The sequence below is a fragment of the Siphateles boraxobius genome, unplaced genomic scaffold, assembly GCF_051911475.1.
Source record: "Siphateles boraxobius isolate OS27281-9 unplaced genomic scaffold, OSU_SipBor_1 22, whole genome shotgun sequence".
NCBI lineage: Eukaryota > Metazoa > Chordata > Actinopteri > Cypriniformes > Leuciscidae > Siphateles > Siphateles boraxobius.
Genome location: NW_027508833.1, coordinates 35,811,587 through 35,940,697, shown reverse-complemented (window position 1 = coordinate 35,940,697; position 129,111 = coordinate 35,811,587). Strand labels below are relative to the sequence as shown.

The window sequence follows — 129,111 nt, the reverse complement described above, 5'->3', positions numbered from 1 at the left end:
AAGGATCATGTGACACTAAAGACTGGAGTAATGTTTGCTGAAAATTCAGATGCTATTAGCTAAACTCATGCCAAAAAAACAATATAGAAGCAATTTAATTTTTGATAAACCGTATAAGGGGTTACACAACCTTCCCTTATGAACATTACCTATCCCAGGAGGACTTGAAAGGATTTCATCATGTAACAGCAATAAACTAAATGCAATCTATCCAGGCACAATGAAGACATTTGGTAAATGTAATATTTTCTGACGAGGATGCTTCGGTCTTTGTGTTTAATCCACAAAGAAGCCTCCCCCTCTCTCCAGACAATCTCATCCTTTTCATTCAATCAAAAGATAAGCATGCAAGAACATGGTCAATTCATCAAATCTGTACCAGTTCAATAATATTAGGTCCTTCTACTCCATGATGGGATGATTTTTTGGAACAAACCAAATGCTTATACAAAGGCAAGTACAACAAATCATGCTTGAGTCTATTCCTCACATCAACTGTGCCAGAAAATCTGCAGAAAATGCTTGATAGAGAAGCTTGCCATTTTAACTATAAAAAATATGAAACTTAGACAGAAATACGGCATCTTAATCGTTAGAAATTATTTATTTCCAATGTTGATCTTGTTAAACAAGAAATGTCCTCATCCATATGAAACAGGTCATCGGAACATCTGTAAATGGCTATAAAACAGCATCTGTTTAGCACACATAATGGCTTGCATTTAAATGTCCAGATGTCCCGTTTTACCCATATTAATAAAATGATTGTGGTGGAGGAATTAAAGAAAACTGCTCTCATCAGCTCAAGAGAGACTGTGGGCTTGTAGAAGCACAGCAGGGCCTACATTCATTCCTTTATTTTGCTTTAAATTTTCTTATTTGAGATCAGAAAATAATTTAAGCATCTACCCTTAGTTAAAACGGATTTCTTACATGTATGTTAGCTTTGATGTTTTGTGACATTTAGACTAAAAAATGTAATTTCAGTGTCAAATATGAAGTTATATACATTTGACTTGAATTTATATTTATAGTTAAAAGCTAACATGAATGACAGGTGCTCACGCTGTCACTAGTAGCAACCATACAAGATTTTATGTCTATGACAACTGCAACATTATTGTATAAATGTTAGGAAATACAACTAGTTAAAGAATTGTTACTTGAAACATTGAATCTTTAAAATATTTAATGAGCATTATTTCAAAACTGCTATTGAATTATATATTGATACAAATATTTGGTAACACTTGAAAAATAAGGTACATTAGTTAATGCATTAACTAATGAACTAACAATAATTAATACATTTGTTACTGCATTAGTTCATCTTTGTTAACGTTAGTTAATAAAAATAAAGCTGTTTATTGTTTATTCATGTTAGTTCATAGTGCATTAACTAATGTTAACAAATACAATCTTTGATTTTAATAATGTATTAGTAAATGTTGGAATTAATATTAACTAAGATTAATAAATGCTGTAGAAGAATTGTTCATTCTTAGTTCATGTTAACTATCTAATGTTAACTAACTAACTAACTAATGTTAACTAATGAACCTTATAGTAAAGTGTTACCAAATATTTTAATTTCAGGATTTAACCCATTTTAAATGATCTGTTATTATTATTATTATTATTATTATTATTATTATTATTATTATTATTATTATTATTATTATTATTATTATTATTATTATTATTATCAAAAGACTCTTGAAAGCTAAAAGAATTAGCACCACATAAAATTGTAAAAATAATATGAATTTATAATATTTAGTATTAAAGCAATGTATTTGAAATACAGTGGGTTCATATATTTGCAAGTGTTATAATTGCCACGTACATTCTTATTTCTTGTATTAGATTCAATTTAATGATTTTACAATGGTTTCAATTAAATATTATAATTTTCTCTATGTAAATAAATTGAAACTTTACTGTTGGCACACTCTTGTACCCAATGATGCTCTAGTCAAATGAAATAAATAATTTGATGATTAAATAAACAAAAGTGTATGAAAAAAAAACCCACTAACCAAAACAGAAAAAGAGCTTTTATCTTTAAACAGCTTTGGATTTGATGTGCAGCACCCTTTTCAGAACTTGTGAAAAATGTAGAAATGTCACAGGTGTAAAGGTGCTTAACAGTATCATGCTAATTTTGTCACTCAAAGCAGAAGTGAGACCATCACTAACTTCAACTGAGGTCAAATGTGCACCTGTTTTGAGGGAACCATTGAATTCAAAGCTCCATAGTGAACACAAAGATCAGCGTAGTGATACGAGGCCACTGGTTTGGCTCTTAATCTGAGCGGCATAATAACACAGCAGCGCCTACAACTGCGGGGAATTTTCTTAAAGCACGTTATGGGCCAACAATCGCACATTACTCATGTCTGCAACAGCTGCTGTTAGAATTATGTGAAACTAAGATGTGCCCTAAAGGGAACGTGGAAGAACACTGTGTGAAATGAAGACAGGAATTTTTGCAAGCACGTTTGTGAACAGTGATATCTTTACAGAAGAAATTCATGTATATTATGGTAGCACTTTATTTTACAAGTCCTGTGCCCACGTATACACTATGTACTTATTGTAGTAGTCACAAAAACTGGGTAATAAATAAGTACTAACCCTGAACCTACTCCTAAACCTAACCTTAACCCATATAACCTACTTTCTTAGGCAAGTACACTGTAAGTTTCAAGTACACTGTAAATTCATGTAAGTGCATGTACTGTAAAATAAAGTGGAACCTATATTCCCATACAAGGGGTGTACCTGAACAATATCTACAAGGTTGAGGACTGCAGACAACAAAAGAAAAAAACATTTCTGCATTCAGGGTCCAAACTAAATGAGCTCAGAGTGTAGCATTAAGCCGTACATGTTTGTTATGGGGAGATTTAAGGGTTCAGACTGCTCTCTGTCATCTGCACAGATTGAAGCATTTTATCATATCTGAGTCTCCTTCAGAACAAAATCTACTTATTTTATTTTTTTCATTCCTTATCATTTTCTTTAATTCAAAATGACAATCCGGACTATCTAATCCATCTTCCTTTTATTAGAAAAAAAATATTATTATTATTCTCATAGGCTCTGCCCTTGCTAATATGAAAACTGATTTAGTATTTGGGACATGACGACTGGGGGAATGCCAAACAGGAGGGGGGTTATATCCCAAGAAACATTGGGTTACACATTAATCAAGAAAAGAAATGAAAATTATAGCATTATTCACAAATGGATAGGTGTATTCTTCTTTGCCTTGATGGTATTATAAAGGGTTGTGTCTTTAGATTAGAACTAAGAAAAAAACATTTTGATTGGTCTGCAGGGTTGGATAAATCCTTTAGGTGCATGTTTGTGTCAGATCCTTGTATTTATCGGAAAGGTGATTTTATGACATTTTAATACAGAGAAGAATAGGGCAGAGAGGGATTTTTTTGTGAGTCATTTCTTAATCTTTGATCCTTCCCAAAGAGCTTGGAATAAGTTGTAAATGTATTACAAATGAATCTGACTGCTTCATGAGATGAAACTAAGGCATGTTGGAGTCCCACAGGATTCCCTAGTCAAATTACAACACAAATGCCCAGTCATAATATGTGAAACAGAAATGCTGTTATAAATGCCTCTGCATTGTGTTGGAATGTTTAAAAGTCTTCCCTTAAAATACAAAATAAAAAAACAAGCAAAGGTAAATAAATTGGCCAAGAAAAAGAACAAGTCTGATGATACAAGAATTGAGCACATTCATAGTCTGAGATACTGCCATATGTAAACCGATTCCCAATCCCAAAACTTGCTATTATTACATTTTAAAATACTTGTAATCAGACTTCAGTTACTTTTTTTATTTATTACATGATTACATGAACTTGATGTTCACAAAATGGCTCCAAATCTGATTATCCCTAATTCTTCTAATTTTTAATATTCTTTTTATTTCATTTTCCTTTCTAAAAAAAAAAGCTTATTGCTTTTACATGTTCGGAATTTCACAAGAACGGTCATTAGTTAGGCATATAATTACATGGATATATAATTGAGAGATCAGCATAAACAAGTTATATATATATATATATATATATATATATATTTTTTTTTTTTTTAAGTGTTTTATTTTGACTGTTTTATTTTAAAACATATTTTATTTTATATTGAATTAATCATTAGCATTTCATCAATTTCCCAATTTCATAAATGTTCATTAACCTTCTGCAGTTCCTAACCAAATCTCAGTTTGAGAACGCCTGACGTATGTTTAATGCTTTTCACCTTGTTGGTAAATTGGAATACTTTTTCTTTCTCTTTGCATTTTTATATAAATATGTTACAAGCTTATTCAAATCAATATGATAAACAAGTATCAAGGTAATCAGATTATATTACCTAAGATGTGTAACATAATAGATTTACTAATACAATTCTCAATTAATTTGTATTCAGTACTGAATACCTGTTTGTAAGTAATCTAGCCAGCACTATATATATATATATATATATACATACAGTATATACACAGTGTGTATGTGTGTGTGTATATATATATATATATATATATATATATATATATATATATATATATATATATATATCAGATTACATATATATATATGTATATATTTTTTTTAGGGGCCAAAAGCTATTGCTTTTATTACATGATGAACAATTGTGATGAATTATTCAACTCTGATGATAACTTAACACAAAGAGCTGTTCTGTAACTTTGCCAATTGGACTAATTGATGATTTGCATGTGAATACTGGCCTAACATTAACCACCCTTTAATGTAGGATCAGCTAGAACCATTTTGAAATGAAAAGAAATGAAAAAAATACAGAATTGATGCAGTGGTTAGTATTTGTTTGTCATTTAGGTATTGACCATTTGGCTCCTTCTCCTTATTATTATTGAAATCATTTTTCCGCACACAATTCTTTGCCTAAATATATTCAGATCGATACTGGAAAACAACATCCATGTTCACAACAGAAACTCCTCTTCCTTAACAGATCAATTCTTTCAGGCTTTAATTTTCTTCTGATGTGGCAAACATAATTCTAATTCAATAAATCTTAGGTGCAACATTCGGTTCATCACAAAAACAACAATCCTAGTGGGACTAAAGCAATAAATGATCCTTCTCGTTGAGTGTAACTCGCTCTTACCAGCAGATGGAGGTATTAGACAGCATGTTTCAAGAGTTACAGTGCACTATATGGTCAGCAGATGGAAGCAGACATCAAAGAACCAACGACTGTATTATGTGGGGATATCAGCTCACTTCCTATGAAAGAAAGAAAGAATTATAATTCATATTTAATATTAAATAATACTAATTAATAATATTTCCAGCAGCCATATCATCCTGTAGCCCAAGACTGGTTGCCCACTGATGCTAAGCAGGGCTGAGCCTGGTTAGTACCTGGATGGGAGACCTCCTGAGAAAACCAGGTTTCTGCTGGAAGAGGTGTTAGTGAGGCCAGCCGGGGGCGCTCACACTGTGCTCTGTGTGGGTCCTAAACGGACACTATACTATCAAAGAGCACCATCCTTCGGATGAGACGTAAAACCGAGGTCCTGACTCTCTGTGGTCATTAAAAATCCCATGGCACTTCTCGTAAAAAGAGTAGGGGTGTAACCCCGGTGTCCTGGCCACATTCCAGCCATTGGCCCTTGCCAATCATGGCCTCCAAAAAATCTCAATCCACTGCATTGGCTCTATCACTCTCTCTCCTCTCCACCTATGGTGTGTGTGTGTGAGCGCACTGTGGCTGCCGTCGCATCATCCAGTGGATGCTCACACTGGTGCTGGTTGAGGAGAGATCCCCTGATATGATTGTAAAGTGCTTTGGGTGTACAGTACATATGAAAGCGCTATTTAAAGGCCTCATTCATTCATATTTCAAAATGAACATTAACTGGACTAAAGCAACTTAGGTTTACCTATCCATACATCATTTATTCGAAAAATCGTGTTAAAATCTCAACCATCATTGAATAGCATTGCCTTATATGTTTTGTTCCCACATTCAAAACTACAAAACTTTGATTATAAAACTAAGCATTTAAACACATCTTATTATAAGACATATTATTGGCAGATAGAGTGGCGACTATGATCATATGCTTTTTATGCAATGGGTTTGTTACTATTGTTAAAATCTTATTGATTAACATTACAATCTTACTTTTTGACTATAAAAATAACATCTGCACCAAATTAGACATTTTTCAAGACTTTGGGTGAACTTTTGAGGTGAAAGTGTAGGTGTTTTTTCATCTTTGAGTGTGAGCTACACATTTTCACTATATCACACTATATGGGCCATTAAAGCGTGATGTATCCAATTTAATACAAAACATACTCAAACCTTTTTTTGATTTTCTTTAAAGGTTCAATCAACTGTTCCATTTAAATATATATAATTTTCTGACGATTTAATTGAATAGGTCAGACTTTACATGGTTAATACTCAAAAGGCCGCTTTACACACGCCCTAAGGTCCGGCATCCGGCGTCTTTTCTCGCGGCAAAGTGTTTTTGATTAAATTCTATACATTTTCTCATATGTATTAACTCGTTAGTTATTGACTCCATAAATTAAAAAGGTTTTAATGATATCCGTGCATCATTATGTAAATGTGCATCAATGTTTGACTATTCATTTTAACTTTAATGTAAATAATGTCAAAGTCAGTTATGGAATAATCAAATGTAACAATTTATTACGTCAGGTAAATGTATCATAACAGTTTCATAATCAGTTTAAAGATAACACCCTTCTGTGTGCAAGATTTTTCTAAACTCTTAAGAACTTTATTACCTTTTGGTTTACTTCTTTGGGAATGAGACATTTGTACCAGTCGCACTGAGACATTTCAAATGATACCAAACATGTATAAAACTGTATGATAATTGTTCACATTAAAACCATATATATTTGGATGAATTTCAGATGATATCGGCATGAGGAAAAAAGAAGTGGGAGAATGGGGGGTCAAGGTAAAAGATGATTAGAATGTAGTAGCCCTCTCTTACAGTTCTTACAATTTTTCCAGTCATACACACACACACACACACACACACACACACACACACACACACACACACACACACACACACACACACACACACACACACACACACACACACACATATATCACTCTCAGAAAAAAAGGTACAAAAGCTGTCACTGTAGCTGTATACTTTTCAAAAGGTACACTTTTGTACCTAAAGAGTGCATATTAGTCCCTCAAAGATACATATTGGTACCAAAAGTGTACATTAGTACCTAAATGGTACATATCAGAACCCTTTTGAAGGGTACTGTCCCAGTGACAGCTTTTGTACCTCTTTTTCTGAGAGTGTATACACAAATACACACACACACACACAGTTTTCTGATGATATGTTCACTACAGTTGATAACTGAGACCCAAGATAGAGAGAGCAAGTCCAGGGTTTCATTCAAGAGTCATGATTGTGGCCCCATTTTCAGTTACTGGAAGAGTGTTATCTGCGACACAGCATTGCTGACAACAGGGGATTTTAGGAAATATCTGCCTGCTGAATAATTAATCAATATAGAATTAAGTATTCCAGGCAGCTGCGAAACCAATACATATTTATTACAGCTGTGATTAAAAACAGCTATTTACGCAGGTTCCTAATGGGCCATGATTAACTACCCTTTAATTACATTTTGCCATTTTAACGCATCAAAAATTTACAGCCCTAATATTATAATGTAATATTCAAGTAAACAGACATGTTTATCTGAAGGCAGTTGAAAGTATAACAAAAAAAAAATCTATTGTTATCTAGTAGACTAGAAATAGAATTTACACAAGAAAAACAAACATAAACTAGGCTATAAGAAATAAAATATAAATAATCAATTAACAAGTCTAAATGAATGATTAAAGACAAAACAAATTAAAACTGGCAGTAAGAACAATTAAGTAAAATTAAATCAAAATTTTGGTTGACAGCTAAATAAATGCTTTCTCAGACTTGCATTACAAACTGAACAGATATGTGTTAATTTATTATACATTAAAATACATTACAATTATTATACATTAAAAAATAGTATAAGTTTGACATAGACTTTGGACATAGACTCCTCTGCTGCTTCAATGTATATCTAATGAGTGATTATAATCACGGTTTTAATCAATATTTTTCCTTTTCAATCAATCAATCAATCAAGATTTTACTTAGGAGTTACCAGTGTGATTACTGAAATGTTATTTTCATGTATTCTCTAATGTCTGTATTTGATATCAGAGAGGTGACTGGGTCTAGCTCATGCTAGTAATACAGCAACAGTGCTAGGTTATTTAGCCCAGCTTCCAGAAATGAAATATGGACTTGTTTTGTATTAGAAAGGTCTTCAAGTCAAGTCATGTCACCTTTATTTATATAGCGCTTTTTACAATACAGATTGTTTCAAAGCAGCTTTACCGAGACAACAGGAAAATAATGTTGTAATAGTATTGTTAAATATAAAATTAAATGTCCCCAACTAAGCAAGCCAAAAGCCAATGGCGACAAAGGCGAAGAAGGGCGAAAAAGGCGACAGCAAGGAACCAAAACTCCATCAGTGACAGAATGGAGAAAAAAAACTTGGGAGAACCCAGGCTCGGTTGTTTCGAAAGCACCTATTGCTAAAAAAAACTATCATAAAAGGTTTAAAAATGCATAATAATAGTGATGTTTATATATATATATATATATATATATATATATATATATATATATATATATATATATATATATATATATATATATATATATATATATATAAAAGGACATTGCAAGAGGAAAGGGAAGTTATTTTGATTAAAGATTGCAAGCACAGGGTAGCCTAACGTTATGTATTTAAAAAATAATGATGATGATGACGGATAAAGCATTTATAATAAATACTTCAATATTCCATTAGAAAATATTAATTGTCATTTTTTATTTCATAGCGACTGAGTTTTCGTTTCATTTTTTTAATTTATTTTTTTATATAATTTTTTTTAGGAGATCAGTTTGATTTTTTCACAATCTCAAATGGCTCACTTTCCCCTGATGACCACGCGATGGCGCCATGAAGCCAAATATCGAGGTAGGCCGGTGGTGGACACTGCTCGCGGACGGGCTTTAGGACCGCGGGGTGTGTGGGGTTTTGCCGTGAGCCGCCTGTCTTCTGGTGCAGCTCGTTGTTCGGAGTCTTTTCGCCGAACATGTGGTGTGATAGTGGCGTCACTACACTTGCCGCAGTCACTAACAAAACCGATTGAGACCGAGGCACCGCTTTCTGACGAGTGCAAGGAAGTGTGACACGCGAGCAGCAGGTCAAGAGCAATGAAAACCGAGGGAATTGAGGGCACTGAAAGATTCCTGAGCCCCGGTAAAGGCCGGGGACTCAAAGCCACTAAGCAGTTCAAAGTTGGTGATCTAGTGTTCGCCTGTCCGGCGTATGCGTACGTGCTGACAGTGAACGAGAGAGGCGGACACTGCGAATACTGCTTTACCAGGTCGGCAATCCTTTTAAGTCCACGTCTGACACTTTGTGTCTTTGTGTACGAGACTAACGTTAGATCCTCCTGAATTGTTGTTCACGGATGTTTCATTTGACAATGCATGCATGTACACCAAGAGCTTTATAATAATAATTGTCAACTTTTATAATAGTTCTTGATCAACTTTGTTTTGGTCATGGCATATTTGACAGGCAGCTACTGCATTTACTACAAGGCTGGTTCCTCTTAAAGATGGCTGGCACATGCTTTCTATTTTCTCTGCGTTTAAATGCTGCTGGGTCATGCACTGTGAAGGGTGACCCACTTTACACACTTCCAACACGGACACTGAGTGCTGTGGATGTTTAGTGAAATCTTTCTTTTCAGGCAGTCAGTCTGTAGATTTTTACAGGAGACGTGTGTTTGTGTGATCTAGACTGCATAAATCCACTAGACAATGGCAATACACATATCATAAGCATATATAACAACAGACAATGTAAATGATTATATTATGGACTTAAATGAGAGCTTTTTGTGTGATTGATGCATTTGTCAATGGTGAACTTTTTGCACTTTTGTATTGTTACAATAAAGGTGATGTATGACTTTGTTCCATTGAACAAGAATGGAGACGTTAAAGTTGGTATGCAAGAAAAATTCACCATATCTGTTTTCTAAATGCTTGTTATATATCTTATTGTTAGGGATTTATTCTTGCATGAGTTTAATTTTTAATGAAACTTTGTAATGTTTAATCAAAATGTCATAACTGGACCTTCTGGGGAAATTTCTCTGGTGATGCATGCAGGACGTTTCCAATCATTTTATCTGCCTAAATGAAAATTCTGTCACCATTAACTCACCCTCATGTCGTTCCACAACTGTAAGACTTTTGTTCATCTTCAAAACGCAAATTAAGATATTTTTAATGATCACTTAGAGATTTCTCTCTGTATTGAAAGTCCAGGTAACCATTGATGCTTCAAAATGTTCATAAAGACATCCATGTGAAAAGTTTAATCCAAGTTTATAAGGGATAGTTTAGCTAAAATTATCATTCTTTCATCATTTACTCACCTTTTTAAAACTGTAAGAATTACATATTTCTGTGGAGCGTAAAAAAGTGTGTTCAGGGTCAATATTAACTAAAACTGTATAGTTATTACCAATATTCTTCAAAATATCTTATTTTTTTCAGGAGAAAGTCGTATATGGTTGGAACGGGTGAGGAAATGATGACATGATTTTTATTTTTGGGTGAACTTTAGAAAGAATGACAGAAATAAGATGCAATCAATGAAACTTAATGGTGACCGTTGCAAAAATCTTTTGTGCTCTACCAAAGAATGAAAGTATTTTGGTTTTTAAAAGGCATACAGGTAAATAATGACATGATTTTCATTAAATTTAACATAGAGGGAAATGGTGGCATGCTAAAGTGTGAATTGTGGATCATCTAAAAAAATATATAACTTTTTTTGTCATTTCATTCACAGGAAAGAAGGGCTGTCGAAGTGTGGAAAATGTAAACAGGCCTATTACTGCAATGTAGAGTGTCAGGTAAGTCTGTGTTTGTGCTTTTTATTGAGGGAAACGACATCATTGTCTCTCTGTGTGGATTTGCTCCATTGTCCAAATTACAGAAAAATTTCACCCAAAAAAAAAGAAAATTCTGTCATTATTTACTTACACATCATAATGCCCATATGCTGTGGAACACAGAGACATACAGTACTGTGGAATGTAATGCTGAAACACTGTATTGACCAATCAGAAGCCACGGCCATAACAACCTGTTTCATAAAGTTCATTTTGCTCTGTCAGCATATATCAGAGCTTTTTTCCCAATGCTTAGTACTTACACTACAGTGCTCTAATTGTGAGGATGGTCCCACTGGAGCAACGCTGTTGAAGTGCTTTTCCGGTGTATGAGCCAGAGTAGCATAGTCTTAGAATGAACTCCATAGTTAATGCACTCACTTTACCTGGAATCAAACCTGCAGCCTTTGTGTTAGCAGCGCAGTACCTCAACAACTCAACCACCCTTAGCTACATATCTGAGACTAGTTTTGATCCATCCATTCTAATCAAATGTAGGGTCGTGGGGTTTCTGGACAGTTTATATATAAATAAATAAATCATTGTATATTTTTTAAGAAATATGCACACCACCGTTTTCAACTAAAAACAGAAAACATATGCACTTTGGCCGTTCCCTTTTCGGGCCTGAAAATGCAAACTTGGGTTTCAAAATGCAAGTTTTTGAAAACGATACCGTTATCATCACCATGTAAAAGAATACTGTCTTTGAACTTCCGTTTTTGCGGTTGCTCTGTATATTTCTATGGCATTGCTGTCCAGGAGTAATTAGGTTTTGTAGTGGATTTACTTAATTTAAAGTTAACAAAAGTTATCTTGAGGATTGTAATGTTTAGAGCAGATGGCTTAACAAATGTCAGTAGACCGGGAAGTTCATTCCTAAATACGTAAGATCGCTGTGAAAATAGAGACCGGAAGACAAAAGACAACGAGTGCAGCGCTGAAAAGGGGCGGGGCTACATAAGTTCTATAGAAACAAGCGCCCAACATTAGAATTTTGTATTGTAACTTCCGTTTTTGCGGTAGCTCTGTATAATTCAATGGCATCGCTGTCGAAAATTAATTTTCTAGTGTAGTGGATTTACTTATTTTCGCATTAACGAAATCGGATATCATAACAAATGTTAAAAGTGGATATTATAACAAATGTCAGTAGATCGGGAAGATTTTAAAACGAGCGGTTCATTCATAAATCTGTAAGATCTTACTTGTATGCTGTGGAAATATAAAGCATAAGCAAATTAGACTGAAAGAGACATACAAACAATCTTAACAGCCCCAAACATTTGAATTGTAATTTTTAGTTTATATATTGACTTTTTACTGTTTTAAAAGGCTTTCAAATATTTATTTCATCTCATCAACTTTGTATAAGACAAAGCACATTGACTCAGTTCCTCCAGGATGAGAAACGGGGATCGTTCTCCGTAGAAACCACCGCCAGAGTGACAGCTCTGTAATTGATCATTGCGGGTGAGAGAGCTTAAAATCTAGCACAGAAAATAAAGATCATCAATAATCCATTTGCACTTGCACTCTTACCACAAGGCCCTTCTCTCTTGTCCCTGCTGTTTTTCTGCACCCCACAAGTTGTGACGTTAGAATCAGCCTATCCATCATCATCATACGGTTTTAAGCTTTTCCAATTCAGGCTTGTCTCTCTGGAGAATCCTTGCTCTGAGTTTAGGCTTTTATTCACATATAAATGTTGATCAGCCTACATAAACAGAAGCTCAGCCGTACTTGCTTGACGCACGAGAACAAACCTCATTGGTTCTTGTGGAAGCTCAAACGTGCTGCGTAACACAAGAATGTACCTCATTGGTTCTCGCACATCAAACAAACATGCTTGAGCATCCGTTTACCATGTCTGATGTGTCCGTTGATTAATGTTTATATGTGAATAGCGTCAAAATGGTAATTTCATGGACTCAATGGAGAGACCGTCTTTTGAGGATGAACGAAAATCGAACAGGTTTGGAACATCATGATGATGATGACAGATTTTCTAATTTTGGGTGAACTAACCCTTTAACGTAAAGTCATAATGTAAGGTAATTTGCAAAAATGTAAGGTTTATGAATTATCATTAGATCAGGTCCTCCCTCATGACAATGACAAGGATTTTTACTTCAACCCAAATGCAACGCTCTATTCCCTGCTAAATGACATACAGGAAGTCCTGCCTCAAAATCACACCAATGATCTAAGACTTGCAGCAGAACAATGATTTGATAGCACCGCAGTGTTTATACTGCGGAAAGGAAAGCTACAAATGGTTGTCTCTGGGAAAGAAATTACACACTGTTGTCCATTTAATTATAAAAAGCAAAAGTACAAAAAAAGAACAGCAGACCAATATAAATAGAGCAGTGATCATGGAGAAAATCTGCGTAGCCTGTTTATTTTAAGGGACTTGGTTGTTGCTCTATTCTTAAATTGAGCTGAAAGGCGTTCTGATCACGCTGTTGCTATGACGATCCGTCTCAAATGCATTAGGGATCAGTTTCTGTTTGCTCGCCAGAACACAGGATTTAGTTATTCGTCGCCCAGTAGCCCGTGAGGCTGGCTGAGTCTAATTCAAAGTCTTATCTCTCAGGAATTCTCGTATTCGCCTTGAGGTTCCCCTCCATTCGAAAGCATGACTCATCAAACGGAAGCGAGCCGACATTCGATCGGTTATATCAAAAGCATATCATCTCAAAAAGAAGAGCTGTGACCCTTCATGCTGGGCGTGGTATTCATCTGTTGATGAAATATGAAAATATGCTATGTTTCCAGTTTGTGTGAAAATAAACAATGGCCTTGTCCTTTCCTTAGAGAGGAGACTGGTCCATGCACAAGCTGGAGTGCTCCGCCATGTGCGCATACGGAGAGAACTGGTGTCCGTCAGAAACCGTACGACTGGTCGCCAGAATAATACTCAAACAGGTGAGGACAACCAGGGTTTCTGGCATGCAGTATAACTTTTTGTTTTCAGCTTTAAAGGAAAAGTTTATTTTACTATTTGCTATTTATTATTTTGAATGAGCTAATTTATTAGTAACTTTTAATAGTTTTTTTATACCTGTCTATTTAGCCTTGTTTTTATTTTTAGTTCAGTTTTAGTATTTCATCATTTCTAAGTTCAAATTTTTCATCAAATTTTATTTTTATTTTATTTCAGCTTTATTTCAATGAACTAATATAATTTTAATAGTTTTAGTTAACAATAACAACAGTGCTCTAAAGTCACGTATTTCCGGGTAACTTTTCATGCAATTATTATTACACATTTCATTCTCTGCTAGAACTATATTGCCTGTTAGAGCTTAAACGTTTTTGTTTTTTTTTTTTGTCTGTGGAAGTATGTTGAGGAGGCAGCTCTCCAGCTCCTCTGCTGTAATAATGTCTATAGCTACAGCCACTCTACTCACGAGTACTTCAGTTCAGAGAGTAAGAGAGGTCTAGTGCTTCCACATTCCTCACCTGCCAATTCGTTTTTGTTTTTTTGTTTTGTTTTTTTTGTAGTTTGAATGTAGTTTTAAGTTCGCAATGTACCCTGCAACTGTACATGTCTGAATACCTTGAGAAAAATAAATGTTATAGAGGGTTTAGAGAAGAGGCGGCTTGCTCAGGATTGATAAGATTTTTTTATAATGTTTTTAAAATAAGTCTCTTATGCTCATCAAGGATGCATTTATTTGATCAAAAATGGTTTTCTATATTTTAAAAAGAGTTTTTTTTCCTGTGCCTCATGCTGATTTAGTGCTCAAGAAATATTTCTTATTATTATCAGTGTTGAAAACCGTTGTGCTCCTTAATATTTTTGTGGAATAAATAATATTTTTTTCAGGTTTCTTTGATTTAATAGAATGTTTAAAAGAACAGCATTTATTTGAAATGGAAATCTTTTGTAACATCATGAATAACTTGTCACTTTTGATCCATGTAATGAGTCCTTCCTTGCTGAATAAAGGCATTCATTTCTTTAAATAAATAAAAACTTACTGAAACCAAACTTGAGCAGTCATTTAAGTTCTTAAAAATTGCAATGATGGAAATTGTTTTAGAAACTAATCAACCAAACATTTATAAATGAGTTTGCTCCTTTTAGCCGCTTCATTCGATGCTATTATTATGAATGCGCCTGATCGTGAGATTATAGGCAGGGAAAACGGCACACATCTCTGTTGTCTTCAGAATCCAACCAGATCAAGCAGTTTCAGTAGACAGGCTGTTACACAAACATTGGAGTTAGATGTGTCTTGTTGCCTTCCTACCTCCATATGTTGCTTGTGAAGGCAGGAATCATCAGGTTTCAGACACATCTAGAGTGAGTCTGAAGGAAGTCGGCTCTTTCTGCTGCACCTGTTCAGATGATTAAACTTCACAGGTGTGAAAACACGGATGGCTTTTCCTTTTCTGAACACACTGATGCAAAGTTCACCAACAGTAATATTCAGTCATTTTAGAATTGATACAATCCAGTGCACAGCTGATGATTTAGTCTAAGTTTAGAATTAGATGTAGAATTGTCAGTGCTTCTCTGGCACATATGGTGCTACCATGTGTTTTTTATGGATGTCTTTTTCCTGAATGTGTCAGGCCCGGCAGCTCTCCGTGACTCACTCTGCCGACACATGGCGCTTTGTGTCACACAGCATGTGCCCGTTAGACAGTTGGCCAGAAAACTGTTCGGTCTCATCAAACACTGAAACAAGGTTTTGTTTTGCATGTTTGATAGTTTGCGAGGATTATGTCGCATCTAACTTTGAAACATTTTCTTGTTTTCCAGAAAAGCCAGACAGAAAGGACTCCTTCAGAAAGAGTGTTGACTCTTAGTGAATTAGAAGCACGTAAGTGTCTAGTTGTTCTCTAAGTGAGTCAAACAATATCCTTATATGGTTTAAAAAATGCAAAGTGAAGTCTGTTTCTTTTGCGTAAAAGAGGGTTTGAAGTTGAAGTCAGTAAAAGGCTGGTGACTTTCCACAACTGTTTAATGACCCTTACCATCTGCCCTGTTGGCTCTCACAGATATATGATGCCTAGAGTAGGACTTGAAGTCTTCGCATGTGTCTGAAATTGTAACTGGTGGTGCCATGTGACAAAAAAAAAAAAAAAATTGATGAAAAGAGAGCTATTACTGCTATTGTCCTGATATTCAATTATATATTAACATTCTATCTAATTTGTGGCATAGCCATAACAATGTAAGACTGGAGTCTTTTTGAAGATGAAATGCTAATTTCCTTCTCTGTACAATGTTTGTCAGATCTGGACAAGATGGATGATGAGAAGAATGAGATGAACGATACAGACATTGCTGCACTACATCACTTTTACTCCCGGCATCTCGATTTTCCTGATAATGCAGCACTTACTGAACTCTTTGCTCAGGTAAAGTTCACTTTTTTTTATTTTTTAGTTGCGTATAGTTTTGTGGCTCTGCATGTTTTTCATTAAATGAACACAGAGAAATAATATTTAATCAATTTTATGCATCAATGAAGAAATGCAGTAAAGCAAGAAATAATTGAAGTATTATCTCATATTTTAACTGCAACATCTTAACTCAATCAAATTTTTTAATCGAGTAATTGAAAGTGACAGTTCGAAGATATTTTTACAGAAATTAACTCTCCAAGTTTGTTTTGCTTCTAAATAAAAAGCCAAATTTAAAAAATCACAATATTAACAGGATTGCTTTATTTTAAATTGCCAGCAAAATCATGCAAACTAAGTATTATAAGAGCTGATTATATTTGAATCACTTTATAAAGTATGAATGCGCATCTATGAAATATAAATACAATATATTTTTTAATAAAATATAAATTTTATTTTAAAGGGATAGTTTGTCACTGTTTACTCACCTTGTAAAATCTGTTTGACTGACTTACTTTTGTGGAACATAAAAGAAGATATTTAGGAAATATTTTCGTGTTTTCAATGTCAATGGTATCTAAAATGTTTAGTTACTTGCCAAAATTCTTCAAAATAACTGCTGAAGAAGGAAAGTCCTGTTTAGAATGACATGCATTCTCATTTTTATTTATGTTCCATGAAAGTATGGGTTTAGAAAAAATTATCCCTTTAAGTAATCCTAGGTTAGTTCTCACTTCAGAAAGCATGACATATGTTCCAAAACCTTGTACCCTATTTGTGGATAGTTCCATGTCTGTGTGTCCATGCTAATTCCTCCTTTTTACATCACAGGTGAATTGTAATGGCTTCACCATTGAAGATGAAGAGCTGTCTCATTTGGGTTCTGCTGTTTTTCAAGAGTAAGTCTCATACTTGAAATCAAAACCACTGCCTTGACCAAAATATATGAAGTACTTGATAGTTATTGAATGTCTTTCCTTGGTAGTGTTGCTCTGATGAACCACAGTTGTAGTCCAAATGTGATTGTGACGTATAAAGGTACAGTAGCCGAGGTGAGAGCGGTGCAGGAGATCAACCCTGAAGATGAGGTGAGGCCGGGCCACGTTATGCTGGTTCCTAATATTGTATTGTATTGCAGCGTTTGGGACTAAATAGTGACTCAAATATTACACTTACGGTAATGCTAAATTTTGTTATCTTCACTGGCCAGACCTCACATTATTTTTATTGTCACATTCAGGAAGCCTTTGTTGTTTGTCTTTTAGCATTATAATCGTTGTCATTAAATTGTAATGTGAAATGTTCATGTAAAATACAGTATTATCTGACTAGTCAGTTTTGAATTCTGACATCTATTATAGTATTGCAAAATGATCTCATTACTAATTTAATTGTTGTATATTGTGTGACAGTCCTCTTTGTTTCTCTGGAATAGATCTTCAACAGTTACATTGACCTCCTGTATCCAACAGAGGATAGAATTGAACGGTTGAAAGATTCGTACTTCTTCACCTGTGACTGTAAAGAATGCACCTCTAAATCAAAGGTGAGTGTCATTTTAACCCTGTAATAAACGACTTTTCATATACGGCTGCATTCACACTTTAAGTTCAGTTCTTTTGGTCCAACCCAAAAAAAGATGATAATACATTTTAGGGCTGCAACTAACGATTATTTTGATAATCGATTAATCGGACGATTATTTTTTCGATTAATCGATTAATCGGATAGAAATTAAATTAGATTTTTTTTTTTATTATAACTAAATAAAACCGTAAATCAGGGTATTTATGTGTAAAAGTGTACTTTAAAAAGTGCAAAAGCCACACATTGAGTTTTACTAATATCAATATTTGCATTGTTTTTAATGATAATTGCTGATGGCAAGTTGACAAACATGATTATTGTTAAAAAAAATATCATCCAACATATTATGTTTTAACACAATTTTTGTTAAAACAAATTTACACAGACATGTTGTTCAGATGTGAATATCTGAACTAAAAACAAACTAAAAACATCTAAAATATATAATTCATTTAATTTTTATTTAAAATTAATTATATATAAGGAATATAAGGATGAAGAATATAATATATATTATATATAATATATAAAAGAATAATATAAGGATAAATTGATTAAATAAATATAGAAAGACTGAAAACAATTGTGTGAACGTAGAGCCGCAGTAGATCGCGTTTGAAAAACAATTAAAACTTAGTAGACAAATGCTATAAAAAGAGAACGGAATGGAGGTAACGTTACCCAGCAAGCTAACAGGCTTGAGTAAAGGACAGGAGAAATTATGCATTAGTGCACAAGCATTCGCTGAAAACCACTGAGTACAGTGACTAAAAAACAATATTTTACTGCTGCTGTTATTAACAGCAGCAGTACAACCTTTGTATTTAATGTATTTAATTACAACCTTTGTATTTAATGCTTCACTTTGTAAACACCGTTTTAATTTAACCTATTTCTGCGGTAGCGCTATTTTAATCCATCACTTACGTTGCGAGCGAACTGATTGCACAACCTGATGCTCGAGACAAAATACAGACATCCCGGAAGTCCCGGGAGTCTCCCGCATATTGATTGCGGCTCCCTGATGCCCGCGAATTAGTTCAAACTCCCGAAATCTAGAGCGCGCAAGCAAGAGCGCGCATGCGAGACAGAAGAGACTGCTCCAAACCGTGTAGCGGGCGCGCTCGGCAGAGCGCCTGAGGGAGAGAGACCTTGCGTGTGTGTGCGTACCAGTAAACGCTCCCCGTGACGTAAGCAGACCAACTAATCGATAATGACATTCGTTGACAACGATTTTCATAATCGATTATAATCGATTTTATCGATTAGTTGTTGCAGCCCTAATACATTTAGTCCTGGTTTGCTAAACGTTCACACTGTCATTTTTAAGACCGAGCCTAAAGATACAAAACAACAAAAAACAAAGAAACTTACCGAATATCCAAAACAATGCTGTGTGCTGGGGTAAATGTGCCCGTCATATGTGTCGTATATGATGGCGTTTTGTCCGGCTGAGAACTCGTGAAGAGTTTATAAAATGTGTAAAGGAGTCAAAACAGCATCAGGAATTCCTCTGTTGCACACAAACGAAGATCAAAGGAGAAGGCGTTTCTGACGCCTTTACCGAACTGTTACGGCTCCTATGACGAGAAAAAAATCAGGTATGCTTCAGCATTCTGTCCTTTTTAGGGTCGTATCTGGTGACATCATATCATGTTTTTGGTTCGTTTATATGTCTGTGGTCCTTTTTGTGTTCATATTTCTGTCGAAATGCACCAGAGTTCGTTTGGAAGCGGACCGAGACCCATCTTTTTATATGTAATAAAAGCATGAATAAAAATTAACACTAATAAGGGAACTCAAGTCGATATATGTGGAATAACACCTTCTTTTTTATTTAGGACAAAGCCAAACTGGAGATCTGTCAGAAGCTTAGCACACCTCCAGAGGATGAGGAAATCACACAGATGGTCATGTATGCCAGAAATGTCATTGAGGAGTTCAGGAGAGCAAAGCACTACAAAAATATCCTTCATTGGCCTTTTCTTTTTTTTAACCTTTATAGTTTTGTCTGTGATATCGGCCAATATTTTGAATATAGAGCAATCCAGAGGCACTGGGATATATTTAGTCTCCACACTTGAAGCTATACTAACCTTTGAAATATATTGTGTGACAAAACATACACTAGTGTTTTTTAAAAATACAACTGCTTGAAGAAAATGTAGTCTGAGCAGATCAGACCAAGCTCCCTTTGCCAGACACTATACACTACCATTGAAAAGTTTTGGGTCAGATATATATATATATATATATATATATATATACACTGTATATGTATATACACTGTATATATATATATATATAAACTTTATATATATATTTTTTGTTGTTTTTGCTTTTATTCAGCAGTTATGCGTTAAATTATATATTTTTTAAATCTACAAACTGTTTTCAACATTGAAAAATAAGTTATGTTTCTTGAGCACCAAAGAATATAAGAATGATTTCAGAAGGACCATGTGACACTGAAGACTGGAGTAATGATGCTGAAAATGAAATGTGTGCAAACAAAAAAAACTAAAAAAAAAAAAATATATATATATATATATATATATATATATATAACAGAGAAAAAAAATTATTTTTAAAATTGTAGTAATATTTCACAATATTACTATTTTTACTGTATTCATAATCAAATAAATGCAGCCTTGGTGAGCACAAGACACTTTTTTCACAGACCCCAAACTTTTGAACGGTAGTGTATATATCCTGAAGTTGTGGTTTTGACTAAAAGTTCCTTGACCGCTAAGTACCCCCCAGTGAGCTGCTGGAAATCTGTGAACTAAGCCTGGAGAAAATGGGTTCAATCTTTGCCGAAACCAATGTGTACATGCTGCATATGATGTATCAGGCAATGGGTGTCTGTCTCTATATGCAGGATTGGGACGGAGCAATGAAATATGGCGAGAAAATTGTCCAGCCCTACAGGTAATGCTGGGTCCAGTGTGTTTCCTGTCTTTCTACCTTGACTTGTTTTAATTTAAAATTCTAATAATAAAGAATTTACAGTGTATCCACTTTACTAATAGTGTCCAATGCACCTATCTTTCTAGTGTGCACTACCCTCCTTACTCACTGAATGTGGCTTCTATGTACCTGAAACTTGGAAGATTGTACTTAGGACTTGAGAGGAGTACACAAGGAGTTAAAGCTTTAAAGAAGGTAAGGTGTTAGCGGTAATAATAATGCAGTTTTAGATGTGGGCGTCCTTTTGAAATCTAAAAAAAAAAATGTTTTTAAATATTATTAGACCCATCTAGGCTTATAAATTGTTGTGGCTGAATTTATCACAGGCTCTTGCAATCATGGAGATTGCCCATGGTAAGGACCACCCGTACATCGCTGAGATTAAAAAGGAAATAGAAGACCAGAAATAATGGGAACACATGGAGGAATATGCATAAAACACTGGCATGTGTCTTATACCTCTCCTGGGAATATAAAAACAAAGTGATGTCAAAATTATCTGTTTATCTGAGATGTCATTTAAATTAATTTTGTGTTTTGTAAATAGATGGCCTGAGTCTGAGATACTTCGTTGCTTGTATTGTCTGCACTTTGAACACACGTGCTATACTGTTTTCTGAGAAGGGCTAAAAATTAAGAATCATATCATATATCCCAGGTTTTTAACAACATTTTGCCCCCTCATGTAGCAACACAATATATTTTTTTTCAATAGCTTACGAATGTAAATCATTTATATATTCTCAATAAGGCGAAAGACTCTGATCCTGTTTTACTTGTCTGTTTGCATGGTTATTGTTTTTGCACTGACCAAAATATATCATGGATACTGTTAAGATATTAGACTTCCAATCAATCAGTGCATTTCATAGTGTTACAATCATTGTTGCTTATTTGTTAAACGTTTCTTGTTTGTTTAGTATTGTGCTATTTTGACAAGTAGTATGGGCAACAAAAAAAGGAAATAAAAAAAGATGCAGACTGCCACATGCAAAATACATTCAATTTAATGTGACAACACTAAAGTAATAAATTCCTATGACAAACACTGGATTTTGGATTACATGTTTTTTTTTTTTTTTGTGGAAAACAAACTATTTAAGATGTGCAACCAGCATCGAAATAACACATTTATCTCTGAATTGTATCACTAAATACATTCAGCGACTTGTAATCATCATCATCTGCTATTGTTTTTGTCATAAGTCTCTTTATAAGCTGTGTTGCATCCCTGGCAGTAACCATGGTGATGAAATCCATATATGGCTCTCAAACCATCTGCTATGACCCAGAGCACGTGTTTGGCAGAGCCTTTTGGAAGCAGTATGGTGCCATTCATCTCTCTACAGAGCACTGCATTGAGGAAGACAAACAGGAACAGAAGAGTAACCATTCAGAAGTGTATAGCAGCAAGGGATTAGAAATCATTACACAAACACAAATCATATGTGGTGTATTAACTATGGTCATCAGGTTTGCTTAAAGCCCAGTTTCAGATCAGATGTCACTAATTATACAGACACATGATTAACGTTTTCTTTTAATATGAATATTAAGGATGTAGAATTTCTTTGAAGTCTTTGTTTCTGTTCAGGTGTTTTTAAAAGTGATATTTTCTGCAAGTCGTCGGTTGTATATGGACTTTTAGATGAGAGTTTAAAAAAAATAGTGGGTGGAGTTAAATTCGAGTGGACAGGGATGTCCAATCAGAGGCCGATATGTTCTTACGTCTTATGCCAAACGCGCCAATGACGACGCTGCATTCAGTCACCAACAATTTTGAACCTTGTTTTTGAATTTTACACTTTAGTAACTGAAGGAGAAGAACACAAGAGAAGAACCTTGAGAGTAATTGCAGAGTAACCGTGAGGGGTTCTTTCTTTATTTATGGTAAGATAATATATTTTTGTAGAATGTAGTATTTCATTGTTGATAGTGGAATGTTAAAAGGCGTTTTAAAGTTATTTGATTGATGTCTTAAAACCATCCGCGTGTCATACTAGCCAACTCATGTATATGAAAACATTTTTCACAACTTTACCTGCCAGGCTGCCATTAAAACATATACGATTCAAACACATATATGCCATTATTATTTTTTGTTCTATAAAAATATAACATTAACTAAACCTAAAACCACCTCCGATCATAACTGACTAACGTTACTTATGCAATAACGTTATATTTACCAAAATCTAAATATTTATTCTTTTAAAGAAATTAATAGGGGGTGAAGGGGTAATCTTTTTATTACATAACGTTACACCTCTTATTATGTCCCACATCTGTGCCCCTAAAATATTAGTGAAATTGGTTAATACTAAACTCGGTTTTCATCCTGCGGTTCCTCTTTCTATATTTCACTTGATATGAGTCTAAAAAAGTTACACATGTCCTGATGAGATCCTAGTTATTGTTACAATACTAATTGTATGTAGCGTTACTTGCAAGCACTTTTGGCATGTGAAATCTAATACAATCAATCCCTAATTTTAAGTAGATCCTTCAGCATTTAATACATGTGTGAAATACAAAATATTATTATTTTGTGAACAGTAATATGTCAACATCTTAAGATATTCTGTCAGACTGGTGACTGCATTAAATGAAGCTGAAAATAAGTTTGAAACCATCCTGTAGTTTTCAAGATTTTCCACAGTGTTTAATAATTTAATGTTAAATTGTGTACAGTATTATATATAATCAATTGTGCCAAACTGCCAATATGTAGCCTGTTTTATCTCAGTGTTAGGTAATGCATATAATTCTGTAATATTTCATCTTGATCAGGAGTTTTATAAAACAAATGTTGCTTATTGCATTGTTCAGAGCATGCCAGTTTGTCTTTGAGGAGCAACACAGCATCTTCAGTAAGTATGAGCTGGGCTGTAGAAGAGTGGAAGGATGGCCTTCCTCCAAAGGCCTTACAAAAGATCCAAGAGATTGAACGGCAGCTTGACAAGTTAAAGAAGGAAAGACAACAGAAACAATTTCAGATGGATTCCCTTGAAGCTACTTTACAGAAACAGAGGCAAAAGGTCAGTTACCTGAAAATATCGGAGTAGATTTCCTCAGATTTTAGCAGATTTAAATATCTCCATTATTTGTGTATTGTATTTCTCTACAGATGGACAGTGAGAAAAGTGAAGCGTCTGCCCTTAAGAGGGAGAACCAGTCTTTGGTAGAGTCTTGTGAAAGTCTGGAAAAGACTAGACAGAAACTTGCACATGACATCCAAACGAAAGAGCAACAGGTGAATTATCTGGAGGGGCAACTAAACTTGTGCAAGAAGCAGACTGATAGACTAGAGCAAGAAGTCAAAAAGTAAGTGGACTGTGTTTAATACTTTGTTGTGAGTTGTGACAAATTATCTATATAGTATCATTATTATTTTTTTAAATGTATAACTAACTTTTATATAATATTATTATATAGCCTAATATGTATAAAAACTTTGTCAAAACATATTCTAAACTAGCCAAATATGACTCATCTTGGGCTTGGCTTACTTTTATTTTACTTTATTATTTTTTATTCAGGTATAAGCATGAATTGGAACGATCCCAAACTTCACATTCTTCAGAAATCCAGCAGTTTAGTACACCACAGAAAACTTTTGCAACCCCTGCAACACCTAATCATTGGCAACAAGGTAAGATATGAATTGTATAGAAAATAAAAATGCAATTCAGAATGAATGCAACATACTTAAACATTGTAATATTGCATCTTCAGACTCAAAAATAAGTGACCTACAGGAAAAGTACAATCGAGAGGTTGAGGAGCGGAAAAGGTTGGAAGCTGAAATCAAAATCATGCATGTAAAAGTAAGTAAAATACATACATATTTGGTAAAAAGAGCCTTGTACCTAGATGGTATACTGAATTAAAATTGTGTCATTTACTCACCCTCATGTCATTCCAAACCCATAAGACTTTTCTTCATCTTCGGAACACAAATTAAGATATTTTTAATGAAATCTGGGAGATTTTTGTCCCAGATTTGACTACCACTTTGATGCACTTTGATAAACATTAATCAACTCACACATTGGATATGGTAAACTGAAGCTCAAGCATGACAAAAAAGTGTCACGACGCGATGACGTATGGCGCATTTACGTTCCCTAGCACGCACAACAACAACAGCTGTCTGAGCGCGAGAGCAGCCTGTCAGCCTCCGATGACGATTTAGCAATTTCCAGTGTTGGGAGTAACGCGTTACAAAAGTAATGCATTACAGTAACATATTACGTTTTGCTGTAACGCAGTAGTGTAAGGCATTACTAATCAATTTTCAGTAATATTTTACTCGGTACATGTTCGGTAAGGCTTGCGTTACAACAGACTTTTAGTTTTAATTGTAAAACAAACAAACAAACAAAACAAAAAATACAGCAAGACCGCCAGACATTAACGAATGAAAGATGCAAGTAGGCTAAATTACCTGTTCGTGGTCAGTCAATAGCCGCGTGTGATGTCCAAGTCTGTAATTAAAGACTAAATGGCAGCGTCTGATATATTTGTATAGCGATTTATTTTTTACAGGAGTGCCGTGAGGTATAATTTCGGCCTCTGTGCTCACGCTGGCCAGAGGAAAAGCGCCTAATGGTGAAGATGGCATGAAGACTACATTCGCGAGATGGACGTATGCGCATTAGGCTATTCGTTCTTTCTTTTCTTTCTAAACAGTTAGGCTATGTTTATGTGGTATTTTTCATGTTTTCATCACGCAATCATGTTTTTGATGCGGTGGTGACGCGTTCATGTAAGGGCGGCGGCGCTGCCGATAAAGCACCTAAAAGCTGTCACAAAGAACCGGCAAAAGATTTTGAAAATGTCAAATATAGCAAGGAGACATGTTGATTGTTTATTAATAAAGTCGAGATGAAGTTGACGATGCTGACTCGCGATCTTCGCAGTATTAAATGCACCAGAGTGAAATGCACATTTCATTTCATAAGCAGAGAGCAGTCTGTTTTCTTTCGTTTTGAATTGTTCTGTTTACAAGTAGACATTTCAATATAGATATATTTTTCAGGTCCGTACAATTAATACAAAACGAAATTCACTTTAAAGAAAGGCTTCGTGTCTTCTGTGTAAGGTGTCTGTGAAAGTTTTAAAGCAGTCTTTTAGTGCCGCTTCAGAGCGGTCGCGTCCGTAACGGAGAACTGTCACGTCTGTAACATTGTTTTTTCCCCATAAATGCGAACACGAAAAATAAAATAAAATGAATATTTTATGTTCTGTGGAGAGCCAACCCTTCTTCATTAGATTTGCGCAGTGTAATTCACAGAATTACAACAAAAAAATCGTTTCCTCCTAAAAGTTAAAAGTTTTAAAAGTCTAAAAGTTTTTTTTGTCACACATGACTGTCGATTTCCCTAATATTAAATATAAAACGCATGTGTAGACTGATATTTTTCTAATGTCTGGACTCCTTTCTGGGAGTAGCCTATGGATAAACAGACGTTTCAATATTTTGGTAGTAATGCACTTTCTGAGAATTTATATAATTATATAAGTTTTGACTACAAGTCTGCAAATGTCATGTCCATAATGCTGGAATTTCCAAAATTTAAATAATTTATCCTCAACTAGTTTTGTGGTGTAGGTCTACATATTTTATAATGTTAAGTTAACTTCAAATAATACTAATAGTAATTTAAAGATGTGGTAGCATTGGATCTGGACGGTATGGATAACGCTGGGAGTTGGAAGGGGTGTCGCCATTCTGCAGGTTCGTGGATCTGAGTGTCGCGATTTCGGTTTCATATTATATGGCATATCGTTACAGCCCTAGTCATTTTAGAATGTTAAGTTCTACTTCTGTATAGTTATTTTTGTGAAAGTAACTCAAAAGTAATACAGGAGTAATGTAACGCATTACAATTCTGAGACAGTAATATTGTAAGGTAATGAATTACTTTTAAATAACAGTAACAAGTAATATATAATGTATTACAGTTTGGAAGTAACTTGCACAACACTGGCAATTTCACAAACAGCTTGAGTGTTCAGCGGGGCTGCCGACGCGCGCGTTTAGGAGTCGGGCGTTTAGGAGTCGGGACATGACTGAATGGTCTCTTGCACAATCTAGCCATCCGTGCATCGTAACTAAAGTTTATAATTTTCAAGTCTTCTTAATTCTTATCAGTTTAAACATTCAAGCGGTTATAAACTATCCAGTAAGCTACTCGCGCACTCTCTGAGAGAGTTGCACTGAGTGCATACATAGAGTAGCCTACAGCTCGCGAGAAACTAAAGTTATCGCTTTAATGGGGGGGAAACGCAAAATTGTGTAAAACTTCCGGTCTTGGTAAGTATACTCATAAACACAGTCGGTTATGTTTAAAACGCATGTGACAGACAGTATCATGAAAACAGCAATGGATCCGTGCACTAGCTGTAAAAGTGACAGCAGCCATAGGCTATGCGTCTGTCATTAATGTTGTCGTCAAAACAACAAAAGATAGCTTTAATTGTAATGAATGAGAATTATTAGCCTATGTATTTAATTTAATCAGGAAACAGAACTAAAAGACTATGTGTTATTTTACATTTGATTACTTTATTATGTTTCTGTAGTATTTCTGAATACTGGTGTTAGACCTACACACATTTAACATTTAATTCAAAGATTGAAATCAAGCTTCTTTGTGTTGTGTAAACTCTTAACAACAAAATTACCACATTGTAAAAACGCAATGAGTGAGCAAACATTTAGGCGAGATAAACATAATAAGAACATTTTCAACAACAAAAAAAATGTCTATATCGCCATAAATATCATTATCGCAAATATTCTTGAAATATCGTGATAGAATTTTGAGGCTATATCGCCCACCCCTACTCTTTATGTCACTTTAATTTAGTAAATGGTAATAATGCATCTCTCTTTTGTAACACCTGAAGCTTCTGAACCAGTCTGCAGTGAGCCATAAAGACATTGCAAGACAACAGACCGGGTCCTCAATTTTCCCTTGGCAGCAAGACCAAAAAACACACAGTCATCAGTCTCAGACAGTGATGGAGACACCATCTAGGAGAAGAAACGGACCCTCTGGGATGTCATGGTCTTGTGATGAAACACCAGTAAAGCCACACCAGCAGTTCACATCAGGCACTCAAAGTGACACAGCTGGATCACAGCAGATGGAACAGCTTAAGAATATAAATCAAGGTTGGTCTGACCTTACAGATGGATTCTTTTTTTTTTATTACATAATTGAGAAATATGCTTTTGAATACAGCACTACAGTGATAATCTTCATATGCCTTGAGGTAACACATTTTGTCGCTGTTTTTTTTTTTTTTTTTTGCTTTCTTATACTAATCAGATCTGAGGTCAAGGGTTTCTGAGTTAGAGCTCCGTCTTCAGGCTCAAGAGAAGGATATGAAGAATCAGATCAATAAATTCAGTGAAATTCAAACTCAACTGGAAATGGCCAGGAAAGATCTGGCAGACAAGGACAAACTCCTGAGCAAGTCCAGAGATGAACTCACAAAGACTACAGGCCAGTATGAGCAGTCAGTTTCTAAGGTAATGTAGATGTTTAATACATTATACTACTGCATATTATATAAGTTATAGAAGATAAATTATCTTATATACAGTGGCCCCAGAAACTATTTAAAACGCACTTTAAATATATAAATTTAATTATAGCAAGTAACATTTCTTTTAAAGCTCACACAAGCAAACTTTCAAGAAAATCACTGAACAAAATATAACTATTTTGCTTCAAAAGTGTGCTTGTTTCTTTAAAAATTCTTTAAAATGCCACTTTATTTTATATGTTATCATGATTATATGTGATGTATAATGTATGTCGATATTAACATTAAGTGTCCTAATATATTTGGATATATAAGTGTCCTAATATATGTCCCCTATATGTATTTTCATGGGAGGGGTCATTGTTTAGAAACTCAATTTCTAAACAATGAGTTATCATGTGAATGTAGTTCATCTTTGGTTGATTTTGGCTCCTCAGTGTTCTTCAGTTGAAATGAAGCTGAAGCAGGTAACAGAGGAGATGAACTGTCAGAGACATAATGCTGAAAGTGTGCATAGATCTCTGGAGCAGAAAATCAAAGACCAGGAGAGAGAGAGTCAAAAGGTCTTGTCTCCTTACTGTCAAATATAATTTACTTTTTATATATATATATGGATGAGCTGAAATTTACAAATGTTTGTCTTCTCACTCATTCCAGGAACTTGCTCAACTTCAAAGCTCCCATCAAGCTCTTGAGCAGCAATTTAACCAGGTAAAAAATAAAACGAGTATGGAGATCCAGCAAGCCAAAAAAGACTACAATGTTTTGCAATCAGATATGGATAAGGTAATTTGAAAATTCAACTATGAATATTGTTTTATAAATGTTATGAGTAACACATCTATCGCCTTACAATCCATCGCGCTCTTTAAGATCACTAGATTCGAGGCTTCTGGTCATTCCTAGGATATCCAGATCCACCAGAGGAGGCAGAGCATTTTCACATTTAGCTCCGAAGCTCTGGAATAGCCTTCCTGATATTGTTCGTAGCTCAGACTCTCTCTCCCAGTTTAAAACTAGACTGAAGACGCATCTATTTAGCCAGGCATTCATATAAATTTTTATCTTACAGTTACTGTAAATACGGCCTCTAGTTCATAAACGCCAGAGGAGAACTGGCCCCCGACTGAGCCTGGGTTCTCCCAAGGTTTTTTTTTCTCCATTGGGTCATTTGATGGGGTGTTAGGACACCATTAGGTCACTGGATGGAGTTTTTCGGTTCCTTGCCACTGTTGCCTTTGGCTTGCTCAGTTGGGGATATTCAAATTAATTAACCAATCATACCATTGATTAGCTCTACCAAACTTGGATGTCTTTTTTTTCCAGTAATAAACAAACATTGTTAAGTTGTTTTGATTGATACTGTGAAGCAGCTTTGATACAATCTGTATTGTGAAAAGCGCTATATAAATATATTTGACTTGACTTGACTTGACATTTCTGTTCAGTATATTTTCTTTTTTACTTTGTTTCTTTATACACATTTGGCTAATTTAATCACAACAGAATGCCATTGGTTTTAAAGGTAACTAGTCTAAAGAATCGACTGGAGAAAGATTTGGAAGAGGTGAAACAGAAACTTCTCAGGTCTGAGCAGGGGTTACAGGCCAGTCAAGTGAAGGAGGCAGAGTTGAAGAAGAAATTTGATGTAAGTTCTTTGTGTATCAGTTAAAGAAAAGGTATTAGGCTTGTTTTAATTTAATAATAATAGATTTTACTTTATGGAGTATGTGGATTAACGTTTGAGGCATGTAAATGGCTTGTTTCTGCTTATCTTAGGAGACGCAGAGAGAGAAGAACACACTCAGTTGTCAGTTAGACCAAGGAATGAAGAGGGTCAAACAACTTGAAGAGGAAAAACAAAATATTGAGCAAAACCTTACCAAAAGCCGTATGATGGTGGATGATTTAAAAGGTATGATTTACAAGTGTAAAATCTCTTTGGTACATTTTCAATATTACATAATATTTTAGAAAAAAATTAAAGGAAAATCTAAAGAAATGCTTTATCTAATCATTTTTACTCATTACCTTCAGTGAAGACACAAACCCAGAGTGAAAAACTGACTGAACTTTGCAAAAAAATGGAACGTCAAAGTGCATCATCATCTCAAGAATTGGAAAATGCCAAGAAAACTCTGGCTGAAACAGACGCAAAGAATATGAAGACTCAGGCTGAGTTCCAAAAACTAGTTCATGAAGTTGAACTCAAAGTTAATAAGATTTGTGCTTTGGAGAATGAAAATGAAGACCTCAAAATGACCTCAAGCTCCTGTCAGAAAGAAGTTGCTGAGACGAAGAAAGAGTATGAAGCTCTTCTGGAGTGGAAAAACGAAAAGGAACAGTTGATTAACAACACCGAATCCAACCGTGAGGAAATGCTGAATAAAATTGCAGATCTGGAGAGAGACAAGGCAAAACTCAGTGATGCTCATGATGGCTTTCAGAAAAAGATGCAAGATTTAGAAAATGAGAAGATTTGCCTATCTGGTCAGATTGATTCACTCAAAGGTGAACTGCTTGTAAAATGTGTGGAGCTGGAGGAAAAAGGTAGAGTGTATGAGGAGCTTCAACGTCAATTTAGTGAGACACATCAAAAGCATAATAAGGAGATGGACAATTTGAAGCAGCAAATCACTGTAATGCAGGACCAGGTGAGCGAGTTTGAAACTAAACTGCATCAAGAAACAAATAAGTTGGAAGGAATGGAGCAGGCCCATGGTCAGCTCCTTGAAGAATATGAAAGTGCTTGTGACCTGGCTAAATCAAAGGATTCCATTATTGAAATGAACAGAACTGAGATTGAGCATCTTCAGGAATCATTTGCTTTGCGAGAGCAGGAGCTAGATAAATTCAAAGACGAGAAAGACATGTTGGCTAAAGAATGTGAAGTCCGCCTTGCACAAAACAAAGAGTTGGAACAAGCAAAACTCAATGTGGAAACATCTCTGCAGGATGTTCTTGAGAATATTGCCCTCCTAGAATTAGACCTAAAGTCTCAAAAAGATTTAAATGCAGATATTCAGGAAAAATATGATGATCTTTCTAAAGTTAAAGAAGATCTAGTAGAAAAGGTGTCTTTGGTGGAAAATAGGGAAAAAGATCTTATTCATGAAGTTGAATTAATGTTACAAAAGAATAAGTCCTTCTGTTCTCTTGAAGAGCAGTTTAAATGTCTTGTTTCTGAAGCAAAAGAAACCAGAAGTTCCTTAGAAAAAGTAAAGGAGCTACAAGTTCAGACCGCCACTGAGTTGGAAAATCAGAAGACAATAGCTGAAAATCTTGCAAAAGAAATAGATGAAGAAAGAAGGAAAGCATCAAAAATGGAGCAGGATAATGCACAACTCAAAGTAAAACAAGAAGAGCTTGAACATAAAGCAAATGATCTATCTGAGAAATATGAAGGTCTTCAAAAGCTCAATGATGTTGTTTGCCAAGAGAAAGAAACGCATCTTAAACAGCTTTCCATAATGACAGAAGCACTTGCTGAAAAAGATGTCATGGCAGAAAAGATTGTTTTAATACAAAGTGAGCTTGAGGCCTCAAATCATTTGTCAGCCACACTAAATAATTCACTAGAAAGCCTTCAGAAACAGTTTGACTCTACTGAAGAGCTGAATTTACGTCTCGAAAAAAAATTACTAGACAGATCTGAAGAAAAAGCTTTATTAGAGACAAGTATCAAGGAGCTCATTGAGAGACATAATGGGGAATCTGAAGTTTATGTCTCTGAAAGGGAAACTCATTTTAAAAAGCAAAAAAGTTTAGAGGAGCGCATCAGTGTTCTTGAGGCAGAGTTACAGAGCAAATGTTTGGAGGTCAGAAATGCTTCAGAAAAACTGAAGGAGGCTGCCCTGGAAAAGGAAAAGCTGAAGCAAGATCTTGCCTTATCAATGGTCCAACATAAGGAGGACACTGATTCCTATCAGAAAGTTGCAAAGGAACTTGAAGACTTGAAACTAAATGCATTTCCTCATGAGCAGGAGATTGAAAATCTCAGAGCTGATTTGACCGTTCTGAAAAGCCAAGAAGCCACACAATCCTGTGAGATTGAATCTTTGAGAAACAAACTTCAGGAAGCTCAGTCTGAGAAAGCTAAAGCATTTGAGACATTGAATGAAAAAAAGATTAACATGAGCAAAATCGAAGTACAGCTTGAAATGTTGCAGATGGATCTTGAAGATAATGAAACGCATGTAGAGGAGTTGCAAGGCAACATCAGTGTTCTTGAAGCAAAGTTAATTGATAGTGAGGCTCAGAGGTCCACCCTACAAGCAGAGCTTGAGTCTGTCAAAGATGACTATAAAAAGAGTGTCCTTGAAGTGTCCCTCTTATCTGCATGTTTGGAGGAAACACAAAAGGAACAACAATCTAGTTCTGCATTAGTCAAAGAGTTGGAGTCTCTTCGTGTAACCCATGAAAATCTTAAAGTTTCCCTAGAGCAAGAGAATTGCAAGCAGACAAACCTTGAAGCAATGTACAACAATCTTATGGAACAAAAACTAAAGTTGGAATCTGATATCCAGGGATTGAAAGCAGATGTTCAGAATTCCCAGGAGCAAGTGGATAAATTAAAACAGGCACATGATTATCTGCTATCTCAGATTGTTGAACAGCAAACTCGCATGGAACAGCTTCTGTCTGAAAAGAATCTTGATGCAGAAGGTTACTCTGATGCAGACACAATGAATAAAGAGCAAACCGCATATGAGAATGACCAAGATATATGCGAAATGGCATTTGCCAACACATCTATTTTGCCCTTTGAAGAAGATACAGCTGTTCTAAGTATTTCATCACCTGGAGAGCAGCTTAATTCACAAGAAGAGGCCCAAACATCCTTGTCATCAGATGAGGATATCAAACGGTTACCACTGAAAGAGCTAATGCAAAATCAATCCAAGGAGATTGAGGAGATATCTCATGTTCTTAAGGAGAATGTCAGAACCATGGAGGAGCAAACTAGGGTTCAAATAGATCAAATAAAATTACAGCATGCTAAAGAGCTCCAGAGCATGGAGGAGCAAATGATCAATATCAAAAATGAGTTGGAGGCCAAACTCCAAGAAGAAAAACAACACACAGAGAACTTGTCCTCACAACTGGAGACAATGCAGCAACTGCAGGAATTGGACCTAGCATCATCCTCCTTGCTGGCTACTGAAACTTTACAGGTAACCTATGTATTTCACCATGTAATTTCAGATGTTTTGAATTCAGATATTATGCATTATATCAGTTAAAGTGCTGACTTAAATGAATCATGACTTTGACCTGCAGATTTTTGCAATTGCATAAGTGAACTGAAAATGTCCTTTTGCGTTATGCTACATTCAAGCCGCCATTGTGACATAAACTAGAAAATTACAGAGTGCAGCTTTAAATCATTGCATTTAAACAAAGTGTAACTGGGTGAAATATAGGTATAAAGCTTTGCTGATATCAAAAGGCTATTTGATTTAATTTCTCTTAATTTGTATTCATAACTCCTTTTATTTAAAAAAAAAAAAATCTTGATCAGGAAAGGACATCCAAAGCACAGAAGAACATAATCCATCATCCTGAAGAGTCAGACTCCACTCCAGATATTAGCCAGGAAAGTGAAAAATTACTTTTGGAACTTGAAGCACTTAAGGAATCTCTAAGGACACGCGAAAAGGAGGTTCAACATTTGCAATCCCAGTTTGAAGTCTTGGAATCTGAAATGGCAATTAGAAAACATTTGTGTTCTGACTTGGAGGGCAAAGTTCGTGAAACGGAAATAGAAATGACAAACGGCACAGACAAATTGATGTCTGTCACTCAAGAAAACCAGAAACTGAGCAACCACATTGGAGAGTTGATAGAAGAGATAAATTCATTGAAACTACAGCTACAGACCTCCAAATGCCAGCTCTCAGATGTTATGGAGATGATGGAAAACTTAGAGATGGCAAAAGGTGAGTGGGATGAAAAATTTTTCCAGATTGAGAGCGAACTAAAAAGAATACGTTCTGAAAAGGCCAATTTAGAAAAGCACATCCTTTCCATGGAGGCTGACATAGAGGAGATACAAGAACAGAAACAAAGGCAGGCAGTAGAGCTTGATGCAGCTAGGAGGACAAATTACAGCCTTGAACAACAACTTAATACAACTATGGCAGAAGGTGGGCGACTTAAAGAAGAGCTTATTTTGTGTGCTGATATAAGGGAAAGTGAAAACCATTCCTTAATGAAGTGGAAAGAACAGGCTGAGCTTCTGGAGAAGAGAGAGAGCAATACACGAGAACTTATTAAAGAACTAGAAGAGGACATTAGGGCAGGGAAAAGACAAATCGAGGCTGCATCTAACCAAATTGATGTCCTGAGGAAAGAAAAAGAGCAACTAATTCAACAGTCTCAAAACCTTGAGAATACAGTGGCTCTTATGAATGAAGACAATAGAAATTTGTTTAGTGAATTAAACAGTTTAAAGAACAATGAGAATTTTGCTTCAAGAGAGTCTGAAAACATGTCTTCCAAAATCCAATCACTTGAGAATGAGAACGTCAGGCTGTCCCAGTCCCTTGAATCGTCCCTCTTGGAGAAAGGTGAAATAGCCTCCAGGTTGATTTCGACTCAGGAGGAAGTAGCTCAGATGAGACGGGGCATTGAAAAACTGAAGGTACGAATTGAATCTGACGAACGGAAAAAGAACCACATGAGTCAGCTGCTCAAAGCTGCACAGAGGAAGGCAGATGTTCTTCAGGACAACATTGAAAAGCTTGAGAGAGAAAAAGAACTTTCTGACCAGAATCTGGAGGACGCCATTCTTCAAGCAGAGAGTGCCAAAGCCGAGCTTGAGGAAATACAGCCTGAAATGCAAGAGCTTACCAAGAAAATCGAAGAGATGGTCACTGAGCTGACGGATCTCAAGGAGGAGAAGTATAAACTTGAGCAAGAACTTCAGCAAAAGAACAGCCTAATTGATGAATTGCAGTTGTCCAATCAAGCAGCTTCTGAAAAGCTTAAATCTGTGGAAGAGGCAACAGTGAATCAGCAACAAATGATCACGGACTTCCAATTTAAAGTCGGTGCCATGGAGGAGGAACTTCAACTCTGTCGAACAGAAGTAGAATCGAAAAAACTGATCGCACAGGATTTGACCTCTCAGTTGCTGTCTTTGCAATCTAAAAACGAAGAGTTTGCCCAGAGAGTTCTCGAATATGAAAGATGTCAGGCAGAGCTTTGTTTAACCAACCAGTCAGTCTTGAAAGACTTTGAAAACAGACAGCAGGAGTTTCGCAAAGAAAATGCCCGACTTCAGTCACAAATAGATGAGCTTCAGGCGCAATCTTCAATTCAGGATGAGCGAGATGAATTGCAAAAGGACAAGGTCGAGTTACAGTGTACTATTGCACAGTTGGAGGAGAAGACACGTATGCAGTCCTCCAAGATAGAGGTCATGCAGAAAAGTGTCACTTCTCTAGAGAACAATACCCAACAGTTAGAGAGCCAACTTGATGCTATGAAGCTCATGAACTCCGAACTAACAGAAAAGGTATTTTTCGTTATCTTTAGCAGTTTATTTTTTCTCCTTGTTTTTATTTCACATATTAATTTATTTGCATTTACTTTCAGTTAAATGCACTACACGAGAGCAGTTTGGTCCTCCATACGCAACATCAGCAAGAACTGTGTGAGGCAAGGGAGAGGCATAATGTATTTGAGATTAATCATAATCAATTGACTTGTCAACTGCAGGAGTCTCAAAAACAAATCGAAACAAACAAGGTAAGAATTTGTTCTTCACCATTATTTACACTGGCCTAATTAGCCGCGTTTCAACTATCGGGCCAGTGCGAGCCAGGGCTTTAAACGGCCCGTGCTGGGGTAATAACCTTGGCTCTGTAGCACCAGGCCCAAAATCTGCTGCTTTCCACTGTCGGGCCAGTGAAATCACTAAAACACGCCTCTCTGGAACAACGTCACACAAACCCATAATTTCACCAACAAATTTTATCAGAAAACTAATCGGAAAGAAATCACTGGAAACAGCGTGATCTCAAAACAAACATGATAAAAGTGACCATTTGCTGGCATTTTTGTTGTTTACTTGAATATTTAAAACCCAAGCATCGATGTTTTACCACAGGTTTACAATAAAAAGTGATACATTGATGATAATGAATTAATTGCTCATTAGTCACACAGAAATAAAGTGGTTTACTTTCACAAAAGAAAGAGAACACACTTACTTATTCAGTCCATCTGTTTCTGTTTATTTGGTAGTTACAGGACATATTTACATCATTTAGAAAGAATTATAATTTCTACAAATATACCACCAAAAATATGACCTGAGGAACTTTAGCACTCTCTCCCAGTAGGCTACAGTTATATTTTCAGTCAGAGAAAGGTAAAGGTAAATTATTTGAGATGAGTTAAAAATTATTTAAAAAGTTTTAATGCTGAGAGAATCATCTGGCGCTGCCGTCTCCCGACTCAGATAAAATCTGCCTCTTTTCGTAACCACTCCTCAAGCCCGAGTTGGCCCGCTTTGGACCAAGGTATTCGGCGGGCCAGAAAACCCTGGCCGTTTGCCCCGAGGAAGACCTGACAAGGCCTAATCAAGCTCCAGAAGTGACAGTGGGAACGCGACTGGCACTGGCATGCACCAGCACGTGCGTTTCCACTGTATTTTGGCCCGACTGTGGAAACGCGGCTATTGATGTTCAGTCTATTGATGCGGCTAATGATGTCCAGTCTCTGCTTACACTACATTTTCATTGCATCTTTCAGCTTGGGATGGAAGCATTGACGAAAGAGAGAGATGGCCTGCAGAAAATTGTATCTGATAATCAAGAAAGTCATGATGTTCAGATGAAGGAAAATAACAGGAGGCATGAGGAGAACCTGAAACATGTACAGCAGCAGGTGGGTAGATAATATTGTAACAATGTGGGTTTTTTTTTATAAAGGTAGAGCTGTGCTTTCTGGCACAGTGTAACATAATCCTTTTTTTTTTTTTTTCATTCATACAAGGAGTCAAGTGCGCAAAATACTTTTTCATCATTACAAAAAAGTTATATTTTAAATTATGTTCTTTGTATTTATCAAAGAATCCTGAAAAATTATCATGGTTAATAAAAAATATTAAGTACTATGTTCAGCTGTTATAATTGAAAACATAAATTATTATTATTTTTTTTATTATTATTATTTTTTTTGGAGAATCAAATTAGAATAATCTCTGAAGAATCATTTGACATTGAAGACTGAAGTAATGGAGTAAAATTCAGCTTTGCCATCACAGGAATATCTTTCATTTTATAATTTGAATTAACTGTTTTATATTTTAATTTAAAATATTTTTTATTTTAAATTGTAATAATATTTCACAATAATAATGTTTTAAATATATATTTTTATCGAGTTCAGTAAAAAAAAGTGTTATGTTCTACAGCATGAGATGGAGATTAATAAACTGAAGGAAGAAATTATGGTGTTTGAAGAAAAGGCTGCACAGTATCTTTCTGACCTCAATAGCTTCAAGTCTCAAAATTCAGATGTGGAGTCTGCCTTAAAGGAGTTACAAAATAAATTGGTATATTGTGAAAATGAAAAGGTATTGTTTTTCTGTTCATTCTTCATTATTTTGGACAACTTTCATTCTATATTTAGTAAAGTAATTAACTTTTATATTAATTGGTCTTGGTCCCTGTAGGCAGAGTTTGACTCTAAGGTTGTGCGCTTGTCCAAAGAGAAGGACAGTGCTATGAGTAAGATCAATTTGTGGATGAAGTCATGCAAACAGCTGGAACATGAGAAGCAGGCACTTCAGGTAGAACTTCAGCAGCAGGGACAACAGATAGCAGCACTGCAGGCCTCACAGAAACAAGGTATAGACAAAACTCAAGAGAACATAACACTCTATATAGTAACCTTAATTTGCATAAGACTGTCTCTTTTTTTTCTTCTTCTTTTTTTTTTTTTGTCAAGTGATTTCATATCGGCCATATTTAAAATTTGTCCGTCTCGTTTTAAACTGAAGTAATCTGTTTTTGGATTTTGACATGTTAAAGAAATGATCTGGACATTTCATTTGTTTTTTTAAATAATTTATATTCCATTAATTAAAAATTATATGTTTAATGTAATATATGCTAATGTTATATTAAAACAAAACTACTTTAATGTTTTTTAAATAAATGAAAAGGGCAAAATGCAAGCATATTTACTGGTGACCTCAGACTTTTGGTCACAGTATATCAATTTAAAGCATATCAGATAGACGTACAGATTCACTTTTTTTGTAACAATCAATTTTACAGCATCTGTCATGTTAACAGGTGATGGCAGCAGTGACAGCCTGCAGAAAGAACTACAGGAGCTGAAGGAAGCTCTGGAGGAAAAGAGCCTTGAGGCGGACGACAACATAGACCGATACTGCAGCCTCATGGTCAAAGTTCACAAGCTGGAAGAGACCAATGAAAGCCTCCAGAACCAGCTCAAGCAGATGAGCACCCAGACAAAGACAACCAAGAGCAGGAGGTCCCTGAGGTCTGAGAAGAGTGACATGGAGAATAATAAGCCAGTGGAAGACACTATGAGCGTGCCTGCAGGAAAGAGACAGAGAGCAGTGGATGACACCCCCAGCAAAGCACAGGAAGCCCTGCACAGTATCACCAAGAGACTGAAAGCTGCGGCTGCAACACCTAAAGCCACACAAGACGATGAGGATTACAGACCAGAGGGTTTGCCTGAACTTGTTCAGAAAGGTAAGGGGTTATCACAATTTGTTATACGTCCTTATGGCACAGCCTTCACATTCAAATGTGAGTTGTGCTCAATCAAAGTTTCACAATTGAAGGAACAAGTGAAGTCATTGATTGCTATTTTTACACATCTACATCACTTCTTTCTGTACAGGTTTTGCAGATATTCCAATTGGAGAGATGAGCCCATTCATTATTCGCAGAACTGCAGTGCAGCGCTGCAGCCCACGTCTGGCCGTCCGTACAACAGCGGCTCAGCAGAGCTCCGTTTTAGCCGAACATCCTGTGCAAATCTCCAAACAGACAGCAGAGGGCAGGAAATCAAACACTGTGAGTAGAACTACCTGTGTATTTCCTGCAACCACAACAACATACACCTTTCAAAGTAAACTATTTACTCGCAAAATGGTGATGATGATAGTATTGATTCCATGAAAGTTTGTTTGAATCTTTGGTGAAAATATCAAAAACTATCTAGGCTATATAAACCTTTCATTTATAACTTGTAAAAAGCCAGTCCTAATATTAATTCTACTTAAATTATATTCATTAACGGTTCAGATGGGCTGTTTGTCTCTTACAATTCTACTCTTTATGCCATCAATCAAAGTAGGATTGCAAAAAAATGGTTTCGCGCAATGTCAAAGGTCAGCAAAATATTGATAATGGATTGGGGGAAGACTAGGACTTGTTTATATAAATAATACGTACATTAACTTTCTCTTAATTACATTAACATATAGTCACTTAGTAGATGCATTTATTTAAATCAACTTACACTTTTGGGAAAAACACAAGCAATTTGTCATAAAGCAGCCAACAGTTTAGCAGTACAGTTATACCAAATTTTAAGAGTAGACCAAAATAGTTGAACATGTAATATGATATGATTTATGTTATTTTAAGAACAGAAATGGGGAATACAAACATGAGATGTCATTTAGTCTCATTGTTGAAAATATTTAGGCATTCCTCAGCCTTTAACCACAGGAGGGCATCATAGACCCTCAGAAAATGTACCTGCAGTCTGTAGTTAACTCATTATGTCGCTCTTACAGTTACTGACCATGAAAGCATTTCCAGATGAAGCTGTGCATGACATTTCAGATTAGATGGAAAGCCTTAAGTGCTCTGAGGCATTAAAGCTCTCCTGTCAGCTTTTAACTCCCTCCGTAGCTCTGATCATGTCACCTTACCCCAGGTAACCATTTCCTGGAGATTTGCCCATTTTAATCTTCAAGAATTCAAAGGGAAGCGGAGACCCCATGCTGTAGAGTTACTCTTATGTCCCAGAAATACCCTTCACACACTTGAATACCTGATTCAAGATATAGTAAAGCTTTTATGGAGGCCAAAGTTCTGCATTCCTGCTTCCTTGTGTCAATTTAAAGGAATGATCCGGGTTCAGTACAAGTTAAGCTAGGTCATTATCACTTGTGGCATAATATTGATTAACAAACAAACAAAATTTACTTGACACTCATTTTGATAAAAAAAGAAAAAGCAAGATTGTGAATTATAGTGAGGCCATTGCAATATGTAACAGGTTAGAGTATATAAGAAGTGATTATTTTAACTATTTCCTTTGTGTGTCACTGTCTTTTTACTATGAAGAAAACGAGAGTATGGATGTGCATGAATTAATAAAGATCTATTTGCTCAAAATTTGGCTTTCGTTAAGCCAGTATACCTCTAATATCACGGCCTTATGTCTGCTTTTACGCCTCTGTGGTGGCCATGAAACCGCACCGTAAAATAGGCTGATTAGCGCACTACGACGTGCAAAAGTTCTCATTTTGGATTTCGTCAGAGCAGTTCATCTAGTGCAAGGCTGAATCCAGAATTTGTTTGTCATTTATTGAAGCATGAGCCTCCCCTTTATATAATACAACACTTTCTAAAGTCCTTGGTCTATGACTCTGCTAGCAATAAGTGATGTTAGAATTGAATGAAAAAACTCAGCATTTCTCCGCCATCTGTAAGGATGCGTTAAATTCGAAAGTGGTATAATAAAGGGTGTTTTGACCTTGTGAAATACACGTTTTTAGCACTTTTTACTGTACAAATATTTCTTTTAATTGGCTGTTAAAATTTTATATGGGACAATATAAATATACTACCCTAACGAAATCTGAATTTTGATTGCCTTTTACTATGCCTATGTTTTTTAGGCACAATTAAACGTAGCATCTAGGACAATTAATACTGATCCACCCATTGCACCATCGGCCCGTTATGTGGCGCGGTTCCTTGGCCACCACGGAGTAAAATTCATTAAAGCTCACATACGGTCTTAAAAATAAGATGTACCCCATAACAAAAGCCACATTTTTTGCACTTTTTACATTATCAGTCTTTTTTTATGGACCCTTGAACTGGGCAGGTCTCTTTAGTCTCAAATCATTGTGACTGTGACTGTGACCTTAATTGTCTATCTATATTGTATAATATAATTGTTATATATATATATATATATATATATATATATATATATATATATATATATATATATATAATTTATATTATATATACACACACAGTATACACTTTATTTAAATAATAAATCATGTAATTAATTTCCTCTAAAGATTAGTATACAATTGACAGCTCTAATTAATAGATGACAGAAAAACCAACAACTAAACTTTGAATGAAACAGATGCGAGCCGAGATGAGCCAACCATTAGTCAGCTTGCAGCACAGCCAATTTTCAAGTACTATTCAGCACTGGTTCTTCTCCAGACAGTACATGCTGGGTATAAGTCGAGGGTTAGGGGAGAACAGAAGATTGATCGATTGCAACATCTTATATTTATACATTATGCACTTGTCCTCAGCTTGGCACTTCACTCAGAGAGAGATACAGTACGAGTTGTTTTGAACTTTGATATTGTTGCTGGGCATTCTTGACAGCTCAGTGTTGCTCTCTTCTGACATTGTTCATGTACTTTCAGGTCCAGGCTTCTAAGGCCATCCAGAGCAGTGCGGCTTTATTATCTCCACTAGCCAACAGTCCACAGGAAAACAGCTGTGCAAACCCTGTGCAGAAAACTAGCAGGCGCTCTCGCGGCTTCAAGAAGACCCCTGAGAAACAGGAATGGCTCAGTGCTTCTCCAAAACAAAACGACAACTGCCAGGTTCAGTGATTACTGGGATGCCATGCAAATTTCCAATGTTCTAAATGGTATATTTTGCAGAATGTTTATACACTGGCTTTTTAGCTTTGTAAATAATAGTCTAGAGCCGGCTCTATATTTGTTTTTTATATTTTCTATTTCTTGTTTTGTTCATCTCATATTTTCTGTCTTTTTTTACTATTTCAAAACATCTGATGTGTTGTCATTAACAGAAATAGCGGTATCGTTTTAGTGTATGTATTCTATTGACCTGATTTCTTATATCCTTTTGTAATTTTATAAATGGAAACATTATAACTAATCACTCCATTTTACCGTATGTCATTGTTTTTTCTGACTGCTTTACTAAACTTCGCTCTGCCTTACAAATATGTTTGTTTGTTACTTCTGTCGTCTGGAAGTGGCCTTTTGGCTGATTACTCGCACACACGAAATACAGCAGATTTTATTGTTAAGCAATGATAAATTCCAGCCCTGAATGCATTAAGCTGTGTAATATGTAAAGATTTATTTGCAGACTGTCTAATACAGTCTATTATTAATGAACACACACCAACAGGGATCTAATTCTTAGTTCAGGTTCTGACTCAATACAGGTCTACTTGGCTCTTAAATCAATACCTTTGCTCTTAAATTCACTCAGAAGATCTCCCCTGAGGTTTGGTTAAGGTCTAGTTGAGAGGATTTGGGAAGAAAAAGACAAAGCTGTTATATTACGTGACGATACAATGAATAATGAGTGTTTCATTATAAAAATCTTAAAATGTGTTCCATGAAACACTGCATCCTCTGTATTGGTCAGTCCTTTTACTAAAATTATTTGACACCAAAAGCTTTTTTGATGTTGAGTTTATAATGTAACTGGAAAAAATTGCTGACATTTTCTCTTTACCTTAGATAAAAAGGTATTTTTAGCATGATATGATAAATCCTCCAGTGCATTGAAGTTTCTGCTGGTGTATCACTGCAGTAATACATCATGTCATCTTTTAATAATTTCAGCAAAATGCTACCACATAGGGCTTTTATTACTCCACAGACATGCGTATTACGTAATATGTGTGCATTATTAAGTTGATCCCATGAAGGAAATTGTGGTGTTTTACCAGTCAAGACAAAATTCAACATTAATATATCGTAAATTAAAAATGCGAAAACGTCATTTTATTAATACTAACTTGCACCACAAAAAAATTCATGTCACTTCCAAAACATCACATTATTATAATAAATTGCACCATTTGCCAGCTGACATTTATAGCTATTGTTTTGAGTTTGAAGAGCTGCCCTTTGGATTAGATCATAGTTCAATATTTCAGGACAGACAGCTTTAATATAAAACATAAATTTGACTGTCCATAGAGACATTTTTAAATTAGAATGTGGTGCCATATTAAATCCACTTACTTCTGTGTACAGTGCAATAAATTGTAAGGCGATTCAAACTAATTTAAATATCAAATTCTATACAAATTTGCGGTTCTGTTTCTGAGTTTTGAATTTTGAAGTTTACATATATTACATAGATACAATTTTAAAGGTGTATGTTTAGGGAATATCAGATGGTGTATTTTTTTTTTTTCCTCCTAACAAGCACTGTGCATAACTATTACTCACTGATATTGAATTTATAATTTGCATTCTAAAAGCACATGAAAAGATGTCTTTGTATTTCCAAAATCTATGAAACCATAATCATTAAAATACTCCAGATTTAAAAAGCTTTCTACTGTGATCCTGGTAATTGAAGAAAATAATGCTTCAGTACTGCTGAAGAAAATTCCATTATACGACTGACTGTGCTGACTCTGCTGAAAATGATTTTGATTAAAGTCAAGGACTGAGGACAACATGTCAAATTTAAACAATCTGTGACAACTGTACACATGCTATCTATTGGGGAAGGAACAATGCAATCCATACATTCTTGTCAATAAGATGCCAAAACTATTTACTATGTTTGATCAGATCACTGCTGAACTGCCAGTAATTAAAATGGTATTTTAAAAACATATCTTAAAATGAAATTTTCTCCTAAAGTAGAACATCTTTTCAATTAATGATATATGCATTCTTTATAACAACTTGCATTCATTCTTTATTCTCTCAAGCAGACACATTTATTTGTATAAACTAAATATAATTAATCCTTATATAATTCATCTTTATTAAAGCTATTAAAGAGCAGTGAATGCTTTCTCTTTTTCTCGTTGTTTGATTAAGATTAAGGGCACAGACAGCATTAGGTTTATTACGCACTGTCACTTTAAAGTTTTATCGTGAATAAAACACAGCTAATGACCAATCAGACTCAAGGTTTGGAAATGAACGTTTCATAAAAGAGTGTTACGTCTGTAAACTCTAGTATTAACCATGGGTGCTGCACACATGGTTAGCAAACGTGCCACGATTAGCACAGATATGTTTTTGCACACAGTCTTGACCGGATTGCAAAACGATCACATCCAAAGTGACCTTCAACCATGCCTGTCAGATCCCACCACTCCAGATGAAGTGTTGCTGGAAAAACTCAATATCGCTTGTTCCAATGAATCTGAAAGACAAAACAAACGAAAATATGAAAAAAGTTGTATATGGTTCACACTGTACAGCCAAAAAGCCTGTCCCTGAACAAAAATGCCAGCCCAAACCATCTAAGTTTGATTTAATGTCACAACTGAAAAGCCTGAGTGATGATATCATGCAGATTAAAGAGACAATCCAGCAACCCTTATCTGTTCCTCAGCAGTGTTTTGCAGTGCATAACAAAAAAGAACCAACAGCAGCAGGTTCCCCACAGCATCAGATCTCATCGTTCCCGACAGACATCATGATGGACTCAAGTTCAAGAGCATCAGACCTGGAAACCATATACAGCTACATGTTCACAACAGGCAGGTCCATACATGCCTCCACAGTTCTCAAAAGTCAAAAACAGGTGAGGGCACAGAACATACCGCTTACACCTGCAAACCAGTTCAGTTGTCTTCTGTTCCACAAGAACATTCTCTCCAGTCACGTCAGCATTATAGAATACCAGAGAGACTCACCATGGACAGCCATATGTTTATCCTTCTCCTTAGCAGCATCCCATGTCCATCAATTATGCAACTTAGCCTTCAAGTTTTGCAGCATCACAGTATTATCCTCCGCAGTATATGGTGCCACCACAGCAGAACCCTTATCAGTTCCGCCAAGTCCTTCACAATGTTTCTATCGCCAGCAGCGTAAAGCAGAGGAACCTTGCACCCATTGTTACCCCTGAGGCAGCAGTGAGCACTTCTCAGCTGGCTGTAGGAGTAAAAGCTCCAGGCCTCAGCCAGCAGCTCTGTTAAACCGGAGCAGGTTGCCCCCAAGGGTCAGGGTGTGACCCGAGCGGTAGAGAAGTCCCAAAAACATGAGAGACGTCGCATGTGCCATCACTGAGTCAGTATGCCATCAATCTACATCTGTACAGGAAGAGGTCGCCAGTTGTTAAAGCCATTAAAGATGGCCATGGGAATGAGAGCGCTGCTGGATACGGTAGTCCAAGCCCTGCCACAGGTGGGGAACGTTGAACTGTTCTTCATTCTTTTTTAATTACGCTTCACTGTCAGAGTGTCCTTTAATATGCCACTCCAGCTTTCACCTGTGCTGAGCTGGAAGAGGGTGGTGAGCGCCATTCCTAAATGCTTGAAAGGTTTGCGACTAGTTATGTCCCAACACGGGTTGTCCTCGTTGCATATTCCATCTCTCTGAACTATTAAGTCTGGTATGCTGAATAATACTTATCATAAATAACAGCTTCTTATTTCTATTTTTTTTTTTCTGTGATAAGTTGCAGAATTTTTATCACTGTCAGTTTTCTTATGTATTTCTGTGATTTTCATGTGTTTCTGCTTTAAGGGATTATTTACATATTTATATTCAATTCATATAATTATTATCATTATTGTTTTCATCTAAATGCTTGTGACAAATATTTTGGGATCGATAATAAGCGTTATTGCTACAAATTAATTCAATATATTATTGTAGCTAGAGATGGATGTGTGTGATTGGTTATACATGTGTAAGGGGATTTACAGTCGGACCCAGAACCAGATATGATGAATGAAGACCAGGAGTCAGAATTATAATATATTGAAAAAAAGTTTAACTGAAGATAGTTTGCCTTTTCATTAGCAGAAGTCAGCTTCAAGACTCACACGGAGTTCGTAGGTCGCCCCGCTTATAGTTACAAAGATCACAGCAATTATACCATACACCAAAGTCTAAGCTACATCCTTGCTTCAGGTTTAATGATTCTCATTGGCTAAGAAATAGATAGCCATAGTAATTTTCCACACATATACAGATATATGCATATATCCATAAATTAGGCACCTGACACTCGTTTGTAAATCTGGGTTGCTGGGTGCCAAACTGTCCAGAACAACAACTCATCAATCCCCAATAATGTCAGTTGTTCCTTAACCTGGAACCAAGAAGACTAACTGTATAGAATGCACACCATCATTGTTTCAATAGCCTTATGAGAAAGACTGTTTAATATATTATTTCTTTCCCCGATGTATAAGAGTGTTAAGTCATTAAACTGTTTAGTATTAACGATCGGTGCTGCGCATGGTTAGGGTACTCTGGGTTCGGCCCGAAATCCGAGTTCGGATCACTTCCCAAATCGTCCCTACCTAACATTTTCGTCTAGTTTTTATTCATTGACGAAAATGTCAATAGATTTTCGTCAAGGGCATAGTCATTCAAAACTTTTTTTTATTTGTGGAAAAATGTCATTGACAAAATAATGACAAAAATGATTCGGCAATGAAATTAACACTGGTCCAGAAAGGTGGAAATTTCCAGTGACTCTTTATACATTATTACACAGTAGGTGTCGTTTGAGTGAGTCATTGAATCATTCACTTAACCGATTCATTAAAAAAGCTGCTTCACATGCTGCGTTTAAGACCTGTGTTTTATTGCGTTCCCTCGCTTAATTCCCTCCATCTCATTCACTCGTATGTGTCATTGCTTATGTTGCACAAGTGCCCACTATTGGCTGAACCCTTGCAATAGGTTTAAATCGAACGCCCCAAGACCTTGACCACTTGGAATATGCTCTGGAGCCATACAGTTTAATCTCAGTATAACTCTTATAAACTGCTTAATTGAACTAACTTAACTTACAGCTGCAAAGTACTTTTCCCTCTGTTTGAATCATATAAGATAAGGTGTGTGGGTAAATGAGTTGGAAGCACTGCAAGTTCCTGTTGTGCCATCACAATCGTGTTGCATTGTGGTCTATGGATCTGCCTGATGTGTACATATATTCCCCCGAGGGGAAGTGCTTAGGGAAGTTCGGAACTGTATATCTAAAAATAGAGTTAAACACAGCCACCATGTGTTCCTCTGCAACGTGGTTCTGCTTTGGCTTTGTTTAGAATGATTTTCATTGGCAGGATAAAAACAGAAAAAGTAACGGGCGAGGGTTGAATTACAATTGAAGTGATTATCCCTATTGACCTTAGTCAGGTTAGACGTCATTTGAATTTGAGGCGGACGAAAACGAAGCAGTGCGGAACAGACTTACAGTCTTTACAACTGCAGGCACTATTAAGGTCCTAGATTATGTAACTTTGACAATTTAGGAGTTTTGCCTACTAAAAGTTTTTTTTTTTGATAGACATTTCATTAGCTGAACAATGTATGTTTTTAAACAACAGTACCAAATTTGAACACGCTGCACTATATCCCTCACAGCCTCGTTTTCATTCCTGTCAAAACTTAAATATGGCAATACCCTGATTAACAGCGGAGTAGATGATCTTCTCCTGTAATGTTACCATGAAATCGCACCACGACATCTATCATCCAGTTAGCTCTTAATATTTCTGTTTATGTAGTTGTTGCAAATAACAGTTTATGAAATATGCTTTAAATACATTCAAAATTAACCACAAGGACTAGGCTACCCTGGGTTGCATTACCATAAACTGTAAAATGACTTACTTGAAGTAATAATTGCATGTAGGGCCTACCCTTCACTAACGGACTTGTGAAATTGCCCTCACTTGTTCACTTTAGCTCACTAGTGTTCTTTTCCAGAATTGCCCTTCATGCATACAAAACCCTGTTTGAAATTTGTCCAATATTGTATGCAATATATAAGTTGCTAAAAAAAAAACTCTTGTTGACAAATTTATAAAAGCGATGCCACTCATGCACAGTTGGTCAGCACAGACACACAAAATTACATATTCATGAGTTCACACTTACAAATAATCAGATAGAGTAAAGAGTATGCGTGTTTGGCATGCTGTCTGTGCGAGGGCTCCGAGCTTGATATTTGTCCCGAACCCAACCCAGAGTACCCCCCCCCCCCCCCCCCCCGTATCCCTGGCTGGAATAGGAAACCAGTCAAGAGCGAGGAGTCGGGCTGGTGGAGGGATGCAGAATACTGTCGAGGAATACTTCCGAACTTTGTTAATAAAACATACTTTTAAGAAGATTTTAAAAAGTGAGCAGCAAAATACTTTTGCTAAAATGCTGCAGAAACCCAGAATGCAGCAAATGCAATTATTTGTATATGTCTCGCATGGTTCCCACTGTTTGTGACAAGAAACGTGTGGTGCCTTTAGGGCTGATTTATAGTTGTAGAAGTATATACAAAATTCTGCGTCGGACCTACAACGTACACTGTAAAAAATGATTTTATGGCAAAGTAAAAAAACAGGAAAAATCATGTATCTTTTGCAAAGAATAATTTTGTAAAAATGAAAACTTTACGGTAAATGGACTGTATTTATATAGCACTTACACAGACCCAGGCTCCGCTGTGGGGGAGGAGCTGTGGAGGGAGGAGCTGTGGAGGGAGGAGCTGTGGAGGGAGGAGCTGTGGGGGAGGAGCTGTGGAGGGAGGAGCTGTGGAGGGAGGAGCTGTGGGGGAGGAGCTGTGGGGGAGGAGCTGTGGAGGGAGGAGCTGTGGGGGAGGAGCTGTGGAGGGAGGAGCTGTGGGGGAGGAGCTGTGGAGGGAGGAGCTGTGGGGGAGGAGCTGTGGAGGGAGGAGCTGTGGAGGGAGGAGCTGTGGAGGGAGGAGCTGTGGAGGGAGGAGCTGTGGAGGGAGGAGCTGTGGGGGAGGAGCTGTGGAGGGAGGAGCTGTGGAGGGAGGAGCTGTGGAGGGAGGAGCTGTGGAGGGAGGAGCTGTGGAGGGAGGAGCTGTGGGGGAGGAGCTGTGGGGGAGGAGCTGTGGAGGGAGGGCTGTAGCGCAGCAGAGAGCAAGGGAGTTGGACCTGTAAGTTGTGCTTGTTCAAATTTTCAGGCTAAGTCAACATTTTCTCAGAAACTCCCTACTGCAGCTTTAACAATAAGTGAGCAGGTTTTCGTTCCCTATCGTGCAACATATAATTCATTCTGTTAATAATAATAATATCTATTAAATGATCCCTGCTTTTACTGAATCGTTACCACGTTGTAAATGACAATAATTCGTTGCCTTACTTAAATCAAAAATTAGTAGGCATACTCTCAAATTTCTAATTCGTAGGCATGATATATTTATCTGCATGCTGTGTGCATTAATGTGAGGAAATGGCTAAAAGAGTAAGGTCATGTAGGCTGTTTTTAATGTTTTTTATATGATTTGGCATTAGTGAATTATAAAAAGTGAATGCAAATTAATTAACTTTTAAAAGTATTTACTGTTTACTGATTATTGTTTATTTTTTATCTTTTCTTAATTTCAGGATATTTCTCAAATGCATTCAGTCCTTTGTGCCTTCGTTGCTGTGAACCGGTTGAGCGGGACAAAGAGAGAGACTGAACACGCTGAATTGTGTTCCCAAAGTGATCTTAAGCATTATAGGTTTCTGAAGATGCTTACTTCTTAATAAATTACTCTTAACTGCACATTGCTACTGTATTATTTTGTCACATTATAAGAGTAACATTTAATTTAATTTAAAATAATTACCATCACTGCATAAAACAAGTAAAATGCATTTAAAATAGCAAATGGTTTCACTTAATTATATTAATTACATAAGATTTGTAAGTAAAATTACTCAATATAATTTAACAGGCCAAATTATATGTACTTTTTCACTTTGTTAATTTTACTTGGCTTAGTTAAGCAGATTTACTTAATTTCCATAAATGTGAAATTTACTTGAAAAATATCAGTGCAAAAACTTGCCAAATACGAATGTTTTTCTCAGTGTAGGCTACTCGCTCCACAGTAGATCTGCTCGTCTTAATTCAAATCACAGGAAGAAAGAAAATCCCCTCCCCTTCTCCCTTGCTGCAGACACAGTTTCGAGTTATCATTGATATTTTATTTCTGCCTCATTATAATGCTCCCCTTCACCTCACTCTCACTCAGCAAGATCTGGGGGCAAGAAAAACCGATTGATGCTAAGCCAACTCATCCATCCAGGCTATAAATAGAACACATCTCACCCTAATGGGTCAGTGAAATATTCAATTCATCTAAACACTTGCAAACTCTTGCTTCTACCTGGGATTCCTGCCAGTCACTTGGCTAAAGCAACAACACAAACATACACAGAAAAAAAATAAATCATCAATAAATAAAAGGTGTGAATGTCAGAGAAATTTAAGGAGCAAAAGAGTGGCCATCCAAGTGAGATCTGAAGTGGATAAAAAAATAAAATAATGCAGTATAGAGCTTTCTGAATATCAAGCGATGAACAAGACAACATAGGAGATTGCCATGAAAGTGCTTTATACCAGTCTGGGACAACACAAGACAAAAAAGGTCAGTAGAAAGCAATAATATAACGCACTCCATAATAACAATACTTGCTTGGGCTTATAAGTGAAAAATATGCGAGCAAACAAAGCATGTGGGTCATACACAAACGAGACGAGGGAAAGAGAATGGGTATATATATAGTCCTTGATTAACGTGATGATGAGGGACAGGTGATTGTCATTATTCTGGTGAATGGGACTGCAGGTGTGAGATGCAGCAGTCATATCCTTGTCTATACAGTACATGCTGACTCCTCATTCTTTCCAATCCCAGAGGAGACATCGTGCTTATCCTCATCCTTGCCTATGACTTCAGAATTCCCCAGTGGAGCTGTAAATAAGCAGAAAGAGACATGAAACTGTGAGTCCCTAATAAGTCTCATTTCCTTAAGCTCAGGTGGAAAATAGGTAAAGGTAACAGCAAATCAACATTTGTGTGAACGGGAATATTTCTTCCTATCTTCCTTATCAACAAACAAACAGAAAGAAATCCCTTTTAGAAGTTAAGACCTAGTCTATTTTTCTTTAACTGTATTTTCCACTTCATGTTCAAGGCACCAATGGTCTTTTCTGGAGGTTTGCTCAACAGGCCTGCATTTCGTGGAAGGCAATATGCTCCACTATAGCCATTGTACTTTGTATTGGCAAAGTGAAGGAGGCTCTTAACCTCTATGAAACCTTTTAAATGGTTCTGTATGTAAGCACACTTATATTCCACAGCTGTAGCGCTTTGCTAAAGTGGTACAAGGCAATTGGAATAAGAGCATAATGGCCACGTGAAACGTATGAAAGCTGCTTCTATAATGTCTTCTTGTTTGCTGTTGCCATTCAAAAAATGCACCCCTCAGAGATTTTAGAAGGAAAAAAAAATCAGTTTGTGTACTTATAGAGAACTTTACAAGACATGTTACACTTTTGTCCCTTTTTAACTTGATAAAGTCTTGGAAACTTTTTACAGTAACACTTTACAATAAGGTCTCATTTGTTAACATTAGTTAACGCGTTAACTAATATTAGTGAATAAAAATGTTTGTGTTCATGCTTCACAGTGCATTAACTAATGTTACCTGATACAACTTTTGATAAATGTATTAATAAATGTTGAGATTGTTCATGTTATCTAATGTAGTTAAATAATGTTAACGAATTCAATTTATTGTGTTGTGTTACCTTTTTTGCCATGCCGTTATTAACTACACCATACAGTATATATGTCCATATGCGAGCGACCATATAAGTCCTCTAGGCCAAAAGTGAAAAATAAAAACAGCCATCTATTCATTACACATTATGGTGAAAAAAATGTATTTCAAAACAACTACTAAATTATTTAAGAATTTCATAATAACTTTCTCGCTAGTGCTATTTCAATGTTTGACATGGAGATGGACTTATAAAATGGTTCAAGTAAACGTTTGCTCATGAGAACTTTCCCACTGACCACACTGGTGAAACTTCATGCAATGTCAGTGTTTTTCTAAGGCATAGCATAAGCTCATTCACGTGCATGGCAAACACAAGCTACATGTTTTCACACTGCATGGGTCAAGGGGTTGCTTCTCATAATGTTATGTAACATGGATTAGACCGTTATCTTGCTAAGATCAGAAAACTTTCCTCTATTTATATTCTGTGAGCCCCTAAAAAAGAATGGGCACTGTTTAACTTTCAAATGCCAGTGGATGTTCTCCCTGAGATTTACAATGAGTCAGCAGTTTGACATTTGACCTAAGTGTTTTTTCAAGTAGTCAATTGAAGTGAAGAGTGAATGCCAATAAATGGACAGATGCTAGTCATGAGCTTAAGCCCAAATGTGCTGTACATAAACATTTTTTATTCTGCAAGATGGGACAGCAGGATTAAAGGTATAACAATACTGACAGACACATCCTGTAATGTTCACACCGTTTGTTTAACAGGTTTTCTATGTTAAAATAAAAATATCCTAAAAAAGATAATTGCTGCATTGGTAGTTGGCCCCATTCATGGAATATGAGGAAAATTACTTGTAAATTGAACGAATCTGTTCTTAAAGTTCACTCAATTTAATTTTCACTTACCCTCATGTCATTCCAATACTGCTTAGTGTTTTTGTCCATACAATGAAAAAAAAAAAAAGTTTATGTGACATATAGCAGGATTCTCATTTTCAGTGCACTGAAAGGAAGGATGTGCTATAAATAGAAAATATGTCTGTGTCCCTGTGTATTCTGACCTGAAATATAGCTTAGTGAAAATGATCAATTCTGGAGCAAGGCACAGTTAATTTCCATTTATGTTTTTTTTAAAGAGCTATACCATAAACACAGTCTCTAAACTACACATTACATGGTAGAAAAAGACCAGGTGTGCTAATCTTTGCTAATTGTCATCCTGTGGGAGGCTTACAGTCTCAATACAATCACAATTCCGGTCGCTGGCTGTGAAAATGGATTTATGTGTCATAGGTCAAATTCTGGTCAAAAATGAGATCTAACTAGAAACCTGATAGAGTGTAAACCGATTCTCTGCAGGAGTCACATCACTTCCTTTAGTTGAATGAGAATTTGTGTATAGCTGCTCAGTAAACTAAATTGCCAAGAGTCAAATCTCTTATACACTTCCTACAATAGCACTGCATTATAAGTTCTTGAAGATGGTTACAAGCACTCTGGGTAATGTTTTCTCTTTAAAATCAGATGATTTTCTATAAATTCAATAGAATGTGTTTTGTTGTTTTATTTTGGATATGAAAGATATGTTCACAACACTTCCATGTTTTCCATTGTTTATGTTCTGGCTTGAAATAAGATCCATGCCAATATTATGGGTAAGTTTGGTATTGTGATTCCAAAATCAAACTGGCAGAGGATAATGACGGTCCATGAAGGAAGCTTATGAACACTGTGAACATGGAATGTGAGTGCACATGTGCCTTTGATGCACTTCTATTATTGCCCAAAGGACACATAATTTTAGCCATCTCAGTGACAGAAAGTGCGATTGCCAAGGTGAAAAGACAATGGGGAAAAGGAAAGGGAAACAGAAGCTAGTGTATATGGGAAATAAAATAAATTGTCTCTTAACAGCTGTATTTTAAAATCATGATGTCTCAACAAGAACTATGATAATTCACTACATCATCTCTGCAGTTTGTGCACTTAACATAAGGCAAGGGGTCATGCAAAGTTAAACTCTTTGAGACGGTCTACTCTAATACATCACATGTGCATGCACATATATTGACTGCAATTATTGTCATTTGCTATTGACAACCCCCTCTGTTCATATTCAAAAAATATATAAGATACGATGAATCTTCCTTGAAGGATTGTTGTACGTTGCCTTTTCATTTTCATCTCACTGAGATAGGAATGTAAGATGTTAATACATTCACAGCTGGAACATTGCCAAAGTCATTATGGGAATTCTGTTGTACTGATGATTTGAACTAGAATGACCCATTAAAAGAATGTTATACAATGCAATTTGTATAAATATTTGAAACATACCCAAAAGCAACCTTGAACAGCGTTTTTACATTTTTTTTTTTGGAAAAATGTATTTATTGGAAAAGTGTATTTATTGGAAAAGTTAAGCAAACTTACGAACCTTAAATCACACATTAAAAACACTGCAATTTTAAAATTCAAGTTTGGGTACACTGAAAAATGTTTTGTCAGTTCAACTTAAATTTACTTCATGTGGTAACATCTAAAATAGCCTGAAACCTGAAAAAAGGTTTTACTGAAACGTAATTGTCAACCTATATAACCTGATTACTCCAGCAAGGTAAAATTACTTAATATGTTTGATTTATAATCTTTTTATTTTATGTAAGTCCTTTTCCACCTTGATGTAAAAACACTAAAAAAATGAATTCATTACCCTTACTTAATTTAATTGAAGAATTATTTGCACACAACTTAATTTAGTTCATTTCAAATAAATCAGTTTAATTGGGTAAATAAAAATTAATTGATTTAGATACTACAATAAGTTAATTGTTTAAATCAATTACATTACATTATTTTAACTAATTTTAACTTAATTTGAATTGTTATTGAACAAGGAACACCGAGTGCCCACAGCCTAAGCATAAGCGCTATATACTCTTCAGCACAAGGTAACAAAATTCAATAACAGAAACTCCTCTAAATGTCCAAAAATATTGAACATTAAACATTAACATGAAGCTACACTGTGTACATGTTTAAGTTGATTCTTAGCAAAAAACACTTTGTTCTTTCAAATTTATATGTGCTCATTTATGCATAATTACTTTCACCAACTAATCAAGTATTCTCGTAAGCGTAGAATCTGCCATAAAAATACGAGCGAGTCGCTCAAATGGCGGCAGCCATGTTGCGCCTCTATCTTGAAAATACATTAGCCAAAGAGGGACATACCTGGAAATTCAAGCTTTGCCTTTCGCGCTTTTATAGTCGGTGGCCCCGTGACGAATGCAAGGGGTAGATAACGATAGGACTGATACTTTACTAACATTAGCTTGCATTCGTTTTTACAAAAATGTAAAACTATTATTCGTTTTACATAGGTCGTAACCTACATGTTAACGGACTAAATAACTAAATGCAATTTGTTTGCTAAAGTAATCTCATCACTTGAATGAATACTCATGGACGAAGTCAAACTAGAAGCTATGTTAATCTTGGAATAATATGGCCACCATGGGAATGGGAGGGATATTTTCAACGTCCTCAGAATGGGAGGGGCTAATAATCCACCTAATGTATTTTACGTAAATTGCTTTAACACAAATTAAGTTAAGTAAATGTTAAATTGTTGCTTTGGGTCATTTTAATTAAACTGACCAAAGGCAAAAAAATAATGTTTTGAGTGTGTTTGTTTTGTCAATTGTGATTTTCTCTTTGATGCAACATAATGTGTATAATAACCCCAAATCACAATTTCTCATTGAAGCAAAATTCGCCAAGGAGCAGCTGAACACAAACCTTTTCATCTTTGTCCATCAGAGCAGATGTCCTAGCTGACATGAGGCAAGACTATACTGGCCTTTATAGGTGTGGTGCAGTATAGTGCGCATCTGTCGAATGTGTCACTCCTGAGCTTTATTGGAAATTTTATATTGGGTCAGTGTAACTCAATTAAGTTAAAACGGCATTCCCTTGTTTACATAAACTTGATTGAATTAGGTTACAACAACAAAATTAGAATTTAGAGGTAGAATCAGGTAGATATAGCCTACCTCCTTAAAGCAACACATGTTCACTTTTTACAGAGTATGCTTGTAACAGGCTATACATTTTAGAACAAGATGTAAAAATATCTTCAAATGCCTAATTTTAGGCTAACCAAAATCTTAATTTTACTCATAAATAATAAACAACTAGCTTCCCAGAAAGATAAATCATACACGACTAGTCAACAAAGATGTGACATGAAACATGTTGTTAGTGTAAATTCATGACACTTAAAGGCCTTGATTGATTGATTGATTGATTGATTGATTGATTTATTGATTGATTGGGATAAGATAAGGCATTTTTGTGACCAATGATGTACGATTATTGAACGGTGATTGTTATAAGCTGGTTCTTTAATGAATCAAACATGGAGCTGCGTGATCAATGCATTCCGATTCCAGAAAGAATGACTCTTAAGTTGGTCCTTATTAATTTATAAAAACAGTGCGGTCTGTCGATGCAGTCAGATTCTCGAACAAAGTAATCTTATGAGCTGTTTTTTTTTCTTTTTTTTATTGTAAATTGACAATTTCAGTCAGATTCTCATCAAAACACTTTCAAGAATCAAACAGACCCCCTTTTTTTATGGTCATCAGCATTGTATATCCTGCAACGTTTTTCTATATTTTCATTTTTTAGAAAAATGTATCTACATTTATAACACTATAGTGTACTTCGTATATTACATTTGCATCAAATTACAAAACTAGTTAAGGCTGCTGTGAGGGTATAGGCCTACAGCGGCTGTGGGAGTGACTGTTGACACCTTTCTCTCTTCTGACTGGCCTTATCAATCTCTATTTTTTCCCTCTTTTTAAAAGTTGTGAAATCACTATTGCGGAGTTTGTCTTTTGCTATTTGAGCAAATGGGAACACTCAAAAAATATATATATTTAATGTAGCCTATTCTCTCATTCGTCGCTAAAGAGCTTTACCCAATCATGACTTCCGCTTCTGAGAAACCCGGAAATTTAAGGGTCAATTAATCAGAAAGACAAGTTCATTTTCCGTTTCAAAACTAACAACTGTCGCTGTAATGTTCGTGAGATTTAGCCTAAATCTGGTTGTTAGTTTTATCTGCTTGGTTTAAATAATAATTTATCTCATCACTTAAACAAGCTGCTATGGTTCTTTCAAATATTTACTCCCCAAAAGTAAACAGGAATCATTCAGAGAAAGAGAATCATTGAATTCCTCATAATTTCCTTCTATTATTGACTGACGTGCGATGTAACCTGGCTGCGGCAATGGAGTGGCGCGCGTGAAATCGTGAAACCTGCCCACAGTTTGCAAACAAACGAGGAGCTCGAGCGCTTGTGCGCGTGGAGACGGACAGCTCGCGCGCTCATGATGAGAACAGCCCGTCCAGTTATCCGTGTGCCCCCTTTGGACACTCCCTTCTCACTTCAGTGCTTACTCAACCAAGAAATCCACCGCTGGATTCCAAAATACTGCTCGCATGGAGATTTAAAACTGGACAGAGGCATGCTAGTCCAGAAGAGAATACGGAGGGATGCGAGTGTGTTTGCTGCCATGATTAACATCCAGTTTTTGCTAGTGTGCTTCTGAGAACGGAAAGACAACAAGTCAAGAGGTTCAGCACTCAAGACAGCCGATGAGGAAGAAGAAGAGATTTGACAAAGTAGTAAGTGCGAGATGTCTTTTTGCATAATTTAATTAATTATGTAGTAAATTTGGCATGATAGTTAACCCAATCATACACGAATTAGGTATGTTCTAGGGACATCCAAATACGATCATGCTTTAATTCTACTCGAAATGCGACCATAAATGATAATCAGTCAAAATAATCAGTTCATTTTAATAGTTATTTCTTTATTACGGTTTGGATTTGGTTCTGAACACTAGTAAAATCCAAATAATTGGCAAAATAACTGAAGATTTAGTTTTAAAAAAAAGTTTTTTTTCTGAAATTGAATAATACAATTATAGAGTATAAGCTGGAATTCAGTATTACTGAAAACAGATAAAAGTAAAATAAAACTGTAAACACTGCAAGACACTTGCTACAATGGGGATGGCTATTGATGTGCCTTCTGCAGGGGTCGAACCTTTTACCTTTAGGTGACCAGCTCAAATGATGCATCACAGTGCCAAACCACCCACAGCTTTGACATGTTTCTTCCAGATTTGTTGGAGGATTATTACTGAAATCACATTTTTGCAGTACAGTATGCCTCTTCTGCTTGCTTACTTCATTACAACATCAAAAAAAATGATATATAAACTCTTTAATGTGATCTAATGACTTGTCTTGCTCATATCAATGTAAAAGTCAAAATATTATTGATATACTTTTAAGGCATTTAGAGTCCTGTTAGAATCATATTATCTTTGGGTGGCATGAAAATAAAATAAAAATAGGCCTATTTAAAACCAGCAAAGAGAATTGATTTGAATGGATCTGCATGGGTTGAAGTTCCACATCCACATAAGTGGACACATGCATTGCTGGAACCCTCTGTGGCTTCAATAATTAACAGATCTTTAATAAGCATTGAGGTCTGTATTATGCACAGCTCTAAATTAGTGCTGAAACTTGTGCTGTCTTGCATAAAGTAGTTCCACACGCTGCATACTGGACACTAGTGAGGAGAACACTACGTCCACTATCACTTGTTTGCTAGAGAGGGTTTTCACACTCGGCTGGAACACTGCAGAAGTCAGTGAGAAAGAACCAAATTAATATCCTCACGAATGAAGGGCCAGATTCATTTCTACACTGATTTTTTATTTTTTTTTATACAACCCTGAAAATGATTTTTTCGGTTTAATGCAGTGTGTTACTTGCCATTTCTTTGTAATTTATTGTGAAATTTACTCAAATTGTTTACATATTTTTTTTCCATTTCTGCGATGATGCTTTTTTATGAAAATCCTCTTTTAAAGTAAATTGTAAATGCTCATAATAAGAAATAATCTTTCAAATGTTTCAACACTGTTATGATAACCCTATCATAAACACCATGTTCCCAGGGAGCAGAATTTAAAATGCATATTCTGAACCATAAAATCTATGTCGATAATCTAAATTGAATTCATCACTGTTTTAAAACCCTGCTGCTGTCTGTGCCTTTCATAGCGGCTATTATTTATTGATGGCTCCATGTAAAAAACATGAATGCGTTTTCGTTCATGTACAGAGATACATGGAAAAATAAATATAGGTATCTATAAATCAAGCAGGATTCTTTAAACGGTAATACAAAATTACTAAAGCCTCATCAGCAGTTATTTTATTTTTTTGAATTACTGCTGGCTTTTATAACCTCTCTCTCTCTCTCTCTCTCTCTCTGTCTCTCTCTCTCTCTCTCTCTCCCCCCTCATTTGCTCTCTCTTACCTCCTCTCTCCCTTTGTTCCCCCCAGTGGCTGCACCTGATCTTTTAGATCCTAAATCAGCCACACACAACACCAAACCACGGCTGTCGTTCTCCTCCAAGCCCATTGTGTATAACTCGGGTGATGATTGTGATGCCATAACCACCGTAATGAAGTGGAAAACAGTATTGGCGATCTTCCTGCTGGTGGTCCTGTACCTGATCATCGGGGCCACGGTGTTCAAAGCTCTGGAGCAGCCCCAGGAGATCTCGCAGAAGTACCTCATCCTGCATGAGAAAATGATCTTTCTCTCTAGACATGCCTGTGTGAACACCTCAGAGCTGGAGGACTTGGTCAAGGTACAAAATAATTTACCTGTGTGCTTGAAATTGGAATTCAAAATATGTAAAAAAATAGCCTATGAGTAAAAATAGAAATGTTGATTCAAAGCATAGTGGTTTTGTGTGTGGTACGTTGGGTGATTAGACTAATCTTTGCCAAAAATCAATATAGTCAGCTCTGAAGTTGTTAGAAACAGTGTGCAATCTGATTAATTGGAGACACTGAAAACACTGATAAGCCGAAGACATGTTGGTCTGTTTCTGAAGTGTGATGCAACCATATTTCTTAGAAATAAGAGGGATGGAAAAGATTGCTTGGCTGAAATTATAAACATTCTGAACAATCTGTTCTGTCTTGGATGTATTTATGAAATGTTCTTATGGCTAATAACTGTATACGCTTTATGCTCTCCTAAAAGTGGGGTTGCTGCCAGTAATTTCTTGTAAATTGGTTTTAGTGAGTTCAGTTAACATTATTTCACCTGTCGTAAAATTAAATCTGCTCTTGACATTACATCACTAGCTGTGCCTTCTGAAGTCTATGGTATTTACCTTTGTGCAAAAGTAGATTGCACTTATAAAATCACTTTCTATTCAGAGATTAATGTTTGGTGCAATTCTAGCAGCAATGTAAAGGTCCTGGATGCTTGTGTTTGTCATTAGCTGGGTTTTCATCCACATATTCTTACGTAAATCTTAGGATATTGCTTTAAAATCCAGGACATTTCTTTTTTTACTGTAAATGTGCATACAATTGTGAACATATGGGATGGGAGTTCTGCTTTTGTTTTTGAAATATTTAAATAATCATTTTAATTTGAGCATTAGTTCTATGTTTGATTTCCATACTTTTAGTGCGGTTCGGTTGTTGTGCGCTTTGATGCGTTAAAGTAACATCCTACCTATAAATATTCCTGGTGTTCTCTGACAGCCTATAAATCTACATTTTCTAACCCCAGGAGACAACTCGTACCCCTCCCCCTTACCTTTTACGATAAATTACATCCCAACACACAGCATTCATCTACTTCCCATCTCTTGATTATTGTTCTGACGCTCACATCCACACACCTCTGAACAAATGTTGATTCCTGCCAAGTTGCTTTGCTGCCAACAGCCCAAACCCAGTAGTGATTGTAGCGGCACTTAGTTGGTGTTCACAAACAGGAAAGCCTCCCGATGGAAAGAATGGCCTCTCACTTCTGCCTGAACTCTCCTTCTGCCAGCTGGGAGGAGGAGGAGGAGGAGGCATGGATGAGCAGCTGGGATACACTGAGGTATCCTGACTCCTGCTATATTTAGGCCAGGAAAACCTGCACAGTGTGCAGATGTTTTTGACAGTGTTTACATTACTCACTCACTGCTTGGTGAAAACATCCCCAGTTTTCTTTTTTGCTACAGTTCTCTGGACTGTGAGATGAAGCTCAAGGCTGGAAAATGGACCAGGCCACTGTGGCCAGAGTTTATCCCTGGTGGCCCAACACCTGATACAAGCCACTGCGGAATTAAAAAAGAGATAGAGGTTCAAGGTCTAGAGACACCTTTTTCTTTAAAACTTATTTTAACTTGAGCAACGCATTTTTAGAACGCGGTTCATGCGCAAGACGCTGCTAAAGACGCGAGATGCGAGTGCAGCAGTTAAAAATGTCCATCTAATGCCTTTACTTTGAAAAACAATGGAAAAGTAGAACAGTGGGAAAATGCATTCTGTGTGAACAGCCCCAAATGCTTTTCTTGATTTTGGCATTAATTGCAGCTCTATTTTTCAGTTTTGTAAACCAATTTTTTTGTTATTTTGACATTATTTGCAAAGTTATTTTTAATTCCTGCAGTCTGTTTTCTTTTTATTTGTAAATTCTCATAACTGCCACTTTATTAAATTCAAATTTCCATTTGTTTTTGAAAAATTACATTTTATAATTGCAACTTATTATTTATTGTATTTTTGCATATGCAATTTTCCATTATTTGGACATTAACAAGATTTGAACATCTTGTAATCTCAATTTTAAAAAAAATTGCAATCCAATTGTTCATTATTTGGACTACATCTTGTAGTTGCAACTTTTTTCACTTTATCTCGCAGTTGTGATAAAAGATGGCCATACTAATTTCTGGCCTCATGTACATGAAATGAGAGAAAGACTGAAAGAGATATGAGTTAAGGACCACGGACAGCTCCATCTTTTGCCCTTCACTTACTTTAGTTTCTGAAATTTACATGCATATGAAATGAGAACAGAACAACTTCAGCAAAGCTTTGACTTCCACTCACTCTTTGAGTAATGTGTCATTTTAAAGTGCTTTTTAACTTACCTAGAGTAAAAAGGATAAGAAACGCTCTTTAAAGAACTACATATTCCCTAAGTTTGGAATCAATCCAAGCTTGTAGTAAGTGACTTTAGGTCTTTAAGGAACACACTGACCAGAGAAGCACAAATATTGATCTCAGTTATGCCAAGATCCCTTCTTTAGATGAAGAGGTCTGAAAAACAGTTCAATAATATCATCCCTGCTGCACAAATAAAGGGCCACACATTTGATAAGGCAGCCATACTATAACAGATTTGACAGTGAATGAAATTACTGGACAAATTCTGACTTAACTCCCAGCTGACACTGTAATGTGTGACGTAAAATCCAGAGATGCTGTGGAACACTGATAAAGAACAGATCCGTGTCTTTGTTCGAAGGCTTGAATGTAGGCAATTGGAGCCAGCCATCCTGCTCATTCAGAGACAGTCTGCTTCAGATTTAAACGTGTTACATCTCTCCGCACAATAGCAGATGGGGTTATACTGGAAATAGCATGACTGAATATGATTCAACATGGGTAAATTGGAAATATAGATGTCATTTTCTAAATAAACATGTCCTGTACAATCATGTAATACTTTTCCTAATGAAAATTTGCCATAATTTTGTCATTCTGTAATATTTTCTGTCTTTTGTGGATGGCAGAGTATCTACTTTTGTGTCTCACAAAGAAAGAAAATACAGGTATGACATGAGAAGGGAGAAAATTATGACTTAATTTTTGGAGAAAGTTGTTGTTTTTTAGTTTTTTTCTATCAAGTGTTTGCTCCGTGTTCATTGCTCTCGTTTTTGGTTTGAGCTTGAGGTTATTCGTTCCATTTTTGGAGATTATTCCTGAGACCTGTTCTCTCATTCGCAGCAAGTGGTGGTTGCTATCCGGGCCGGGGTCAATCCTTCAGGTCACCCCTCCAATGAGAGCAGCATGTGGGACCTCAGCAGCTCCTTCTTCTTTGCAGGGACTGTCATCACCACTATAGGTAACAGCTGTACTCACTATCAATCCCCTAATTGATTCTTTAATTGATTGGTGACTTTTTGAACTTCATTATCACTTCATTTAGGTGATGAAAGCAACTTGGGGAAAGGTGCTTGGTAAAACGAGTTTAACTCAGGGACTTAAAGGTCAAATAAATAGACCTTTAAATAAATAGAATTAAAAAAATATTGTTAAATATGATTATTATTTAAAATAACTTTTCTATTTCAGTATATTTTTAGTAATTTATTGCTGTGATGCTAAAGCTACATTGTCAGCAGCCATTACTCCAGTCTCTTTACATCTGTGCTGTCGATGAAACTGTGATGCTGTTGCGTCTTCGTCCATGGATCATTCATCCCTCCACCAGAGGGAGCATCACCAGAATTATATAGTTCCACTTCTTTTGTCACTAGTTCACTTCCTGTTTGTAGATATTTAAACCAGAGAATGTCTAATATGGGGAGAAGTTTCACTGGCAGTAAACTTCCGAGTTCTGAACTGGTTGCAGTTCCACTCTGGTTCCATATGACGGCGCTCGCAAGACGAGTGCAGAATGAATGGAGGTGTATGGATCTATACCCCTAAAAATCCACTTTTCTCAGGATATCATTTTTTGTCTAGTAATTTGAATGTTGTTTGCGAAAGGAGATGCAAAGAAATTACAGATTACTGGGTGTAAGATTTTTTAGAGTCACTTATTAGCTTTAAAAGTCTTTTAAAATGGCAATGACGTCATACACATCGTACGACCAGAGAACTGCTTTACGGCAATCCTTCAGTCACTTTGGTGCTTTCGCGATCTGCACTTTCTTTTCTCTCGAGGCATCGACAACACCGCTGACACAGGTAAATACACGTGCAAGAAGAGTTTTTGTTTTGTTGTTTTAGAAGACCACACCGAAAATACTTCAGATGCCACGATGCCATCAAGCGGTATCTCTGGACGTAATCAGTCCTTCACTGACCAATCAAAGTCCATTAGCAGAATGTGAAGTGGTTTCAATTGTTCTGAAAAATAACTTCGCAGAGATCTTTGATGCCAGAAATAAGTAGACTTTATTTTCGAACGCCGTTCCATAGAACAACGCTCTAACGATCTGGCCCTCCGGCAGACTGGCCCTCTGGCCTTCCAGCGCGCTCCCGAGTGTATTTTGGTTCAGAGTTATATACATACATCTTCTTCCAAAGAAGGTAACACACCCTATAGATAGTTTTGGGTAAATATCTCATACCATGTGACTTCTCAGAATAGAATTGACATTCAGGGTCTTTTTACAGAAGGTCTTGTAGCTTTCAAAGTCACCTAGACAGAGTCCTATTAGAGGAAACTTATACAAGAAATAATTGTGTCCAAATATATAGCTAAATTACTTAGTTTCTAAATAATAAAATCTTCAACAAATGCTAGCGTGTTATGGACAACCACAACTCAACCTGTAAGAAATCGAAAGGACATAAGTACTTGTTCATTCAACTTTGGACCTATAACCCATGTTGAACTTGCAAAACCTACATTCAAATCTGAGATTTCTCAACGGCAATCGGGTGAGAGAGACAAATTTAGCCGTCTAGCCCCATAGACTCCCATTCATTTATCACTCGGACGATCGCCCCCCCAGTGGAACTCTGGTGGAACTACAACCAAAATTTGGTACAATAGGCCTTAATAGGGAGTGGCCAAGCTTTCCTTAGACAGCTTTGTTTAAACCCATAGATATAAACACTAGATGTCACCTTGGCTACGGCAGTTCATTGGAACGAATGCGTCAATAGAGCCGCCATCTTGAAACAGGGGAGCCCCTCATCAGCTTCAATGTAGGAAAAGATCTAACGGAAATAAAATCACCATAAATCGTCATGAATGTGATTTTTCTAGTTGTTTTGGTTCGTTCCAACAGTCAGACATGTATTTATTATAGAGTATTATAGAGAAAATTTTACAATCTGGTGAAATGTAATCCATTGCTTTCTGGTTTTTAGATTTTGTTCGTGTGAACATCCATACGCAGCACAAAAGTCCGGCATCATTCATGAATTCAGCGTTACCTACCTACTTCCAATGACAAGAGCCCTGTTTCAAGATGGCGGCGGTTTTGACGCATTCTTAGAACCCCAAGGCAACATCTAGTGTTTATATCTGATTTAAACCAAAGTCACTTGAAGGCAAACCTGCAACCTTAGCCGAAAAAAGCGTAATGCCTGCCACCGCTGCGGTACACTTTTTTTTTTTCTGAATAAACTGCTTTTGTGAAGAAATCATCATTTAATGAATCAACAATTCATCGTCTAATCTTCAACATGTTTGCTCTTAAGGTTAACATTCGTTTGTGTTGATCTATTTTTAGAGTTTACACTGAAAATAATTTGCTGTTTAATAAGAGAAGTCACAGACAGTCGTGACAGGCATGATTCAGTTTACGACACGTATAATTCATTTCTATGGTATCCGCATACAGTGACTGATCTGTAAAGCTGTGAATAGAGGCACATGTGATCCAAGTTAGCCGTTACTCTTTTTCCAATGGTAGAGCCACGGACCTTCATATCTCCCAATTTCTGATTTAAACCATGCTCCCAGTAGCCATCTTTGAGAAGTACTGACAGTTCACCTGCATACCAAATGTTACTATTACTGCTATCTTGTCTCTTGAGCATGACCCTTTCAATGTTCTCTGGGCTGCCTTTTTTGGATTTGTTTGCTGTTGGACTGCCTATTTGGATTTTTTTGATTTCTGCCTGGACATTGATTATGGTTACCTGTTTACCGTTTGGTTTGTATGCTCTGGACTTGTTGATTTTGTTGAATAAACTCCAGCAAATGGATTCTAAAACGCCTCCAGTAGTGGATCCGTTACAGAATACTTCGCTGGACATGAATCCAGCAGGAGTTTCACAGCCACCAGTGGCTTTTGCTTATCAGAGCGAGATGCTAAAGGGCTACCAGGAACAGCTAGGCCTAATTGCACTATGGGCTACTAATGAACATCTAACTCAGTATATTCAAGCTCTACTGTCAACCAGAACTGAACCGGTAAGGCTGGCTTTAACTCAAATTTGATGGGTCTGCTGATAAATGTCTGGGTTTTTTACATCAATGCGCAATCTCTTTTTCACATCAACCTGATGCATACCATAGTCAAACAAGTGTGCTTTCGTCATGTCACTTCTCAAAGCGTCTGCTGTCCGGGACAATGATTTACATATCCGTAGTTCATTCACATATTTTGTGCAACAAATACGAGATGTGTTTGAATATCCAGCCGGTGGGAAAGATGTTTATTCCAGTTATTACACCTAAGCCAGGGCCAATCCACCGCAGCTGAATATGCCACTAAGTTACGCACATTAGCATCACAGAGCAGATGGAACGACGTGGCTTTAAAAACCGTTTTCCTTGAGGGATTAAATCCCATTCTACAAGGGGAACTGGCATATGAAGGCAAATCCTTAATTCTGTCACAGTACAATTATCTGGCAATCAAGCTTGACAGTTTAATTTGAACCCACCACTGAGCTATCCAGTCATGTTTCCCATGAATCTCCCGAACCTATGCAAATTAGGCGAAGTACGCCAGCGCCAATTACTTAACATCTACAATATGTTTCTACTGTGGATAACCTGGTCATCAGTGTGTCTCCTGCCCATTAAAGACAAGGGTGGAACAACCAAAGTGAGCCTAACCTCATGTTCCCTCAATTTCTCACTGCCAGTCAAAATATTTAACATAATCAGAGCCGTTGTGTTACAGCACTAGTGGATTCTGGAGCTGCAGTAAATTTGATATATCAGTTACTGGTTCATAAATTCCAACTCCCTACTGTGCAATGCTTTCCACCATACATATCACGGCAGTTGACAATAAACCTTTTGGGAGGCAAATATCATTCATCAAAAGGGTCTGATAAAGCTCCAAATTTGACTTCATACAGAGGAACTTATCCTGTTTGTCACCATTGCATCCCATCGTCAGTACATGACCCACAGATCTCATGGAGTAAAGGTGAACTCATCCAATTGTCAACCTTATGTCTTGAACTCCACCATCCAGTTCCCATGTCTGACTACCAGTGCAAAAAGCCCCAAACTTGAGAAAACTGTCCATACCCCCTAAGAATACCAGGACCAAGCGGAGGTTTTCGGCAGGGAAAAATCAAGCAAGATGAAAACCAGAACAGGAACATGTCCATGAAAACGCAACGTTAAACACAGCATTAACGACTAAAATTAACATTTTAATGTAAATTCTATTAATTAAAATATTTAAATTGCAATTAAAATATCAAGGGAAATAATCAACTTATGATTTTTGTCCCCTAACCATGACTAGGATATTTACAAATGATCTGAACACTCAGCATTTTATGGATTCATTTCTTAGCAAATAATCAGTAGCTGCATTTTTCATTTTGGCTTCATCACTAAGGATGTGTAGGAAATTGCATCAATGTTATTTAATAAGCTTGATTAATGAACCTTAACTAATTATTTCAACAGCTTTGACTGTTCTTGAATACATGTGTAAGACACCTTTGAGACCTGCTGGAATGGAGCCAAGTAGTGGATTAAAGAGCAAGCCCCCCTTCATCAATCGCCCCCAGGGTCCCTACTAAGGTTGCGAAGTACAAATTGCAATTAATGAACCGAGCAGGTCTAATAGCTTGACCTTTTATACAGTTGAAAGAGGCCAACTTCTTGGGGCTGCACATCACATCTCCATGTTTTATGTACATGTTAAAAAGTTTCGGGGCCTTAAAAATTTTTGTTTAATGAAATGAATGCTTTTATTCAGCAAAGGTGCATTGAATTGAACAAAAGTAACAGTAAAGACATATGTAATGTTACAAAAGATTTCTATTTTAAATAAATGCTGTCCTCTATTCATCAAAGAATCCTGAAAAAAAATCCACAAAAATATTAGGCAGCACAACTGTTTTCAACATTGATAATAATAAGAAATGTTTCTTGAGTAGTACATCAGCAAATTAGAATGATTTAGTAATGAAATTAGAAATTAGTAATGATTCTGAAAATTCAGCTTTGCATCAGGAATAATTGATAAAATATATCTATTTATATTTATTAAATGTATATTTATTTTTATGATAAATAAATGCAGCCTTCATGAGCATATATATATATATATATATATATATATATAATGTATATGTGTGTATATATATATATATATATAAATAATGTGTATGTGTGTGTATATACATATACAGAGGAAAAATACACGTTCTTAAATTTGATTGTTTTAACAATTGTTAAAAACTGGTTGCTTGGAGTTATTTTATCAATGTTGTTGTATTATTTTGCATGAATCAACATCATCTGTAATGTATTTGTGTCACCAAAGGGAGTCAATTTATAGGCTTGGCCTTTAAAGCTCCAACTGCTAATTTGTTTACCAATAGGTGACCAAATAATTATTCTTTTTAGACATTTGAAGGAAAACCTGTCAACTTCCCCTGACCACCTCCATCAGCACGGATCCACTCACTTTGTAGTGTCCTTATGCGTTCATCTATTAGTGAGGGCATCACATTCACTAACAGGCATCGCGACGTGTGCAGAGTATTCGCCAAAGCTAAAGGCCTCAAAAGACACACTTGTGTGCTCATTAAGCTCTTTTTGCGTCAGTCTTCCAGTAAGTAGGGCTTCTTCTCTAATGAGGATGGCATGACATTTTGTTCTCGGTGTCAAACTGACTTGTGTTGGGCTCTAAGACAGCACATGACATTCATTTCTCATCAGATTCGAGAACAGATATTATCCTGCTTTTTTAAAACATAATTTCAGTCATTTAGGTGTTATGACTCATAAATGTGTTCATGGTGCTTTTCAATACTGGGACTACAGCTACTTTTTGTGTACATTTGTACAAAACTTTTGTACTTTTAGATACTTTTATTTTCATTGTTATCACTATGATTATTATTCAGATGAAAACCTGAGGTGTAAAAATAGTCGTAGGTATCCAGCAAAAAATGTTTACAGTCCATACATTTCTTCAAAAGTACTAACTGGAGAACAAATATGACTTGATGACCTAAAGTAACATGTTTCAATAAACATTATCATTGTGTTTTTATTTAATTTTTAAAGCTATTGTTTACAAATTCAACAAATGTAAGACTTTGTGACAACTGGTGTGAATGCAGACTTAACTTGAGATGATGTTCAGGACTGAGAATGTTGACTCACAGTATATTTAATAAATCAAAGTCAGACTGTTTGCATGTGGCAGACAGAACGAACAAGATATATTGGTTAAGCAAAGAGAATAAGAGCATATTCCATTTTTTCTATAAAGGTTCTGTTTTCATCATCGATTTCTCTTTCATTGATCAAGACACATGCGCTGACATACCACTGCATCCAATCCTGTGGCTCATGTTTTTTTACATCTGAAGATTTGTTTGCATTGAAGCCATTTGCATTAAAAATGTATAGATATGACACAATTAATATATTATATGTGCATCGGAACAGAGCTGGTTTATGTTTGGTAAACTTGATTTTATTAGAGCAGCTATTTTATCAAAATCAATTTTGTCAATTTTGTCTTATTTGTCTATGACAAATTAATTAATCGTTGTTTGTTTCTATTTAAGGTCAGGAAATATGATGTTATCTATCTGAACAATGAAGTGTCTAGCCACAGTATTTTTTTGTAGGAGAAAATAGAAGTACTGAAGCCATTAAAACACATTATAAATTTTTGTATACTTAAATCCTTAGTTAATCTGCTGGAACAAGTATGATATTGTCCAACCATGAACATATGTGCATAATTCTTCCAAAACGCTATGTGTAAAGACATTACAGTTATTCGTCTCCATTGTGCCATGTGTAATTAAGGTTGTATCGTAGGAAACCATTTTATGCCTCTTTCAAGGTTATTTGATTTAATTCGATTTAAAAGAGGACAGAGCACGAGGAGTGATTGAGCCCGGTTAATGAGTATCAAGGAAAAAGTAAATGTAATTGGATGGAGGCTCTTGCGGAAATGCCGCCCCAGTGTGGACTGCTGTGCTTCACTCAGGGTTGGCCTGTCCAGTGGCTTAGCTTTTTGCTCTTATAATTGCTTAAATTCCTATTGTGGTAGTATTACACACACCACAACCACTGGTATTCTTGCTGTATTCTCACATTTTAATATACAAATTGAGTCAAACTTTCTTGAAAAAATAATACGTATAGTTTTAATATTTTTTTGTTCAAAGCTTCTATGTTTTTGTATGTCTTTGTAAATGCATATTGTAATGCATTTCAGACTTATGCTGCGTTCCAGGCAGGTTTTTGAGCACGTAAATCACGACTTCAAACCACGACTCATGACTTTGTAGCGTTCCAGGCCAGTCACGCCAAACTACCTGAGCGCAATATACATACTTAATTGTTTCAGAGACTTAATATTGTATTGTATAATCGTGTGTGTATTGTAATCATTATTTATTTGACTGAAACGTTACATTGTCCTAAAGTATATTCTCACCGTGTACCGCCTGGAGAAACACTGCATCCGTAGGGGCTGCCATTGTTGTTTTGTATGGTTTCGCGGGCTATGTGACGTCAGAGCTCGTAACTGGGAGTACATCGATCTAGTACGAGTTCACGGGTGGGAAGTCACGGCATTGATTGCCGTTTGAGTGCACTTTCATGGGTATAAGGTTGGAAAAACACAGGTTACAGGTTGCCTGGAAAGCGGCATTAAAAGGAAATTTCCTAAATGTTACTTTCCCTTCATACTCCTAGAGCAAAATCATAATTTGGGTTGTAACCAAGGGATTTTTTTTTAGCCTGGCTCCGCCATCCTACGTACTTCCGCTCAATTTTCATTTTCCTTCAGTACTACGTCTGGGATTGTGCAGTAGTCTTTGGTTTTCTCCGGTCAATTTTTTTACCGGGCCAATCAGCGAACAGAGGGAGTGGCTGAGAACGATGATGTTGATGTCGTGCGTTATTTTGAGTTGTAGTTCAGTAATGGCAACGGAGAAAGATGCATGCCAAGCCATTCGGTCCGTTGTGGCAACGCTGCCGAATATCAAGAAGTTAAAGGCGGAGCAAGAACCTCCCCACGGGGTTCGTGAAAAGTTTGATTTTCCAGCTCGCGCGGAGTTGGCTAAGGCGAACGCTAGGCATACGTCACGGCTAAACGTTAGCGATTGGTTATGGCACATCCAGAGTGACTCTGGGCAGATCCAATAGTTTTAGACTTCAGAAGAGTACCCGCCTACAAGGAAGTTAACGCTTGTCAGTGGAGCGGTGCCAGACTCTACTGTATGTACAAATGAAATGTACGAGAGTCTGGTGGGACCAGGCTAGGGATTTTGTAGATTTGGTTTGAACCTGGGCTTAATAGGTGAAAAAATAATAGAAACGGTTCCCTTTCGAGCGAACTTCGACGCTGTGTTACTGCGTTGATGCTATGGGAATGTTGTCAGCGTGATCGGAGTCAAATCGGAGTGTACACACGCCCCAATGTCATTGGCCATGTACGAAGTCAGGTGACGCTACGCAGTACGTGACTTTTCTATAAACTGGCGCCTGACACGGCATCACCAGCTTCTTTGTCTTTAGAAGTCGCTTGTCTGTATAGTTTGTCACACTGTCTGTGTTTTAGAGCAGGAGAGTGACTTAAAATGGAGAATAAGTGTAGGATATTTGTTCTGCCATGTCCAATATATATTTCTGAGGGTGACGGGCAATGATTTTGTGTTGTGCATGGGATCAGAGCATGCTGGGTCAGCTCTTGAGGGAGCTGACTGTTCTCACTGCAATCGCTTCTCAGCGAGAAATCTCCGCTCCTGGCCCCCGAGTGTTACCAGCTTATAGATTCTGGTCTCTCAACTGAGGTCTTATTTCATCATGGTGTGAACCGCGTCATCTTAACCCAGTTAACTGCCTGGTTGGTTCAGGAGTTCCTTCAAGAGCATCTCTCAGCAGGACTAACCCCTGCTACCACGAAAGGAGTATGTTGCTGCTATTTCGGCTTGCCACATTCACATTTGAAGGGGCTTCTGTAAGACACATGTCTTGGTTTTCCTTATCCTACGAGGTGTCAGAAGGCTCACTTCTGTCTGCAAGACCACTCGTTCCTTCATGGGATCTCTATTGTTTTAGAAGGGTTGTCGGGAGGAACCTTTAGAGGCCGGAGTGAAGCTTCTGACTCTTAAGGTAGCTCTCTTGATATCTATAACTTCTTTTTTTAAGAGGGTAGGAGATTTGCAGGCCCTCTCAATTTTCTGAATTATTGGTTTGACTCAAGACAATGGTCAACAAAATATCTTACAAGCTTTAGAAAACAACAAAATAATGTTTTAGGAAGCACAGTAATACCCCAGCTAATAAAAATGAGTTCTAAGAACATTTTGTGAACATTCCCATTAAGTTATGAAAACGTTGTTTCTGAATGTTCTTTCAGCATTCAAAATGGGCAGTTTCTTAAAATGTTTCGGTGACCGTTTTTCTATTTTATCACTTTGCAAGTATTATGGAAACGTTACCTTTGAATGTTTTCTGAATTATCTGAATTATCTGTGAAAGTAGCTAGTAGTAACATTTAAAAGACATTAGACTAACATCCAACTAAAAGGTTTCAGAAAAACGTTTCAATGATGATGTATAAATAAAATTTTGGTGCTAATGTTTGGAGAGCATTATTAAAGACCAGATAATTTTGAACATAATATTACTGGAAGAACATTTGTTTATAACTTTGAGAGAAGTTAACGTTTGCCAAAAGTTCTGAGAACATTCCCTGTTAGCTGGGACCTGTATGTTTTTGCAGATCATTCCTACACATAATGTCTGGGGTTTCTCTTTCTGCAGGGTTTGGAAATGTGTCTCCACACACAAAAGGAGGCAGGATCTTTTGCATTATCTACGCACTGCTGGGGATCCCACTCTTTGGGTTCCTCTTGGCAGGAGTGGGCGATCAGCTGGGAACAATATTTGGCAAAGGAATCGCCAAAGTTGAAAAGATGTTTGTGGTGAGATTAAGCAAAAATCATATACCAAAAACTAGCAAAATTGCTCACAGGATTTATACCATTAATGCACTTTATAATCTATAATTATAATCCTTTTACTTGTGCAGAAGAATCATACATCTACACTAACTTGTTTCCAGAATTGTTTTTTTTACGGAATGAATGAAAAACATTTTCAGGGATTTTTTGTTGACCTGAACAATGTAAATAGCTATTCAAGTTAAAACAACAGATTAGACCTATTCTGTGAAATTTGTATAAAAACATAATGTGTAATAACCACCATGGCAAGTCAAAAGATTACATCTAAACAATATTATTATATAATTAATTTATAAATAAAAGGCTGTGCACTTCAAATCCCTTCAATCAGAAATGCACTGTATTGTCTCCGCTCAATAAATCCCCTGCAGATATAAAATAGTGATTGTTTTGTAGAAATGCTTGCTTACTACTAATAGCCTTGTTTGGTGCTGCAGAACATTCGGCCACTTTAATGATTCGCTGTAATAACTTAAGTGCCTCTGGTGGCCATCTTGTTTCCACTCGTTGCACACCAACATTCTTTTCTGCCGAGCTGTTGTGTTTTGGCACAGGAACAATTTGGAACATTGACGTGTACGATGAAGAGCACAATACAGTATTTTTTCTCTGAAGTCAATGCAGCATAGTGAATTATTTATTACTGGTGCACTCATTCTTTTTCTTTTTTGTACTCATGCCACATAATAAACACAATTTCTTAAAGGCGAAAAAAAATAAAAAAATTCTAAGGGCAAGTGTTTTTCACAAACTCTACTCAACGAATTTTGCTTGTCTAGTGCAGCTTTCTGTCCTGTGATGACATATTTCCACATTTTATAGCCTTGGGTTACATCAAGAACCATCATTCATGATGGTGGTTGATTGCAGCGTTTGATTGGACAAAACTGATTAGTGCAGCACGAGTCATCAGTTTCCTTCATCCATTCTTTATGATCTGTATTTTGGTCCTGTTCCTATTTTTGCACATTTAAAATGTGTATATCTGCTAAAAATTTCAACATTTTGTAGTACCCTACCATCTAGGTGTACTCAAAGCTAACACAAATTGACTAAAGGCCATAAAGCTCTCATTTTGAGGGGGTCTTTAAACTAGTGATAGGCCAGTATTTCAACCAGGCTGATTATTCGTCCTACAGTATAATTGGCTTGAGATTGGGAAATAACTGTACATGCTTGGCTAATTAATGTATATTAATGCAGTCTAGTAATAATGCCTGATATAAGTATTAATATCGGCTTGATAATTTCTAAACATTTTTTATAAATGATTTAATTTCTAAACATGAATTAAGTAAATAATGTGTAAAACAAATGTTAATTTAAACATGATTCAACTGCACTCTTTTTTATCAGAAAATTACTATCACTATGACATTAGACGAGATCAATTATCTAGCTGATGAAGTATTTTGCAGCTGAAAAATTATAAAAATGTATATTCACAATAATTTATTTTTGGATTACATCTTAAAATTGCCCTATATTTCCAGATTTTCCATGAGTGTGGGATGTATCAAATTACAGATAACACTGTGAAATTTAATTGGAAGTTGATTTATTATTTTTAATAAATGTCACTAAATTTCAAATCTAATTGTTTGTGATTTGTATTTACTTTATTATCTTTGTATGTACACTACAGTTCAAATGCTTTGGGGTTAGTAAGGTTTTTTGTTGTTGTTGTTGTAGAAATTCGTTTTTGTATTTAAAAGAATAGTTTTTGTATTTAACAAGGATGGGTTAAATTGATCAAAAGTAATGGTGAATACATTTACATTGTTACAAAAGATTTTAATATTAAGCAACTGATTATTGATAAGCACCAAATCAGCATGATTAGAATGATTTCTGAAGGATCATTTGACATAAAATAAGCAGTAAGTTACATTTTTAATTTATAAAAAAAATAGAAAACTGTTATTTTAAATTGTAATAATTCTTCACAATATTACTGTCTATACTGTGTTTTTAATCATATAAATGCAGCCCCGGTGAACACAAGAGACTTTCATAAACATTAGAAAATCTTGCAGATCCCAAACTTTTGAATGGTGTGTACTTCTCTCTGTCTCATGTGTGACAGTGTATACTAGATGCCAGACATTGCATAAGAATGAATGTTTTCAAACGGTTTCTGGATAAGTACCGTGGTTGTCTGTCAACAGTGATTAAGTAGCTTAATGGTTTTTTCCACCCGTCATTCTCAACCTCCCTTCGCATCTGTTTTCCCTTACAGAAATGGAACGTGAGCCAAACTAAAATCCGTGTGACATCCACAGTCCTGTTCATCCTGTTTGGGTGCCTTCTGTTTGTGGCTCTCCCCGCTCTCATCTTCCAACACATTGAAGGCTGGAGCGCTCTGGAGGCCATCTACTTTGTCGTCATCACTTTAACCACTATTGGATTTGGAGACTTTGTGGCTGGTGAATGAAGTCCCTACTTTGCTCCTTCAGTCTCAATTTCAAGCACTTGTGTTAGTTTCTGACAGCAAACAAATACCCTGAAAAACAACTCAAACTGAAAGGGTTAGTTCACCCAAAAATGAAAATTCTGTCAGTAATTACTCTCCCTCATGTTGTTCCAAGTTCCAACCCGTAAGACTTTCGTTCTTCTTCGGAACACAAATTAAGATATTTTTGATTAAATCTGACAGCTGGAGCACTCCTCCATAGGGTTCTAAGGGATTGAAACTTGCCGGCCTAGAAAAGTTAGCAAAGACATCGTTAAAATAGTTCAAGTGTCTACAGTTGCTCAACCTTAAGTTTATCAAGCGACGAGAATACTTTTTGTGCACAAAACCCCCTCAAAAATAACAAATTTATTCACCTTAATTTTCTTCCGTGTGGGCCTCTGACATGAGTTCACGAGAGCGCCACGACGCATGCGCGACAACTGAGAAGATGACGATCATTTGATGGGAAAGTGTGAAAGGTAAGCCATTCATTTTGCGGCGCTTTAACGTTTTCTCGTTGGTTCCTCACGATTCTGACATCCAGGAAATGCACACTTTAGAACCATTTTAAACTACATCATCTCAGTTCTCGCTCATGCGTCGTGGCTCTCGTGAACTCGCATCAGAGGAAAATGAAGAAAATGAATAAAGTCGAATTAAGTCGTTATTTTTATGCAATTACCTTGCAGCCTATGGAGGAGTGATCCAGCTCTCAGATTTCATCAAAAATATCTTAATTTGTGTTCCGAAGATGAACGAAAGTCTTACTGGGTTGGAACAACATGAGGGTGAGTCTTTTTATTTTTGGGTGAACTAACCCTTGTAGTCGAGTGTATTCATGAGTTCGATGGGTTGATGTGGGTTTATTTATCTCATTCAGGAGGCTCTGAGATTGAGTATCTGGACTATTATAAGCCCTTGGTGTGGTTCTGGATCCTGGTGGGTCTTGCCTACTTCGCTGCAGTTCTCAGTATGATTGGAGACTGGCTCCGGGTCATCTCCAAGAAAACCAAAGAGGAGGTATGTGCTTATTGATATGCTTTCAGGCAACACCAGGGTGAGAGCGGCACTTCTCTGAATTTCAGATTCCTCTCTGTTCCAGTGTGAATGTGAATTGGTCATGAACCACAGGATGTTGAATTTGGATATACTGTATACAGTATTAGAAAGAAAATGTATTGTATTGCACTTCAACACAGCAGAAGAGTTTTATTTGTCTGGGCTACAACAGATGGTGTTTTTAAAATCTCTACCACGTAAGCCTGTATGGACATATAGTATAAATATCAATACATTTGATTGTGATGATGATGTATTGGAAGGATCAGTATCACATAAAAATATTGATTGAAGTGTAGGTTAAACTAGTAATTTTACTATTATTATTACTATGTGGAAGTTACAATGTGTATAAAATAATTATTAACTATATTATGCAATGGTTGTTGTGAACAAAAAAAAATAGAAATGTGATAGTCTACAGTTTTAGCTTAAACTGGTTTTAAAACTGATGACTTCTAAAAAAACAATGGCTATATTTACCCATTTTATCATCAGAAATATTTTTTTCATGTATGGTATCAATTTCAGTGATATTAATAGTATTTTATTATATTATAACCTTTTTTGGAAATGCATATGCTGAGTGCATGAAAACATGTTTAGTAATAAACTACTGCGCAAATGTTTGGGGGTCAGGAAGGTTTTTCTATAAAATATACTTGTATTCAAAAGTGACAGTTAAGACATCTTCTATTTTAAATAAATGCTGTTCTTTTGAACCATCTGTTCAACAAAGAATCCTCCTTAAGCAGCACAACCTTTTTTTAACATTGATGATGATAATAAATATTTCTTGAGCACCAAACCAGGATATTTTAATCAAATAAATGCAGCCTTGGTTGGTAAGCATCAGAAACTCTCGTTACACTTTTATAATGCATTATACATAAAGTATTTTTAATGCAGTAACTTTGTCTTGTAATGTACCTTATAATGCATTGTACAGTCTCAAGTATTATAACTGCGGTTACAATTATTCATATTTAATCACTCAACACCTTTAGAAAGTATAATGCATTAAAACGCATGACAAACAATCCGTTTCAGAATCTGCTAATATTATATTGCACTTTAACTTTGGTTACAATTATTTATGAAAAGATATAATGCATTATAGCGTACATTACGAATACCTTTATCATGCATAATATATAAGGGCTTTAGGTAAAGTGTTGCCGAAACTTCTTTCAATTATGCATTCTGTTTGCAATTCCAATTCAGAAATGAAATGTGGATGAGAGCATTCCCAGTTCAAACATAAACGCTGAATGACACACAACCCTTGACTGTACTTATTAATATTTGCCAAGTAGTTACATCACAAAGTTTTCCACCACAACTGTACCCTGCAAAACTCTGTACAGTTGATTTAATGTCTACTGGGCTGTATTTCTCCACAATATGAAAGAGGCATTTGACTTTATTGCTTGTATAGCATTTATATAATGATAATGTGTTTTATGAGGGCTATATTAAATCTTCAAGGTCATGTCGAGTAGTTCATTGTGTGTTACTGTGGCTTTGTTTGCTATGTAGTCCACATCAGAAAGTTCCGCTGTGTCGGGGGTCAATCACAGATCAGCGCTGCGTTTAAATTTAATTTACTTTAGTATATAAAACTAGTGAGTTTTATCCTGGAGAATTGAGTGCTTGGATCAGCCGGAACAGAAGGTTTGCTCTGTCTGAAACACATAATGAGACATTTTCTCTCGACCTCTCGTGCTTTTCTGATGCGATCATAAAAGTGCAGTTTTCTGACGTTATACTCTATAGCATCACAAATGACAATTAGTTTTATGTTTAGGAGATGGGATTTGCCCTTTACAAGAACATGAATGGAAAGTCTCGCAAAAAGCAGAATTTAGGCCTCAGTATTATTCAGCCCTGCATGTGTAAAGCAGCAGAAAATTGTAAATCTGGCCCTGAAAATGTTTTATACTGAGTCCATTATCAAATCTTACTTTAAATAGAGGAGAAGGCAAATGCAGTGCAGGATTAATGTGAATGAAAGGTCTGAATGACCCAGTTCTGCTACCTGATTCTCATCCATAATCACCTTTCAGGGTTTCTCAAATGCTGTAAAGGTGTTGTGTAGCACACACTCTTTTTATTTTTTTTCTTATTCTTTTTTTCTTCTTCTGCATCAGGAATAATCATATCAAATTAGAACTTTTCAAGAGTCCTGTGACCAACTTACCATCTAATGACCTCATTAGAGAGAAAAGCAAATGTTCCTTGTTTACTTGTATCAGATTTTCTCAGTGGTGTGTTACTCTTTTATTAGTTTTCTTCCTACTACAAATTCTGTTTTGTGAGGCGACCCATGCAATTTGTCTTGACATTGTCTTGGCTTATAGCTTATTAACTATTTTTTCCTGAATAAATTAAAATGGTAAGTTGTAATAAATTGAAATGGCCTTTCTGGTAATAGTGCATCAAGAAAATCTCAAGCACAAGGCTGAAAACATTAGAGACTATAGTCTTATACTGTGTAATTTTTGTGTAACTGTACAATGTTTTTTGAGGTTTGGTAGTTAGGTGGGAACTGATTAATCCTAAATTTGAGGTTTGGTAGTTAGGTAGGAACTGATTAATCCTAAATTTGGAGTGCATTAACAGCCAGACAGTTATGTCTTTACAGTATTTTTGGATCAATTTAAAGCATCCTACAATGTAACAAATGACTATTTGTATTCTTAAAAAATGTAGTATTTATTCAAAAGCTCTGTCAGTGTGCAGAATTGGCAGCTTATGCATTCAAGCAGTTTCCCACAGTGCAGCACTTTCAAAATGTCTGTGTTTTTCCATTTTTAAAACCAATATTTTACTCGAAAGTGTACAGTGACCTGCAACTGAAAAAGACACTGTACTGCTGTTTCCACACTTTATTAGGCAGCACAATCATTTTCAACTGTGATAACCCATAATAGTATCAATATTATGATTATTATTATTAGTACCAAATCAGCACATTATATGATTTCTATATGTTATATAACAGGTTTTTCTTGTAGATTCACTAGACTGGAATATTGGCTGCTGAAAATGGGACTTCATTCATCACAGTTTTCTTGTATTTTGAAATATTATTACCCTTTAAAATAATGTTTAATGTTTTCTATTTTAAATTTAAGATTTTATATTTGTATTCCTGTTATGTCATGCTGAATTCACAGCATCATTGCTCCAGTCTTCAGTGTCACTTGATCTTTCAGAAATCATTCTAATATGCTGATTTGCTGCTCAAGAAACATTTTTAGTAGTAGTGACATTGTATTGTTGTAAGTGTTTGAAAGAGTTGTCCTGCTTAGTATTTTTGTGGAAACCTTGATTTTAAAAAAATCTGGATTCTTTGATGAATAGAAAGATTATTTGACATAGAATTTAGTCTTTACAGTCTTTTTTGCTGAATCTGATGCTTCCTTGCTGTATATAAGTATTAGTTTCTGTTACAACAATATACATATGTACATATATATTACAGTAAATACACAAATATTGGAAAGAGTAATCACATAAATTGTATTATAGTTTGAACAACATGCCAATCTATTGTTACACCAGATGTGGCCCGGATCTGGGTCAACACTGTTGCTGTCTGCAATAAATTGCGCAAATGTTTTTAAGTATCACCTGATAAGCCCAATATCATCTATGGATTGGGATGAGGGGGTCCTAAAAATCTATAGCACCTCTGCACACTGTGGTTGAGTTGTACAGTCTTATAGCACCAGGCCCGAATTACTTTCTTCAACACTCCCAGCTGCACTGAGGCAGAGTCAGCTCACATGCCTCTCATTCCCTCGAGCTGAAACATTTTCACAGAAAAAACTGTTTTTTGACGTTCTGATTTACACCTCTTAAATGCTTCTATACACACATGACAGTTGACTGCGTTTGGTCCCACTGACAATTCCTTGTGTTCCAGGTGGGAGAGTTTCGCGCTCACGCTGCAGAATGGACGGCTAATGTGTCAGCGGAATTCAAAGAGACGCGGCGCCGCCTGAGCGTGGAAGTTTACGACAAGTTTCAGCGGGCAGCGTACATCAAGCGCAAGCTGTCGTCGGAGCTGGGACAAAATCCAGGTCAGGACATGATGCCTTGCAGGAGGACCCTTTCCGTGAACTTCACAGATGAACTAGAGAAAGAAGGTCTCCCGACCCTGACCAAAAATGGCAGCCTGTACCTGAACGGTCTTACCCCGGACTGCCACGATCACGGTGAGATCTCCATCATTGAACATCTCAAATGCTAAAACACTGATAAAGAAGAACAGGAGGATACATTTGTGTCTACATCTATGTTTGATCACAAAGCTATATCTTTCCTGGATGTATATGTTTATAAAAGTTTTCAATGTACCGGAATGAGAAGGGGATTTTAATTGCCAGTGAAATTATCTTGTGGAATGAAGATAAAGTGTGTGTTCTTGGGCAGAACAGGACAACAGCTTTTACTTTCCAATTGATCATATTTGTGCCTTAAAATCACCAGGAATAGACTTCCCAGAAGCTGCTACTCTGATACAGTACGTACAATTGAAATGTTTTGTTATTTTAGAGGATGAACCACCAATCTTGTCCAAACACTAACAAATGTATTTATTTTATGGATGCGTTTCGCAAACCCAGCATGTGTAAGCATTTGTTAATAAACTATTACAGGGTATCAGGCAAGAATGGTTGAGCGTTTATGATACTGACACAGATGTGATTGGTGGCTCACCAGTTGTTTATAACTTGATTTTTAAAAAATCTACATTCACATTCGGTTTAAGAGCAATTGTGACCGAAAATACATGAAACAGTGTTGGAGTCGAAGCATCTCACATTGTTTTATTGTATATTTTTTTATGTGATGTGCACCAATAGCATGATTCTGTAAGCAAATGCAATTTTTCTGATAGAACTGTCCGTAAGTGGACATACGGCCATATCATTAATCATTCGTTGAGTGCTGAATAAAAAGTTGTGTGGTAATGCAATGTATAAATATATTTTAGCAATGTAACATGTCATTATATTTTCCTTTAGCCTGCAAATGATTTAATTTGAGTTGGATCTTGGTAAATCATTTTAAGATTCAAACACAAAAGTCTGGAGCTGAATGAGGGTGATTAAATGATGACAGAATTTGAATTTTGTTTTTTTGTTGGGAGAAATTTTCATTTAAACTCATAATTTAAAGCCAAATGTAATGACCGTGGAAACCAGTAAACAGAGGAATGGCCAAAGAGAAATGTGTTTTTAGAAAAAAAGCTATGACTTTTCAGACTGTTCAGTTATAATCTTATTTTGTCACAAGCAACTATTTTTTCATATGTTTTTTTTAATAGCATACATTTGCCAAAATGTGCATTTTTAAGGTCTAAATGTACAGAATGACCATGAATGTTCTGTCAAATCCATGTAGGCTTTGTGTCAATGCTGAGTGGATAATATACCATAATTATATATATCATAAGACAATCTACAGTAGACTGACTGAGAGAAAAGCAAACTCATCAGGTTTAAAAAAAAAATATTGTTATTGTAAAAGCTTTATTATTTTGACAGGCATCAACTGTTCAACTGAAACAACTGTGGCATTTCCTCATGAATATGAATTACTTTGAATGGAATGAGGTATGAATGTAAAGATTTTCAACACCAGCTAAACATCCAATTCATTACACTTTTTCGATGTAAAAATGAGGTTTATTCACACAAGATGTATGCATTTCAGTGTGAAAATATGTTCTGGTTTAAGAACACTGAGAAACTGGAAAGTCAAAAATATTTTTCACATTCTTCTGGCCTAGATTTTAACACTTGTCAGCTGATTGTCAAAAGAACAGTGCCATACTAACTTTAGTAACAGTATGTTTATCTTGCCTTTGCTCTGTCTTCAACATTTAAACTGAAAACTGCTAGACGTCATGGTTGTTAAGCTTGGATATTTCTTGTTACGCTTATAGCTTTGTATTTTATTATTTTTCAACAGCATTTTTATGAGCATTAATTGTGATGTTTCTACACTGTTTTGCATCTCAGTCCTTTGCTTTTAAATAAGCAGAATAAACAAACCGATATTCTTATTCTTCAGGAGATTGAGGGTTTTTATGTCTAATTGAATTGCAGTTTGCCATATTGCTTTTACGAAATTCTATTGTTCCTGAATTATAGACCTTTAAATCAGGCCTTTGTGGGAAACTAGGCCCTTGGTTCGAGTCCTTATGGGAAAGAGCGATGCTACCGTAAACATGTGCCTCACACACACTGATTGATATGCTCTGTCTTCTCCCATAACTCTGCTGCTGATACAGTCAGAAACTGACGGTAAATCTTACCGTCATCAAGAGCCAATCAGGACTGTGCACTTCAAGCATGAGCAGATGTTATGTAAGCATGTCTGAGCATCCAAAGAAAACAAGAGCCACAGTGTGAAAGAACATTTCCACTCATTAAATCCTCCTGCTATGCCTCTAGTCTCATCAGGGTCAATCGGCAGAGGACATCCTGAACAAAAACAACACCAGACTTTATATCTAACACAACCTGTGTGAACTCAAATTCAACCTACACCACATCATTTTACTTGTGACATTATTCAAATAAACCCAAATCTATTGTGTAACAGGGAATTTGATGAAGACTGAATATTGAGAGAATTTTGTTACTAAATATCAAACTGAAAATGTGTTTGTTCTCATTTATAATTTAGCATGGGAAGTAGCCGAAATGTCATAATAAATTATTTAATAAACACTGTGCATGTAAAAAAAAAAAAGGCTAGCATAAGGCTAGTAAAATTATAACTGTTCATAACGTCTTCACCCCCATTATTTTATATTATTTATAAATTATTTATAAATTATTTTATTTTATTTCAATTGATACATCTCCGTTTGGCCAGAGGAGACTCATTGTGATTTACATTCCCTTTTTTGGCTCTGGAAGTTAGCATACTACATAGTAAATGTTAATTTCTGCCTTCTTGCACAATGTTGTTCTGTGTACCTTCTACCTTTTGTTAACTGGTCTGTTCTGCTATTGTACTGCTCTATTTTAAACTGTTACCATGGTGAATTTGCTGGCAAAACGGGAGCAGTCTTGGGTCGTCATGAGGTTGGGAGAACTTTTATTTACAAGATTGTACAAGATGTAAGATTTCAGCCAAAAAGTTTGATTTTTCCCAGCTAAACCTCTGCACACTGGAAAAATTGATGGATATTTCTATGCAGCATATTTATTTAGACACTTCTATGTGGATATTTCTATGCAGCATCGGTGGCCTCTGAGGGGTTCTCTAGTGTCCAGGTCTTTCAACAGGGCACTACATCAAAAACTGCTAGTTTTTAATTTGATATTTCCCTGATAGTTTCAATCTGATGTCATGGCTTTGAACTTGACAAACGTTATTAATAGTCACATATCATCTGACTTCAGCAATATTATGAGCTATTAAGATTCAGAAACCCTTTACACATACAGTTTTGATCGATAAAACGCACAGAGACACACACACACAAAATCCAATATTACTTTTCCCTCTATTATGAGCGGTTCCCTTAATGAGAGCCCAGAGAATGCTGAGTTCCGGCAGTTCCCACTAGTCGATGTGTTCGTTAAACGTTTGGTTCTCAAGTGAGCTGAGATGCGCATTGAGGCAGACACAGAAGCTTCCCATGATGCAGCAAACCTCTGTTGTCAGTTAATCCACAGTCTGAGTGACAGCCAAGTGACACACTACCTCACACACACAGCTCACTTTCCCAAAGGTGATGTCTGGTGAGAAAGCAAAACATTCACACACTGACTTCATGCGGACAGCCATTGTGACAATAGACCTGCAAATAGATCACTTTTTCCCTTTTATATACTTTATTATTATTATTTCTTTGTTGTTATTATCAAAGATTCCTATTTTGTTATATTTATTGTGTTCATATATTTTAATATATATATTTAAATTATTATTGATAAAAAATATTAGAATAGTTTTATTTAATACTATTTAATTTTTCTTTTTTTGCTGATTTTAATTTATTTTAATTTCTTTCATGAAAATATAATACTAAAATTTAATGACTTTAAAATAAGCTAAAATAACTGTTTGAGTAAACATGAATTGCTAGGTTAGTGTTGTTTAGGTGCTGGTTGAGGATCATGTTAACCAGTAAAATCTTAGCTGGTTAAATATACACAAGTACTAGTCTTTCAGTTGAGACTGAGAAAGTCTAAGCTAATAATCTCTAATAATCTAATCATTCATCAATGTGACTAAAAATAGTAGCTGCCTCGATAATACACTTCCTGGTTATTGATTATACTGTTGTTAAACAGCACTTTAATCTGCAATCAATGAGTTTTTAAATCGTGTGCCTATTCAGCAGAGCAGGATGACTACATTTTGTAAAAGATCCTTACTGTAACCTAGTTAACATCAATTACACTGGGAGAAAACTGTCTATCCCAGTCCAGCAGCACTTTCTGACCGGGATATAAAGAGCAGCTCATGCATAGTGTACAGATACAGAAGGGCTGTTCACACCAGTCAGAATATACTCATCATCTTTATCATGCTCTACTTATCACTGGCACTAATTTCCTTTTTGAAACAAGAAGTCCATTAGTGCTCCTCTCTGCACAGGCTTTTGAAAACATATCTGCATATCTTATTGTGGTGATTAATTTAGTATCATATTGCATTGATAATATTTTATTTTTTAGCCTGATTCAGTATCATCAGCATATATTGCATAAAGATGAAATGCTTTTAATTAAATTTGACTTTTAATTAAATATGTTACAATTGCTTGTGATCTTGCTGTAAGCTTGTGCACCGCATGGTTCGTCTTCAAACAACACGTCTAACCTCCTATAATTTCAAGTTAGTAAGCAAAAGTGCCCAAAATAAACTAAAAACAGTTACACACTGACTTAAGTTGGTTACAGTGGGTAAGCTCTTCTATTTGACCTCAAGTGCTAAGGTATACTGGTTTAAATAAAAATAGCATTATATAACAGTATATTAAAGTAACACTTTCATAATTTGTGATTGGCTTTTGGTGTAAAATAGACTCATGGTTTCCCTGCCTGTCTACTATATTTCTTACATAGATTGGTCAGTCACATGGCATTTACAGCTCAGCACAGCACTGAGTCTCCATGAATATAGATGATCACACACTTCTGTGGGGTTCTGCACCAGCCACACAAGTTTCATTGAGATGAGGGAGAATGCTAACAGATACCTTTCTCCAGGTATAGCACTTTGTTTGACCCTATAACTTTGCATAAATGAATCACTCCTTGCAACTGTGTTTATTTTGTCATTGTTTGTCACGTTACTTTGCTGTATTTGGAAGTGTTTATGGTTAATCTCAACTATGAGATTGTCCTTTAAATTTTTGCAAACATAAATTACTGTTTATTTAAAGTACTGCAGCTGTTGACAAAATATATTCCTGAGATATGCCGCTGTGTAGCATAAAAACATTTACTAGGCACTTCATCAGCAATGTCGGCATTAACCTTTGACCTGATGCCCCTACGACCTACTAACAACAGCCGTTGGTTAATAAACAAATAGAATATAACTATAAGGGAAAGCTTAGTTGCTATAGCACTGGATTAGAATGAATAGCATAAAATTGTTTGTGAAGACACAATAGCATTTTGACTGATCTGGCAGTGCAAGAACAGATGGTACTGAAAGAAATGCATGAAACAGGCACAGCTGTTATGAAATCGAACACCGTCCACACAACACACACTTATGAGATTTACATATATGGATAAGAGGAAAGCTGATCAATTTATAATCATGCATGCAACTAACTATCTTTTCAAACCTGTGAAAAACTACCTTATCTAAAGTTTATTCTGAAAATGGAGCAGATATGATAGAGATATGTGCATTATTGCTACATAAAGACTTACATCCATGTGTTTCAGACAGAGCCCACACTGTTTGCTCTGTCTGAAACACATGGATGTAAGTCTTTATCCTCTACAGAGATCAATGATGAACTAGGCAGATGATATACAATGAGAAGAAATATTCAATGAACATTAGATTTACCTTACAGTATGACTGACTGAGGGGGAGGCAGTTATTGATTTATTTTTTCTATAAACTAAGATTTGTGCACTTTGAGTTGATCAACAACAAGTGAATCGATGAATTAACTAACTCTAAGTGGATTTTTATGATTTGTGTGTGTGTGAGATAGATAGATGGATGGATGGATGGATAGACAGGCATCTGATAGGTAGCCTGACATAGGTAGCCTAGATAGATTCACAATGTGACTTAATATCTGCACCCTTTGATTTAATTTACATAAAATAATTAAATGAGTTTTGGGGGGAATAACAAACGCGAAAAACTCAACTTTCAACAAAGGGAAAACTGGCTTTCATTGTAGTAGGCTAGGCTACTTTGTCGCATCATTTAAAGCGGTAGAAACGCCATCGTGTGGCCAAACTGTGTAAAATATTTATGTCTCATTTACAGTAAACCTACCACTATATTATTTTGTACCCCTCTCTTACAGTAATATCCATTATTATTATTATGCATAAGTGACGGTGAGTGAGTTTCACTAAGACAGTACCATTGTAGTTTCGTGCCATCTTGTGGCCAAATTGTGCAACACTTGGACCGTGCAGTTTCACTGAAGGACAGTGACGTGTTGTCTGATGGTCACTGCACTGTAATGCGTCTACTGCACATACCAGCGTGAATATGTGTAAGTGGATCATGCGATATACGCAAAAACAAACAATCATTTATTTTTTAAAAAGCAGGCATGGGCATGTCAGCAGCAGAACTCTGAAACATTTGCGCAATACACAATTATAAGCGCAAGAAATAAATCAGACCCATTCTACTGATGTACTTTGTTTATACTATCGAAAAGCTACGATAAGAAATAAGCCTTACCTATAGTATACACGGGATATTTGCTAATAGGATCTTCCCAGTTACGGATAAGATACTGCACATAAGAGGCGGTGCATGCGGAGGAATTACACGTTGTAAATGCAGTGTCAGCGACTCTACGTCGCGACGATGGAAGCTGGAGGAAGGCGGATTGGCGGAACGTGGGGAGCTCGAGGAGGAGCTGATTTTATCCGGGCCACGACACGTCCACGGAATCCACGTGCAGCCCGTCACTGGTGCAAACACACGGGGCTGTGCTGCTCGGCGTGGGTTACATCATGAAGCGAACGCTAACAGCCGCTGCGAGAGGTACAGTCGCATTTCACTTCTAGCATTGCTGTTACATTCTTACTGTTTGCTTTGCTAGTCATTAATTTTTTATACTAGCATCTATTAGTACAACGCTTAAAAAAAATAAAAAAAAAATAAAAAAAGAAGAAGAACAGACTTCTTTGTCGCAGTGTAGGATGTTGGGTCAACAGTAAGATTCTTCATATCCGTGTTTGATTCAAACAGTAACGTTACATTAAATTGCTGTATCATTATTTAATGGTCGATTCCTTTAAAGGGCGTTTTTGCTTTCTTTAATGATTCATGGGTCGTTTCTTTGACCATCTGGACTGATTGTGGTGACAGGTGTGCCAAAGCGATCCAGTGGAGCAGTTAATATGATCACAACACGACTTCTGTTCTTGCTCATCCTCCCTTCACTGAGTCTGTGTGCTCCACAAGCCCAGAAAACACTCAGGTAGGCCGCAATAACGCCATGCTATACTGTTCTGTATTATGACTGTACTATACAGTACTACACTATCCCCCCCAAACACTCACCCACATAATTTTGATTTGGATAGATAGACAGTTATCCAATTGTAAAATGTCAAGATTCAGTATGGCATTAAGATGGTGTGAAACATTTGTACATATTTTTCTTGACATTGGAAATAAATAATAAACGTGGCTCATTTTTCTTCTGATGTTTATGTTTTGTTCTGTTTTTCTAGCGACGGCATCATTGCACCAGACCTGGCTAATCCTTTTGGGTCCAGCGAAGAAAACCGCAGGTTATCTCTTTTGAATATATCTCCCTGATCTTACTTTACTGTCTTCAAACATACCCGATCGAACAACGTAGCTCAGTTGCCCAAAGGTTCAGAGTCCATTTTCACATCAGAGATAATGCTGAGATTTCCACAGCTGACACAAATGCTGAACAAGCAATAGCTATAAAAAAAGTGATACAAACAAAATGTTTTGTTGTGCTTTCCTGCTTATTTAAAAAATGTTGCAATATTTTAGAGGAAAACAATGCAGTTTTCTATACGGTGGATTTTTAGCTCAATTATGCCAGTATTTATCTTTAAAGTGTCAATTTGAATGTCTCAACATGGAAAAATACTGAATGAATTCAGACCATGCTCATTTCCCTATGTAAATACTGTAATCATAAGGCAGAACTAAAGTGGGCAATGATCTTTGATTCTGCATGACAGGCTCCTGCAAAGCTACATCAAGAGCAGCCTAAAGGAAGGACAGAGCAGTCCAGAACTGAACACCAGGGAACAAGGTTAATAGTTCATTATGAACATGATCTCTCAAAGAACTGCTTTTGTTTCACTCCTTTGTGCTTTGCATAGATTTTCTATTAAGCTAATTCCACTCCCTAGTTCCTGATGTTGAATGTCAACACATTTTAAGGACAATGATCTTAAACCGTTACAGTTCCATTAAAAATACTTAAGTACAGTACATTTATTTTCATAGATGCACAGCAGATGAGCTATGTGCATAATGGCATTTATTTATACATTACAGGCACAGAGTACTCACTCTCTTTATATATATATATATATATATATATATACGTATATTAGTAGTCAACATTTGAAGTGGATCAAAATCCTTCATCTAAGTTATACATGAATTTTGAACAATACCCGTTCTTGTCTTAGGACAACTTTAATTAACTTTTTTGATCCACATCAAATGTTGACTATTGTATATGCATTGCTGTGAAATGTATAAATGCATAGAAAACATATAATAATAATCTTGTGAATGCGTGTATATATGCGTGTTTTTATAAGCTTATTAATGATTTGTTCTCTTGTCGCAGAAGTGTTCTTCCTTTTCTCTTTGAATGATTATGATAGAAGTGGGCAGATGGATGGGCTTGAACTGATGCAACTTCTGACAGATTTCCTGACTTATCATGAAGTTATGCCAAACTCAACAGATTCTGTGAGTGCTGTTTAGTTTTGTCATAACATTCTAAGTAATCTCTCGAGTTCGATGACTTAAACTCGACGACTTAAACTCATTTACATTTTAGGTTGTATCTTTGGTGGATTACCTGCTACAAGCTCAGGATCTGAACCAGGATGGACTACTGGCTCCTTCAGAGCTGTTATCATCATCATCCACGATTGACCATCAGAAAGAAAACAATATTTTTCTCCCTGATCCACCAGCTGACGAGGCCTTAAAACACGAGCGAACACATACGAAATCAGAGAATGGAGATGCAGAAGTCAACCAAGAATCTGAACATGAGAATGAGACACAAGACCCATCTAAAGAACAACACACACAGGAAGAGAAGCCTGTAGATCATAACCAGATACCTGAAAAGCTTGAAGAACAGGATAACTAGCTGCAAACTTCAGAAGAGCAGGAGCTGCAAGATGATCATCAGCAGCTGAAGAACATGCCAGTCCATCAGGAGCAACCAGAGATGTAGTGACAAATTAAGCATGAAGTGCAACTTGACAATTTTTTTCAAAGACATCTCTCAAACAGATACAAATCAGCCATACATAGGAAACCCCTCACCTGTGACTGATAATTTATTTCTGGATACTAAAAGTTGTTTTGAAAGTCTAAAAACATTTGAATGACATTAGCATCATTGTACACGGTTTAATATGAAACAACTGAACTATACAGAAACTTCCAGAGTTGTGGAATCGAGACATCCACCTGAATTAGTATAAGTTCATCTTTTTTTGCACCATTTAAACTATGCAAAACTCAGAAAGTAAACCTTTAATTTACTGAAAATGATGCAAAAAATCCAGTCACAGCCAAGATCTAATAACCATTATTAAGGTTTGTACCAAACTCTTGGCATATTTCTAGTTTTTTTTGGGGGGTCATTATTAGGTTAATATAACCTAATAAACCTTAATTATTAGGTTAAATACCTTTGAATTAAACCATTCGAAGAGGAGCTGCTTTCATTTTTCTGCCTCAGTGTAAAAGGATTTGAATGGATCAGTATATAGACTTTATTTTGTAGTCATAAACAATTTAACAGTGCTTTACCGCTTTAAAAATAATAATTTTAAGCTCAAGTTACACAGTGAAGTGCTGTATTGCATGTCCAGATAGACAAAAGCTCACTCATGCCCAATTTCCAGTAGAGATTTCTCAGAACCATCAAGCCTCAGCATTGAGAATTTCTATACAATGTGTGAAACCACACTTTATCCTAGGTGGAAAGAAAACCATTTAAGGATAAAGATGTTGCAAGTGAAAAGCAGTCATGACAAAACGTTTGGTTTTAATATTTATTACACTTTAGACAAAATGCATTAAAACAACAATTAAGTAAAAAGTCATTCAACCTAAAAAGCAAATTTTAAAAGTCAAACATACTGAATGTGGCTGAGGCATCAAGATGTGCTAAAAATGTATAGACAAAGGTCTAAAACTGACTCCAATTACCTGGACTACACATTTTGTGGTGCATAATTTCATTCCCCAATTCAAAATAAACTAAAATATCGATTGGGGGTCCCCGTCTAAAAAGACTTAAAAACTCAATCACTGATTAGCAATGATTCTTGTACCATGGACATGACAGTCAGCTTAAGTTGAAGACATTCAATGCCCACGTTCTGAACAGTGCGCTCATTTCAGCTCTTGCAATTTTGTGGTTACATTGGGATTCCAGCTACAATTTCAGATTCAATGCCACAGTGGTCCTCACCTCGGAGAATCTTGAAAAATCCTGAAGTGGCAACAAAAGAAAATGGGTCAGATGAAGCAAATGCCTGCATGTGTAAAATCAGCTTGGTTATAAACTTGACTTGATACAAAATAAATGACCCTCACCATTATCACCCCAGTCAGTGTTCCAGGAGTTAGCAGCAAGCCAGTAGGGGACACTGTTTTCCTCTCCCCAGCCCAGGATCTTAATAGCATGACCACCTAGTGCAGATCCACTCAAGTGCTGATATACACCTATTTAAAAGAAAAATAATTTGAACTGTTCCATGCTGCATTAGTACTCTAGACGGACGCATGAATAGACTGAAACCAACCAGATTTATACAGCAGGAAGTCCTCATACACCGTGAAGGCTGCCTCAACTGGGCCGTTCTTAAAGAGTTCTTGCATGATAGCATTCTGATTAGATGGGACACTATAGGACGTCTTTCCTAGAATGACAAACAAGAACGGTTCAATCCATGAATTCACATCTTGCAGCATTCAAATCATCCTAACTCCACTAAGCCACTAGAGCGGCTCAGCAACCTTCCAAGGGCCTCAAGATGGTGTAAAGATTTAAATGAGCGAACATGTCTTTCAATTCACCCCCTCAAGAATTGTTTTTCTTTAAATACCCAGGGTTTCCAAGGTCTTGGCAGGGCTGTAAATCTGAGTAAGAGGATTTCTAGACCTGGAAAAACTCATGCAAATTAATCTTCAAGCATGGTCCATTTTTGTAAGGAATATACTTTAAAGTCCCTGTAAAGTCAAAATGAATTATGTGTTCTGAGTTTGTCACACCACAGAAAAATTTGTTATTAGCCACCCAACCAAATTTGAATGATAAAACAAGCCGGCAAGTACATAAAATAAGCTATCAAAATCTTGAAAAAATGAGCAGTAGCTGAAACCACGCCCACTCACGGGAAGCACTCACCAGTTGTCGGCGCGATGGGAGGATGAAGGCCGAGGCGTGAGATAGTCGGTTCGGCCCTATTCACCAGTAACAGCGGATTATCAGTGAATCCCACTTGTCTTTGACTAAAGTTTATAAAACTATCCCGTGTAAAATGATCACCACAGAGGCGGGTGTTTGCGGTGATCCTCAACTCTCCATCAAAGTGGCTCTTCACAAAATTAATCCACCTCTTCTTGATGTGATCGTTTTTAGGAAATGTAAATAAGGACACCGATCTGTTTTGTACGTGACCGCATCCAGGTAATACGCATTTCCGTGACGAACGCATAGCTAGCAAACTGTAGACTTTAGTAACTAATAATACTGACAGTAACTCGCGATTGAGCGGCAAACTGATGTGAATGTGTTCTAATTCTAAATATTCTTAGGGGAGCGGCCAGCCTCTGTGGCTCGATCCAGTGCGTCATCAAGTAGGGGCGTGTCCAGGAGCTCAGGGGCTCCAGTGCGTCATCGAGCCCCGATTTAGATCCGCCAAAAAAAAATCCGGAAAATAGTATTGGTGAAAAACTGTTTAACGGTCTAACTCCACAATTCAGAACTTCACAGTTCACAGTCTTTGTAATCGGTTTTAGCAATGCATTTATAATGAGTTTAGAATTTATTTTTAAAATTGCCTTTACAGGGACTTTAAGTGACGGCAAAATCTCGATATTGAATCAGGTTAAAGCAGTCTTTATCCAGAAGTCATAATGACGAAAAGACATGCAAATTGATTGGTTAAGAGTGAGATCACTGAAGAACAATGAGTTGTGGAAAGAAGTTGCTTTAAAAAGTTAACTATGAACGTCTATAATAATAATAATGGTTGAAATGCGACCTGAACCAATTTGTTTCTGAGTTCTTACCAAAGTGTTTGTCCTCCTTGTAAGAAGGGCTGTACCCAGGTTCACAGGACATCTCGCAGTTAGGAGTGTCACCACCCTCTCCGGTACAAGGAGGGCGACTGCCATTCACATGATGCTCACAGGGTTCAATGGTGTATGGACGACAGCCTAAAAATAACTCGTTAATACACAGTTGAAGCTCAACACTTAAAATGCTCAGCAGAAAGCAAGGTAGATACTAACCAACATGGGAGTTATAGAGTCCACCGGTGACCAGACCCTCTGTGCTCCAGTAGTCCCATGCAGCAGAGGGGTATCCACCGTTACATCTGAGATCAAAACACACTGACTTAGCATCTTGTGTAATATCTAAAAAATGCATCAAAACGCAAACCTCAAGGCTGGAATTCACAACCTCTGAACATCTTTTTGCCCCAATTTTCAGTCTGGACAAAATCAAGCCTATTTTTGAAATTGATTCAATTTTAGAACAAATTATTTTGTCATGAGTTTTTGTAACCGGAAAGACTGGTAGTGTAATTTAGTGTGTGATACCCAGCTTTTTCACCAACCATTAGCAAAGTCAGCAAGCGTATGATGCCAAAACAGGTTTTGAAATTTAAAACATGCAGTGCATCCCAGACTTATTCAAGAAATGGTATTACTAAACAGATCACAGAGTCACGGCAGGATGAAATCAAACAAATTGTTTGTGAAATCTAATTCTTGTCAAATAGATTGGCACTAGCACACACACTAACTTACCCCATGCCACAGCTGTCACAGCAGGTAAGCAGGTCCTGAGAAGAAATCTCCACACTCACTTTGGCATTGCTGTGGATACATACTCTGTCAGAGATGGCTTCAGCAGCCCCAAATGCCTGTGTAAAACCATGAAACCATGAGTAAAAACATGAAACAAACACAAATTGCAATCCAAACTAATACTGTGCACCAGAGAGGAGACCTCACCCAGCATGAACCACAAGAACCCTGGTCTCGGATCTCTTTAAGAGTGGGGCAGTTTGGCCACTGCTCTCTGGCATCAAAATTAGTGGGGAGCTTGAGGTTACGCGCATACTGAACCCTGGTTAAAAACAAAGCAAACTCTGTTATATACTAGACCTAGAATGTAGAACTGAAAAAAATAGGTATGGTGAAACCTACATAAAGCAAGAAAACACATGACAAAGTAGTCATGTACACCATGACTGCAAAGTTAACAAGTTGCACTTCCTCTAGAAGACTTCACACCCTTTTATTTTCTCACATCACATTCAAATGTACTCACATGACAGGGAGTTTGGGCCCTTTCAGAAAAGTCCCACACAACCTCTTCACATAGCTGTAGTCAACATCACGGAAGTTGTGTCCAGCCTACAGGGGAGAACACCAGACTCTTGCATTCAATTTTAAATTAAGAAGAGCAATCAAGAACCATAAAAGAAAACAGCATTACAAATAGTTTCTCAATACCGGCTCAGTCATTCTCGCTAGAATTCAATTTAGAGCGAAATGAAGAAATGTAGAACACCTTACCATCCAAGTAGTGTTTGCTTTATTGATGAAATTGACCATCTCATGAGACAGGGGAGCGAGGCGAGGTCGAGCCCAGCTGACTGAAAGGGCCGAGATCACGCACAGGAAAGCCAGCCGCCACATTCTGAAAACAAGAAAACTCAATCAATCCAACTTGAAAACAGACAAGGTTTAAGCCAAGACCAAGACTAAAATGCATGTTTGAGCAGTTTTAACTGAAAGCAACTTGCACTGACATATCTTAATATATGTCAGTGCCATGGTTTTGTCTCAAGATACACAACCGTAAGGTTTTTTTCTAAAAGCTACTTAAATGTCCCAATTCTGGCTTAATCTAAGCCCTGTCTGTGAAACCAAGCCACAGTCTGAAACACCAAAGAGAGTCAGTAGCACATCAATGTAATGTCACTTCAATCTTCAGGTGAAACGGCTCACTGACCGCTTACAGTAGAAGCTATCATCTTTAGGCTGCAGTCATGCAAAAGCTCTTGACATTTAAGATGTACATGCTTAACCTCTTAATGGTTATGGAACAAGACAAACAAGCCTTGATCAACTAGGCTACAAGGGTAAGAGGTTTAGGCTTTAGGCATCTTATTTATAAAAGGGGCATCCACCTCAGTGGTTTAGGAACTAATTTTGTTTTAAAACATTACCAAATTATTAAGACGCAATTTTGAAAAATCTGTAGATCCAATAAGAGTCTTAGCGAAAGGTCATTACAAATATACTCATGTTGGGTTGCACTTCCTCTAATAGGCATATGATGACATCAAGTGTGCGTGAGTCAGCGCAATTTACAGGAAAATCTTGCTGGTTAACAGAAACCCATCCTACTTCGACCCCAACCCCAGGGGTAATATGGACGATTACTAGTAACGTTAGTCAAAAACAGGAGACACGAACACCGTCAGAAGCCAATTATGTCAAGTTAGTAAGAATATTGTTCGCTGCATTTGGGGGTTGCCATTTAAGATAAGTGCAAGACCATTAACTGCCCGTGGCTGTTTGTGTTTGAAACATAATATAGGTTCTCTGTAAGTAAACTAGCAGTGTAATTTCAACTTGAGCTACTGAAGCATTCCCAGGCGTTCAAAGACAAGCTCTGGTTTCCATTCCTCATTCTTTCGTTTTTAACTGCAGGCCTTGTTTACATAAACCAACAATTAATCCATATTTTAAGGTCAAATGAAGCCTGTAAGCCTTTGAGCTCACATTTAATAGCAGGAAGTCCCGTTGCACGGATAAAAATTAAGTCACTCCCTGATAAATGTGTTGAACAATAATTTTCGTTTGATAAGTTATCATACGCTGCTATCACCATGACCTTTTTGAATATCTCGTTGGCATTCAAATTAAAAGAAAACCATCTACAGTCTCAAGATTTAAATGCAGATTTAAGTAATATAGAAGTCTTACCTGTCGTTTTTCTGCTGGCAGTTGTGCTGTTAGAAAGTGTGTCTCGCTCCCCAAAACTTCCACTGGGCGGAAATAAACATCAGGCGAAAGACACGCTGATGGCTATATAAAGAAACGACAGACCACGTGATCAAAGTCATGTGCTCGTGGGTCTGCTGACTCTGACGTGATCAAATCTGTTTACTTAAGCAATCACAGTACTGTTTGTAAATTTATTTCATATGTAAATGTGATTAATAGTATGGAACCCAATTTCCACCACATAAGAATAAAACCAGGCTTGGTAAATCATGATAGAAAAAGTCATAATTATGACATAAAAGTCATATTGTGAGTTTACACCTCGCAATTCTGACTTTTTTTTTCTCAGAATTGTGTGATATAAACTTGCAATTGCAAGTTATAAAGTCAGAATTGTGAGATAAACTCACAATTCTGAGGAAAAAAAGAAAACAAACAAAAAAATCCTCAGAATTGGACATAACTTGCAATTGCGAGTTTATCTCAATCCTGAGAGGAAAGGTGAGAATTACGAGATATAAATTAGCAATTGCGAGAAAAAACGTCAGAATTGTGTAGATTCTCGCTATTCTGACTTTTTTCTCGCATTTTTGAAGGTTTCTCGCAATTGCAAACTGTTTATATCTTGCAATTCTGACTTAACTCGCGACTTTAACACGCAATTGCTATATTACACAATTCTGATTTCTGAATTAATGTGAACTCTCAATTGCAAGAAGAAAAGTCATAATTGTGAGATAAAAAGTCACAATTACTTTTTATTTTATTTTATTTATGGAGGAAATAAGGTATAGGCCTACACGTGTCTAAATATGAAACGAGATTTAGATTTGTCATGAATTCGTTTTTTTATGTCTGATGTTTTTCAGTCGTGTTTAGTATTTTGTGTTAGTTACATGAACGAACCTGTTTTGAATATTTAATATTTGCTCGGTGGGTGACGTCACATCGAGCGGCAGCCTCCAAAAACTGACCACCAGAAAGACTCGACTCAGAAAGAATCACACAAAGCGCACCCCATTCAGCGCAGAAGAGTCCTTGAATAACGGAATACCAAAAACTTTGAAAAAAGACAGAAGTGCAACGATGCAGAATCGAAAGGGAAGTGCAGTCACATGGAGTCACGTATGTCTCTACTCTTTTTCAGGAGTCATCGTTTTATTGGAGAAAGCGGCACGTAAGTTATTTTCCGTTTAATCATTCCTTCCCAAACCGCTATCTGTGCTACTAAACATATTTGGCAGCTGCATCGGCATGTGGACGTGGGTTCTGCCAGTTCGGACTTGTTTTATTATGAGTTCAGTTTTGTTAATGACATTATTACAATGCTGTTATGGTTTCTTCGCTGCATTTGAGCGCCTTTTTCATGAATGGCGAGAAGGAGTGGGCGTGTTCTGTCTCACAGCTGCTTCTTATCAGAGACAGAGCCAGAAAAGAAGCAATCAAAGTCGAAATGGACTCTGTTTTTTGACTTTTTTTTTATTTGATCGTTTCTGTCATCAGTTGCACTGTGCTTCACACACTACCTCTGGATGGGAGAAGAGCTGCTGGCCTGGTTGACACTGGGTCTGTGCTTGGCTTCTGTCACTGCTGTGCAGCTGCTCAGTCTGAGGTGGTACATCACTGATGATGCAGAGAGATCCAAGCCCTCACTCATCCTTGTGCACTGCCTTCATCTGGGCATCTATCACAGGTCAAAACACTATATCGTTTAGATTCAGAACGGCATTCAATCAGTTATAAAGAGTGAGGTGGAAAACTAGTAAATTATTGTACAATACAATAACATACTGTATAATCCTGTGAATTAATAAAAAAAAATTATAGGTTGTACTTTGCATAAATAAAATTAAGCCTATTTTTAGGACTATATGTTTTTTGTTTTTTTGCATTGTGACAATATTATCCTTTGTGACACTTATCCTTTATTTGATGAACAGACTTAGTTTAGGCTTTTATTTCCGCTCACATCCTCAAATTGTTTATTTTTTTTATACATACATATATATATACAGTATTATTATTTATTTATTTTTGCATTGTGACAATATGCTTTTTTACACTTATCCTTTATTTGATGAACAGATTTAGTTTAGGCTTTTATTTCCCCCCACATCCTCAAATTGTTTAGTTTAAAAAAAATTTTTTTTGTAATTTCCTTTACTCTCAACTTTGATTTTCCTTACCTTAATACATTATTTTTGTACTATATTACATTAATACAATGATATTTTAAGTTATGTAAGCATAAATAAAATGTTGAGCTTTTTTGACCTATTCATCAAAGAATCCTGGAATTTTTTTTTATCATGGTTTCGACAAAAATGTTAGCAGCACAACTGATTTCAACACTGATAATGAAAAGAAATATTTCTTTAGCATCAAATCGTCATATTATAATGATTTCTGAAGGATCGTGTGACACTGAAGACTGGCGTAATGATGCTGAAAATTCAGCTTTATCACAGGATTACCATTTTTAAATAAAATAAAATAGAAAACAGTTATTATAAATTGTAATAATATTTGACAGTATTACTGTTTTTGCTGTATTTTTAATGATATTATTTATCACACAAAAGGCTGCTGTTGATTTCTAAGACGTGTGTATATGTTTTATATTTGCAGGTTATGGAGCTGCATGAAGTCTCAAGGTGGGCAGCTGAAGTTTGTTGAATTACTAATGCATCAGGCTGATGTTTCTGCTCTGTGTCTGATCGAGGCCCTGACGCTCAGCCTGCCTCAAAGTCTACTGCAGACCTACAGTTTATTCACCCTTCACCCCGGCTTTCTGTCACCAGGTATGTGACTTCCCTTTTGGCACGAACAGAACAAGCTTCACTCACGTTAACAGTTTTCATTGGAAATAATGAAATAAGTCAGTTTACTGAAATGACGTATGCAGCCAACAAATATGTCCTCCGGAGGACGCAGCCCTCAACATAAGACACAGTTTTAATAATTTTTACTGTGCACTCTACCAAAAAAGAAACTGCTACACTTAATTCTAGTTCGCTTAGCATTCACACTGTCATTTCTAACAAAAGAACCTAAAGATACAAAACAAAAGGGATAAGGTCACAACCTGATTGGACAGCTTTCATGACTACATATATTTGAGATGGAACATATCAAACATCTAAAACGATGCTGTGTGCTGTGCTTGATGTATGTGCGTACATATGCGTAGTCAAAACAGTGCTAGGAATTCCTCTATTGCACACAAACAAAGACTTGCTGCAAGTAGACGTGGTTCTGACGCCGGTACCAAACTGAAATGATGACATAGCGCATATGACGAGAAGAACCTGTAAAAAAATGTTTTGTTATAACAACATTTTTTTCGTTTGTCAAATCAGCTTAGATAATTTATGTGGTTCCGATAACATACTATTTAGAGTTTCTGTTGATTAAACCAATCTCCTTCATTGTATTAACTCAATTTTTTTATTTCAATTAACTTAAAACAACCAGGTTACTTTTCTTTTAAACTAAACCAACAATAATTTCTTACAGTGCAGGTATCCTTGAGCATTCTGTCCTTTTAGGGTCGCATCTTCTCATCCTTTTTTTGGTTCGTTTAGGTGTCTGGTCCGTGTTGCATTCATATTTCAATCGAACCATGGTCATTTTTGTATACAAAAACTGAAACAAAGACAATTGATCATAAAACATTTCCGTAAACTGAAAAAAAAAATGTAAACAAAACGAAACTAATAACTGTTACTGAAAAACAAACTAAACTAATAATCATCATGCACAGGAGTTTAGCTGAGGGAGAGACGCAGAGCAGTTAAAAGTGCACTGTGAACGTCATAATTGGGGAATAATCGATACTTCACTTGAAGTGGAGAGGGAAATGTACCCACCTGACATGCGAATCACTACAGTATCAACGCATCACGTGCACACTTATTCACATGTACCGCACTAACAGAGCAATCGCACCAGAGTTCGTTTTAATCGAAATCAAACCTGCCAAGTGTGAACATACACTGTTTATTCCCTGAACCTCTTTTTACAGTGGTCTTCTGTGTCGGGCTGAGCCTGCTGAATGTGTCCTGGTTTCTGGTCCTGTTCAGCCGCTCATGCTTTCTGCTTCGTCCTGGTCACCTGCACATGACTCCTGCTGCAATGCTGTGCCAGCTCGTATGGAGAGGGGGCATGTTGGGTGCCAGGGTGGCCAGCCTCATGTTCTTCTGCAGTACGTTTCACTGGTGGTTCTCTGGAGTCGTGGGTGAGTCAAGCCTTGTGTCAAATCCTTACACATAAAAGTCTTCACAGTTAGTTTGCGTGACACCTGTAAAAGGATGATTTGTTAATAAATGGCTGCTTTGTGATTGTCTTTTTAAATCCCTGCTCAGGTTTCCACTGGCTCATAATGACATTCTGGCAAGTGTCCCAGCAGACAGACATCTGCATTAACCGGAGTTCCTGGCGTCTCTTCAACTTCATCTTAGGGGCTCTGCACATTTTCCTGTTTTTTAACGTTAAAGACGGTCCCTCGCGGTACCGCATGACTGGGTTCTATTTGGTAGGTTTCTCTGCACAGCAGTGTTATTTGACTATTATTTAGATTGTCTTATAATATTTATTAAATATATTTTTTAATTGGCTTTTATTGTTTATATATTCAATTTGGATTTTACTTTTAGTAATTTTATGTGCTTTTGTAAAAAAAAAAAAGAAATCAGTTTTAGTTTGTCATTTTAGAACTTTTGATTAGGTTTTCATCTAATATATAATCATTTATTTAATTTCATTAATATTTTTGTTCAATTTTAGGAGGATATTAAAAATAAAAAAATACATTTTAGTAACAATAAAACACTGCTCCTCTGTCAGTAATAAATGTGAATGGGGAAATCAGCAGAATATTGTAACATTGTGCAAAATATTTGTAAATCTGTCTGGACTGTTTGTGTCCAGATTGTGAGAAATGCTGCAAGGTTGCGTTGACTTTTATGCTGATGACCAATTTAGATATAGCGAATCTTCTCTCAAGAATAATAGCTTTGTTAACATCTTTGTTTTTTTTATTGTTTATTGATTGATTTTACAGTTAATGTTGCTGGAGAACACGTTCCTTCTACTTCTGGCGTCAGACTCGCTCAGTGGGCCTTCATGGGACAGCATGAGTATTCCTGTGGCTGTCTTGTGCAGCTTCTTTATCGGTAAACATTATGGATTCACTGATATTAAAAATCCTGATATCGATAATTATTTTCATGTTACGGCCAATAACCTTTAAATGGCCATTATTCAAATGATAGACTATTTTGTCTAATTAAATTATAAATAAAACTCTAAAAACTAAAATCAAGTGAATTTAGGCATCACAACCATATAATGTACAGTATGAAATTTTTTTATTCATTTTGAGATTTACTAAAGATTATATTTAACATGGTTACTAAACTATTAGTGTTTTTAAAGATTGCCGTTAGATGACAGCAAGGTGATCTGGATAGAAAAATAGGCGAAATGAGCACATACAATTAAATATCCAGATTATGCTGCTTTTTAAATTTTTATTTTTACATTTGCAACTTTCTTTAGTGTGTATTGTCCATTCCTAGAAATCACTTTTTCTTATAAAGACATATAAGCTCACATAGTGTAATGAAACATGTTGCAAATTACAATTATAATGTTCTCTGGTGTCTATTTTTCTAGGTGTCATTTTTGTGGTTCTCTACTACCGATTTCTTCATCCAAAATCCACTGAGATCCTCCAGAGTCTGAGACTCCAAATGAGCTTGACAACTATTGACCGAACAACGGATGGACACTGCAAAGACAGGACAGTTGAGTCGTCCACACAGAATCATGGCACTTTCTCAGTGACCGATTTTTCTCCTGTGAAGCATGCAGGAGGCTGTTCTGTTCAGCCTCTAGAGGGCGCTTGGCACCATCATCTTATGTTAATACACCTGGCTCTCAAAACTGGAAACCCAGACAAGATCAACTGCCTCTATGGAGACAGAGGGCTTTCATTCTTCCTGGGGAATGATGATGCACCCGACACAGATGCTGAAGGGCACTCTTGTAACCATCCATCAGTGGAAGCAGGTGAACGATCTGAAAGCTGTCCGGTTGAAAACAGAGAGGGATTTTCTGGTGCTGAAGTCGGACAGCAGTCTCCAGAGAAGGGTGCGGTGTATAACACATGTCCCGCAGACTGCAGTAGTACTGTTTACTTCAGTGCGGAACCCAATTCCTATAGTGTCAGCGATTCTACCTTAGATAAAGAGAATATGGCTGTGATCAGTCCCATTATGAATGGAGCTGAACTGATCTTGACTGCTAAACAGCTGTTGAACAGGAACCCATGTTATACCTCTACTCCAATGCAAGACTTCAAAACAATGCATAGTACAAGTCCTCGATTAGCAGGGGCTCGAAGACAGGTACAGTTTTGATATATTAAAACTGGTATACCATAAAAATATGTGAATTATTTGGGATAAAGCTAGTAAACATTATCTGTTTATTATTAGCACATAAGCTGCAGGTTTTCTTTATCTGCAGTTTGTTACCATTAGTTATAAGCTTAGTGAATTAAAATCAGTTTACATTTATTACTATTAAGTTACATGGACAAATTTTACATGCTGCTCTTTTTTTTGTCTGTTGGACCATAATGTTTGATACATTTCTATGTTTTTTTTTACCATTTAATTTTATATTTCATGTATATTTTATATATCTTCTATATCTATATTTGATCAGGTATACAATATAGATTGTTGTGTTTTGGTTAATCTGTGGAGAAAAAAGTTTGTTTTAATATAATTTTATGGTTCAGTGTCAAAATAAGTATTTATAAGATTGGTTAAAGGTACTATATGTAACTTTTTTTGTTTTGTTCAAGATTAGCATTTAAATAATGAGTCAATACATTATCAATCATTCTTTCAAAACATTTTTGTCTCAGCCTGATTCTATGGTAAGGCATTTAATATAAGTGTTTAATTATTTGACCTGAAGGGCCGTACACACCGGGACGAATATCGGCGCGCGTTATTTGCCAGCGTTTTTCAACGCGTTTTTTGTGTTCACACCTAAGCGATTTTCGCTGACGATGAGCCGAGTGAACATGCAAATTCATTCCCTGACATTAGATGGCGCTTAATGCAAAACAGAAATATCCAGACCCCTGGTTTCTGTTCTATTTTATTGTGCTCTCAAGGCTTTTTTGAACCAACAACACGAGCTGTGTGAATGACTCCTTACCAAGAGCAGTAGTAAGTGTTGTTTGGTGAGTCGCGTTACCTGTAGTAACGTTAGCAGCTGGGACTCATTTCGATGGGCAAAAACATGAAGGTGGGATGTCAAAGCTTATGTTCCGACACCAACGAGACCAGCAGCTCTACATTTATCTTGGCTTGCATCTTCCTCGTCTTCTTCCCGGCAGTGTGTAGACGCTACTTGGCGTATATCTTCATCGTCATTACTTATGTGTGCTTGGCGAGACCGCTTTGTGTTTGAGCGCCCCCAAGTTGTGTTTACTATAACTTCAGAAGCTCCAGACACGTGAGCAAAAGCGCCAATCTTATTGGTCGGATAGTTTTTGACGCAGCGCGTCAAACCAAAAAAACGAACCCGAGGCGTTTTTTTAAAAAATGATGCTTTTACGCGTGGCGTTTTTCGCGTCGGTGCGCACACTCACATTGGCGCCCTTTGTTTAATCACGAGGCGTTAAACGTCGGCGAATATCGCACGCAAAGTTCGGGCCTTGAGGGATGGTTTTCGCGGTATGGTGTGCGAGTGGCGTAGGTTGACACGAGCGAGAAAGGTTGACATGGAACACGCTAAATCTCGAACTTTAGGGAATCACCCGTTTAAAATAAACGCAGAACAGATGAGAGTCTTCTGGCAAATCGCAATCTGAGATACAGTAGTAAAAAAATATGTTTTGGATTGCGAGAACTGAGGGATTTGAAATGTTCTAAAGGCAACGATGACAAAGATGGCTTTTTTATTTCTCAACAGGTAAAGTGTTTTATTGTACAGATGAATTGCCATATTTCGCACTCTAACAGAGTTCAAGCATTATCTATTTTGAGGGGTCATTTCATTATGGTTGAAATGTTACTTCATAGATTTTCTTTTTTTTTCTTTGTTCAGTCATCTAAACAGTTCATATTATAAAAAAAGTTATTTAGGTACCTACTCTTTCTTCGTTCTTTTTGTCCGTCTCCTCATTTACATGGCCTAATATTGGAATAAAAATCTTTCAAATGTATATTGGATTCTGTCATAACACCTGTTCTCGTCAGACAGCAGAGGGCACTAATACATTCATTAAAAGTTTGTACAAAAAGACATTCAGAATGTGGTTACAGAAGCATTGGCATGAACAAATCGCTTTAAAAGCTTCGGTTTTTATTTTATGGAAAGATGTATTGACTGGATCCACAGACAAACTTTTGGCACATTACTCCCCTTCAAACATTAAAAACAACCATGTTATAAAAAAAAGACAACCAGGTGCAGATTCCTCTCAAAATCATTTTCTAATAGGTCTAAATCCATATATTTCTATGAAATGAAAATATGTTTGAAACACTTAGGCTATTCTAAATCGGTGTGGAATGAGACGGGTGAAGCATGTGAGCCTCTTTGTTACATTATTAAAATGCTGCATGTGTTGAACACCAAAGGGTGAAATAAGGAAAGGGACATATTTGAGGACATATCTGACCTTTCTGGACCATAGTTGGATTGCTCAACTGTGCTCATGCATGGATGGATTTTATAGCACCATGTTGATAATTCACACTACCCTGATTCCTGTGAAAAATATAGCACAAACAGAGGTGATTGTCAATCATGCATAATTAATACTAGCTGGAAAAAGGCCTACACTGTAAAAATGAAGAGATTATGTTAGATGTCTGTAAGTCCTCCACCTAAATATCTTTTTATTTTTACAGTGAATTTTTCGCAAATGAAGGCACAGACAATCATTTTGTTTTGTCAGTTGACAAAAGATCTCACAAATGAGAATAAATCCTTCACAGAGGTCATGAAAACCCTGAGCTCCAAGACAAAGCTTTTGTAAAATAAAAGTGTTTGTAACAGAAAGTCATTTTGCTTAAATAAAAAAATAATATTACAGCCAACTAAAGGTTAAGATCTTAATAAAATTAGGCGTCTGAATTGTCCAATGTTCATGTGACTGAAACTAATTTCAGACAAAATTCATTCCAAACACAGTATTTCAAGGCAAAGATAGTCAAAGTTCAAGCATATTATTTTTCCTCCACCTGTTTTATATTTTATATGGTGAATTCCTCATTATAGCAAGTTTTCATTAAAGGTGCACTCAGTAATTTCCCTCATTATGAAATGAATTAATAGCGGTTTAATTTTTCTTGGAGCTGGGCAAAATGTAGATTTGTTGAAGTTGCTCCAAGTTAGTGGCATTTGAAAAAAATCTTTAAGCAGCTGTCTTAATTACTTGAACCTTTTTTTTTCTCAATGTATGCTGCTTGGATTCATTGTATTTGTTTAAATAATTATAATGCCTATTTGTTATTTGAAGAGTTTTAAAATAATATCACCAGATCATTATTTGAATACTTCAAACCATAAATGGGTAATTACCAATTTCTCCAAGTGGTGGACATTTCTACATTGTCAACTAAAAACATTACTTTTTCATCCACGCCACTAGGCGTCAGTATAACTGGCAGTCACTATGTGTCAGTATCAAATGGGCAGTATATCAGCGCAACAAACAAAAAATATACTAAGTGAACCCTTTAAAAACACAAGTGCCAGTGCCATCAGAAGAGATGTTCCTTGACGTCTTGTAAATGTTGGCGACGCTCATATCTCAGTCCCTTACTGTATCCCCAAAAAAGTGTAATAGCTATTGTAGAGTTCAATATTTCCTCAAACCTACAACGACTTCAATAGTAGCGGTTCAGGCTGCGTGTGCCCGGCATGTCCGGCTGTCCGTTCATCCAGATCTCCCGTATAATCCGCTCGCGTTCTTCCAATCTCTGCGCGCGCTCCAGCTCTTCGGCGGAGGTAAACACGTTACCGAGCGTCCGTTCAAAGCGTCGGTGGCGGCGTGCTGACAGGTCGGAGGTATTGTCCCAGTCTGAATCGCTGTCGCTCGTGTCACTGGTGCTCTCCGCAGTCTTTCCTGTTTTCCTGGGCGCTTGCTGCCTTTTGCAGTCGGTTCGACAGGAGATCTGCACCACTAACGCGATGAGAGTGAGAACCAGTCCCAAACACACTCCACACACAAAATACAGTGCCGCCCGTTCCGGGTGATCTGCAGAGAAGTTCAGAAAGTTAGAAAAGTTTGCATTCGTTTGGTGTAACGGATTGTGTCCGGATAAAGTAAAGTAAAAAATATATAAAATGCAGTTTATGCTTTTAGTGATATTTTTCATTTCTATAAAAAAGGTAGGCTATTTTTATATATTTTTTAAGACATGAAGTAAAAAATGACAGTGTTTCATCTGTTTTATCCTCCATATGCAATGGAAAGCATTTCAACTAATAAATGGAGAACTTTTTATTCATTTTGGCCGTTCATTTACACGACAACAATGTTTTGGGGGCCTGAGAACACAAACTTCTGAAAACGTATTTCAAAATGCAAGTTTAAAATACATAAACGCATATTTTATTTTTGTGAAAACGGTGATGTCAGTTGCATGGATGCGTATAGAGTGGTGCCGGTGTTGTGCCGAATTTTGACCCCCGCCAAATTACTACCCCCCTAGTATTGGTAGGTTTAGGATTAGTTGTGGGGGAGGGGTTAGGATTAGGCAATCAGGTACTGACTTCAACGAGGGGGTTAATAATTTGGCAGGGGGTTGAAATTCGGAAAAACACCGGTATGACATCACTCTGTGGGCCAAAACGCAGAAGCGAGTTAACATTTTAGCGGTTCCATCGTCCCGAAGTCAATGGGGTTTTTGAATGGGGGGTTTGGTTAAATGTATGAAATAAGGTCTGCGGTTAACACAAGCTAAAGATACTTTCACGTTTTATTCTACAACATAAAATACATCAGTATTACCCCACTCGTGATTTTTTTTAGGTTGTTACTTGTCTTGAAAAGTGGCTAAATGGGACACAGAGGCAGTCGCGACATTAAATATCCTCACACCGAACAGGTAAACTCAGTCCACTTTTACAGCCTCAACTATGCTTATAATCTATTATAAACTATTCTAACTCAAACTTTCTGGGAAATTGTTTTTAGATAAACAATTGTCTATATAGATAAATAAACTAGATAAATAAAATAAAAGAGTTGTAGGAAGCTTAGTGAAGGTGACGGTGAAGTCGTGGGACTGTGGTGTAGTTCGTTTATAGCCTCGACTGCAGTTAGGCTTCAAAATTCATAAAAGTTGTATTCATCTGTGATAATTATCTTGATGGACAAAATGTGCAAGTATCATAAACTTTTGTTGATCACAGACCTTGTTTTTTAGCAACAATCCAAAAGCCTATGGCAAAATCCTATTGGGTTTTTCTTGAAGGAACCAGTGTGATGCCAACTTATGCCTACAAAGTGACGTCATACCTGCACCACTCTATTACATGTTCAGTCTATAGACGTGTAGTGTTTCTTTACAAAGTGACATCATCTACTTGCCTGGCTGCATAATACAGAGGTTTTAGATTATTTAACACCACTACTCACTGACTTTGGAAACATCATGCAGTAATTAAACTCGTATTTTTTAACAGTTGAATTTTAAATATAATTGAAAAACAATTGTAATAAAATAGAAAATAAACAATATAATACATAAAATATAAATAATAAATGAATAGAAATTAGATTTAAATACTTAATAACTATAAATTGTTATATTGCACTTCCTTAGTATAATTCATTTTTATATATAGAATAAATTATTAGCAGTTTTCATTGAAAAGTACTAAACATGTATTCAATATAAAAATATTTTTGACGTATAAAGTATAAAACGTGCCTCTGTAAAGGAAAATTGTGTATTTATAACAAGACAAAAGCTGGAGTTCCATTGCAAAAATTGCAATTATGCACATGATTATCTTGTATTCATAATCGTTTGAAACCAAAATTGTAATTGAAAATAGAATAAAAATGAATCGGCCAGATTTGGTACAGGGTATAGTGGGGATGTGAGGGTAGTAGTAGTGTACCAAACTTGTTTTTACCTGCTATGAAGGAGTAAGCAGCCAGTGCATTGCTCACTAAAGCCATCTCCTCGGTAGTGGCTTGCCTTTCATTGAGGAAAGCTGTAACCATTTCATACACGAACACTCTATGGATCAGTTATTGTGTGGTACTGAAAGAGAGAAAAAGAGAGGGAAATACCGCAAGTTAAAACCAGTCTGAACCCACCTTCATTTTTTTAAATCCCTATAAAGGGAAGCACTGAACCATAGCTTATGATGTTGTTTTTAAGAGTGTAATTATATTGGGATTTCTCCCTACATTTAGGCTGCACCATAACCTCATGTGCAGAGAAAACTATTTTTACAGACCGGCTGGAAATTTCCGAACACCAGAATCATGCTATATTACTGTGCAACCACAGACATTGTGACAACCTAAACTTTAATTTCTCCTCATCAAACTGTCACAAGATCAGACAAAAAAGACATTCTGATCCAACATGTGCAGTGTTATTCACTGACAAGGTGATTGATGACTGCATTTGAGATAATCATAATAGAAATTATAACCTTTCACAAAGAAATAATTATTTATATGCCATCCTGCCCCTGACATTCTCGCATTCTCTCTCGTAAAACCATTTCTAGGCATTAGGGAAAATTTACCCGTAAATTGTTGCCAAACTGCCAGGACATATTGGCTGGTTTTTGTCTTTCATCCCAAAAACAAGAAATAAAATGTAATGAAACAAAGGTGGTTGAACACTAACAACACAATCAGTGTGGCAGGATGGTTGGACAGAAAGCTTGGGTTAGTACATGTTTTTGAGTATAGTCTGGGGCTGGGTTGAAGGTAGACAGCACTCAGAGCCAGTCATTCACGTGGGTGTACTGGAATGTAGAGTCTCGGTCTGTCTCACTTAGAGGAACACAGGCTGCTCTTTCAGCGTAAATAAGGAATTAGACTGTTGACACTTTACACAGATTTCGGTGCACGTTGGTGTTTTTGGTGTGTGTGTTTTTTTTTAATAATTGAAATATTTTTATCTCTTTTTTTTTTACTTTGAGAAATAGAAAGATTTTTTAAATATTATTTTTCAAAGGTTTTTATGCTTAAAATTGTGATTTTTGCCCTGTCCAGCCGCAGAGTTCTTGAACTTCTTGACTGCATGCATATTAAACCAAGGCCCGTTCACACTAAGGACGATAACTATAACGATAAAGATTCTAAATATAAAAATATAAAAGAATAGCAGCTCGTCCACACCACAGCTATGATACCGGAACAGAGAAACGGATCACTTTCAGAGCGATCATTTTTTCCAGCTGATGAACGATAGAAACATTGACAGCCAATCAGAATCCATCCTGCTTTATAGAGCTCGAGCATTTAAAGCGGCAGACGACATAACTGCAGCAAATGCTTAGAATAAACAGAACAATATTGTGCATTGCTTGTGGACACTAATATAGTTATCTTTATAATTGTGCTTGGTGTGAACAGGCATTTACATGGCAACAGTGTCATCGTTTTTACTTAATATGATGATATTCAAAAGTTTAGGATCAGTAAGATTTCTAGTCTCTCTATTCACCAAGGCTTTATTTTTCTTTATCAGAAATACAGTAAAAACAGAAATATGATTAAATGTTATCACATTTTAAAATAACTGTTTTCTATTTTAATTTATCTTAAAATTGAATAATTCCTGTGAGGGCAAAACTGAATTTTCAGCATCATTATTCCAGTCTTCAGTCTCACATGATTCTTAATGTATCAATGTAATGATTCCAGAAATGTATTGTTTTTAGCAATAATCCAAAAGCCTATGGCAAAATCCAATTGGGTTTTTCTTGAAGGAACCAGTGTGATGCCAACTTATTCCTACAAAGTGACGTCATACCTGCACCACTCTTTTTAATATAAAAACAATGTTTGAAACAATTAACATACTTCTTTAATATATAGAAAGCGCAGAAGAACAGGATTTATTTCAAATTTAAATCTCTAATATCATAAATGTCTTCACTGTCACTTTTAATCAATTGAATGCGCCTTTCGCAATAAAAGTATTTCAAAACAAAAATCTTGATTCTAAACTTTTAAATGGTGTAGTGTTCTAACTTTTGTTAAAAATGTACATGTACATGTAAAAATATTGCTCGAAAATTACAAAAACAAAAAAATCAGTTTTTAGACAGAAAATTCAGAATTCAGTAATATTGTTTTAGTAAAATAAAATAAAATGAATATACAATAAAAGAGCTTGTATAAAAGTTGTTTTACCTTCTTGGGAATCTAATTTTTAACTGCATGTTTTTAAAGCCCTATACCATTTACATGGAAAGTACCAGTTAAAAATGCCCAGCACTCGTAAGCAAATGTAACGGTTGAGTCTTTCAGTCTGTGCAGTCTCTTCATTCACCCTCATTACTGTCTTATAATTATGAATATCTCCCAGGCCCTGCACCATAATTTGGATGTTTAATCAGTATTTTCAGGTGTAAATAGTCAAACGCTATGTGAAGCCTCCATTCAAGACAATCACATAACCTTTTGCAAAGTGCTGTCTGTGATGCTTTTGCAAAAATTACAGCAACACAAATGAATTACTGTTATTAATATTATAAGTCTTACTTGATCTGCTGATGTTATTGTTTTGCAGCGACATGTTTGTGGTTCTTTTTACCTGTTAACACAGGATAGCACGAGATAAACGAGTTAAATATTGAGTCTTACCTGGAGTGTGTCGATACATAGTGGCCCATCTATGCAAATTTTAAGGTCACACTGCAAAGAACAGAGAACAAAAGAAAGCAAGACACAATGAGAAAGGAACTTCAGCATCCTCCCTTTGGCTCTTCAAAACTGATGGACAAAGCAAAAGGAAAAAATGTAGGGCTACTGTATGAGTCACAGTGATCTATATAACAGAGCAGCCCCCTCAGTGCTATGATAAGACCTTCAGTGGAAAAAAATATTTTCCCAAACTTAAGAGTTCATACATCACACAGTATCACTATGAGTCCTTTTCCTGTACACACACTCCTCCATTTAACCACAGTGATTAGTCAGGACCAAAACCCTCCCTAACTAGACAAAAAATAAACAACAACAACAACATAATGTGTGTTGAAGTTGTACGAAGTTCGCTTGCGGGACAGGTCAATTATCTTACTATTTGAAACCCTCAATGAGAAAAACATAAAATTCAGCTCTCTGAATTATGACATGATTTTTTAAGAATGAAACTTGGTCACAATGGGAATATCAGGATTTGGTGTGAGAGCAATAGGCTATATATAGAGAGATGACATACAGTAGGTGGTAAATGACTAGTCAGTGATTATACCTTTCTAATTTTGCATGTAACAGATTGAAAAATTATTATCTGTTTAATGTTTTCATATCTGTACTTTAGACTATTTTTTTGGAAAACAGTAAATTGCTATTCTTGTGGTATGTAAAGTTTCATGTTTTTGGAAAACTTCACTTGACTTTTCCCATGCAGGGCAAGTCCTCCTTTCCCACAGAAATCTCATGGGTCGTAACCGGCCATCATTTAAAAATAGATCTAAATTGCTTAGATTCTTCCAATATCAATACAAGGTTAAAAGAGGCCAGTCATTTAATCATAAGCTTGAAAAGAATGATTACATCAGTTTATTTAAATGAATTCAATAGTGAACTTCTTTTCATTAAAAAATATGGAGGGGAAATATTAGACAAAATAATGAGAGATCACAGAAAAGCAATTTAATCCCATCATTCATCAAGGCAAAATACACAAACTACACATTGTCAAAAGTATTAAATTTGTTATTATTATAAATAATAATACATAGCCTACTATTAAACTAGTTCACCCAAAAATTGACATTTTGTCATTAATTACTCACAAAGATCTTTTTAATAAAATCGGAGTGATTTCTGTCCCCCCATTGACAGCTACTCAACTGACACTTTGAAGCTTCAAAAAGTTCCTAAAGAGATCGTAAAACTATTCCATATGAATTGAGTGGTTTAGGATTAATTTTACGATCTCTTGTCTCATCAAAGTGGTAGTTACGTAGCTGTCAATGGCTCAGATTTTATTAAAAAATATCTTCATTTTTGTTCCGAAGATGAATGAAAGTTTTACGGGTTTGGACTGACACACAGGTGAGTAATTAATGACAGAATTTTCATTTTTTGGGTGAACTAATCCTTTAAATAATTAATAAGTTATGACTGAAATCGGTTATGTTAGCCTATCCTGTGACAGACAGGTTTGGTTTAAATGTGTTCAGAATCAAAGAAAACAAAAATATTTGGTTACACTTTATTTTAAGGTGTCATTGTTACAGTAATTATATTTTTAAGTATTGAGTAATATTAACCAACTACATGTACTTGCTATAGGATTAGGATTTGGTTGATGGTTAGTTGCATGTAATTATGCATAATTTACTGTTTATATTAAGTACATGTAACATATGTAACAAGGACATTGTAAAATAAAGTGTTACCAAATATTTATATGACATCCTTCAAAATTCAAAACTCTGATGTGAAGTTCTTTTAAGTTTAAACACAGCATATCATTTTATGAAAATATTAGACAAAATAATGAGAGATGTAATTCTATCATGCTATAATAACAATGAAATACGTTAGCTTACAAAGGCAAAATACATATTCTCAAATGTGTTTTTGTAATGCCTAAATACATTCACGAGAAAACAGATTTGTCATAAGGCCCATAACATTCTTGAATGAATTATGCTTACTATGTTCCCTGGAATTGTCTATTACAAATATTTGAAGAGAGTTTTCAGCGTTGTCCTCCAAATGGAACCACCGTTATGCACCGCAATCAAGAGAGGAAAGCGGCAGGACTTTATTGAAGCCAGAAGCCTGTAGTATTTGAAGGCCCGGACCAACGGAGCCTGTCTTTAATCAGACACCGAGCCAAACTAAGCCCAAACCTGAGCTTCAAAGCTGGCACAAGCCAATACCCTTTCATTCGACTTCACAAATAGATGTACATCGAACGAGTAACTCTAAAACGACGTTGTTCCTCACTAAATAAGTTAAGTAGCATGGCTGTTCTCCCGTTTTAAGCGCATAGTCACAAATAACAAACTTACACGTGGTTCCAGGATCTAATAATTTTAACAGGAATTCAAGCACCTGTTTCTCAACTATAACATGATATTTAAGTTGAGACAATAATGGCTGGACATCTGCTGTCATTAGTATTCACAGCCAGGGTTAAAATGAGTCAATGTCAACTAGACCTCCCACAAGCGTCCCGACCAGCCTGCACTGTTGACCAAGAAGGTCACTTTTAGCTGGTCAAGCATTTTTCTGTTATCTATATAAGTTCCTCAAGAACAAACAAACAGGTGGAATGGTAAACAGATGCATTTTTTTTTTAGTTAAGTCAACATTTATATGCACCTTCATGTTATTGGAAATCTGAATGTTTTCTTCGGAAGAAGATATTTTGTAGAATGTTTCCTATGTTTTTGTCCAGACAATGAAAGTCAATAGGTCCAAAGCAACATTGGACCACATTGACTTCCAATGTACAAAAAAACATTGATTGTTTACAAAACCTGCTTAGCCCTGTGATAAATGTTGACTGCTAAAAGGAATGAACTGCCTCCCTTTCCTACGAACATTTTTTCCCAGCATCAAAATAAACAACAACGGGCCACTTTTTGTGGGTGGTGGTTGGACGGGGGGGGGGTTACATTACATAAACCTTTTCGTCAGAGGATTGGGATACAAGCGCAAAACCATTTAAGTCGCTAAATATCAGAGGGAGCCTGATACTGCAAGTGGCCTTATGAAAATATGTCTTCTCACAGGGGTCTGTTTATCGTGAACTCATGAGATTCAGAAGAGAAACGAAAGAGCAGAGGGAATTATTCAGACTTCGTCATTGTTTTCGTAAGAGAGAGAGAGAGATTATACTAGACATCACATAAAAAGATACATTGGGGAGTTTCAGATTTCTATTTTTAGAAGAAATGTTTTAAAATAGAGGACAGCACGCAGTTTTCCAGCAGCTGTCTCTGATCAGAAGGAATGGCAGAATGGAACTCTTGTCAAAGAATATTTCCAGAGAAAGATAAGGAAGGTGGATGACAATACTGATTATAAGACGGAGAGTGTAAAACAATGGAATCCTTCAGCTAGTAGTCATGTCTTTGCTATATAATCAAACCCATAAAATATAAACAGATTTAAATGAGTGTGTGAGCGTTTGATCAGACACAAAGCAAACTGAATTGCCTCTACTTATGACTGTTTTATTTTTGTATCATGCAATTTTTATCCCATCCAGAGTTGGTTGTAACCACAAACCACTCAATCTCCTCACACCTCATAAAGGAAGATTAGGAGAGACGGCATAATGAATGCTCAAGATGTCTATGTCTGATCACATAATCCCACATAAACATTTGACTTCATCTAATAATTCATTTGACTTAATTCAACATGAGCCTGCATGGTTTATAGACATAACTGAGTGCACAATTACAGAAACCCTGTCAATAACAAAGACCAGAATAAGAAGCTTTTAACATATATAGCCTACTGTGCGATGGATAGATAGATGGATGGATGGATGGATGGATGGATGGATGGATGGATGGATGGATGGATGGATGGATGGATGGATGGATGGATGGATGGATGGATGGATAGATGGATAGATAGATAGATAGCACGGGAGATAGATTATTGAACTGTAAAATTTTAAATAATTTTAAATTATATATATATATATATATATATATATATATATATATATATTTATACTGTATATATATAATTACATGGGATACACATTGTTTTTTTATATATTTTTAATATTTCTTTGGCATAATGTTTTTTTTATTGTAAATTTATAAATTAATTCCCTGTGGTATTGTATGGTTTATTGGAGTGACATTGTCATTCAAGCATGAATTAAAAGGGAAAAAAGTGGATATGCCTGTGTGAGCAAGATACATCATCAGTATTAGTCCATTTTAGAAGAGAAAGACAGTACATTTTAAATGTGTATACAAAAGCATTTGTCAACTTTCAGTAGTACACCAACATATCCAAAGTAAAAACTCAAAGACTACAAATACTAAACTCCAGTTACGATTTCACAGGATCTAACAGATATTATCTTGATTCACTGAGTATTTCATGTTAGAGCCTGAGATCCTAAATACAGCCATGATTTATTTGACTCTCATTTGCCTGCACCACACTGCTTCACCCTCATTATAATCACAAAACATGACTTTGGGCAGATTCATTTGCCAACCTTAATGCTACACTTCCTCTCTGCCTTGTGTTTTTTTCTTTTTTTTCTCCCCTGCTTTTTTCTTCTCTAATATTAGGTTTCAGAATGCAGGGCCAGTCTCGGCTCTCTCCGACTCAGTGAGAGTTAGCTCAGTGAAGCAGAACAGTGGAGCTGGAGGACCTAAATGTACTTAACCCCACACAGATGGGGAAACTAAAGCTTTTCCATACCTCAGCAGCCTCAAGACGAGAGGCTACTATTATTTAACTTCACTATAGCCATTTTTGTTTCCAGAAATGTTTTTTTATAATGCCACATTTAACCGTTTATTGTCATGATGAGAGATTTACTTGGATGAAAAACAAAGGGCTGTTGAAGGATGTTGCCCTTTTGTACTGATTTAGCACCGGTTTCTTTGACCCTTAACCACCGTGAGAGAAAAGAGACTTGGATGCTTACGAGAACCATGTTTAACATGCTGCTGTTTTTTGCTGTAACGGCAAGAAAAAACATGATGAGTTTATTTAGGTCTGGCTACTTGGAAACAGAACGAAGCTTTCAACTAAAGAATGTTTTAGGCGAATCACCTTTTTTAAGTGCTTTAGTGGAGAACTATGTTCAAACCAGCCCCAAGGGATGCCAATGTTGGTGTTCTGTGTTTGTACAGCTCTGTGTGAATTAAAAATAAAGTTAGGTTTTTCATAGCGATACCAAAAACAACCATTTTGCGTTCTCCGAAGAACCTTTCTTTTACCGGTTCCTAAAATAACCTCTTTTTTTCTTAGTGTGGAGAACATTTTAATAATCTTAAGAACCTTTTTCCACTGTTAAGAACCTTTTGTGCAATGGAAATGTTAAACTCTCTTCATGGAACCATCAATGCCAATAAGGAACCTTTATTTTTAAGTGTAACTGGCTAGCATGGCATTCCCATTTGAATCCTATTCTCCATTGAACATTTCTTTAAATTTGGTGTCATGGGTAATTATTCTTGTAATGTACAACTTTCAGAAACGTATATCCAGAGGCTCTTATATATTATCATTATTATTACAATAATACATATTGTACTCCATTTGAGAAACAGTTGTTTGAAAACAGTGATGCTTAACTTAAAAAAAGATTATTACTCACACTGAAGTATTAATGGATACCTTGTAAAATTCGTGCCATTCCACTGTCCTTCACAAAGGTCCTGTCTCTCAGAAGACAGAGCTTTACCACGAAAGCAAGCCGGAGGCCAGATTATGCTCTTACTGACAGATCACACTAACACACATGGAAGTGCACACACACACACATTCAGAGCAGACCCCACAGGATAAACAAACAAACATTCAGCCAGGCTTTTTGCCTTTCGTAACGCACACGGTACCGTACACAGTATCGTCTTTGATCAGGTATCTGAGAGGCCGTTTGACTATTCTGAAGAACACTTGATAATTTATTTCATTATCAGTTCATCATACATTTCACATTTTAGTTGCTTCCAAAACATATTGATTAACCTTTAAGACTCAACAAATCAGAACAGCTGGTCGAAGACACTTGCTACACTGGGTGCAAAAAAAAGGAAGCCATTGTGTAATGGTAATGGTTACATGCCTGCAATAGCTGAAACGTTGCCTTCTCAGTCGATCTGCTAGAGGCCACGCACACCTGGCTCAGAATTAAAGTTAGCAACTCCATAATTATAGGCCAAAGAGTCAACTCTATTAACATAAGACATTAACTGATCTGCAGTATAATCATTTATTTGAGAAAGAAAGAGACCGTCTGTGTAGACAGATGCTAAGTATTACCATATTTATGCAAGATCAAGCTTCTAATGCAGATTAGAATTTATGGCTGCCACAGAACTGTTAAAAGTATTTTGGGCTTATTATGCTGAACTTGTTCACCACATAAGCTCATGAAAGGCATATAAAGGTTTCGAGGGATAGTTAATCCAAAAATGAAAATTCCTTCATTTACTCACACTTATGTCGTTCCAAACCTGTATACATTTCTTTCTTCCATGGAACACAGAACTATCAAATGGCTTCAGAAGACTTGCAATATATTTGCATATAAGCATCATGTTGCACTGTGTCAAAAACTGTCTGATGTCCACACTAGATGCATCACTTTATCATGCATCGAGTAGCAGTAAATGGATGCTCCGTTCTATTTGTGAGGTACTCCCTGTGCTTGTGCCAATTCTGGCAACAGGACAAATGGATTTGGAATGTTTGCTGTAATGCATCCAGTGTTGTTGTTTTGTGGTGTACTAGTTATAGTCCCTTTGTGTCCTTTTTGAGATGCAGGGCAGCGCAATAAAAAAAAGCAAGGTCTCCATTGTTTTTTTTTAAAGGAACCTCTTTTAAAGGGATAGTTCACCCAAAAATGAAAATTACCAGATGATTTATTCACCCTCAAGCCATTCTATGTGTACATGACTTTCTTCTTTCAGACTAATGCAATCAAAATTATATTAACAAAGTTCCTGTGAATGGCAGTGAAAGGAGGACGAGATTTTTAAGCCCAAACAAAAGTGCATCCATCCACCATAAACGTCCTCCAAACGGCTCCGGGGGTTAATAAAGGCCTTCTGAAGCGAAGCGATGCTTTTGTGTAAGAAAAATATCCACATTTAACAGACAGGCGGCCTTTATTAACCCCCCAGAGCAGTGCGGATTACTTTCATGATGGATTGATGCACTTTCATTGATGCCATGTACAAAGCTTGGAAGAGCCAGGACATTTTTTGATATATCTCAGATTCTGTTCGTCTAAAATATAAAGGTCATATACGCCAAGGATGGCTTGAAGATGAGTAAAACATGGGGTAACTTTCATTTTTTGGGTGAACTATCTCTTTAACATGACTCTGCATTCTAAATATGACATGAGATGCGCAACTGCGTCCATCTAGTGTGTTTTGCATTAAAAAACAATGGAAAAGCAGTGCGGTAGAATGCAAAAACTTGTTTTGGGTAAATGACTTGAGGGTAAGCAAATAACAGAATTTAGTAAATAAGTATCACAAATATACACAATTGGGGGCTATTTAACAAAAAACTTTTGGAATTGAAAAAACTGCGAGGAACAAAAAATATAATGTTTACACAATGCAAAAACTAATGCAAAATGTGTTCTGTGTGAATGGCCCCTTATTACCATATAGAGTATGACTTTATATTTGAAAATGGTAAATATTGCAGTTTTGGCTTGCTTTTAAATGACGTAACCCTTAAAGTCAACACAACGGCCCATTGTTTTTAGTTTGTTTCCTTGTATTTTTTTTTTCTTTTTAACCATAGCCACTTGTTCTCTATTTAATTGCTTAACTGCACCCCATTGGCAGTGCTGATATATGCTGAATCATGAAAGCATGTGATAGGCTGGCCGTAATGCTGCACAAAACACATATCTCATACAAAACATAGGCAAATACCAGAGTATAATGGCACAGGGGCTCATAAAATACCACATGCTCTCTGCCAGGGTCCTGTGTATTTTTGAATCTGATTCATACTGACAGAAGGCTTTTTCCCACAGTGCATTGTGACTTCAACCAGCCAAACCAACAGGGAAAATATGAAATTAAGTTTGGAGAACAACTGGAGGGGGGAAAAATGTGAAATAGGGAGCATAATGAACAACAACAGGCTCATTAAAAGATTTCAGAAAAAATGTAAATACATGTTCTGATGATAAAATGTTATTCATTGTGACACTACTTTTCAAGTATTTGAGAATGATATATTTTTTATAGTAATTTGTATGGTGCTTTTGTCAACCGCAAGTTATTGCATGTTTCCAATGAATGGAAAAAAGCAACGAGAACATTCTTCTAAATATCTGCTTTTTTGTGTTGTGTGTCCACAGGAGAAAGAAAACTCATACAGGTTGGAAACAACATTGCCATTCAGTTTGAAGTCTCTCGCCACTACACTTACTTCAACTCAGACCTGTTTGAATCCTGTGTGTTCAGCCTGTCTCACTGAACAATGCCGCCCTGTGTGTGTTCAGGGCCACTGGCCCCACCGTTACTGCTCTAGGAGCGGGAACCGGGACAGGAGCTGACACAAAGCAGCTGTCTGAGACCACTAGAGTTGCAGGAAGTCCTGCCAACATCTGGTCCTTCTATTAGAGACCTTCGAGAACCAGAGCAGGCGACAGCAGGCTCTAAAAGTGAGACAGACTCTTAAGGTGAGGGAAAGTATTGTTTCTAGTCATGAGGTCTATGGCCACAAGGATATCACACTCTAACAATTGGCTAGGTAGCTATTAGTAATAGTTCAATTATGGTCTAGACATTGAGGTCTTTGTGTATTTGAGGGTGGACGTATAAAATAAGAGGTATGACTAAAGGACACTTCCTCTTCACTGACTCCGGTGGCCAGCACAGAGAAACTCCTGTTAATGATGCCATTAGATTAGAATAAAACCCTGATTGAGGTATCAGGAAATTGTGCGTGCACTACTAAGTAACAAAAAGCGTCAACACTTTACAATTGGATTCAGTATGTTAAGTTTAGCTACTGCATTAGCTAACATGAAATTGTAATCTATCTTAATGTTAATTTTTACATAGACTAATAAATTCTTAACATTTGAAGTTGTGTAAATCAACATTGGTTAATATATTATGAACAATCATGAATTACAATGAACAATATTTTATTTGTATATTAACCTAGATTAATAAGTTATGTAAAAAAAAAAGAAATTGTTTATTGTTAATGCATGATACCTAATGCATTAACTAATGGTAACAAAGCGAACCTTATTGTTAATCTAAGCTTTGTGTCAAACAGCCATAATCAACATTTATGTTTTGTTTCAGGGCTCAGTGTGTGTCTGGTTGTGCTTGAGGGATGATGTTGACCCTGTTTGGCCCTCCTGAACAGAGAAAAGACATCAATCTAATGTGAAGTGTTAAAGGAAATCCTGCGAGCGTGCTGTTGTTCAAACAGAGTCCAGAACCCCTGAGAGTCATTCAACAGCTTTTATTTAACACAGAGAGCAAAGGTGTTCCCTTTTTTTTTTTTTTTTTTGAAGGGGTGGATAAACTAGTTGCATAGTCATTTCAATTGCAATGGCTTGTTGTGTTATTAGGTCCTCTTTATAGTAAGCTCTGAACCACATTATGCAAACCTTCATAATTCATAGCTTTATCAGAGTATATTAATTCAGCAGAAAAAGGATATAGATCATATCTGTATATATGGCCATAGACAGGGGAATTATATCCTCAGTGAGATCTGTTTATATATTCATGTTACAGTTATAGTCAATACCACGTTGACATTTCCACTCGTAAAACATTAAATAAAAACATTAAAGTAAAAGTGCAGTGAAACACCTAAAAATAAGCCCATATTCCATTATCTGATCATATAAATATACAATTATTTTCTATAATTGTAAAACATTTCAGTATCATTTATAAAAACAATAGAACATATTTTATATTTAATATCTTAAATATTTTATATATATATAAATAATTGTAAAAATAATTTATATATGTATATATATAATTATATTGAATATATTAAGTATATATATTAATTGATTATTAAATCAAACCATTAAATACTTAAATTATGAACTATTTAATAAGCATTAAATAAGTGTGACATTTAATTTTGTTTAATCAGTAACTGCTAAACACACAATTGCAACATGATCATCTTACAGTTCCACTCAAACTCACCCATTGTATTCTGTCCATGCACACATCTGAGCTGAAGCCGTAAAAGACGATTTCATTTGAGTATTCCACTGTGCATAAGTGAGCTTTCTGTGTAAATGAGAATCCATACAAGTCCAAAAGGTCTCAAAGAAGGGAGGAAGGTAAACTCTCCTGGAGAGTCTGTTTGCCTATTCAAAACAATTCAAAAAATTCACTGGTGGCAAAAGGTGGTCATAGCGCAGAGTGCAGATGCATACTAGAGCTGTGCTTCTCTTTATAACCCACGTCAGGAGGACGCTGTGCCCTAGAAGCTGGAATGTGACACGGAGAAGGCAGGAGGCAGAAATATTCACCACTGACAGACACAGACCAGTCAGCATGAAACTCTGGAGAGCAGCGAGTATGAAAGAAAGGGAAAGAGGGAGGTCTGGAAGACTGAGTGAGAAAGAGAGCGAGAGAGGGAGTCTGGAAAAGGAGGAGAAGGAGGGGGATGGTTGGACGACTAGTAGAGAACAGGACATGACATGGGAATTTCATTCAGCCTGTACTTGGAATTTGCCTGTTAACTTTTGCTGGGAATTCTGCTGCGAGGCTCTCTGCATTTTTGTACACGTGTGTGTGCAGGTGTACAGGACTGAAATTCATAAAAAATTCATGTTCTTTAAAATGCATGACCATCAAACAGCCATGAAAAATACACAGTGGTCAGAGAATATATTCGGTAACGTAAGCCACACTTAATAATGTATGCATTTCTTTGCAGTATATAACAAAATATAAAAGTGGCCGCCTTTATTTTAAAGATGGACAGCACAAGCACACAGTTTTAAAGCAAAACATTTCACAAAAACTGGTTTTAATAAAACAATATATACTTTTCAAAATTCTAAATATTCTGACATTGTCTGGTTGTCAGATGTTAGTGGATCATGTTCATAGGTAATGTGCTAAACTAAATATGTTACCTGTTGGACATCTGTGTGAAATGGAACAGTTTTCAACATTGATAATAATAAGAAATGTTTCTTAAGCAGCAAATCAGCATGTTAGTATGATTTCTGAAGGATCACGTGACACTGAAGACTGCAGTAATGATGCTGAAAATTCAGCTTTGCCATCACAGGAATGAATGCCATTTCAAAATATATCAAACTTGAAAACAGTTATTTTAAATTTTAATAATATTTCACAATATTATTGTTTCCCCTGTATTTGATCAAATAAACACAGCTTTGCTGAGCGTACGAGACATTAGAGCCAGAAAAAAAGCGGCCAAAGGTGAAGTTCTAGCATCATTTGTTTGAAGCTGCCACTTGAAATATGGTTATGAAATGCAATGAAATTCATACATTTTAAGTGCGGCTTAATGCTTTTGGCTTGTATTTGACAAAAGATGCAAAAAATAACAACGACAAAAACAAAAATACAGGTTTAATGCGTTTAACACTAGTTTGTCCTTATAAACAACGAGCATTCCCATGACCTTTGTGCACACTCATTAAGCTGAGTTTCTGTGGCTTTTATAGACCATAAAAGCCTTAGATAGTCTTTGACCTGCCCACCCAATGTGGCCATCTTCCTCTAATCTGATAGGAACCTCTATAGCTGTCTGTCTGTGACTGAGACCTGAGCTTTTGATCGCTCAGCCTGATCTTCTAACAACTCCATCATCACCATCCATGAAATGATCAAAGTTAGTTAAATGTGACCGGAAGCAACTGTGGTTAAAAATCAAGCAAATGCTTTGAAATCACTAACGAACAGTGTTTTAATGTCAGAAACTGATCTAAATCTATCAAAAGATAAGGAAGGGACTAAAAAGTGGGTTCGATTTGCTGCAGCTTACATTATTTTCATTCTAAACAATGAAGTGCCATGAGTATTTAGTAGTTGCACAAATAGTCCATATTGCATGAGAGTGCGTGATCAAAGAGTTGCCGAGCGTTGACATACCTCATATAACCAAGATAATGGCTGGTAATAAAAGCTGTTTGAGCAGAGACAGCCCGCGATAAACAAACAGTGGAAAACAATGAGCTCTGTACATTCGTTGTCTTGTCTGTCTTCTATTTTCAATTCTCAAATGGCTGAAAAACACTGTCACTAACCAGATAAACGTAATGGGGATGACATGATTAAGAAAACCTCTTTTCCCAGGGAAGGTAATTAAGAATTTAATGGGCATGTTAATAGTTCACCAAAAGCACACGAGACCATTGAGCGAATAAAAGCCGAGAGCCGGAGCCGTGCCAGATGAGATCCACAGATTCTGAAGGCACATTATGTAGCAGATTGCAGAGCTACTGAAGTCCAAACTCACTCATGGAGATGATTAGATTAGCGCGATTGTTCAAAAGCTTTACGTAACGTTGGAGCATCTCTGGGGAAAAAAAATAATGAGGAAATTTTTTCCTGGCCAAAGATTACATCTACAGCAAAAACCATATTGATGATGCACTCAGAGTGAAACACAACGCATTCAACTAAACTATGTATAAACAGGTACAACATTAAGGCCTGGGGCCAGTTGCATAAATTGCTAAGACTAGTCTTAAAAGTTAGTCATCACATTTTTTTCTTTTAAACTGTTCATAACTGTTTTAAGTCAGTTATATATAAACATAGATTGGTCTAACTTGATACTAAAAAGTAAGACTAATTGCCCCTTGACTAACCACTAGTTGGTCATACTGGAACTTAAGACACAGACTTAACATATTGGCTATGTTTATGCAACTGGCCCCTGTGGTTTCACAGAGATGGCTTAGATTAAGCCAAGATTAGGCTTTAGTTCAATTAGGACATTTAATAGCTGTTATAAACCTGCTTTAGAAAAAAAGAACGAAAAAAAAAAAACCATTACCGAGTTGCATCTTGAGGCAAAACAGTTATATTAAGATATGTCAGTACAGGTTGCTTACAGTTGAAACAGCTCAAACATGCATTTTAGTCTGGGACTAGGCTTAAGCTTTGTCTGTAAAACCAGGGGTATGACTTACCAGCTTTAATTTTGATAACCTGGATCCAGAACTTTTCAATGGATATAAGCATAAACCACATCCTCAACAACACCCCATCCCTCATTTGTGTTCCTGTTGAACAGGCGTAAGGGTCTGCTGATTCAGCATCAGCCATTCAGCTGTCCCGTGTGCTGGCCTTTACTGCCCTGCTGCACGGAGTCAACACTTCACACAGCCCTTGATGGGTCAGCACTGGAAAAATGACTGTATGAAACTATATCAAAAACACTGATGCATTGCATACACTTTAGGACATTCAACAGCATTCAGTTCGAGTGTGTGGAGTTGTCTATTTGATGCTAAACAAACATAAATTATGTTATTATTACATTTCAAGTATAAAATACACCCTTGGGCAAAAAAAGAGCCAAAATGGCAATATATATATATATTAAATATTATATAATTATAAACAAACTTTTATTTTAGAATCAATAAATCGTGTTTAATCGATTTGACAGCAGTGGCACTAATTATAAATAACAACAAATATCAGTATTCAGTACTGATTAATAGTAATAATGATCATAAATAAAATAATAATAATAAATTACAAAATGTGAAAAACAAAAATGCTGCTAACGGAGTACATGGAGATGATGCTATTCCTGTCTCCTGACAGGCTGTCTGAACAATGCCCACCCAAGCATTTCTATGCCCTAGTTCCTTACTTATCCTGCTGGCTATGTCTGCTTCCACATGAAATGTTTTGATAATGGTCGTCTTTTTGATATTACATTAGCTGAACATCTTAAAAAAAAATCTCTCACTTTTAGAGACCACAGAATAAATTCTTAATGAGGAATTAAAATGCGTATGTATAAATGTATTTTATTGAAATTTATTTTATATTTGATCGAAATCTGTGAATTTAAATAAGTGTTGGATTAGCATAATTTACTTGTAATAAAGCAATCTCTTTATATATTGCTGATCAAAACCAACAGATTAGATTTCAGAGCACTAGACGTGGTTAAATCTAGAGTTACTTTAACAGTGCTTGACATTTGGAGTCCTGCTCTTGTTGCCTCCAGATAGTGTGTGTTAGCCTGGATTTGACAGTGCAGTTAGAGTGCATTGGACCCGAGTGCCCTTAACTCTCTCGTGTCTAACAGCCTCCCTACAAAACACCTTTTGTGCCTGACACAAAAATATGGACTCCGTGAAGCTAGCAGACAAATATTACCTCAGTGTACAGTGGAGTTTAGAAGACACATTGAAGAGCTGGGATTCAGAATCTATTTTTAAAACCTGCAAATAAACAGAAAGTTTAAGGGTTTTAAAATATTGAAAAAAAGAAGTGTTATGCTCTTTGGAACATAGTAAATGCTTTAATTAAGCTTTTTACTCCTAATAAAAATGCCAAATCATTTTTATGTGTATACTAAAATATCTGTGTTGATTCGTTTTACTCGTAAATGTCCTGTTTGCTGTGACATGCTTATCGGATTCTTTGTGAGTCATCTTCAGAACTGACGCGAAAGGCTCTCGCTGTGTGCGTAGAAACTGTAGAAATGGGACTGATGATAATTCTACCTTGTGACTCTTAAGATGGAGAAATCTGATAGGCAAGCAAAAGTTCAGGATGAGGCAAAATAAATGTATTGAGCAACTCCCATTCAAATGTGCAGCCTTTGTTTTCACAGAAGTTGTATATGCGTCTGTTTAAGTCATTTAGAAGGATTACCACCCCCTCCTGACCGAGACCGGAGAAATTGAATCCACATCAGACTCTACCCCTGGGATAACCTCTGTAGGTATTTTGTGTAACCAAAAAGACATAAATGAATCAAGAAAGACACAACAAGGATTGAATGCCTCTGCCTGAGGGAAAACAAAAGGAAAAGAATATTTTATGAGACCCCCGTTTAACAGACTCTTAAAACGGACACTTAATTCAATCTGAGAATGCAAGCCAAATCCTAGTCTTTGCCCCAAATCTGCTTTTCATGAGATTTTTAGACCATTTGACCATTTAGACTTAGTGTACATCCATAGTTGGCATATAACATTTATGCCACTGCAAATCCTGGATCAGAGCTTTTGAATTGCCAACCTAAACTTCAGAGAAAAGATCTTTGAGGTAAGGAAGTACAATTCAGGGCCGTTTTAGGCGAGTTCATTTATAGAGAAACTTTAGATTCTACAAGATTTCTGGATGAGCACAGATTTCTTTTCTGTCTTCATGTACTTCCTATTGAGCATTGTAAATTCTTTAAAAAAAAAATCTTACTGACCCAAAACATTTGAATGGTAGTGTGTGCATATATATATAAATACCAAATAGCTTGCTATTGCTAGTTCAAGGAGTGTGGTATTGGGGTGTGGGATATTTTCACTCTAGAGAGAATTTGATTGGACAAAATGCAGAGCGAGTGCAGGAAGAGTCATCAATATTTTATAATGTGAACTAAAAGCTACAGTTGCAGTCTACAAAGTGATACATAGTTCGATATCGGAGCATATAGTGAGATCTGAGACAGGTAATCTCCCGGGGCATAATTTATAAAATGTTATGTATAAAACGTCCTACATTTGATCTTACGATCAATTGCGTACGTTTGATTCAGAGAATGAAAGTACGCACAGAAAACGTGCATACAAAACGTGCATACAACTCTTCCAGATGTGAAATTTATACAGGTCCTTCTAAAAAAATTAGCATATTGTGATAAAGTTCATTATTTTCCATAATGTAATGATAAAAATTAAACTTTCATATATTTTAGATTCATTGCACACCATCAGAAATATTTCAGGTCTTTTATTGTTTTAATACTGATGATTTTGGCATACAGCTCATGAAAACCCAAAATTCCTATCTCAAAAAATTAGCATATCATGAAAAGGGTCTCTAAACGAGCTATTAACGTAATCATCTGAATCAACTAATTAACTCTAAACACCTGCAAAAGATTCCTGAGGCTTTTAAAAACTCCCAGCCTGTTTCATTACTCAAAACCGCAATGATGGGTAAGACTGCCGACCTGACTGCTGTCCAGAAGGCCATCATTGACACCCTCAAGCAAGAGGGTAAGACACAGAAAGAAATTTCTGAACAAATAGGCTGTTCCCAGAGTGCTGTATCAAGGCACCTCAGTGGGAAGTCTGTGGGAAGGAAAAAGTGTGGCAAAAAACGCTGCACAACGAGAAGAGTTGACCGGACCCTGAGGAAGATTGTGGAGAAGGACCGATTCCAGACCTTGGGGAACCTGCGGAAGCAGTGGACTGAGTCTGGAGTAGAAACATCCAGAGCCACCGTGCACAGGCGTGTGCAGGAAATGGGCTACAGGTGCCGCATTCCCCAGGTCAAGCCACTTTTGAACCAGAAACAGCGGCAGAAGCGCCTGACCTGGGCTACAGAGAAGCAGCACTGGACTGTTGCTCAGTGGTCCAAAGTACTTTTTTCGGATGAAAGCAAATTTTGCATGTCATTCGGAAATCAAGGTGCCAGAGTCTGGAGGAAGACTGGGGAGAAGGAAATGTCAAAATGCCTGAAGTCCAGTGTCAAGTACCCACAGTCAGCTGCTGGTGTTGGTCCACTGTGTTTTATCAAGGGCAGGGTCAATGCAGCTAGCTATCAGGAGATTTTGGAGCACTTCATGCTTCCATCTGCTGAAAAGCTTTATGGAGATGAAGATTTCATTTTTCAGCACGACCTGGCACCTGCTCACAGTGCCAAAACCACTGGTAAATGGTTTTACTGACCATGGTATTACTGTGCTCAATTGGCCTGCCAACTCTCCTGACCTGAACCCCATAGAGAATCTGTGGGATATTGTGAAGAGAAAGTTGAGAGACGCAAGACCCAACACTCTGGATGAGCTTAAGGCCGCTATCGAAGCATCCTGGGCCTCCATAACACCTCAGCAGTGCCACAGGCTGATTGCCTCCATGCCACGCCGCATTGAAGCAGTCATTTCTGCAAAAGGATTCCCGACCAAGTATTGAGTGCATAACTGAACATAATTATTTGAAGGTTGGCTTTTTTTGTATTAAAAACACTTCTTTTATTGGTCGGATGAAATATGCTAATTTTTTGAGATAGGAATTTTTGGTTTTCATGAGCTGTGTGCCAAAATCATCAGTATTAAAACAATAAAAGACCTGAAATATTTCAGTTGGTGTGCAATGAATCTAAAATATATGAAAGTTAAATTTGTATCATTACATTATGGAAAATAATGAACTTTATCACAATATGCTAATTTTTTGAGAAGGCCCTGTAAATCGCAAATGATCTTGAAATTGTGCGCAGCTGAAAGGTTTCAGATCTCGGCTTTGTAAAC

General features: G+C 36.4%; 7 protein-coding genes across 10 annotated transcripts; 5 read left to right on the top strand and 2 right to left on the bottom strand.

Annotated features, from left to right (window-relative positions):
• The first annotated feature begins 9,105 nt into the window (after positions 1 to 9,105).
• smyd2a (SET and MYND domain containing 2a) lies at positions 9,106 to 22,113 on the top strand. The gene is made up of 12 exons (XM_077239939.1): positions 9,106 to 9,546; positions 11,031 to 11,094; positions 13,954 to 14,064; positions 15,911 to 15,971; positions 16,388 to 16,512; positions 17,332 to 17,399; positions 17,486 to 17,588; positions 17,936 to 18,046; positions 19,929 to 20,052; positions 20,847 to 21,021; positions 21,147 to 21,255; positions 21,387 to 22,113. The coding sequence occupies exons 1-12, from the start codon at positions 9,374 to 9,376 to the stop codon at positions 21,468 to 21,470; spliced, it is 1,308 nt and encodes a 435-aa protein (XP_077096054.1). The 5' UTR covers positions 9,106 to 9,373; the 3' UTR covers positions 21,471 to 22,113.
• Positions 22,114 to 22,856: 743 nt separating this feature from the next.
• Positions 22,857 to 42,862, top strand: cenpf (centromere protein F). Its single transcript, XM_077239923.1, has 20 exons — positions 22,857 to 22,950; positions 23,890 to 24,098; positions 24,188 to 24,384; positions 24,600 to 24,712; positions 24,796 to 24,887; positions 27,976 to 28,243; positions 28,401 to 28,603; positions 29,058 to 29,183; positions 29,278 to 29,406; positions 30,146 to 30,268; positions 30,400 to 30,535; positions 30,658 to 33,794; positions 34,142 to 36,139; positions 36,220 to 36,372; positions 37,381 to 37,515; positions 38,045 to 38,206; positions 38,306 to 38,480; positions 38,931 to 39,359; positions 39,511 to 39,686; positions 42,311 to 42,862. The coding sequence occupies exons 2-20, from the start codon at positions 23,937 to 23,939 to the stop codon at positions 42,500 to 42,502; spliced, it is 8,106 nt and encodes a 2,701-aa protein (XP_077096038.1). The 5' UTR covers positions 22,857 to 22,950; positions 23,890 to 23,936; the 3' UTR covers positions 42,503 to 42,862.
• A 14,536-nt stretch (positions 42,863 to 57,398) lies between these two features.
• Positions 57,399 to 83,064, top strand: kcnk2a (potassium channel, subfamily K, member 2a). The gene is made up of 7 exons (XM_077239940.1): positions 57,399 to 58,093; positions 59,837 to 60,147; positions 63,305 to 63,422; positions 73,263 to 73,423; positions 75,705 to 75,891; positions 76,801 to 76,940; positions 80,911 to 83,064. Coding segments are annotated over exons 1-7 (1,245 nt in total). The 5' UTR covers positions 57,399 to 58,092; the 3' UTR covers positions 81,238 to 83,064.
• A 4,939-nt stretch (positions 83,065 to 88,003) lies between these two features.
• cgref1 (cell growth regulator with EF-hand domain 1) lies at positions 88,004 to 91,140 on the top strand. Its single transcript, XM_077239949.1, has 6 exons — positions 88,004 to 88,220; positions 88,548 to 88,659; positions 88,916 to 88,975; positions 89,405 to 89,478; positions 90,028 to 90,152; positions 90,244 to 91,140. The coding sequence occupies exons 1-6, from the start codon at positions 88,190 to 88,192 to the stop codon at positions 90,562 to 90,564; spliced, it is 723 nt and encodes a 240-aa protein (XP_077096064.1). The 5' UTR covers positions 88,004 to 88,189; the 3' UTR covers positions 90,565 to 91,140.
• Positions 91,141 to 91,466: 326 nt separating this feature from the next.
• Positions 91,467 to 96,807, bottom strand: ctsba (cathepsin Ba). Of its 2 annotated transcripts, XM_077239943.1 has the most exons (10): positions 96,666 to 96,807; positions 95,247 to 95,370; positions 94,999 to 95,084; positions 94,680 to 94,794; positions 94,473 to 94,588; positions 93,951 to 94,036; positions 93,729 to 93,875; positions 92,237 to 92,353; positions 92,028 to 92,156; positions 91,467 to 91,923 (listed from the first exon to the last, which is right to left on the bottom strand). In XM_077239943.1, the coding sequence occupies exons 2-10, from the start codon at positions 95,367 to 95,369 to the stop codon at positions 91,850 to 91,852; spliced, it is 993 nt and encodes a 330-aa protein (XP_077096058.1). In that variant the 5' UTR covers position 95,370; positions 96,666 to 96,807; the 3' UTR covers positions 91,467 to 91,849. The 2 variants fall into 2 exon arrangements, with proteins under 2 accessions (XP_077096058.1, XP_077096059.1); XM_077239944.1 differs by lacking the exons at positions 94,473 to 94,588; positions 94,999 to 95,084; positions 95,247 to 95,370; positions 96,666 to 96,807 and having other exon boundaries at positions 94,680 to 94,753.
• Positions 96,808 to 97,637: 830 nt separating this feature from the next.
• xkr5b (XK related 5b) lies at positions 97,638 to 103,611 on the top strand. 2 transcript variants are annotated; one of them, XM_077239933.1, is made up of 7 exons: positions 97,638 to 97,863; positions 98,190 to 98,379; positions 99,315 to 99,487; positions 100,711 to 100,923; positions 101,051 to 101,220; positions 101,749 to 101,860; positions 102,363 to 103,611. In XM_077239933.1, the coding sequence occupies exons 1-7, from the start codon at positions 97,773 to 97,775 to the stop codon at positions 103,106 to 103,108; spliced, it is 1,695 nt and encodes a 564-aa protein (XP_077096048.1). In that variant the 5' UTR covers positions 97,638 to 97,772; the 3' UTR covers positions 103,109 to 103,611. The 2 variants fall into 2 exon arrangements, with proteins under 2 accessions (XP_077096048.1, XP_077096049.1); XM_077239934.1 differs by lacking the exon at positions 98,190 to 98,379 and having other exon boundaries at positions 97,676 to 97,863; positions 102,363 to 103,211.
• A 1,446-nt stretch (positions 103,612 to 105,057) lies between these two features.
• eva1ab (eva-1 homolog A, regulator of programmed cell death b) lies at positions 105,058 to 122,244 on the bottom strand. Of its 2 annotated transcripts, none has more exons than XM_077239953.1 (4): positions 121,824 to 122,244; positions 111,568 to 111,618; positions 108,867 to 108,997; positions 105,058 to 106,977 (listed from the first exon to the last, which is right to left on the bottom strand). In XM_077239953.1, the coding sequence occupies exons 3-4, from the start codon at positions 108,955 to 108,957 to the stop codon at positions 106,607 to 106,609; spliced, it is 462 nt and encodes a 153-aa protein (XP_077096068.1). In that variant the 5' UTR covers positions 108,958 to 108,997; positions 111,568 to 111,618; positions 121,824 to 122,244; the 3' UTR covers positions 105,058 to 106,606. The 2 variants fall into 2 exon arrangements, with proteins under 2 accessions (XP_077096068.1, XP_077096069.1); XM_077239954.1 differs by lacking the exon at positions 121,824 to 122,244 and adding an exon at positions 111,734 to 111,830.
• Between the last annotated feature and the right edge of the window lie 6,867 nt (positions 122,245 to 129,111).

Coding starts and splice junctions, on each gene's coding strand:
- xkr5b (XM_077239933.1), top strand. CDS start 97,773: ATGCAGAATCGAAAGGGAAGTGCAGTCACATGGAGTCACGTATGTCTC. Junction 98,380..99,314: donor CATCTGGGCATCTATCACAG/GTCAAAACACTA, acceptor TTATATTTGCAG/GTTATGGAGCTGCATGAAGT. Junction 101,221..101,748: donor GCATGACTGGGTTCTATTTG/GTAGGTTTCTCT, acceptor TTGATTTTACAG/TTAATGTTGCTGGAGAACAC.
- ctsba (XM_077239943.1), bottom strand. CDS start 95,369: ATGTGGCGGCTGGCTTTCCTGTGCGTGATCTCGGCCCTTTCAGTCAGC. Junction 95,085..95,246: donor AAGCAAACACTACTTGGATG/GTAAGGTGTTCT, acceptor TCTCCCCTGTAG/GCTGGACACAACTTCCGTGA. Junction 92,354..93,728: donor CAAGGAGGACAAACACTTTG/GTAAGAACTCAG, acceptor TTGTCATTCTAG/GAAAGACGTCCTATAGTGTC.
- smyd2a (XM_077239939.1), top strand. CDS start 9,374: ATGAAAACCGAGGGAATTGAGGGCACTGAAAGATTCCTGAGCCCCGGT. Junction 15,972..16,387: donor TCTTAGTGAATTAGAAGCAC/GTAAGTGTCTAG, acceptor AATGTTTGTCAG/ATCTGGACAAGATGGATGAT. Junction 17,400..17,485: donor GGTTCTGCTGTTTTTCAAGA/GTAAGTCTCATA, acceptor TTTCCTTGGTAG/TGTTGCTCTGATGAACCACA.
- eva1ab (XM_077239953.1), bottom strand. CDS start 108,957: ATGGTTACAGCTTTCCTCAATGAAAGGCAAGCCACTACCGAGGAGATG. Junction 106,978..108,866: donor TGCTTACTCCTTCATAGCAG/GTAAAAACAAGT, acceptor ACTTCTCTGCAG/ATCACCCGGAACGGGCGGCA.
- cgref1 (XM_077239949.1), top strand. CDS start 88,190: ATGAAGCGAACGCTAACAGCCGCTGCGAGAG. Junction 88,660..88,915: donor CAAGCCCAGAAAACACTCAG/GTAGGCCGCAAT, acceptor CTGTTTTTCTAG/CGACGGCATCATTGCACCAG. Junction 88,976..89,404: donor TCCAGCGAAGAAAACCGCAG/GTTATCTCTTTT, acceptor TCTGCATGACAG/GCTCCTGCAAAGCTACATCA.
- cenpf (XM_077239923.1), top strand. CDS start 23,937: ATGAGCTGGGCTGTAGAAGAGTGGAAGGATGGCCTTCCTCCAAAGGCC. Junction 30,269..30,399: donor AGTTGAAGAAGAAATTTGAT/GTAAGTTCTTTG, acceptor TGCTTATCTTAG/GAGACGCAGAGAGAGAAGAA. Junction 38,481..38,930: donor GCAGGCCTCACAGAAACAAG/GTATAGACAAAA, acceptor TCATGTTAACAG/GTGATGGCAGCAGTGACAGC.
- kcnk2a (XM_077239940.1), top strand. Junction 63,423..73,262: donor GACTGTCATCACCACTATAG/GTAACAGCTGTA, acceptor CTCTTTCTGCAG/GGTTTGGAAATGTGTCTCCA. Junction 73,424..75,704: donor AAGTTGAAAAGATGTTTGTG/GTGAGATTAAGC, acceptor TTTCCCTTACAG/AAATGGAACGTGAGCCAAAC.